The 107201-nt window shown below is 45.1% G+C and overlaps 6 protein-coding genes and 1 pseudogene across 10 annotated transcripts; 3 read left to right on the top strand and 4 right to left on the bottom strand.

Annotated features, from left to right (window-relative positions):
* Positions 1–13073: 13073 nt before the first annotated feature.
* LOC308411032 (uncharacterized protein) lies at positions 13074–15627 on the bottom strand. Its single transcript, XM_080904724.1, has 3 exons — positions 15613–15627; positions 14448–14599; positions 13074–14007 (listed from the first exon to the last, which is right to left on the bottom strand). Exons 2-3 carry the CDS (start codon positions 14571–14573, stop codon positions 13774–13776), a joined length of 360 nt encoding a protein of 119 aa, XP_080760850.1. The 5' UTR covers positions 14574–14599; positions 15613–15627; the 3' UTR covers positions 13074–13773.
* Positions 15628–18461: 2834 nt separating this feature from the next.
* On the top strand, positions 18462–26186 carry LOC308411350 (annotated as a pseudogene). Its single transcript, XR_013974694.1, has 4 exons — positions 18462–18595; positions 18936–19009; positions 21094–21177; positions 24629–26186. The product of XR_013974694.1 is annotated as an uncharacterized misc_RNA (transcript).
* A 248-nt stretch (positions 26187–26434) lies between these two features.
* On the bottom strand, positions 26435–28219 carry LOC308411349 (interferon a3-like; the record flags this gene model as incomplete). The annotated part of the gene is made up of 5 exons (XM_080905233.1): positions 26435–26605; positions 26684–26761; positions 26948–27100; positions 27184–27267; positions 28097–28219. The coding sequence occupies 5 exons, from the start codon at positions 28217–28219 to the stop codon at positions 26435–26437; spliced, it is 609 nt and encodes a 202-aa protein (XP_080761359.1).
* A 3413-nt stretch (positions 28220–31632) lies between these two features.
* Positions 31633–35114, top strand: rdm1 (RAD52 motif containing 1). The gene is made up of 7 exons (XM_080905461.1): positions 31633–31799; positions 33533–33712; positions 33790–33918; positions 33989–34148; positions 34264–34362; positions 34453–34529; positions 34636–35114. Exons 1-7 carry the CDS (start codon positions 31701–31703, stop codon positions 34714–34716), a joined length of 825 nt encoding a protein of 274 aa, XP_080761587.1. The 5' UTR covers positions 31633–31700; the 3' UTR covers positions 34717–35114.
* Positions 35115–40567: 5453 nt separating this feature from the next.
* Positions 40568–63634, bottom strand: LOC308411226 (integrin alpha-3-like). Of its 3 annotated transcripts, none has more exons than XM_080905076.1 (29): positions 63449–63634; positions 61679–61848; positions 59578–59705; positions 58873–58958; positions 58662–58798; positions 58481–58587; positions 58288–58380; positions 57481–57540; positions 57242–57395; positions 56881–57074; positions 56715–56803; positions 56403–56536; positions 56180–56257; positions 56017–56084; positions 53025–53161; positions 52144–52287; positions 51971–52068; positions 49931–50099; positions 48934–49020; positions 48740–48819; positions 48588–48665; positions 47466–47568; positions 47219–47395; positions 46953–47075; positions 46623–46733; positions 42219–42317; positions 41988–42113; positions 41381–41535; positions 40568–40706 (listed from the first exon to the last, which is right to left on the bottom strand). In XM_080905076.1, exons 2-28 carry the CDS (start codon positions 61834–61836, stop codon positions 41425–41427), a joined length of 3129 nt encoding a protein of 1042 aa, XP_080761202.1. In that variant the 5' UTR covers positions 61837–61848; positions 63449–63634; the 3' UTR covers positions 40568–40706; positions 41381–41424. The 3 variants fall into 3 exon arrangements, with proteins under 3 accessions (XP_080761202.1, XP_080761203.1, XP_080761204.1); XM_080905077.1 differs by having other exon boundaries at positions 41394–41535; XM_080905078.1 differs by having other exon boundaries at positions 47219–47383.
* Positions 63635–75808: 12174 nt separating this feature from the next.
* Positions 75809–93537, bottom strand: LOC308412149 (globoside alpha-1,3-N-acetylgalactosaminyltransferase 1-like). 2 transcript variants are annotated; one of them, XM_080906289.1, is made up of 11 exons: positions 93239–93537; positions 91458–91729; positions 90889–90915; positions 88083–88127; positions 83370–83435; positions 82375–82407; positions 79381–79515; positions 79162–79294; positions 78881–79076; positions 77057–77276; positions 75809–76971 (listed from the first exon to the last, which is right to left on the bottom strand). In XM_080906289.1, exons 2-11 carry the CDS (start codon positions 91514–91516, stop codon positions 76833–76835), a joined length of 1053 nt encoding a protein of 350 aa, XP_080762415.1. In that variant the 5' UTR covers positions 91517–91729; positions 93239–93537; the 3' UTR covers positions 75809–76832. The 2 variants fall into 2 exon arrangements, with proteins under 2 accessions (XP_080762415.1, XP_080762416.1); XM_080906290.1 differs by lacking the exon at positions 88083–88127.
* Positions 93538–100019: 6482 nt separating this feature from the next.
* Positions 100020–102454, top strand: LOC308411570 (interferon a3-like; the record flags this gene model as incomplete). The annotated part of the gene is made up of 5 exons (XM_080905507.1): positions 100020–100139; positions 101620–101703; positions 101787–101939; positions 102126–102203; positions 102282–102454. 5 exons carry the CDS (start codon positions 100020–100022, stop codon positions 102450–102452), a joined length of 606 nt encoding a protein of 201 aa, XP_080761633.1. The 3' UTR covers positions 102453–102454.
* Positions 102455–107201: the final 4747 nt, after the last annotated feature.

Below are 107201 nucleotides of genomic sequence, written 5' to 3'. Positions count from 1 at the left end.
CTCGTTACTTTCAAAGTAACTAGTTACTAGGGAAAGTAACTTTGGTTTTACTCAGAATTCTCTTGTTAATGTGTTGCTTCCGTAACTGGATACCGAGCAACACTGCCAGTCTTCTAGCTTGCTTACATGTTAGCACTATCCTGCCACATAAAAAAAGGATCCTGGTGTTATTTGTCTCTCAGAAACAGTTCATAACTTCAACTCCTTCATGTCACCTAAAAGGTAAACCTGTTTCTCCATCACAGCTCTGATGATCCAGTAAGGACATCTCCTGGTTTCATCTTCATGTTTCCCTCTCACCACATATCCAAACCGACATCATGACCAGCAGCTTTACAGCTGTGGCTGCAGCAAACATCAGCTGATACTAGAAATTAATATTAAATCAATTCTAACAACAGCTGATCAAGCTTAAACGTGCTGCTGTTGTTTAGCGAGACATCCGCTGGTTTCCTCTTTATGGCGCAAAGTGGGCGATAAACAAACGAGAGAAAAGCCGATCAGCTGATCATTGATCAGTTTAATGATTGAAGTAGAAACAGGAGAGGGAGGGGAGAGGATGAGAGAAGAAGAGGCAGCTGTGCAGCAAAGACACAGAATAACTCCAGCTTTGTGTCTTTTTCCATCCTAGCTGAAGTCCGGGACAAACTGTTCCTTTTCACCTCAATACGAAACGCGTAATATTAACTCTGAATACCAGAGGATTCCGTTTTTTTACAGGATGGTTGGCAACTCTACTAAGTTCAACATCAGAAACATCATAACACCCACCCAGCTGTGCAGAAACTCCGTCATGCTAGCTAGGATGCAGTACGAAAAAGTCAGCACAACGAAAATAATGCGGATGATGTGTTGCTTTTTCTGCAAAACACACAAACCAACCTCTCTGAGGTAATTACTCTAATAAACTGGTTTTCAAGAGTTTCAGATTATTCAATTAACTGGCCAAAATCTACAGTTCTCCCCATTAACTGCTCCTTCCATAATTCTTCCTCTGCCCCACTGCAATCCGGAAATATTAAATATTTAGGTATTAATGTTTCTCCTAAGCTTTCAGACTTAACTAAATTAAACCACATCCCACTTCTAAAGAAAGTAGAAGGCGATCTGACTAGATGGAAATCTTTACCCATATCACTCATGGGAAGGGTCGCCACTATAAAAATGATGATCTTGCCAAAAATAAATTACTTATTGATAGGTTTGTAGCTTGAACCCATCCGCTGGAACGTTGAAGACAATATAATTACACTGCAAAGCAAGACACAAGTAGGCAAAGTTCTTCATGTTACTCGTGCACGGGAGAAAACCGAAGAGGCGCCGTTCCCTCGCCTGACCCCAGTTGCTCTCGTCCGTTCTCCCGTACCACTGCTCTTTTATTGAGGTTACATGAATATCCATAGGTTCATTAACATATGACGTCTACATACACACAAAGAGTACCTTTGCCTCTGTGTGTGTGTGTGTGTGTGTGTGTGTGTGTGTGTGTGTGTGTGAGGTCAAGATGTGACCCTGTGAAGACTCCCCAAAGCTGGTGCCAGGACGTCTGAACAAAAGGCTCTTATACCCAAACAGATATACGTGTGTTTGCTATACCATAAATCAATAAGGAGAAGATAAACTCTCCTAGGGAGTGTGATCCATGCCAGGACACTCTGAGTAGAGGAATGTATGCACCCCCCTCTACACAGAGTTAATAGGATGAGACATCCTTTCAATCTACAATTGATTATACACTTCTAAGCATATGTAGTTAAATATTTCTAAGCATAAATGACAATCAACAATACAAAACCTATCATTCCTCCCTTTTTGACCTTTATGCTTGAAAAGTTCCCAGTTATGAATACCTCATGTCTGACAGTTTCAATGCAAACATTGTTATACTCAGCATATGTCAAATCACCCTAAATTACTGAAAAAATACACAGTTTAACAAATGTATTAGCGGTTATCCCATTCCTCATTAATCTCATCTCATGGCAAACTGCATCCAGTTAGTTTTGTTGTTTGTCAACATGGGTCTCAGCTATCTCCAAAGCTGCAGACCTCATAGGAAACTGCTGTTATCACCACGATAGCTTCTGGTTCCTGTGCTTTTCACAGAATCATGATGTCATCCTTAGACTCCCTCTGCGCTGTCGATGGAGCTTGGCACGCTCCCCTCATCCCTCGAGTTTTCATGTCCCAACGCTGCTTGCTGTGGGAAGTCTCCTCTTGATCTCCTGGAAGCTCAGTAGCACAGCTCTCTGTGTGATGTCTGCTGTGCTGAAGATGATCTCTGATCCTCCTGAAGTCTCTCTCCTGGCCTCAGCTCCCATCTTGTGGACGATCCTCTCAGGCACTCCTTCTCGTCACGCATAGTCCTGATTTTGGGCCTGCTGGACCTGTCTCAAAACACTCAGCTTCTCTGCCTTCCTCCTGGTTCAGCTGATTCAGCCGTCACGCCTCGCACTTGGTTGCCCTAGAGTTGATCAGAGGCTGGAGGTTGAAGTGCGAGCTTACCCTACGGGGGCTCAATCAGCACTCCCCCCTCACCACTGAAACAACCAAGTGTGAGATTTCTCTATTGTGCTGTCTTGAGGGTGCCGGGGTTTCCTGGGACCTCGACCTCTTTGCAGTGGCTCTGATAAATCCAGGAGGGTCTCTCCGCTATTTTGCAGGCAGTTTCATGGTCCTTGCTGTGGCTCCAAGGTCTGATCTCATGATGGGCCCCAACCAGCTTGACCTTTGACCTCAACCACTGCCTGGGCTATGCCTGGAATGTTTCTCGCTTCTCACTGCTGCACCTGTATTTCAGAAAGACTTCTATTTGGAGAGCATGTCAACAATCATCACATTCTTTAGTTCAGTGAACTTCACTTATAGGCCATCAAAGCCTCATCTGAACATGGATGCACCACTTGCATAGGTTTAATACTTGTAAATAAACGGCTAATCACACAAATCACTGCAACAATAATAGTAAACATTGTTTAATGTTAATTCTGGACCCCACCTCTTGACGCATGGACACTCTCATGCGTCAACTCACCAAACCTGGATCCCTGTCTTAAAAACTGGCTCCACCAGGAGCCTGCATACACACCATCATGGCCTGGAAAACAAGGTCTGGAAATAAAATCAAACTTCACACTTATAAACAATTATATCATAAGAGTAATAAGCATTCAGCACGGGCAAGACAAGTGTCATGTGCAGGTTTTCTCAAATCAGTAAACTACAATTATTTCCCTAATTTGCCTCAGACATGGATCATCCCATGTGCTCAGTCAACATTAATGTAATCAGTGACTTCTCTTAAGTAAAGTCACTCAACTCATCAATCACTATGAGCTCAATAGCCCATCTTCAACTATTCCATAAACAATCCCTTATATATTTTTCACATGTCACTTGTCTGCTTCCGCTGACTCCTCTACATGCAGTCTCAGAAAAACAAACATTAGCAACACACATTGATCATCCTGGTGGGCAGGCGTCGGCCATCCACATTCCAGAGGTGCCATAAAAACACCATAAAGTTAGCCAACCCTAGCCGTGGAAAGAATGTCTTCACATATAAACCCAGAAATCCTGTAGTAGGAAAACATTAACTAATCCTCTTATAAATCACATGATCAAACACATGATTAACCATCTGCTGTAAAAAGAAATGTAAATGTTAGCGCTGCGCAGGTGTATACACTCTTTCTCACAGTAATCTCTGTGAGCAACACAAGTTAGTGAATGACACACACATAGTAAATTCACAGACAGAGAAAATGGCATTTAAAAGGTTAAATCGTCACGCAACCTCGAATGTTGCTGTCATCTTTCTGCTCCTGTAACAAAAAACACATAAATCCATCCACCCTTTTGTCCTGTCTAGGTGGAGGTTAACCTTGAGTCGTGGTCAAGTCCTGTCAGCTTTTACCAGTCAGTCAGTTTGTTTTTTATTTCCATTCATTCATTCATTCTTCCTTTGCTGATAGTGGAACTTGTCGTCGCATTTAGTTTCCCCTCTCAGCAAAATGACGTCATTTCAAAAAGAAAAAAAAAGAACTTTAGATCGGATTACATCGCTGAATTCTTTTTAGGCCGGGACTTTCATTTAATATTGTCCCAATAAGTGGCTTTCTCCAGAGCCCATTTTAATATGGAGAAAACTCACTTGTAAGGCTTTCTCGACCGGTCGTATAGCACTTTTAATTCCTGACGTGCAGATCTGCTTAAAGAAAAGAAATAGACAAACAAAATCAGTGCCTGTTCAAAAGATAAAAATGAAAAATAACAGGGATTATCAAACCAAACTTTCAGTGCTCTGTGAAAGTATCAAAATAAAAAGGCCTTGTTAAGTCATGACACAAACTCCTCATCAACTTCACAACAGGAGAAGAATCATCAGCTAGATTCACTCCAAACCAACCATCAGCTGCACAACACACAACAGTCTAATGTCTTATTAGCTATGAGTTTAGTCACCAGGTCTGTGCTCTTCACTCATTTAGGCCACAGATTTTATTCAGTTTTCCTTTTCCCTTCATCATAAAACATGTGACATGATGTCATGCACTTCACAAAAGACGTTTGTTCTGACGTATTCAGAGTTGTGTATCTAAATACAGGATTCACTCGCACATCAAAGCAGGAAACTCAGTGTTTTAGAGTCTCCACTCAACACACAACAAACTCCAACACATCTCATTCACTCGTGCTAGAATTCAGTCACCTTTCATTAATCTAAGAACGATCAACTAATTTGCATATCAGCTATTAACCCACTAAGTTGACAGGACGACAGAAAAGCATGTTCAAAATAGTATCACAAAAGACAATTTCCCTCATACAGTAAATTACTTGTGCTGCATCAATCAAGCAGGAAGCTTCTCCCAATTTACTATATCAACAACTAAATTTATTGTCTGATCACTGGTTGCTCAAACCAGAATCTTTTTTCCCACAAAAGTTAAATTGTTGTCCTGCAACCCAGAGAGTCAATTTGTTGCATTGGATAAATTCAGTGTTTGATAACAAGTGTCTGCTAAATTTACACTATTTTAACACTGATGAAAGATAACAAGCTAATTTTCATTACATGTGTTTGTGTTATTAGACAGGTCGAATGCATGTCTGTGGAGCTGCATCTCCAGCAGAGCATGTTCTTAAAAGCTGCCTTTCCTACACACTTCTCTGCTATTATTTAATCATTTCTTAACTAATGTGCTATGAGTCTTCATGAGTTATTTTGTGTTTGGAATTGTTAGTAGGGTTAATGCATGTTCTGCTTGTTTGTGTGATTTTGTATGTTTCTATTTTCGCAGTGTTTCAGACTCCTTCACAATTTTCCAACTTAAGCAGTCAGTTTTCTTTTCCCCAGGTTTGCTAACCCAAATTTTGATTTCCCACATTAAATAATTCCTATGTGTTCTCACCACTCCTCTCTGTCGTCTGTTGTCCTCTCCCACTTCAACAGTCCAACAGCCGGCAGTTCTCCTTCAGCTTTGTCCTGTGTTCCACTGTCTCTTCTTGCCATTTTACTCCACAGGTGGCAAATGTCAAACTCCAACTGCTCAGTTCTCCTCAAACGTTTTCTTCACATGCACAGTGAAGTTTCAGCTTGTTGTAGACACAGTGCCATTCATCCGATCAGTCAGGATGATGGGTTTGCTCTTCTTCTCTGATGCTGTTTGTCCACATTGCTGCTGCTTTGCTGGGACTCTTTGCTCAGGACTTGCTGCTGTCTCTTTATCATGTTATTGCTTTGGAGCTGCATTCCTTGTCTTCAGGGAGGGGTGAGAGCTTGCTTGCTTGTGAGGTTGAGAGACACATGGTGCTGTAAATAAGTCAGCCAGAAACTTGGCCTGCATGTTTCCAATGATGTTAAACTATAACTTTCTTCCGACTGCTGCATGTGGAGAATTGATTCAGGTCTGCTTTTCACCTGAAAGTGACAAACTAAGACATTTTCATTATTATCATCACTGCTTAACCAACACACATCTCTCTCTCTCTCTCTCTCTCTGTGTTTTTGTGAACAATCCTTTCTTAAATGCAGAAAATGAAATTGTGGTTGTTTTTGGCTGATCAACACAAAACCTTTTCCCTATGATTATTTTTCATCTACAATATAAATTCTTTCTCTTTTTCATCTGCATAAATAAATCACATGGCTGATGATACCATGGTGATCCATAAATATGATCACCAGTTTATTTAATTATTTTTAACCCAACAAAACAAATAAACAAAAACATGATGCTGATGCTACACACACGAGTCAAGGTGCAGGAAAACTGCTCACGGGAACGCTGCACACTCCAGTTATCACAGTTATCAGAGCTCTGTTTCCCTCTCTTTGAGTAGTTCTCAGACAGCTCTTGATGTGTAGCTTGCTCATCAGCCCAGAAGAAAAAAAAAAACCGCAACGCAACATCACACAGTAGTTGCATGCTCTGCCCACAGCGGCAAAGTCTTACACTTTCATATTCAATTCAGCTTCTCCATCATGTACTTTTAGATGTGTCATACAGGGTTCAGCATATTAGTTGTTTTCACAGGTGTGCTGTATATCTCAACAATGGCTCATAATAAGATGACAGTCTTTCACACAGGTCAAGTGCCTCTATGCACTTCATTAGTTCAAATATTTGCCTATATCACTTCACCTCATATGTCATTGTACTGAATTTGAGCAACCACAAGCTTAATGCAGATTACTTTTAACAACTATCCACCTCAATTAAATCTATGGTCTGGCACACAGGCTGTTGTCGATCAGGGCAAGTTAAAGAATAAACATTTTGTGTCAGCAAGGGGGTGGGGGAAAGCCATTCACCAGAGCACATCTTAAGTGCTGCTGATGTGGCAGGCCTTCTCCACACGCTCTTCAAGGCTGGTGTGTTTTCTGAAAACTTCTCTCTCATCTTTATTTAAATACTTTGTGCTGCCAGGAGCAAAGTCCAGCACAAACGTCTGTCTCCCTCCGACTCACTCTTGGTTGCTTAGAAACCCATGATAACAACAACAGTCGGTGTCACAGACCACATGTTCTGCTCCGCACACACTCACACACAACAACAACAACAACGACGACGACAATGACAACAACACAAAATAGGCCTATTGTCCAGCACAATCTGGACCCCGCGGAACTTCTCAACACCCCACTGAGCGGTGGAGAACTCACTACAGTACCCCACAAAGCGGTCTGTATTTCGCCCCACTAAGACGGCGAACAAAAAAAAGTTCGAACTGCGCAACTCTGCGACTTAATGCTTCTGTACAAAAAACCCCACTGAGCGGCTTTGTACATCGCCCCACTTAGACGGCGAATTTTAGCCCCACTGAGCGGCCACGGACAACGCCCCACTGAGCGGCGAAGATGTACAGTTATAGAGTTGGACTCTAAACTTACTCGGTGTTGCTTAACGTGTAATATCAGCCTCGAATCCCGCCGATCGTCATTCATCGAGGAGAAAAGACAGACAGCGAATCCACAGGAACTTCCTGGCTGACGTCAGTCTTTCAGCGTGCCTCTCCTCCCCTCGGTGAATGCGATTCCAGGGCTCCGGCATCGAAGGACCAATTAATGATAGGTTTGTAGCTTGAACCCATCCGCTGGAACGTTGAAGACAATATAATTACACTGCAAAGCAAGACACAAGTAGGCAAAGTTCTTCATGTTACTCGTGCACGGGAGAAAACCGAAGAGGCGCCGTTCCCTCGCCTGACCCCAGTTGCTCTCGTCCGTTCTCCCGTACCACTGCTCTTTTATTGAGGTTACATGAATATGCATAAATTCATTAACATATGACGTCTACATACACACAAAGAGTACCTTTGCCTGTGTGTGTGTGTGTGTGTGTGTGTGTGTGTGTGTGTGTGTGTGTGTGTGTGTGTGTGTGTGTGTGTGTGTGTGTGAGGTCAAGATGTGACCCTGTGAAGACTCCCCAAAGCTGGTGCCAGGACGTCTGAACAAAAGGCTCTTATACCCAAACAGATATACGTGTGTTTGCTATACCATAAATCAATAAGGAGAAGATAAACTCTCCTAGGGAGTGTGATCCATGCCAGGACACTCTGAGTAGAGGAATGTATGCACCCCCCTCTACACAGAGTTAATAGGATGAGACATCCTTTCAATCTACAATTGATTATACACTTCTAAGCATATGTAGTTAAATATTTCTAAGCATAAATGACAATCAACAATACAAAACCTATCACTTATTTTTGATGATCCCTAACAAACCATCACAAGATTGGTTCAGATCTCTGGATTCATATATTTCCAAATTCCTTTGGAAAGATAAACCCCCGCGTATCAGCTTAAAAACGCTACAAAGAACCAAGGATAGAGGAGGATTAGATCTGCCTAATTTTCACCAATACTTCTTAGCCAACAGCCTTCAGTTCATCTCAGAATGGTCAAAACATACCTTAGATGAGCCCTGGCTAGATGTTGAACAGGCACTATGCAAGGATCTAGAGATTTCAGACCTACCATTTATGAATGCTTTAAAAGTATCAACATCAGCTTCTCTCTGACAGCATGGTGGGAGTTTCTAAAAATAACGGAGTCTTCATTAGTCTTCATTAATCCCATGCAAACGTACACCTATCTGGAATAACCCTGACATATTACAAAACAATAATATGATTAATTTCCCAGAATGGAGTTGTAAAGGAATTAAATACTTAGAACATATATTAGAGGGAACAGAATTTATTTCATTTGACAGACTAGTTGCACAATATGGGATCAACAAGAAAAGATTTTTAGAATATCAACAAATTAAATCCATAGTAAAAAAGAAATGTAACCTCAGTCAAGTTGAACTACAAACACCACCAAGTGCGGCACATTTCCTTTTTTTTTTTTTTTTTTTTTGTGTCCCGTTTGGATCTTTAGCATCAGAATTGTTGTCTTAAGGCCAAGAAAGATGCCAAGCGGATTTATTTTACCAAGTGGATCATCATGGCCTTGCCATATTGGTCCATTTGATTGACCTTTATTATAATTATGAATTTATTTTATTTTCAGTTGCTACAAACGGGACAGACATGACTGGGGGATAGGACAGGGAGAAAGAATCAAAGAAAGAGAGGGAGAGAAAGAAAACCAAAGGGGAGAAGAGACGGTGAGAAGAGGGGGAAGAAAGAAAAACAAACAAACAAAAAACAAACAAACACCTGGGTCACCTGTATGGAGAAAAAAAACAGAAGAGAAAGCAAACAACAAAGAGCAACATAATAAAAAAAACGGCACCATCACAATAAACTAGCTAGCAGTAGATATCAGTAGATACTAAATAATAAACGATATTGTGCAGCACGCAAGATAGACAGCGCACAATGTGCTTTGAGGCAGCAGCCAAGAAAGCTGTAGTCCGCGTCTGTGAATACCCGTGTGTACACCTGTGTGGATCAGCATGCTTGTATTCCAAAGGTTTCTCCAAGTAACGATCTGCTAGGGAGTGTGGGGAGCCACAGCCCCGTCCTGCAGGGTATGAAGCAGGTATGGAGGAGATCAAAACTCCAGACATCCAGAGGCCCCAGAACACAAGAGACCAAGGAAGACCAACAGAGGGGCAGCCGCGCCACTGTCCCAGAAAGAGCTGAGGAGAGCCCCAGATGAGGGCTCACTCAGCAGCCGCGGAGCAGAAGCCGGGGGGGTTGTAGTGACGCGCCCGTGAGCTCCGCCGGCAGCCAGCTGTGCCTGGCACATTTCCTTACTCTTAAATCCCTCAAATTATTATCTAAAATATACAGAACACTTTCTAAATTAGATGAATCAATATCCCTTCCTATTGCAAAGTGGGAAGCAGATCTATCAGTCAGCTTAGACCAAAACGTCTGGTCTCAGATTTGCTTAAAAACCTTTAAATTGATTAAAAATCCCAGTCTGCAATTAATACAATGCAAAATACTACATAGAGTGCACTATACAGGTCATCGGATGTTCAAGATGGGCTTTACATCTTCCAACAACTGCTCACACTGTCAAGGCAATACACCAGACAATTACATCCACGCTCTTTGGTTCTGTCCACCAGTGCAAAAGTTTTGGCGCGAGATATGTGAAGACTTATCAAAGTGTCTGAAATGTAACATTCCAACCTCCCCCTTAGTGTGTTTGTTGGGCAGCTTAGATAATGTCACTTCAGAAAAGAATATCACCCATATGATCTTCACTGCCCTATGCATAGCCAAGAAAACAGTCCTCATGAACTGGAAAAATAAAAATAATCTTAATTCTAACCAATATAGAAATTATCTATTAGATTACATTAGTCTTGATACAGCCTCTGCCACCACATCAGATCAATTGCTCTGGGCTCCTTTGATCAGCTCCATCACCTAGTGGGGGTGGGGGGGGGGTCATAGTTTGGTCCCGCCTTCCCTGCTGTGATTGGTGTGGGGGTAGGGACAGGCTTAGGGCATCGGGGGGTTCCCCGGAGGCATCTTCCTTGGGGTGCTCAACCCGGGGTAGCGGTCATGTCCGGTTGGGGGCTCTTTTGGCTCTCGGGTGACTGTTTCCTCGTGGCTGCGTGTAGCGGGGCTAGGGGAGGGTCTGTGCTGACGGACGTGGGTTACTGACCTGGTAGCCTGTCTGCCCCTGGGTGGGTCCGGGATGGGCGTGAGGTTCTGGGGGCGCTCCGTCTCTGGGCTGGGGCCCTGGCCGGGCCTCGGGGCCTTGGGTCCTGGTTTGTGTGTTGCCGGGGTTGTGGGCGGGTGGGTGCATGGGGCCCATCCCTGGCGCAGGGTGCCGCCGGTGCGTCGAGCCACCTGGGGGGCTCTTCAACTGGTGGGGAAGATTGTCACACGTTGCAGGAGCTTTCCTCTCCTCAGGAACTCTCTGCAGGAGGGGGAGATACAGGAGAGGTGGAGGAAGATTTCAGCCTGGGTGTTTATTGTCTTATGTAGTCTGGAAGATGAGTGGATGGTGGGGTGGGTGCAGTTTTCTCTGTGGTGGGGTTGGGTGGACTGTCCCGGGCTCTGTGGGGCCGGAGGGCGCTGCTGCGCTGGGCCCCGGTCTGGATGGGCCCCTGGGTCCCCTTTCCCTGGCGGGTCGCGGAGTATGGGAGTGCCTACTGGGGTCAGCGGGGGAGCTGGCCCCAGGGAGGGGTCACCTGCCCCTCCCTTCCTTCCCTCCCCATCTAAAGCTGCCTCCCTCTCCCCGCTCCACCACAACCACCCACACATGCAGGGCCTTGGAGTAGGGGTATGTCACCAGGGTGCAGAGGAGGCTACCCCCCCCTGTCCCCTTCTGGCTGCCTCTGCCTCAATTTTATCCCACAACTTAGACATTCACATTACTCACACTCTCATTACACATACATATAGGATCTTGGGGGTGGGCACGATACACGGAGTCCAAATTACCATCAGGGTGTACACCTCACCCCTGGCGTCGTTGCCCACCTCTCAATGTTAAATACACGTAGACATTGAGGGCCAGCAGGAGGGACCATGCGCTTACCTGCTGCTCTCTGGCAGGTAGCTCCAAGCCCTCCTGGGTTTTAATTGCACCTTAGAACACACATGCATCAACACTACAATGAGCGGGTGGAGGGAGGTTTGGAGTCTTCTCTCACCCCTGTTCTCTGCGGCCTGCTGGAGCGGGGGGGCTAGGAGGAGTTGGCCGTCCGACTGCGGTCTGGGGTGTGGGGCCTCCCTGCTGCTGCGGAGTCGGGGCGGTCTGCTTCTCCCCAACGCAGGGAAAAGGGTAACACCACTTGGGTCTGGGTGCAGTTCCCCCCTCCAGGGGCAAGGGTACCTAGACCCGGTTTGTAGAGTACGCTTGGGGAGTGTGATTGTGTGTACAGCGTCTCTTTATGTCTGTCTCCACGTTGGTTGAGTGTGGAGTGAGTGCACATGAGAGCATGAGGGTGGGAATGGATGTTTGTGTCTGTGTGTGCCTGTATGTCTGTGTCTATATGTCAGGTTGGGTATCAGACGCCACCTCTCTGGGGACATCTCAGGCCCTCCAAGGTTTGGAGGCCTATCTCCCCCTACCACCACTTCCCCTGCCGGTGGCGGATTCCCTCAGGTGTCGGTGCGTTGGTGGTTCTTTGTGTCTGGGGATGGGCGTCCAGGTACACACCGGCTCACTCCTTGGCGGCCGCTTATCGGGGCCTGGAGCCTGGGGCTCGCTCGGGCCACTTCGGAGGTGGGGTGCCCCCGGCCTCTCGGCCTGGGGCTCGGTCACTCAGGCACGGCTGGCTGCCGGCGGAGCTCACGGGCGCGTCACTGCAACCCCCCCGGCTTCTGAGTGAGCCCTCATCTGGGACTCTCCTCAGCTCTTACTGGAACAGTGGCGCGGCTGGCCCTCTGTTGGTCTTCCTTGGTCTCTTGTGTTCTGGGGACCTCTGGATGTCTGGAGTTTTGATCTCCTCCATACCTGCTTCATGCCCTGGAGGACGGGGCTGTGGCCCCCCCACACTCCCTAGCAGATCGTTACATGGAGAAACCTTTGGAATGCAAGCATGCTGATCCACACAGGTATGCACACAGGTGTACACACGGGTATTCACAGACGCGGACTACAGCTTTCTTGGCTGCTGCCTCAAAGCACATTGTGCGCTGTCTATCTTGCGTGCTGCACAATATCGTTTATTATTTAGTATCTACTGATATCTACTGCTAGCTACACTGAAAAAAATAATCAGTGGGATAAACATAAAAAAATCATTGTAATCGGTTGCACGAAATTAAGTTATGTTTGGTTAACCTTAGTTTTTTATGTTATACCTGCACACATTTTTCTGGTAACACGAACATGACTTTTTTATGTTGTTGTTATGTTTTTCATTCCGGTCAAATATTTATAGAAACCACTTGTTTATCAGACATGAACTTTTTGTGTTAATTGTATTGGACTACTATGTGTTATAGTGACAAGATTATTTTATGGTAAGCTTATTTTATTTTATAACAAATTTCTAATATATAATATATAATCTAATATATAATTGAGTGTTCAATAAATAAAACTAAATTAAGGCTGATCTTACTGTATGTACTGTACACTTTCTCTTCAATCAAAGAAATAAGCAAAACATTTTTGAACAATGACCTGTATTTTTGAAAATACTACACAGTTGTAACAATGGACTTTCAATTCAGGCTTCCAAAATATACATGAGTCATATTTGTACAATGCATCTCTTGAAAAACATTCCACAACATTCCTCAAAGTTATCTGCTGTAACCTGAATTCAACATTGTGGGGCCTTATGACATCGCGCTTATGTAAAAAATAGTTTTATAAATGTAAGAGCCATGAGGTAATATGGCAACAGGGGTGTAATTATTAAAATGACACAAAGAAGAGACTTAAAATAACATTATAACCCACAGGCACACAACCAAGAGACCTAAACTGATTAGTATTGGCTTGCTTCTATCACTAAACATCACAATCACTAATACTAGACAATGCAATCTGTTTGTAGTGGTGCACCTTGGGAATAAAATTGCAAACTGGTGAAATTGGTGCAAGGCACCATTTCCATTGAGAAAAATGGACATTCAAAGTTTGAATTTTTTTAAAAGAGCCATGGCTTGAAAAGTGAAAACTGCAGTAATAAAGGCCCCAAGTTGAAAAGTGCCAGAAAAATAAGTTTCACTATGTACTGCAACTTTACCAGTGCTGGCTTAAAAGAAAGGATGGTACATATTCGAAGAGGTAAACATGTTGTTCCCACATCATAACTGGAAAACTGTTCAATCATACAAAACCTGGGCCTTCTTTGAAAGGCTGTTCCTTTTGAGCTCCATAACCAGTTTCTATAATACCTCGAAGGTATACTTTTCCAGTGGGTAGGTGAGGTTCAAAGTGTACATTAGTCCAAACAGCATTGCAGCTGCTAGGGTATAGTTATCCAAATCCTGCCAGACTCTCTGGCCTTCAAGGACTATCCCGATGTCCTCAGGGCTGCCATTGGCATCTCTTGACTTTATGATGTAAATTCCCATGGTTGTTTCCTTATTAGATCGTTGGATAATGGCTTCATCTGTGGCCTAGAAAATGCAGAATTCCAAAATTTAATTAAACAGAACACTGGTCAAAGAACATTATACCAAATCTTATTTTAATCTGTGTCACTATTCCAAAAAATGTTAACATTAACACATTAGGTGAAAAAAAATGGATTCATTACAGCATGTGATTTGAGTCCTCAGAATGCTTAAAAAGGTAATGCATTTCTGAAGTGAAATCTCCATGCAAAGAAGCAGAATACTGTCAGAGCATAGAGAGGTGTTCAACTATGAACTCCACACATAGTTCTAATGCAGGTAAAAGAAAAAAAAGAAAAAAAAAAAAAAGAAAAACGCACCCATGGTAAATTGTGAAAATCCCAGGTGATTTTCAACATACTCCTGGCATAGAGTGACAAGCAGCATTTTGTTAAAATTATTATTTTCCCTAAAGTGTATACACAAATTAATTTTTTTCTTACCTGGGCCGTGGGCTCCAGAATGTTCTGAAGTCTTCTTCCTATTTGTCCTCCTCGCCTTTTGAACACCTTTATTAGTTTGTCAGATAGCACATCTATCTGCGAGAGTAATATGGACTGCAGTGGCATGGTGGTAATGCGCTTAAACTCTGTATCTAAAAAGAGAAGTTGTCACATAAAAAGGCTGTCAAAATCTCAAATCTCACAAGGTTACATCCACACAAAGTTGTTATTTTTTGTCATATTACTATTTATTAGCTATGGGTCCCATGTTGCTGAGCAGTTCCATAGTTGCCCTTACTTCCATACCACCCAAAGCCTGTTTGCAACCACAGCAGTTGCCTCCTTCTGGCCATTTTGCAGTTCTGCCAAATGACCCAGAAACTACATCTAATATTGTCATATACACATCAAGGTCTTTCATTAATACTTAGTTAAATTAGTTAATTTGACTTTTCCAGAAAATTTACCTTACAGATGCAAATCTTCACTAGTAAATAAAATAATGTTATTAAAACCTTAACTGTAACACCTCTACATAACAGCGCTAGAGAATTGTTCTGAAGCAACACCAATCTGCCCTTCAGCAGCGATAAGCACCATATATCGATACAGAAAAAATAAATTTAACATATTTATATTGTCATTATTTTTTATCTCTTTAAGCCCTCCTCTCAGTCTCTCTATAAATCAGTTAAAACAATTTGTTGGGTTTTTGTGTGTCTTTAACATGTTATCAGTAGATTACATTCACTGCCCCAGAACATGAAATAAAGCCCCACGTCATGCACTTCCTCTCCTAATGAGTACTGCATAGGTGTCATGCCCTAAATAAACCGACTTTAGTGAAGACCCCCACCCCCTCTCCCGAACACACACACAGAGCCCACCCCATGGCAAACTAGCTTATTTAACTGTTAACTAAATGGACACAAGTTTGTTAGTCTGTATTCACTGAGAAAAAACAAGCGGATGTGACTGGGCACACACTGAAAAAAAGCTAATGCACATAATATTGTCCCGCAGCTTAAGCTAGCATTATCGTTAGTTAACTTAAGGAATGACTTGTTTTTTCCATTATGTTGCTCAACAGCAATTCATGAGAAAAACTTCCCCATCTAATGGATGTTCTCTTCGTTTCCTCTCAAACATGTAGTTTTCAGTTTACCTCGACAAAGTAAAGCTCAGCACCAAACGTAAACGAAGCGAAGACAAAAAATGGCGGACCGCCACAGTGAATTTTCCCTCGTAGAACACACCCTGGGGGTGGAGTTTCAACAGAAAACATAACTATTTTCTGTTATTTTGATATGACTGGTTTTAAAAGACTGAACATCCTTCTAAAACAAGTGAAAGGCGTGAGACTTAATTATGTTTAGACCAAAAATATAAATGATTCATGTTGGATATATTTACTGTATTTTTACTAATTTAACAACCTCATCATTACATTAGTTGCTTTATGCTATTAGCATTAGCTTGAAGCTCAAGGTCGTCATTTTATTTTATTTCTTTTTCTGGGCTTACAAACAGGACACACAACATTTAGATAACCGTTACACTGAATCTTGGGTCTGTGTTGAGTCTTCCAGCTGTTGACTACAGAAGCTAGATTGACCTTTCAGCATGTTTTTAGCGGCTGTGGCTATGTGCTGATAATGTTACCGTGTGTGAGCAGTCACATTGGCAGCAGACATGTTTCAACAAACTAGTCATATCCCGGCCCTACATTAGCTTGTTTAATGGTTAAGACACTGCAGGTACCACCACTTACTACAGACACCGATGCAAGTTTGTAATAGTCTGTTAATTTAGACTGAAAGAATATACAAACAATATTAACTCACATTATATATGTTAATTACTAATTTGCTTATCGCATAATTTCGGTTACCATTAGCTAACTGGAGCTAGCTAACATTGGCCTTTCATGGTTTTCGATAAACAGCCCACATACCTGTAAAATAACAACACCCAGTAAAAGTCCACATATATAAAGGGTCTACACTCTTTCTCACTGGTGTGTTAGCTTTAAAATCTTATTTACCTTCAAGTGTAAAACTCCAGATGGTAGTAGATTTTCCAAAGCGAGAGACAAAAATGGCGGACAGTGCAGCCGATTTTTCCTTTCCAGGGGGCGGAGCTTGAGGATAAAACACGACTAACTTGTTTCTTTTCAACATGATTTGTTCTAAAAGAATCAATATTCTTAAAGAATATGTGAAAATTAAAAGACAAAAATATGTTTAGATGTGAAATTTAAATTAGTCATGCTGGATATATGAAGTAATTCTATGCAAATTCAACAACCACCCTATTGCATTTTTTTCAGTGTAGTTTATTGTGATGGTGCTGTTTTTTTTTATTATGTTGCTCTTTGTTGTTTGCTTTCTCTTCTGTTTTTTTTCTCCATACAGGTGACCCAGGTGTTTTGTTTTTTGTTTGTTTGTTTGTTTTTTTCTTTCTTCCCCCCCTTCTCACCGTCTCTTCTCCCCTTTGGTTTTCTTTCTCTCCCTCTCTTTCTTTCATTCTTTCTCCCTGTCCTGTCCCCCAGTCATGTCTGTCCCGTTTGTAGCAACTGAAAATAAAATAAATTCATAATTATAATAAAGGTCAATCAAATGGACCAATATGGCAAGGCCATGATGATCCACTTGGTAAAATAAATCCGCTTGGCATCTTTCTTGGCCTTAAGACAACAATTCTGATGCTAAAGATCCAAACGGGACACAAAAAAAAAAAAAAAGAAAAAAAAAGAAAAACGGATGGCTGACCTCCAGTGGAGGATTATACATGGAGCAATAGCCACGAACAGACACAGAGCCCACCTGGACCCAAGCACTGGGGAGGGTTGTCCTTTTTGTTCAGAAAGGGAGACGCTGGAGCATTTAGTGGTCTGTAGTCAGGTTTCAGAGCTCATCACAGCACAGAAACAGCTTTAGTGAAGGTTACAAATGATCTTCTTATGGCCTCTGACAGTGGACTCATCTCTGTGCTTGTCCTGCTAGACCTCAGTGCAGCGTTCGATACTGTCGACCATAATATCCTATTAGAGCGATTAGAACATGCTGTAGGTGTTACAGGTACTGCGCTGCAGTGGTTTGTATCATAGCTATCTAATAGACTCCAGTTTGTGCATGTAAATGGAGAGTCCTCTTCACACACTGAGGTTAATTATGGAGTTCCACAGGGTTCAGTGCTACAGTGCTAGGACCAATTCTGTTCACATTATAGTCCATCCGGGTTTTTTTTTTTTTTTTTTTGCTTTTTCCTTGATGAATATTTTTTCATATTTCTCTATATGATGTATTTGACTTGTATTTTGTGTGTTCTAAAAACTCAATAAACATTGTTGCAAAAAAAAGAATAGAATAGAATAGAATAGAATAGAAAGCATTTTACAGCCCTTTAAAAAACAGTGAATCTCTGTTTTACAATCTGCTGCTCATCAAATCTTCTTTAAGCCACAAACAGAGTCAGGAGTACCTGAGAGATGACCTCATCAGACAGATGAGTTCTGGAGCAAACTCAGCAGCAGCTCCATGCTGTCTGCACAAGTTCAGCTGTAAAAAAGAAACCCCACCCACAGACTTCATGTAAGCTCCACCCTGACCCTAATTCTGGGAAAACAACCTCACACAGTAGCTCAGGCACAGATGTTTCCTCTATTATCTCAACCATCATAGTGGGAATGTGAAGATCAGACCTCTACAGGATACTGGGAGAAACACACACACTCGTCGTCTGTATTCATATCTTGTGAGGACATGTTGTTGACATAATGCTTTCCCTGACCTTTACCCTGCACCTACACCAATAACCGATTGTAACTTTAACACTAAAACCACATTTTGAGTCTCAAAGGTGCCTTGGTCCCCACAAACACATGAATACACACTCACAGTGTGTGTGTGTGTGTGTGTGTGTGTGTGTGTGTGTGTGTGTGTGTGTGTGTGTGTGTGTGTGTTGGATACTGGCAGCGCTGATGGGAGGAAGCTGGAAAGTCACGAAAACAACATGTGTAGAGAATTCCAGCACATTAAAAAACCCTGCAGACTGAAGGAGTCTAACTCGAGGTGGTGGGAGGGGTCAGATATCTGGGTACATGTGCCGTGTATAGGACGCAGGCGAGGAGTGCAGCTCGGGCTCAGGTCTGTGTGCTAAAGAAAGCTTTACCCCGAGCTTACATTTCTGATCTGAGTGAGTTTTCACCACACGCGAGCTCGCAGGTTCAATCTGTCCTGAGGTAAACTCATCATCATGCTGAATAAGCCAGAACAATCCTCTAGTTTTCGATTGTGTTCAGGAAACGTGTCAGAGTTTCTTTGAGTCTGGTTGTTTGTTCAGAAGCGTCTTTAGTGTTATTTTTAGAGTTTCACTTTGGCACGTTTGAGGTTTTCAGGTTACACTCTTCAGATTAGATCAGTGAATGTCATTTTTTCTATTTTCTCTCCATTGGAGACGTTTCTCTGTCGGCTCTGATTTCCTCAGGAAGCCACGCCTGACCATTAGAGCAGCAGCAGCAGCAGCTCAGAGACTTCAGCAAAGACCTGCAGCAGCAACCAGTAAGTGAAGCTTCTCCTTCAACGCTTCAGCATTGATCAGAGTCCAAACTGGTTTTGATTTGACTGGAAACATTGAGGTTAAAGTGTATGACAGTGCATGAAAGTGTATGGTGGTGTAGTCCTGGCTGCTATCGGGGGTTCGGTGAAGCAGATCCGTGGATGTGTGTTTGGCTGTAGCAATAACACGGTCATTTCTGACACTTGGGTTTTAAACCTCTTTTTAGGATAAACAAACTGTGATGCAGAGCGATACAAACTCCTGTATTCAGGTTAGAAAAGCACTAATGAAATGTCAAAAACAAACAGCTCTGTGAGGACTCTGATTGGTCAGTGAGGGGTTAACAGCTCTGTGAGGACTGATTGTTTCCAGCTGTGATCAGGCTCTGGGCGGCGGCTCCTCCCACCAGCACACTGTTACACAATGCCTCAGTCATGTCATCATGTTGAACTCCTTCAGATTTCCAGTGAAATGGCTTTAAAGTCATAAGTGAAGAAATCAGACTCACAATTTACCCAGAATGCACTTTGTGAAGTCTCCTGTAGTGAATGGTCAAACATCAGATTACCAGTGCTGGTTTCTGCTTGTCAAACAGCTGCATACAGATGTTGTCTTCTGACTGAGACTCATCAGAGCTTCAGTATTAAAGTGGTTGTGCTGGTGGAAAGTCAGGTGACTATGATGGCGTCGGGGGCACCATTGACTCGGACCAAGAACACGCCTCCTATGACCCACAGTGGCTCTGACCGTCCGCCAGCTCGTGTCAGAGCGGTTTCAAACCTGCTGCCAGGCTGAGAGACGGCGGTCAGTCAGTGAAAACATCACAGTGAAAGAGGAAGTGGAACAGGAAGTGACAGGGAGGGGTGGTCGTGTCATACAGGAGCAAAACAGACAGAAGAGGATTTGTGTGAGGCACTCGAAGGCAGCAGGTAAGAGGACAGAGAGAGAGAGAGAGAGTGTGTGTGTGTGTGTGTGTGTGTGTGTGTGTGTGTGTGTGTGTGTGTGTGTGTGTGTGTGTGTGTGTGTGTGTGTGTGGAGTGCACTGCGTGGACGTGGAGAACACGGTCACCGTCGGTGTTTCTGTGTTCGTTCTGACTGATGAAGGAGATGAAATAACGTCTCTATGAGTGCGTGTTATTGAACATGCATTATAATGAGTTTGCAGAGCTGTTGTTGTGTTTGCCCTCTCAGTCTCTTCAAAACTGATTTTTAATGTCGCTGTTTTCACCCGGGTCAATAAACATCAAAGTTACGGGAAAGTCGTCTGTTGCTGAAAATGACCTGATATCACTGAGACGTGTTTGACGTGTGTGTGTAACGTTCAGGCTGCAAAGTTGTTTGCATCGGGTTAAATTCCTGCGTCAGTGTGTGTGGAGCTGCCCGTCGCTCCTGCAGGAACGTGGACGCCATCCTTACTTTGGTGCTTTTAAAGTCCCGAGTCTCTGTTGTTATCCCGGGACTCCTGCTCTGCAGACGCACCTGTACACACAATGGACAGCCCTCAGCCCAGGCTGTGGTCACCGAAGTAACCATGTAATGGATTTACTGTCAGGTCACATGTGAGTCATTGGTGTCCTGCGCTCTTCTTGGCTTGAGGGCTCTGATGCTGATTTCATTGTGACGCCTCAGGCTCATGGCACCTCTGTGACTCCCAGATATCAGCTTTTCTTGTAGTCACACGATCACTTGTCTTCATGGTTAGCTAGACACAGGCTCACGTTACCTGCCCGTCCTCCCCTCAGTAAGGCAGGAAAAAGAGGAGGCGGCGATGAGGCTGAGAGGACCTGCGGGTGTAATAAACATTTAAATATTTCCATCATGTGAGCAGCAGCTGAGAGCTCAGGAAGTGTGTGTGTGGTAGCGAACAGGAAATAACAAAGTGAGAAACATAATAACAGCTCAGGCGTGACCCGATCACGTGATGCTGACTGAGCCAATCTGAAGCTGAGGACAGGGCTGGACTGCATCTCTGGAACCGTCCCCTGCATGATGATGCTAGCTCACCAACAACCCAGAGTCCAGGATCCAGGACAGGGAGTAAACTGAAAGGACTTCCTCTGACTCTGTTTTCTGCTCCCCTGCACAGGTTCATCATGGGTCTCCCAACTCACCGTCAGTGCAGCATCGAGATCCAGAACAAGACCACGACGTTCACCCTGTGCAACCCACGGTGAGTCCTGCAACTCCACGTCCACAGAGAGCTGTCCCCGCGTCAGCTGCATGACAGTTATTGAAAAATCACTTGGATGTTTCTGTGAGGTTAAATCCAGATATATGTAATTATTGTTGTTTTCATTCATGAACGTTCACAAAAGCAGAAAAAGTAAAAGCACAGTTGTTGATTGATTAAATTACAGTTAATCAATCACACGTGAGTGTGCTGCAAGGATTTTAAAGCATTGTGAAGTTTGACGAGATCCCTCGACCCCACGAACGAGCCTTTCAGACTCATGCTGGGACATGAGGGGTCAAGGAAGGACAGTAGGAAGGAAAACTTCCTGTTAAAAGGGAGTTTTTCCTTCCCACTGTCACCAAAGTGCTGCTCATAGGGGGTCATATGATTGTTGGGTTTTTCTCTGCATCTACTGTACAATATAAAGCACCTTGAGGCGACTGTTGTTGTGATTTGCGCTGTATAAATCAAACTGTGTAAATTGGGAGTGAGACCAGAGTCAAACAGGATGTGACACGAGTCAGATCAGATCTCTGACAGGAAGCTGCCATCTTTCTGTTGAGCTACGTTCCTTCCTGCTTCACCAAACCTCAGACTTCCTTTAGACCAAACCAACCCAACCAAGGTGCCATTATTTCTATTTCGTATCACTTTATAACTTCTTCATCTCAAAGAAAAATATCTCCTACACCATATATAAGGATGCATTGTCTATGAAAGACACAAATATGGTTCTTTTCATGTACTGGCACAGCTACATTTGTCTGAAAGCTTACTTTATGGCTCTTGTATAGTTATCTGTGGTACTATATAAGATGAGCGCTAAATTCACCCACGACATGGTTAAGTTGGTGCACTGCCCAAATGTCTGGCTCCTGAGAATGAACCACCATCCTTTTAACTTAACGAGTGAACTGTCTGCTTGTTTCTCCTTAAAACAAACGTCGGTTTGACTCGACACCACCAACACAACCAGCTTCAGCAGCAAAATAACTGAATGAACGTTACTCCATCCAGATGTTTGACTGTAAAAGTGGCACACAGTGGCATGGTCCTCCTGTCCTGTTTGCTGGTTCTGTTTGTGGATGTATTATCCATAAAATCGTGATCTGTCTGCAGGGTTAAAGTCAGTCTTCTAAAGTAAAGGCCTTAAAAGTAAGTGGAACCTGAGCCGCATTAAGTACTGACATTGCTAATGTCACGTCACTTTGCCGACATTTGACCAAAAGTAACTTTTTCCACGTTCTTCAAAATTTGCATTGCTACTTAAATAAGTGAGAATAAATATGTCACAATAGATACATGAGAACAAAGCCCAGCACTTGCTTGTCTTCCCCCAATTTGTTTTTAAATTAGCTGTGTCCCAAAACGTCGGCTGCATCCTCCGGAGGCCGCATTTGAAGGCCAATTACGTCACAGCCAGGCGACGAAGGCTGTCCCAGTTCGTCGACTCCTTCAAATGCGGCCGACAAATGCGTCCTTCATTTCCCCGAATTTGAAGGATGGGTCGGGTGTGTCCTTCGTGCCCAGAATTCATAGTGCGGGGCCAGCCAAATTTCAGCTGCCAACAATGGCGGCCGCTACTAAGTTTTAAAATTACTCTTATTAATCTTTCTGGGTCACAAAATAAACTTTTAACATATTTTAAGGCGAGAAAGCAGCTGTGTAAATTACAAATATCTGCTCGGTTTATCAAGACATCACATATTTGCAAAAGTGTGCCGACGTTTTCGGAGACGTCTGTTACCCACCCGCTCGATAGCAAGCCGGGGGGTTCAATGGTCACTCCAGCCGGCGAGAGCAGTGGACTCCCGGCTTCATCGTTTTCAGACCCCCGCTTTCTCGCTACTCAAGTTAAACATGATATAAGTCACTCGGATAACTTAAAAATGTAATTGTTTGCCTTTTTTCTGTGTTTTATTTGTTCCGCAGTAAATCGGTTTGGCTGAGATCAAAGTTATTAGATTATTAGATTAAATAAAACTTTATTAATCCATTGGGTGGGTTCCTCCGGGGTTTCCACACAGCTGAATAAACGTTAAACAGAAAACTGATTAAACAGAAGTGTGAGACGGTCGAGAGTTTCCTCCAGTGTCCTGATATATTTTAGATAGCAAGGAGCAGACGGCCGAGTTTATTAAACTCCACCGAGACAGCGGTGACGCTGATCTGAAGGCTCGACCATCACATTTCACAGCCTCGCACTTCCGGCCTTCTCGGTCTTTGAAGGACCCGGTCCACGTAGACCGCGAAGGCCGGGTCCTCCAAAGGATGCAGCCGACGTTTTGGGACACAGCTAGCATTCACCAACACACTTCCGCATCTGGTCCGTTAAGTTATTGTGTTCCCAGAAACGCTTCTGTTTTCTGAATTGATTTTTTTTCCTTTTGTTTTGGCTTTTAGCTTTTCCTGCACCACCCCTTCTCCCCACCGCTCCACCACCCATTTCCCATTTTGGGTCAGATACGTTAAATAATGTCTGAGAATGGCTAATTAAAATATAGAAAACAGTTCCATACTCTTTCCCAAACCAGCAGAGGGATGCAATCTGTCCAGCATGCCCTAGTCTGTGGAGGAGACTCTTTGAGGCTCCGTTCGATCACTACCTCCAGGTCATGATCATCAGCGAGGACAGGAACGCAGAACAAGCCACAAATCACAGGCTTCTTGCTCAGCTCTGTCCTCACCACAACGGACGGATCACTGCAGCCTGTACAGCCTGCCTTACTTCCTAACTTCCTTCCTAACTTCCTTCTGTCTTAAACCCATCTCCAATCTAAAGTGGATGACCGCCTGGTCCTCCACACTGCAAACCAGCTGATGAAGCTGGATGCTGTTGTTCATGCGACAGATCTCCACTCAAGCTCGTTAACAGTAAACTCCTGATAAAGTTTCTTTAATTAATCCGTCACCATGTTTGATGTTGTGTACAGGATTCAGACCTCGGCCTGAAAAGTCCTCCTGCTCTGTTTGAGCCTTTTAGATTTGAGTCTTTGCAGCGTTTGGCCCTTAGAATCAATCCTCCCCTCAGGTGTGTACACAACATGAAGACATTGTTGCCTCGGTTCAACTCCACCATCGGACCAGAGTCTTTCTGTACCCGGGTCTGTGTGGGTTCTCTCCAGGTACTCTGGCTCCCTCCCACAGTCCAGACACCTGCAGTCAGTGGGGTTAGGTGAACTGGTAACTCTAAATCATCCACAGGTGTGAATGTGAGTGTGTTAGAGCTGTGGCAGACTGGCGACCTGTCCAGGTGTGCCCCACCTCTTGCCCTATGATAGCTCAGATAGGCTCCCGCCCCTCCGCAACCCTGATAAGGTTAAGTTGGCCACTGATGGATGGTCTCTGAGCGTGACGGTGCTTGTGGGTGCAGGTCTCTGCCGGTTGTTCAGGTGTATTGCAGGTGTGAGGTGTGTGTAACGGCAGTGATGTCTTCCTGTTTCTCCAGCATGCACATTGTGAGCGGCTCCTGCAGCTCACCCCTGCCTCCCACGCTCAGCCCCTACGAGAACGGCAACGCCCTCTTCATCAAGAAGCCTCACACGGCGTGTGGCTCTGTGACCGTCTTCACCTACGACCTCCAGCACGTGTCCACCCTGCAGTTCAACGGCAGGGTCGCAGTGATGTTCTCGGTGCCGTACGACTTCAACTTCTACTCCAACTGGTACGCGGTGGGAGTCTTCGACATGGACAAAGCCTGCGACCAGCACCTTTACGACGAGATGTACAACAAGTCGGAGCAAAAGTTTGTCAGGGGCAAAGCCAAGGGGCCGAGTCTGACCTACAGGGGGGCCTACATCACTGTCAGGGCCACCATGTCCGACACCTACCAGCCCATCCTCAAGGTCGCCATCTGCAATAACTGAGGCCCACAGCCGCACCTGCAGTGTGCACCATTAATCCCACTTAACCCAGTAACACTGGGTTCACACTGCAGGAGACCTGCAGCTGATTGATCAATCAATTAATCAGTCATCAGTCAGTTCGATTCTCTCCTCATTTTATATCCACAAACACAGATTAAATCTCAACATTTATTTGAAATTTGGATTTCTTTCCCTGCCCCTCCTTCCTGATGACATCCAAAAAATGGTGAGCTGTGATTGGTCAGCAGTGTGTCTGTGATGTTGTCTGAACCCGATGTTAAACTTTTTTTCCTTCTCTTTATGTTTGACACAAACTTAACTTTTACTTTTGATGATGTCACTCAGAAATCGTCATGGCGACTGCATTACTGTGGTCCAGTGAGATGAAACCACAGAGCTGTGCAGCTGTGAACATGTGGATGAGATAATAAAGGCTGAGTGAGTCCTAAATGTCTGAGCTGTTTTCTTACGATAACCAATCACAAAGCAGTCTAAGGAGCTTGGGAAGAAAAGCGTCGGGACTTCTTTAAGTTTCTTGAAGACGTTTGGTCCGAGAAGCTTCTTCAGTTTTCAGAGCAACTAGTGCAGAGTCCAAGGTTTTAAGCCCTGTGAGAGTTTTTCTAAAGGGGTCGCTGACCCACTGTTGATCCTCCGCCTAATCACATGAGCCAAGGTGTGAAAACAGGTGTCACTATCAGCCAATGTTGTGAAACCTAGTCCCATCCTGTCATGTGACTTACTGAGGTAAGTCACATGACAGGGTGTGAGTGGGCGTTAAGGCGTCTGGGAAGGATCCCATCCTCTCTGTGAGAGGATACAGAGCTGCTCTGCTAACAGCACTGCCATACACCTCGTGGAGGGCTATGGAGCGTGATCCCTGAAGATGGAGCACGTCCTCTGTTGAGGGACCAGATCTGCCCCACCCTGGCCCTGGATCAGGGAGGGGCAGAGGATTATCTGGATTATAGATGAATATTATTTGCTATTGATATCTATTGACAGTGTATTGATTTGTCCAGGAGCTGAGAGTTAATTAAGTTAATTTGTAAATTTTTGTAGTAAATTGTAAATATTGTAGAACTTTTCTTCTGTCATTTAATGGTCGGGCATTGTACAGCTACAAGCATTTCACCCCCATGTCATACTGTGTATGGTTGTGTGTGTGTGACAAATAAAATTTGAATTTGAATTTGAATTTGAATTTGAGCTGCCCTCTGATCCCATATTTATCATCATCAGCATCATGTGATTTTCTGAAGGTCAGTAAACGCCACACAGCAGATCCTCCAGTTTTCACTGCATTTAATTTAAAAAAGATCTTTGTTTACATAAATATATAAATACATAAATACTCTGAATAAATAAATAAATAAATAGAGAGGGGAACATCAGAGACAGTCTTCAGATATTGTGTCAGTGTTGCGTTGCTGTTGCGTTGCTGCAGAGCGCCTCCTGCTGGCAGCAGCAGGAACTCTGATGGAGGCCACGAGCAGCTCCAGCTGTTCCAGGCGCAGTTTGGTTTCCTTCCTGAGCAGCTGCCATGACGCAGTACTGCAGCCCTGTACACACAGTACTACACTTATTACCACTGTCACTACACACAATAATACAACGAGTACTACAGTACTTGTACTTACAGAGCAAGACAGAGTACTGTTGGCCAGAGTCCTGTAGTAGCTCCTCAGTCTGCTGTTGGCTGGACTGTTGGTCGAAACCTGGAGACAAAGAACAGTTCAGACTGAGGCTCGGAAAGGAGGTGAAGTGTTGGTGTGGGAGGAGGTGAAAGGAGGTGAAGCACTGATGAAGAGGAGGCTCTGGGAGGAGGTGAAGGAGAGTGGGTGTGGGTGCATGTTTGCTCCTGTGAGTAGGCTGAAAGCAGTGAAGTGGGCGTGTCCACTCACACACGCGCTCAGTTTCATGATCTGTCTGTGGATGACCGTCAGGAAGCCCTCCGTCTTGTCGGCGCCCCAGGGAGCGGCTGACAGGTTGTCATGGCGATACAGACAGAAAATAAGCTGCAGACTGTCTCTGATGAAAACCAGCTTTGAGTCCACCTGAAGAGAGAGAGAGAGAGGTGAGCTGCAGGCGTCTGATTGACAAACAGATGTGATGTCATCGATGTAGTCATGTGACCTACCTCAGAGTTTTTTATTTGCTTGTAGAGATGTTTTGGGAATCGAACCGGATGAACTGAAGAGTGCTGTTCAGTCAGCTGATCGCCCTGAAACAGAGAGACAGCGCTTCATTTCACCACATCGCTCTGAGCTGTTGCCAATCGTGACGTGTTGTTGACGTCCCCACATTCAGTCTACACACTAAACATGTGACCTGTGATGTTTACAAATGTCCTACAGGCTCTGAATGCATCGTTTTAGCTGTCAGTAAACTTTGTGTTGAATATTCATCACATCTGCAGACGAAGGTCTTATTTCAGTCAGGTTTCAGAGCCCATCACAGGATAGAAACACAACATCTCTAAAGTTAGAAATATCCTGTCTCAGAGTGACGCAGAAAAACTAGTTCATGCATTTATTACTTCCAGGCTGGACGACTGTAATTCATTATTATCAGGAAGTCCTAAAAACTCCCTCACTCACCCCAACCAATCACAGCAGATGGCCCCGCCCCTCCCTGAGCCTGGTTCTGCCGGAGGTTTCTTCCTGTTAAAAGGGAGTTTTTCCTTCCCACTGTCGCCAAAGTGCTGCTCATAGGGGGTCGTATGCTTGTTGGGTTTTTCTCTGTATGTATTATTGTAGGGTCGACCTTACAATGTAATGCACCTTGAAGTGCCTCTTGTTGTGATTTGTAGCTGTATTAATAAAATTGAATTGTATGTAAACGTGTCACATCATGAAGAATCACTGAGAGTCTCTAACTTAAGTTCAAAAACCCTGAAAATCCTCTTATACAGAATCTCTTTATGTATTCACACAATATGTTTATGCAGTCCTGGAATATCATTAAAGTCCTGGAAACATGTTTGAAAAAACCAAGCAGTGTTTTTAATGTCCTGGAATGTTTTAAAGACCAATTTAAGGACCTGTACTCACCATGCGAGTGAGGAAGCCCCGGGCTTCTTCCATCGGTGCTTTGTAGTGTGTGAGCCAATCACAGCAGAGGGCAGAGGTCAGGGTGCCACAGAGAATGAAGAGCAGACCGGTCCAGGTGACCATGATGAAGATGATGAAGATGCTGTGCGGTGCTGAGAGTGCGTGTCCATGCTGCCAGCAGAGATCAGGCTTTTATTTTACAAACAGGAAACAGAAAACATAACAAAAATTCCGTGTTTCAGTTTTCAGACAGAAGCTGTGAAAGTATGGGCTCATAATGTGGTCATAAATAGTTTGTACTTGTAAATCAGTTTTGTATGTGTAAAAAGAATTTGTGTGTGGACTTAGCCAAAAAATACGTGTGAAACTCTGCACTCAAGTTTCAAGTAACAAGTATAAATTTTGACCCTGTTTTTCTTCCTTTCATCGGGTTGGCCAATGTCATGTCAATCACAAATTTAACTATCCAATCAGAGAACAGATGGGTTTGGCTGTCGGAGGGGCGCTTTTTTGAACTGCAGGTCCTTGAAGGGTAATACAGTTTGAAGCTGGAGGACCTCTATATAAATATAAATAGAAGCTAGGTCCCCTAACTTTCAGTAGCTGTTGAAAGGATAAAGTTGTGCTATATCAGTGGTTAGAAACACCATTATTACTTTAGGATTAATTTAACACAAAGTCAGGGCTGACCTGGGACCATTGCTGTGAGTCACAGTGCGCAGCATAAAGGTCCTTTCACATCGGACGCAGGATGTGCTGCTAATGCTAACTGCTAACTAAAAGCCAAGGATCCAGAATTTGCTGCTGGCTGCTGAGCTCTGTGGGTTTTTGCAGCAGCTCTACCTGTACTAGATGCACCTGCTCCTTGTCGTTTCTATCTCTGACTTTATGTCCTCTACAAGAGTTTCTGGGTTTTTTTGCTGGTTCTTCAAATGTTCAATAAAAACATGTATGCTAATTCATAATGAAGAAATCTTTGTAACCATCCCCACTAGTAAAGACTGTCATTTCCACAATACTGCCCCGCCCCCCGCCCTAGGTCCGCAGCGCTGTTGAAAAGGCTTTGGAGGTCCCTGTATTAAGCATGTAAACCTGTGACACATAAATCACCAAACTCAGACGACCACAGACTGTTTTCCTTCGTGATGAAGGAAGACGCTGGGCTGGCATGTATAAGGGCATTTATTCTCTTCTAGGACCTGAAGCTCCATAAAGCACACCTCCAATAGCCAAACCCACCTGTTCTTTGATTGGATAGTTAAATTTGTGATTGACATGACATTGGCCAATGAGATGAAATGAAGAAAAACAGGGTCAATATTCGTACTTGTAACTTGAAACTTGAGTGCAGAGTTTCACACGTATTTTTTTGACTAAATCCCCACACAAATCTTTTTACACACACAAATTCGATTTACAAGTACAAAATATTTATGACCACAATTTGAGCCCATATGAAAGGGTGGGCTTTCAGAGTCTCGTCTCTTTAATCAGGATAAATGTTGTCACACACACTTCAACTGCTTTGATCTGAACCTGAGCCGGGTTTTAACACCTGTCTGCAGGTAAAAGTCCCCACTCTGTAATTTACAAATGTCCCGAGGGGACTGAATGCATCAATTATTTGTAACGTTTATTTATTCATTTATTTATTCGTTTCTAAATCAGAGGTTTTATATTCATGGATAAAAGTTTGTGTTTAATCTGCGTGTTTAGGCTCTTATATTCAAGGACCCTGGAAATCCTCTAGAGGACCCTCACCCTCACAGTCCTGGGATATTCTTAAGCACCCTGGAAAGTCTTGAAGTGTCCATCTTCGTGAGCTGTGATTGGTCAGATGTGTGTGTTCTGTCTTATTAACGTGATCAGTTCATTGATCTCAGGCTGATCGATCACTGATTGATCGATCAGCTGTGTATTGGTAGAGGAATGACAGCATTTGGGTGGAATTCGCTCGCTTTCATTTTCCACACTGACAGGAAGCAGCAGCATTTCACAATAAAAGCTGTTTGTGTGTGCGGTTCACTGTTTCCTATAAATAAACTCTTTAACTCTTTACTCTTTATTGTCATTGCACAGTCATACATAGTACAGTAGTACAATGAGATTGGAAAACTGTCCTACGTCGGCACTACATATAACACAACACGATACGACACATCACAACGCAACACAAACAACACAACACAGTATATTAACTTAGTAATAAAAAAAGAAGAAGAAGTGTATGTGTATTGCACACTGTTATTATTACACATTAATTATTATTGCACCTTGTTATAAACATAAATATTATTATTGTTATTGTATTAAACATTGTTACCTCCCCCCTAAAAAAGTCCAGGGAGGTATCCAGTCAGGTCAGCTATTTGCATTGATCAGGGCTGTTGCCCTGTTGTAACAGCTGTCCTTGAGTCTGTTTGTTCGGGACCTCAGCAGCCTGAACCTCCTGCCAGACGGCAGCAGCTTAAACACCCGGTGACTGGGTGTGTGCAGTCCCGGAGGATGCTGCGTGCCCCCTTGAGACAGCGAGTGCTGTACAGGTCCTTCAGGGAGGGAAGAGGATGTCCAATGATTTTTTGGGCCGTATTAATGACCCTCTGGAGTGCCTTTCTGTGTGCTGTGGTGCAGCTGGAGAACCACACACTGATGCAATATGTCAGCACACTTTCAATGGAGCAGCGGTAGAAGACAGTCAGCAGCTCCTTCTTCAGGTCCATTTTTCTGAGGATTCTCAGAAAGTGGAGACGCTGTTGGGCCTTCTTTAAAACCGCAGAGGTGTTAGATCTCCATTGGAGGTCTGTGTCTATGTGCACACCCAGAAACTTGAATCTGGAGACCCTTTCCACGCACTCGCCGTTGATGCAGACAGGCTGCGGCTCGGACTTCCAAATAAAGATTTGTAGATGTCTGTGTATTTTATAATCGATGTTTGAGTTTCTGCACTTACTGTTGTGAACCTTCTGCTTTCCTTTTTGAGTTTTTTCATGCAGTCTTTATTCAAACCTTACCTGAAAACCATCATGCTTTTATTTTGGTTTGCAGTTTTGTTTTCTGCTAACACCCAGCTGACGTCATCGTCGTTTTCGCTTTCGGGTGTGCAGGAAACTCTCAGTGACGTCACACCAGGTGAGCTCACTGATGAGGCAAGAAAGAAACTCGGAAATAAAACTTTATTAACACAGCAGAGTGGCGACAGACACGTGCGCTCATCCCGATACTCCTTACTTCCAGTCTCAGCAGACAAAAAAAGCTTCATTGAACAATCTCTCCACGATAATCACTATGACAACACAGCAGACGTAAATAGAAAAGCAGAGACAGGATTGTTAAATAACAGCCGTGAGACTCGTGACGAACAACATTAAAATGACGCCAAACTGATTTCCAGAACTTTCCCCAGATTCCTCAGAGGATTCAGGCCCGGCAGCGGGTGGACTTCAGTGATTGGTTTTGTAGGAGAACGCTCTGATTCGTCGAACATTGTCGCTCTGTCCCCTGATTGGTTGCCGTGGCAGGCTCCGCCTCTCAGCGGAAGCGCGCTCCTCTCGCGACCCCGCTGAGCGCGTTATCAGTCCAGGGGAGCGGCACACGTGCGGCCGGGATGGAGGCGGAGGTCGTGGACTTCCGGGTTCCCGTGGAGAGCAATAAGACGGTGCTGGTGTGGGACATCCCGCCGACCCACGGCGAGGCACACATCCACGTGAGTGCACACACGGTGACGTCAGTTTGTATTAAATGGTGACGGTCTGTCTTGAGCTGCTGGTGTAAAATGAGTGGATGTGACATAAGAGCTGCAGGTGAGTGAGGCAGGAGTCGTTAGTGGGAAGCGCGTGCTGAATTCAGGTCACATCACAGCATTTCAGTGATGTCACTGCCCACCGACCAATCAGATCTCCATTCCTGAACATCCCTCAGAGCGCTGTGTGCGAACAGTGTGTCACATCTCTGTTTTCCTGCTGAGCATCAGTAATCACAGTCAGGTGGATTATTATCGTTGTGTTGTAAGCATGTATATCTGGACATGCTGACCCCAGATCAGATTGATGTGTTCATATTTAACCTCAGATCCTGAAACAGAGTCAAACAGGTGGTGGTCAGAGTGACGGAGAGCGCAGAGCACATGCCTGCTCGACCAATCACGTCCATCCACTCTGCTCTGATTCCCACGTCTCCTTCATCAGGCTGTGGGACAGGAAGTTTCACGTTTCCATGGATACAGCCTTACTGTGCAGCTGTGAAGCCAGAAACCAGTTTCTGCTGCTTCAGAACATTTCCTGTCAGATTTCTAGTCACCGTCTGATAGCACCTCTGAGGTTTGTGGCACTCTCAGAATCAAGTTCTGTGGAAGTCACATGACCCACCAAAGGCCCCTTTATAGACTGCCCCGCCCCTTTGACGTGATCGTGCTGGTTAAACTGTGAGCTAACAGCGAGGTGATAACGTGAGCTCCATGTTGGGATTAGTGAATCAAGATAACAGCGATACCCTGGCTACTCGCTGAATACTTCTGATACTAAATCTATCAAAAGGAAACAGCGGCCTGTTTGTCATGATGATGATGATGATGAAGGCCAATGAAGACTGTCCACCTAAACACAGATGCAGGACAGGGGCGCTGCTAGGATCCTGAAGCCCTGGGGGCTTAGCCCAGCCCTGAAATATGTTTGGGTTTTACTTGATAACAGCAACTTTTTAACAGTCATGACTACAGTAACAGATGAGTGTGATGAAGCGTTCGTCTGTGAGACGGGATGCTGACGGTACGTAGGCGAGTTTAACAGCGTTCCCTGCTCCGCCTCAGAGCCTCTGCTTTTCACTGCTGCTGATCATCTTCTTCTTCACGCCCGGGTCTTCTTCACCAGCCTGCTGCACTCTTCACCTCCTCGGCTCTCTCCTGTCCTCTTATGAGAACAATGTAAACAGTCATCAGAGTCAGCACTGAACACCAGCTGAGGACCCGCCCTCTGCTGCTCTCCAACCAATTACATCTGTCTACACAGTCACATGTCTTCCTCCTTACTTGATCGCTGTTTTCTATTGCACTATTTTATTTTTAGAGCACTTTAATAATCACTCTGTTGATGTCACTGCACTTTATTTCGTACAAACTGTCCCATGCAGTGTCCTGAGATGTCCACTAGATGGCACCAGTCCTCTGTGAACATGGAGCGTCAGTTACCATCAGTACCAGCGCTGACACACCGTATTATCAAGGTTACTGCAGTAATACTGTGTACACATGCAGTATACTTCGTTTAAAAGGCTTCAGTGTTGCAGTAGCTGATACTGCATGGATATAAAACCTGAGAACTTTCACTGTGTCATCACAGCATCCCCCGTAACCACGGTTACACACCATCCTGCAGCCTGTGCTCAATCTGAGCAGCTGCCTGATATTGTGTGTGTGTGTGTGTGTGTGTGTGTGTGTGTCAGGCCCAGCTGCATGCTGTCTTCTCGTCCTTCGGTCCTGTGTACCTGTTGAAGGTGAGCCCTAACGCTCCGCTCCACCCTCCTGGTTTTTACGCCCTCATCAAGTTCTTCTCTGCGGCTCACGCCGCTGCAGCTCAGCGCATCACAGACGGACGCCCGCTGCTTGACGACTTGCCGCTGAAGGTGACGACATTTTCTTCATCTTTGATGACCTTTGTGTCTTTTCCTGGAGCTCACCTGGCCATATTTGTGGGTTTTAGGTGAAGTTGAGCTCCAAGCAGACGCCTCACTTCCTGTCTGGCAGCAGCAGAGTTCTGAGCCATGCACACTGTCTGGAACTGGCCAATCACGTCCTGGGATTCAACGGCTGGACCTCTGACATCATCACAGTAAGCACTGCATCGATGTATTCAGGTGAGCGAGTGAGAGTGCAGGTGACTCACTGTCTGTCTGCTTCAGCTGAAGAAGCTCACCAACGAAGAAGAAGGCGAGGAGGAGGAGGGGGGAGGGGCCGGGCAGAGGAGGCTGAAGTTCGGCTGCGTGCTGCAGCTCCGCTTCCCTCATCACGGACAGACGAGCAGAGGAGCTGCGGTGCTGGAGGACTGCTTCACCTGCACAGGTGAGGGCAGGGAGAGCCCGACACTTTGAACATTGCTGCCTGGTTATTCTGGTCTAAGGTGTGTGTGCGTGTGCGTGTGTGTGTGCGTGTGTGTGTATGTGCGCGTGTGTTTCAGGTCCAGATGTGTTCCTGCAGAGGTGCTGCAGGCTGCAGAGGTTGGTCAGAGAGAAGGCTCTGGTTCAGGCCTTCAGCTCCGTGCTGCTCATACTTCTAGGTACTGCAGTACTCTAAATACTTTAAATACTGCCGTACCTGCAGCACTGACTCTGCTCACCTGTGTGTGTGTGTGTGCGCGTGTGCGCAGGTAACGGGAAAGTGATGGTGGAGGTGAAACAGACCCCTGATCAGTTTTTAGCTGATGACACTGAAGGAGTCCTGCAGGTAATCTCACCTGTTGACTGTGTGTGTGGGAGGGTAGGTATGGGGGGTTAATGCCTTTAATTAAACCCTCACACGGGGGGTGTGTGTGTGTGTGTGTGTGTGTCAGGTGAACGAGTTTTCCTGGACAGAGGGTCCTGCTGATGAAGAGGAGGCTGACGATGCAGAGTGGGCTCTGACTGTGTCGTAGATCAGGACTGTGGGTGGGTGTGACGTGTTTCTGAGAGGAAAGCTTTCAGGTGTAGAAACAAAACAACGGCGCTCCCCGACGCGACGCTCCGGCTGTACGAGGACGGGAAAACTGATCCTGAGATCCAGAAGCTCATGGCACACACACAGCTGTGAAACAGCACCGATCAGCTGTGCGTGTTGCTCTCGTCCTCTCTGCAGCAGTGAATCATGATTTTCCACACAGCTGTTTAGCGTTCCCTCATTATTTATGTTTTGGTTTGAGGTTTTATTTTGAATCGCCAGGCTGGATTTTCTTGTTGTTGTTGTCGTTTCTTGTGTCAGTTTGATTCTTTTTAATAATTAGTATAAAAGATCTGTGAAATAAATAAAAGCACTGACTCAGTTTGTGGATGTCCATCAGAGAACTCTGACAATAACTCTTGTCATTGCATGGTCCTACATGACAGTCAACACAACACCACACAGTAACTTAACTAAACTTAATAACATAAAGAATAAGTGTATGTGTATTGCACACTGTTATTATTGCACCTTGTTATACATATGTCGTTATTGTTGTTAGACACAATAACATAAGTATCTACTCAAAAAGTGGGAATTTAATGTGTTAACTGATTTGACAAAAATAACACATTTAATCGCACTTTGCTTTCCAAGCAAAGACAAAAGGGGACCACTGCATGATTTCCTGATAAACCAGTTATACTGATGCACACATCAGAGCTATGTTGCTAGGACTGATCAGAAAACGTTATCCCGACAGAAGTGGTGTTGTGCAGAAAGTGAGTTTGCATACCACCGAAGCACTTCAACCTTACAGTATCATCTGAATGCAAAACATGTTGCAGCGAGCACAGAAAATGTGGCAGCTGTTAGCAGCCTCAGCACCAACAAAAGGTGCTGGCAGTAGTGATGGGAATTCCGTCTCTTTTCAGAGAGCCGGCTCTTTCGGCTCCCAACTGGCACTTCAGGTTCTTTTGTTGCTTTAATTAATTTATTATCAAGAACAATAAAAAATATGTACAAAAGGAATTACTAATGTAAAAAAAATCCTGGCTTTATCCATATATGTTTATTAGAGGTGCAACGATACACACAATTCACGGTTCGGTTCAATACTTTGGTGTCACGGTTCGATATTTTTTCGATACAATTTAATTTCTCATTTATTAAAATTATAAATATATATTTTAACTCAAAAGTACAGTTTTTAAATTTAATGTTGCTGAAACAACAAAATAATAATAATAATAAAAAAATCTATCTGATGGAGAAATCCCTCATCTTTGGAAAAGAAAGTTTATTACAGAGAAATGGCTCTTTCCAAAATAAAAGCTATACTATACGCTTCTTCTGGGCTATATTCTCAGCAGCATATTAAACATATCAGGTCCCCATAAGGAGAATCCTGTGCTAACGGCTGTCTAAATCAGCGGTCCCCAACCTTTTTTGCGCCACAGACAATGCCCGACAATATTTTCAAAGACCGGCCTTTTAGGTGTCACGGATAAATACAACAAAATAAAACTAGTACCGGTACCGAAAAAAATAAGATTTATTCATAACACACGTGAAAAGACCCAGGAAAACCGAGTTAACGATAAAAACGATAACAAAATAACGCTGAAAACCGATAAAAACCCTGAAAACCAAACATTTCACACCTGAGCCTCAACTCTCGCGGCCCGGTACCAAACGACTCACGGACCGGTACGAGTCCGAGGCCCGGGGGTTGGGGACCGCTGGTCTAAATGACTCGGGTAAAGTTTGTAGCATGCTGCTTGTTGTTTTTGTCTGCTTCCACTTGTCTTTGCACTAGGATGATGTCGGAGTAAATGTGCAGTCATATTCGTTGTGTTCTCACTAGTGCTGTCAGCGTTAATCTGAAATGACGTTAGCGCCACAACAGGGCAAATCTCCGTTAACGTGCTACCGCGGATCGCCCCGTGCGTGGGGCTGGACGGCGTCAACACGTTAACGAGCTAACTGCGCTAACGCACTAGTTCCCACCCATGTAATTGAGCATTGCGTGGCACATCCGACATACTGTTTTACTTTAGTCCATGACGCGCTTACCTTCAGGGTCATACGTCACATGAAAACCAAAATAATTCCAAACGCCAGATCTGAATGAGGGTGGGGGAGGTTCAATTTGCCATGTTGCAAGGCGCTTAACTTCTGTCTCGCTAGCTTGCCCTGCGCTCAGTGAATCTGCGTTCGACTACTCCGCCTAGGCTGCACTGTCGAGCGCAGATCCACTGAGCGCTCAACACAGACAGCATCGTCAGAAGGAAAGTTGATAAAATAAATTGTCTGTGAAGGTTCTCAGTCATCCAGGTCATCGTAGTCAAAGGAGCTTGCAAAGAAAAGCGTCTGGACTTCTTTAAGTTGCTTGAAGACGTTTCACCTCTCATCCGAGAAGCTTCTTCAGTTCTAAGGTCAAATGGTGGAGAGTCCCAGATATAACTAGGGATGGGTACCGGTGTCCGGTGCCATGATGGCACCGGTTCTGACATAAACGGTAGTAACCAGACCGAAAAGCAGCGCACATTTCGGTGCTTTATTTCGGTGCTTTTTTTTTCCTGAGCTGTGATACACTTCTAGCCAATCATTTTACGTTTCCGAGGATAGTAGGCGGGGCCAGGTACGTACGTTCTTTTATGCAGAGCTACAGATTAAAAATGCCCAAGGCGAAGCGGTCAAAAGTCTGGCTGTACTTCACAGCAAAAGATGCAAACTCAGCAGCCTGCAACAAGTGCTTTAAGCTGATACTGTCAAAGGAGGTAACTCCTCAAATCCGATGAAACACCTGGCGACGCATAGCGGGTTTTTTTCCCCAAAAACCAAGAAATGCACTGTATTTGATAGCTTGCTGCGAGACCTCACACCGAGCGCATCTACTGCGGTGTGGTGCCTGTTATCGGACCCGGAGTTAGCAACATACCCAAAAACACGAAGAGGAGAGTCCTGCCCCCTAGCCCTGCCAGTGTAGCAGAAATGATGACGGATGATGATGCAGCAGCAGCAGCCGTTCTTCTCTGCGTGAGTAATTTACGTTGAGTAGGCTAACCACGTTATTAAATTAATGCATGTAAGGTGAACTAGCAAACATCATCATAGCTACATGCGGCTGTCTTCTTGTTTGATGGCAGATGCTCCCTTCACCCTGGCCAAAAAGGCTAAAATGACCAAAGAAAAAGAGGGAAACAGCTGAACATGAGAGGTTTTTGGACAAAGTTTGTGTTTTTTCCATTGTTTATGCACTGCTTCCAGCCAAGAGTGATACCATATATGCCCTATAGCTGCAGAAAAGGCTAACATTGTTATCTTTTTACAAAAACCAAATCAAATCAAATCAAATCACTTTTATTGTCACATCACATGTGCAGGTACATTGGTACAGCACATGTGAGTGAAATTCTTGTGTGCGAGCTTCACAAGCAACAGAGTTGTGCAAAATACAATAATGTAAACAAGCAAAATACAAGAATGGCTACATCTGAAACTAATAAATATATGTACAATATATAATAGTATATGCATTTCTGGATGTGTATACTAAATATTTTCCTACGTGTGTGTGTGTGTGTGTGTGTGTGTGTGTGTACACATATTTTACAAATTAAATAGAGTAAACAATAAATAAAATATATAAAATATACAGAGTTGAGACATGTGCAAAACAGTGGCATTACTGTACAGTATGGAGTGCATAATGTTAAAGTTCCAGTAGTGAAGCTGAGGTGTCTATGACGTGTTCAGCAGTCTGATGGCCTGGTGAACCAGCTGAACATGAGAGGTTTTTGGACCAATTTTGTGTTCTCCATTCTTTAAGCACCGGTTTGAGCACCGGCACCGTTTCAAAAGTACCGATTTGGCACCAGTATCGGATAAAACCTAAACGATACCCATCCCTAGATATAACCTAGTGGGAGTGACCCTCCACAGAGTATGTGTGGTGTACAATTACATCAAGTACACCAAGTGATGCAGTGAAGATAAACACTAACCGGCCAGCCAGTCACAGTCTGCTGATACTGCCTTCATGAACTAAACAAGCCGTCACTGTAAATCATCCAAGGACAATAGTTGCAGTCAGAATAATTGATACTCATCTATATATGAATATCTACTGACTCATTGACCTTCAAATATTTCAAACAGGTCTGCTGGCTGAGAGACAATAAATGATGATGTGTTTTATCTTTCATTTGCTCCTGTTGATCCTGAAATGACCAAAGATGCCAGGAACTTTAGCTAAAGTAGACCCTGAGCACATCACTGCAGGTAAACAACAACGACTCAGAGTGCAGACAGTGGACTCTGGACTTTGTGGACTGGTGTCAGCAGAACCACCTGCTGATCAACGCCGGGAAAACCAAGGAGTTGGTGGTGGACTTCCGGAGACGCAGACCCACCACACTGACAGCGGTGAACATCCAGGGAGTGGACATTGAGATAGTGGACTCTTATAGGTACCTGGGTGTTCACCTGAATAATAAACTGGACTGGAGCCACAACACTGATGCTCTTTACAGGAAGGGTCAGAGCAGACGCTACCTGCTGAGGCAGCTGAGGTCATTTGGAGCACAGGGAGCGCTTTTAAAGACCTTCTATGACTCTGTGGTGGCATCTGTCATTTTTTACAGTGTTGTATGTTGGAGCAGCAGTTTATCGGCAGCTGAGAGGAAGAGGCTGGATAAACTCATCAGGAAGGCCAGCTGTGTTCTGGGATGCACCCTGGACCCAGTGCAGGTGGTGGGAGACAGAAGGACTCTGGCCAAAATAACATCTCTGATGGACAGAGTCTCCCAGCCCATGCATGTAAATGTTGCTGAACTGCAGAGCTGCTTCAGTGACAAACTGCTGCATCCTCGATGCATGAAGGAGCGTTTCTGCAGGTCCTTCCTCCCTGCAGCTGTCAGACTGCACAATCAGAACTGCTCCCAACAAACACAGATGTTTACATCTGCGCTGTAACTGCAATAATTTAATCAACCAATTCGCACTACAACCTGGTTTGCCTCTTATCTGTAGCCTCCGGCAGAACCTCTTATCTGTAGTCCTTAATGTAAATATGTAAGAAAAATTGTGTATGTTTCTGTTCTGTGTCCTGTGTACTGTTTGTTTGTATATGTGTCTTTCTGGCTGGTGTTACAACCAAATTTCCGCTTGTGGGACAATTAAAGGATTATTCTATTCTATTCTAAACAGCAGAGCCAGTTATACAAAAAATAGTTTAATATCATTGACAAAGACACTGATATGCAGTTAACGCACCCACATTTTACACAGACTTTCAAGCGCAGTCAGAAATATCACAAATATACAAAAACAGCCTGTAAAAGTACACGAGACACCAAACAGTTTCACAGAAGAGCCGACCGCACCTAAAGGCAACCGGGATGGTTTTACTAACAGCTTTCTCAAAGGAGATTTTATGGGGGTCCTTGAAGGCAGCACAAAGACACGACTGCTGCCATATTAAAGGAGCAGTCCCCTCATTTTGATTCCAGCCCTTTAAAGGAAAACACCAATCTGTTTCCAATCAATCCATGGCTAAGAGATGTACACATATACACACAGATCAATAACCAATCATCTATAATCAATCGTCTGTGCTTGCTGTCAGCTGGAAACCTCACATCTCCGTCTACAATATGAACGTAAACACATTACGAGGTTTTCACATGACAGCAGACTCACACTGGCAGTGTGTTGGTCCAGTTAGAACTGGTTTGTTTTGGCCTAGTCCAGTTTGGTCTGGTCTGGTTTATTTTTTCAGACGCTGAGAGTCTCTCAGTGAGTCTCAGTCCAAGAAGTGACCCAGTGTTTCGGGGACTTCCTGTTTCGACATGAGGAGACTTGGTCCTGGATCAGGAATCCGTCAGCATCCATGTGCTGCTGTTGTAGGTCGTCTTTACCCATAATCCTCCCCTGATGGAGCGCCACCGCCCGCCACACCCCCTGACGCAGAAAGAACCCACACTGCAGAGAAAAAGAGGGATCAGAGACCTTGTATGTCCACAGAGACACGGAGGCAGTGAATAGGTGACACAGGTGAGTTTGCTGGGATAACCAGTGATCTGCTGAAAGGCAGATTCATACTGGTCCTATTTTGGGGTGATTTCCCATAATTCCTTGCATTGACAGCAAACTGAATATTTTTTGGTTTAAGGAGTCTGTCGGGATTTGTGTGTGTGAAATTTGATTTGATTGGCTGCAAAAATCTAGCAGGTGTGGCCACAGACACATTAAAGGGTGAGCCCGCTTAATTTTTTTCTGCCGTTTTCTGTTAATGTGTCTTTTGTGACTCCTTTCAGAATAAAAGCTCCATCAAATCTTCAGAGAAAAGCCAACAAACACAAGCAATCACATTTTTTGCTGAGCTGATCAATCAGAAAAAGTAGAGCAGATGGAAACAGGAGGTTACTGAAAATCAAATGGTCCCTGAGATTATGGATGAAACAGGTTTTATTATGGGAGATGAATTTGTGGGGATGCCGTTATTAGTAAAAACCTAGAATTGATCAAATTTAAGACAAAATTTCAAAGAACCTCAAAGTATCAGTGCTGACTACTTTAAGCAAGTACAAACTTTTTAACTTTGATCTGACTCAGCACTTTTCATAGTCTCAGTAATCAGTTAGTAACCCTTCCACCTCTGGTCCTTACAGCCGGGCTCTCTGGCTGCGGTGCCCCAGCCTCAGAGCTCCTCGGTCAGCCTGTCATTCTCAGATGGCTGGCTCTTCATCTGGGCCTTCTGGGTCTTTGCCTGGTACAGCTCCCTGGTGCTGGCTCTCCTGAAGAACCCACACTGAACAGCAGGGGGCGACACACAACACTTTACAGAGATAAAGCTCACGATACAGATGAATGATGAATGGTGATGAGTGGTGATGAGTTGATGCTGCTCTGGAACCTAAAACTGGAACCAGTCTGGCAGTGCAGCAGAACTGGAGCTATCTTTCAGAAGCACTCTTGAGTTTTCAGAGATGGTTTGTAAATCCAGCTCAGGAACAATGATTTCACTGGAATCATTTAAGACTTTTTCTCCCAGTTTCTATGCCAAATGAATAATTTAAAGACTTCCTCTGATCAAAATCATCTTTCAGTTTACACACAAAACACCAGGCAGCTGAAAGTAAGCTGTTATTATAACAATATATGAGTACTGTGGAGACGGGGGATAATATCCACTTGTAAAAAGTTTCCCTGGACTATGACTTTATCTGCTGCATCATTTCTGTATGTTAACACCCGGGTTACCTTCCAGAGCAGCAGACAGATGAGAGCCAGCAGCAGGACACCTGCCAGGGCAGACAACATGATGATCCATAGGGGGGCGCCAGAGTCCACCTGTAGCCCCAGATCTGGATAGATGTAGACCTCAATCTGCAGAGAATACCTCAGAGATTCAGCAGGAAACTACAGCCACATACAGTGAACTGTGAAGGAGGGTGCAATGGTCCTTAGGGGGCACTGGCTGCAATCTGTTACCTGCGAGCTGTGAGACTCCATGTTCACGGTGGGTTTGTTGGTCTGCAGCTTCAGAGATGCCTGACCTTGAACCAAGACACTGCTCGCATCGCTGTAGTCCTGAAACACAACAAGAAGCGATAACTGGCCATGAGAGGATGAAAAAGACAAAAAGTCCTGATATCTGAGCACAGGTGTCTGCAGGTTTGGGGACAGAAATGCTTTCTGAGCTCACAGGATGACATTTTTTTGCATTTCAGAGGTCTTAAGAGTTTTCATGCAGTATTTAAATGATAACGAGGGTTAATTTCGACAACACTTTAACACACAGACAAAAAAAAAAAATCAACTTTAAAAAATATAGAGCAAAAGAAACCAAAAATAGAAACTATCAATCTAAATAAAATGTAACAAATAGAATAAAAACCACTTGTCTCTGTAGTTGTGATGCAGACGGTTTAGTCTCTTTAAGCTGTAGTTTTGAATTCTTCTGGTCTCCATCAGAGATGGGCAGTAACAATTCAAGTCAATTCAATTTTATTTATATAGCGCCAAATCACAACAAAAGTCGCCTCAAGGCGCTTCATAGATACAGAGAAAAACCCAACAATCATATGACCCCCTATGAGCAAGCACTTTGGCGACAGTGGGAAGGAAAAACTCCCTTTTAACAGGAAGAAACCTCCGGCAGAACCAGGCTCAGGGAGGGGCGGGGCCATTTGCTGTGATTGGTTGGGGTGAGAGAAGGAAGACAGGATAAAAGACATGCTGTGGAAGAGAGACAGAGGTTAATAACAGATATGATTCAGTGCAGAGAGGTCTGTTAACACATAGTGGGTGAGAAAGGTGACTGGAAAGGAAAAACTCAATGCATCATGGGAATCCCCCGGCAGCCTACGTCTATTGCAGCATAACTAAGGGAGGATTCAGGGTCACCTGGTCCAGCACTAACTATATGCTTTAGCAAAAAGGAAAGTTTGAAGCCTAATCTTGAAAGTAGAGATAGTGTCTGTCTCCTGAATCCAAACTGGAAGCTGGTTCCACAGAAGAGGGGCCTGAAAACTGAAGGCTCTGCCTCCCATTCTACTTTTAAATACTCTAGGAACAACAAGTAGGCCTGCAGAGCGAGAGCGAAGTGCTCTAATACGGTGATATGGTACTACAAGGTCATTAAGATATAATGTGGCCTGATTATTTAAGACCTTGTATGTGAGGAGCAGGATTTTGAATTCAATCCTGGATTTAACAGGAAGCCAAAACAGGAGAAATCTGCTCTCTCTTTCTAGTCCCTGTCAGGACTCTTGCTGCAGCATTTTGGATCAGCTGAAGGCTTTTCAGGGAGTTTTTTGGACATCCTGATAATAATGAATTACAGTCGTCCAGCCTGGAAGTAATAAATGCATGAACTAGTTTTTCAGCGTCACTCTGAGACAGGATATTTCTAACTTTAGAGATGTTGCACAAATGGAAGAAAGCAGTCTTACATATTTGTTTAATATGTGCATTGAAGGACATGTCCTGGTCAAAAATGACTCCAAGGTTCCTCACAGTGTTACTGGAGGCCAAGGTAATGCCATCCAGAGTAAGAATCTGGTTAGATACCATATTTCTAAGATTTTCAGGGCCGAGTACAATAACCTCAGTTTGATCTGAATTAAGAAGCAGAAAGTTAGCGGCCATCCAGGTCTTTATGTCTTTAAGACATTCCTGCAGTTTAACTCATTGGTGTGTGTTATCTGGCTTCATGGACAGATAGAGCTGGGTGTCATCTGCATAGCAGTGTAAATGTATGCTATGTCTTCTAATGATGCTGCCTAAGGGAAGCATGTATAATGTAAACAGAATTGGTCCTAGCACTGAACCCTGTGGAACTCCATAATTAACCTCAGTGTGTGAAGAGGACTCTCCATTTACATGCACAAACTGGAGTCTATTAGATAGATATGATACAAACCACTGCAGTGCAGTACCTGTAATACCTACAGCATGTTCTAATCGCTCTAATAGGATATTATGGTCGACAGTATCGAACGCTGCACTAAGGTCTAGCAGGACAAGCACAGAGATGAGTCCACTGTCAGAGGCCATAAGAAGATCATTTGTAACCTTCACTAAAGCTGTTTCTGTGCTGTGATGAGCTCTGAAACCTGACTGAAACTCTTCAAATAAGCCTCTGCAGATGATCTGTTAGCTGTTTGACAGCTACTCTTTCAAGGATGTTTGATATGAAAGGAAGGTTGGAGATTGGCCTATAATTAGCTAAGACTGCTGGGTCTAGAGATGCTTTTTGAGTAAAGGTTTAACTACAGCCAGCTTGAAGGCCTGTGGTACATAGCTGATCATTAGAGATAGGTTGATCATATTTAATCGGAAGGTTGCCGGTTCAAGCCCTGGCTTGGACAGTCTCGGTTGTTGTGTCCTTGGGCAAGACACTTCACCCGTTGCCTACTGGTGGTGGTCAGAGGGCCCGGTGGCGCCAGTGTCCGGCAGCCTCGCCTCTGTCAGTGCGCCCCAGGGTGGCTGTGGCTACAATGTAGCTGCCATCACCAGTGTGTGAATGTGTGTGTGAATGGGTGGATGACTGGATATGTAAAGCGCTTTGGGGTCCTTAGGGACTAGTAAAAGCGCTATATAAATACAGGCCATTTACCATTTAAGACTGAAGCATTAATTAATGGCAGGACTTCTTTGAGTGGTTTTGTAGGAATGGGTTCTAAAGTTAACTCAGAAAGATCAACTGGAGAAAAAGAGTCTAACTTAACATCAATGGTACTAAGAGTAGCTGTAGATAATATTACATCTGTGGGATGATTATTGGTCATTTTTTCTCTAATGATTAAAATTTTATTTGTGAAGAAGTTCATGAAGTCATTACTAGTTAACGTTAAAGGGATGGTTGGCTCAACAGAGCTCTGACTGTTTGTCAGCCTGGCTACAGTGCTGAAGAGAAACCTGGGGTTGTTCTTATTTTCTTCAATCAGTGATGAATAGTAAGATGTTCTGGCTTTGCGAAGGGCTTTCTTATAAAGCAGCAAACTATTTCTCCAGGCTAAATGATGATCCTCTAAATTTGTGACACGCCATTTCCTCTCCAGCTTACGAGTCATCTGCTTTAGGCTACGTGTTTGAGAATTATACCACGGAGTCAGGTACTTCTGATTAGAGACCTTAGTTTTCACAGGAGCTACAGCATCCAGAGTCGTACGTAGTGAGGAGGTAAAATTATTAACAAGATAATCGACCTCTGTTGGGGTAGCGTTCAGATAGCTGCTCTGCTCTATGTTGGTACAGGGCATTGAAGATGATAACAGTGGGTGGATTATATTCTTAAACTTAGTTACAGTGCTTTCAGAAAGACATCTACTTTGATAAAGTCTACTCTCCACCACTGTGTAATCAATTATTGTAAATGTAAATGTTATCAGGAAATGATCAGACAGGAGAGGGTTTTCAGGAAACACTGTTAAATGTTCAGTTTCTATGCCATATGTTAAAACAAGATCTAGAGTGTGATTAAAGTGGTGGGTGGGTTCTTTTACATTTTGAGAGAAGCCAATTGAGTCTAATAACAGATTAAATGCCATGTTGAGGCTGTCATTTTCAGCATCTACATGGATGTTAAAATCACCTACAATAATTATTTTATCTGAGCTCAGAACTAAACCAGATAAAAAGTCTGAGAAATCAGACAGAAACTCTGTGTAAGGCCCAGGTGGACGATAGATGATAACAAGTAAGACTGGTTTCTGAGTTTCACAGCTGGGGTGGACGAGGCTAAGCATCAGGCTTTCAAATGAATTAAAAGTCTGTCTGGGTCTTTGGTTGATTAATAGGCTGGTGTAAAAAATTGCTGCCACACCGCCCCCTCGGTCTGTGCTTCGAGGTTTCAGGTAGTTAGAATGACTCGGGGGGGGGGGGGGGGGGGGGGATGTGGGGGATGTGATGGAATGTGCAGAAAATAGGTTTAAATGTTAAACAAATTTCTTCCAGTCAGAGAATGTTGCATATAATTAAATCTTTGCTTGATGCATAAAGTTAAAAGATTAAAACTAATAAAACAAGTTTTAAAAAGAGACATTTGATTACATTTTGTATGATGGATTATGCAGAAAAAGTAGAATTGGGCTGAAAGATCTATCGCTTTATCACCTATTCAGGTTGTAAATCATGTTTTTAAAAAGTAACTAAGTAATTAATTACTTTTGAAAATAAGTAATCAGTAAACTAATGGGATTGCTTTTTTGGGGAAGTAATCAGTAATTAGTTACTGATTACTTTTTTCAAGTAACTTGACCAACACTGGTCTCCGTTTGCTTCTTTAGCTGGTAAATGTTTGCATGCTTGCATTTTAAACTGGCAGGAAGTGAACCAGAAGAATGAAAGTGGGCATTAAATGAGGGTATAAGACTGGGGCTGCCCTTTTACCTCGATCATGGTGGAGTTCCACAGTCGGGCTTTGATGGTCAGAGTCGCCGAGTTGTTCATGCTGACGAGAGGACAGACGAACTTCACGCACCTCGCTCCGCGGACACAGTCCTGCAACACGGTTTGCTGTGGTTACTTTGAAACACAACTGTGGACGTCCTCATAAAAATGTCCTCATGTTCTTCAGAAGCCCTCAGTTTTCTAAAACATGTCAAAATTGTTCCTCAAATTGTCCTCTCTCCTAAATGTCCCCACATTTAAAACTGTCCTGTCCTCCAAGATTGTCAATAAGCTTGTAGAAACAGTGTGTCCCTGTGCTTGTGTCTGTACCAGACTGTAGCGCTTCTTCTTTCTCTGAAGATGGAGGACAGTTGGAGTTCTGTCAGTCTGCTCCTCTTCCTCGTTTACTTCATCCAGATTCCTCTTCATCTTCTTCTTCTCCTCTTTTGACAGCTGAACCAACAGGAAGACAGGCTAACTTTCAGAGACAAGTTTAAAATCTTCGGTAAACAGTTCAGTTTTAATTGGCCTTTATTCTAAAGAAGAACGACTTTTATTTTGAAAGTAGTGTATGAGGCTGATGTTGCTGTGGTTACCGTGAGGTTGAGAGGATTAATGATGTTGCCGGGTGGAGAGCAGCGAGGCTCTGAAGTACCGTTTATTTGGATCTCTGTGAGGTACAGCAGCCACTTCCCATTGGTGGCTTCCATCGGCCAATCAAACTCCACCTCCAGGGTGCCCAGGTGGCCCAGCGGCTTTCCCTGGACATGCACCTGATGGAGAATACCGTTCACACCTGACCTGGTGAGGGTCACGCAGAACTGTAAATGTTTTCAGACTAACCTGGAAGGTCAAGACCAGCAGGCTGCCGATGTCCTCTGTCTTCTTCATGGCCACCTCACCGATCACATGACCACTGAAGGAGGTGGGGCCTGACGTTGAAATTCTGTCGAGGTACCAGATGAAAGGTTACCATGCCTTCTCCATTTAAAATACTCAGAAGTGTGGCTCCGTGTTGGAGCGTTTCTGTGGACCACTGTGGCCCTTCTTTTCACCTGTCCAGCACTCCCGAGTGCAGTGTGTTGCACTCTTCATCCTCTTCATACCTGCCTCACTTCCTTGTCCCCCATTAACCATATAAGTACAGGGTGTCTGTAGCTCACAAGATAGGTCACCTACTAACTGGAAGGTTAGTGGTTTGATCCCTGACTGCCTTGGGCAAGATACTAACTCCAACTTAATGACTCGCTGCCCTACAAGGCCACCTGCGTCGGGCTAGAGGACACACACGCAGACACAACTGGACCAGGGCAGAGATCTTACCCCATTTACCCACCCCTATTGCTTGTCATGTCTTTTCACGGTGTTACGGTGTGAAGGCATAGGGATAGCTCAGTAGGTAGCGTGGTCGCCCCGTGACCGGAAGGCTGGGAGTTTGAATCTACCGAACAGCTACCCTCAGGTACACCGGAGCAAGGTACCATCCCCATTGTGTAATGTATGTACAAGGAGTCCAATTTCACTGCAGGGAACTGCTAGTGACAAACAAAGGCTTCATCATCATCAACTTGCTCTGAAGATGCTCCATCTGAATATGAATATGTGTGAATGTGAGCTAGAGCACACTCAAGTGCTTGCATGAATGATGCAAGTTAAATAAAGCACTTTGAGTATAGAGCCAGTCTATTCAGCATTTACATGGATGTAAGGCATGTGTTTATTGATACTGTCTGTTATCTATGTGCTGATGTTCATCATTTTTTTACTAATTTTGACGCTGTGAGCTGAGGTCAACGTTTCCACTGTGCTTCGGTTTGTTCTGTGTCGGCTCACATTGGGGCAGGGTTACTGTCCTTGTCAGTCTGGATTCATTTCACAACAAAGAGTCGTAACTCAGATTCTCCTCCCTGGCTGTGAGCTTAAAGCTCAGACGGGCCACCTGATGTGCACCTGATCTGTACTTACAAACTGAGTGATGTCTGCAGCAAATACTCCACCACCATGAAGACGGAGATTGGGGACAGATCCGGCTGTTCACTGAGCCTGAAGACACACAGAAATGCCACTCAGTAACCTCCAACAAACACAGAGAGAGTGGCGTGTGGTGAAGGCCGTACGTGGATAGCTGCAGCACAGACTGGATCTCGCGTGTGTCCAAACTGATCTCAGATGGCTGAAATTTGATCAGAACCTGAACCTGAAACACAGGAAGAGACAATACATCAGAAAGAGCTCAGCAGAGTTACTGCAGTACAGACAGCAGCAGACAGCAGCAATGCTAGTGCCCTGGGTCAGCAGTGATATTCCCTACCTTGTTGTTGCTTCTGAAAGGGTTCCCGAGCTCACACTGAAGAGAGGTCCCCTCCACAGAGCACTCCACCACTGCCGAGGCATCACCCTGAAACACAAAGAAAAAGGGGTGATATGGTACTACAAGGTCATTAAGATAAGATGGGGCCTGATTATTTAAGACCTTGTATGTGAGGAGCAGGATTTTGAATTCTGGATTTAACAGGAAGCCAAAACAGGAGAAATCTGCTCTCTCTTTCTAGTCCCTGTCAGGACTCTTGCTGCAGCATTTTGGATTAGCTGAAGGCTTTTCAGGGAGTTTTTAGGACTTCCTGATAATAATGAATTACAGTCGTCCAGCCTGGAAGTAATAAATGCATGAACTAGTTTTTCAGCGTCACTCTGAGACAGGATATTTCTAACTTTAGAGATATTGCACAAATGGAAGAACGCAGTCTTACATATTTGTTTAATATGTGCGTTGAAGGACATGTCCTGGTCAAAAATGACTCCAAGGTTCCTCACAGCGTTACTGGAGGCCAAGGTAATGCCATCCAGAGTAAGAATCTGGTTAGATACCATATTTCTAGGCTTTTCAGGGCCGAGTACAATAACCTCAGTTTGATCTGAATTAAGAAGCAGAAAGTTAGCGGCCATCCAGGTCTTTATGTCTTTAAGACATTCCTGCAGTTTAACTCATTGGTGTGTGTTATCTGGCTTCATGGACAGATAGAGCTGGGTGTCATCAGCATAGCAGTGTAAATGTATGCTATGTCTTCTAATGATGCTGCCTAAGGGAAGCATGTATAATGTAAACAGAATTGGTCCTAGCACTGAACCCTGTGGAACTCCATAATTAACCTCAGTGTGTGAAGAGGACTCTCCATTTACATGCACAAACTGGAGTCTATTAGATAGATATGATACAAACCACTGCAGCACAGTACCTGTAATACCTACAGCTGCTCTAACAAAGTCACCGTGGTGTTCCACTTTAGATGGTCGGAGCTCTGCTCTACCTTTGTCTCTACTCCAGAGTAGATAAGTGATGGTGGGATGCTGATGCTCAGAATGGTGTTGTGAGCATCCTCTGCTGGTTGACCTGTTGATGGTGTATTGCTGATGTTAACCTCCAGAAACAGCCTCTTGATGGTGGAGTTGAAGTACATCACCTGAGTACCCTCAAGCCTGAAAACACACAAGAACACAAACATCGGCCGAACCTCAGCAGCTGTCTTAGTTAATAATCACCTGACAGACTCTAACCATGTTGTAACTCACAGACTCTAAGCCAGTCTTCTGTTCTTTTGTCTGTTATTGTTTATTCTTAATGTTTGTACAGTTTCCTTTAAAAGTGAAATATTTGAATTTTGTTTTTCATTATATCTCAGTACCTAACAGTTAGTAGGAGACACTGGCCTTCAGGCTTTCTGGCAGAACACCTTCAGGGAAGTAAGTGGAATATCAAAGTCAATCATCAAGTAAGTGGTTGCAGTGGGATGTGGTCTGTGGGTTCAGGGGGAGGTGCCAGACAAGGTTGGCCAGCTCTGCCCTATTTCAGTAGCACGCCAGGACATGGAGAAGGAAGGAGCTGAGAGCAGACAGCTGCACCGGGATCAAATGTGGTAAAAGGAACATTCTGAGCTAGTCGGCACATCCGCCTGAAAGGCACCTTGTAATTAAAACACTGTGAAACACTAACACATGTTACAGTGGCCCTCAACTGCCCAGCAGGACAAGGTCAGTCCCCTGACCCATCCAGGAGAGGGGGCACTGGCAGAGATGGTGGTAGTGCCAGACTGAAGTGTTAGAAACCCGTGGCAGCGCTGTGACACTGGCTGAGAACCAGCTAGCAGCAGCCCCAAGAAGAAGGCCCCGTGGCACTTCCCCGTTTCGACTGTCCGCTTAAGGACAGCAACAACAATCTCCAACTAACCTCTATCTGTCACCACAGGTCTTGGCGACAGTGGACGCTACACCTTGCTTACTGGGAGTCCCACAAAGATTGGGACAGCAATGCTGGTGGTGCAGATGACCGGTACACATGCACCAGGAGTACCCACTGATGGAGGAGGAAAAAGTGCTCCAACACCCTCACCCAGTCTGGTAGAGACATTCAGTGTGCCGGTAAGGTGCCAAGGGGGTACAGGTCGGTGTGCGATGGACTCAGGCTGCACACAGACTCTGGTCCACCAAACCCTGGTTTGCCCGGAGCATTGGTTGAAACAGAGCATGGGGACATTCCTAAATCAATTTCATATCATTCAAATGAAAATAACTCAGCATTAGCGTTAGCTGATATACTGTAGAAGATGGATATTTAAAGCTTCAGTCAGTGATTTTTTAAGTTATTTAATAAAATAAAAGAATACTGCCTGGGTTTGTGTTGGGATGCACTGATGACCATTACTGACATCGTCAGTGGTGACCCGGGGTGAGTGAGGCTGTTTAATGCTGACTCTGAGGAGGAGGAAACAGCGGGGCTTCCAGTGATTCGCTCCACAGAGATGTATCCACTGGAGCATCGAGTGTAGTCACAAGACAACACTCGATGATAGAAACTGATGTTCACATGGTGCGCCCAGGTATGGGAACTGATAAGAATTTAGCGATTTCGATTTCACTATTGATATCACTTATCAATTCTATTCCTTATGGATTCTCATTGGCTCCACCATCAACGACAACAAATTCATGCAAATTAATAACATGCTGTTTGGTCAAATCAATCACAACAACTTATTGCTGCTAAAGGAGGGTCTGAAGCTGCTGAATCATGGAGTGTACAGCTGTAACAATGATTAGTCTCAGACGTGTAGTTGCTTCATTTTCTTTTTCAAGTGTAGTGGATTTCTGGGTATACAAATATAAATGAGATAATAAATAATGATAAATAATAACAAAGATTTTAACTCCAGTGAAGTACAGAGCTTCTTATCTGCTTCATCATGCCTTTAAATTGGCTTCTTATCACATGACCTCATGCTTCCTGCTGAGTGTTTCTGTCCAATCATCTTTTTTGGACTCTGGGCTGAGCAGTGTGTGTTCTGTTCACTCACTCGGGGAAAGCTTTCTGGCTCTCATCGGTGAACCGAGCTGTCATCTGCAGGTTGCTGTGGCAGCGGTTATCAGAACCACAGTCCTTCTGGATGTGGATCTGAGGGACAAGGACAGCATCGGTCAGACCAGCAGAGTTTGGCTTTTCTATAAAAAGGTTCTGATGGGTTCTGACCTGGGTTCTGATGGGTTGGGGGGTCTCACTCAGCACCGGGAGGCGTTTCAGGTCCTGCACGTTCTTCTTTTTCTTGGGAAACTTCTCGTACAAGGAGGCATTCAAGGAGAACACCAGAGGCTCCACTTTGTCTCTGATTACACTCTTCAGAACATAAGAACACAGAAACTGAACATCAGCTCAGTGCCAACATGACGTGGACTGCAGGAGCTTCTTTGCAGGATCTGTCCAGCCAGACTGATGTGAACTGGCCACTTGGAGCTGAGGAAATCAGGCTGAAAGCAGGTGGTGATCAGCAGGAATGTGAAGTAAACACGAGTCAGTGGACTGAAAGCATGAGAAACAGCAGGCTCGCTGACAGACTGAAACAGAATCACAGAGTGAAAACAGGACGAGAGCCGAGCGAACGCGATCAGAAACACAAACCGAAGACATGAACGAATGTGACTTTTGCTTCGACCTGCCTACACACCACCTCAGATGCTCGCTGTGGTTTTCCTGTTGAGCTGTGGCTGAGAAGCAGGATGTGGAGTCTGTCAGCAGCCGCATGAATAACATGGCGGCAGAAAGTCATCATGACTTTGATCATCAGAATCAGTTCGTTATATCTCACACAGCAGAACTTCCTTCATCTGACTCTAATTAAAGGAAAAAATATAATTTAAGTTTTTTCATGCAGAACTGGAGGACCACGTTTGGTCTTTGCTCTCGTTATGTGGTGTGCTGGTTTGGGACGATTCTCAGAGTGAGCTAGTCTTAAATAAACCGTGACACAGCTCCGACACTCGCCGCTCACATCGACACTAAATGTTTTGTTTCAGTGGACGTGCTTGTCAGATTTCAGCAGCCTGTAGGGGGTGCTATGCCTGTGTTTGTCTCACCTGCAGTCCCACTCTCAGCGTCCTGCACTCCTCCAGCGGCATCGACAGGTAATCAGAGTACACGCTCTGCCCGTTGTCATGAAAATTGAGGCGGGGCTTGACACTAGTGATGTCAGCTTTCAGTGTGAAGAGGATGGCTGTGACACAAAGATAAGGGTTCAAATATAAAACACACAGGCGTAAGATAATCACAGGTTGTGATGTGATTTATTTGTTGTTCCTTAACCCTGACATGTGACAGACACCAATAGAGTCCAGGATCTGGGTGGGCTTTAAGGCGTCTGGGAAGGGAACTCAAAACTGGATTATAGATGGCAGACAGTTGGTGTCGTAAACCCCCGCCTCTGTTCAAAGATGGTCGCTCACAGTGGACATAAATGCTTCTTTCACTCCTCTTTCAAACCATCTGTCCTCTCTGTCCAAAATGTGAACATTGGCATCCTCTTTCAATCCAGTTTTGAGTTCCCTCCCCAGACACCTTAACGCCCACTCACATCCTGGGTCATCTGACCTCAGGAAATCACATGACAGGGTGACTACGATGACCTGGTTGACTGAGAACCTTCACAGACATCTAAAATACAAGACTGTTTTATTAAAACTCCGGCAAGATTTTTATGAAATTGAGTAGGACCACGAATTGATCCTTGAGGAACTCCACATTAAAATTCATAGATAAAGATAATCTACATTTTAGACTGGATTTCAATACACAACATTTTATTTCTGATACTTTAGTTTCTCTGTGAAAAGATTAAGAACAAACATGTTCAAACAAAGGCTTGACGACATTGTGAGGCAGCATCAGATCATGGGAGTCGACAGCCACACTCAGTAGCTTAGATTAAAAAACATGCGCTGAACTAAATTTAAATGAATACACTGCCCAGGTAGCACATCCGAAGTTACTTTTACAACATCACCTTTGGTGGGACATATCAGTTTCATTTAATGTAAATGAAAATAACTCCAGCAGTGTTAGCTGACATACTGTAGAAGATGGATATTTAAAGCTTCAGTCAGTCATTTTTAAGTTATTTAATAGAATAAAAGAATACTGTATTCATAAACATACATACAGACAAAAATAGTGTTATTACACAGAAACTGATGCATTCTCATAAACGTATAGTTGATGTATTATCATTATTATTTTAGCAGAGTGGCTGGGAGGAACAACTCCCTTCTGACTAATGTTGGGGTTTTACACATGTGCCCATCACCAGTCAGAAGTGAGCGTCTCTGACTCACTAACTCGTATCAGACTCCATTCACAAACTTCTACTGCCTCCTCCAGAGTAAATAAAGGTGGATGCTTCTCACTCGGGATTGACAGATACTCTGGATTACTGCCATCACACTGATTTTTCTGCCAATACTACAGTTTGGGGTTTGAGTTGGGGTTTAATTATAGCAGAAAAGGTATCGGATGTATTACTGATAGTTGGCTGAAGCCTCACGATGCTTCTGTAATGGAACATGACGACTTTAGAGGAGATCAACTTGCAGGGAAAAAATCGTTTTATTAATTTGAAATTATTTTCAGTTTTGGTTGGTGTGACCTGCGATGACAGAGGAAGTACTCTTTTTATGCTGGGGTTTATCAATAGTTTATCAATATATTTATATTTGCACACCAATGCTAAATTAGCCAATACTTGAATGGACTCTGGTCTTCTCTTTCTGTGTGTAGTTGACATGTTAACAGTTATCAGCTTCTCTGTGAGACAGAAGACGCTCGGGTCCAGAGACACAGTGAGGGTGACCTTGTCTCTGATTGGTCAAATTAACACAACCAGCAAACACAGACACACACTGAGAGAGCGAGAGTCTCAGATGTAATAATATCAGTTTCTCTAATGTGATTTATCATTCAGAGAATCACTCAGGGGACAAGAGGACACACAAGGACACGGCATGATGTCATCTGTGCGTGTGTGTACAGGCGTGTTATAGCAACAGTGTGGCCTCAGCTCTGATTGGTCAAGTTAACGAGACACAATAAGGACACACGCTCAGAGTCTGTGTGTGTGTTGATTAAAAACTGGATCTAATTGACAGCTGTGTCCTGTCAATCACTCACACGCACACACACACGCACGCACGCACGCACGCACGCACAGGAAGTTGATGTCATTAGCAAGTCCAGCCTGTAACCTCTTGTTAGTGGCAGTGTGGTCGATTGCTGTGCTCGCTTAGACTCTCCTGAGGTGTTACCTCAGGTCACCTGACCCAGGTGTGTGTCTACAGGTCAGAAACCACTACAGGCTGTTTCCATGGTTACACGTTGGTGGGCTGACACTCCACCATCTCGCTCAACTGCCTGATAAAATCCTGCTGCGTAGTTTCTGTCTGCTGGTGCTGAGAGTGATGCGAGATGGACAGTGAGAGTCCACCTGTTGGAGGTTAATCCAGCCGTGAGCTCAGCTTTGAAGGCAGCACCTCCTCTTGCAGCAGGCCATAGGGACGTGAACTTTGGATGAGTCACATGACTTCATCTTTCAACAGCCAAACTCTGGGAAAACTGGGAATGGTCATGATTTACTTTGATAGATAACAGTTTATGACTGATTTTACTGGCACACGGGCACCTGGTAGGATATAATGAGCAACTACAGCCAGAAGGTTGGGTTAATGCATCCTTAAGCTAAAACTGAAGGAAGCCCGCAGCTATGGGCATTGGAGAAGGAAAGCAAACAGGAAAAATATGTAAATACTCTTGCATCAAACGCCATCAAAAACTAATGAAACGGGACTGATTCTGAACCTTCCAGGTAGACATAGCATGTTACAGGTGTACTACCGCGTCTGAACAATACTTCCTGGTTTAATTTGGCTCAGCTATCCTTCACGGACATCTCCCTGCAGTCCTGTTTTGGCCACTCGTATGCTCTCCTCCACAGAGCCAAACCTTCCAGCCCAGCCTTCCAACCTTCGCAGAAGTTAGCATGATCAGATTTAATATGGGTGCATTTTTTTGTCTTTGACTCACTGATGTTGTCTCTGTCGCTCTTCTCTCCCCTGTTGAACATGTAGAAGAAACACACTTCCACCTGTATACTGAGAGAGTTGAGCTGTTAGCATGTTATCGTGTGAAAACACCTCCGTACTGAGGGTCTGTGAGCATGTTAGCTGATGGTAGCTTTGAATCTCACCAGAAGTCACAGCTGTTTGGGTCCACGATGGTCGGAGAAACTTTGAGTGTTTTATTTAAATGGATGACCGGTCGACTCCTGAGGATCAACACATCAGTCCATTAATAAATGCATAAATTTAGTTATTCTTGAGCTCTTAATTAGCAGTAAGTGCTAATGATCAGTACTTTGAGGACTTCAAAATGTACTTTAGATGAGCACTATTTAGCGCAGAAGTTGGTACCTGAACAGAACAACGGTATCATCGAGAGAACCAACCAGCAGGTCCGGGTAATAGTTCCCATCAACATCCCCGCCTGCAGAAAGGGAGTAGCCAAAAGTCCCGAAAACAGGGGAGACCGTGCTGCCTCGGATCACCTGTACAGAGGAGGAGGCGGGGTCACAGGTGTGTCTGCACACCAATTTAAAAACCATCACTGGCAAAACTTGTCTGGCCCGTGAGGACATGTCTGCACTCTGATGGTTCAGAGTTGGTTTGAAAGTTGTGTCCTGGGAATGTGGGTCAAACATAGAAAGGACCGTGTTTTTGTGAGACCTGGCTCGGCTCTGTAGAGATGCCCTCACTGCTTCCTGTCCAGATCATCACACTTCCTGCTTCATGAAAAGGAGCTCCGATGGCAAAGTCTGGAACAACCAAAGACCCGTCACCATGACTACTGATTACTGATCACGAAAACACCAGCATCACGTTGAGCCCTCACCCTGGAAGCCGTCCTGGTTGAGGTCTCCTGCAGCGGCCACAGCCATGCCGAATGCCGACCCCGCCGGCCCCTTCAGCACTACGCTGGGCTCAGAATTGAACCTCCCTCCTACGTTCACGTAGACATAAACTGCCCCGCCCACCTCCGTCTGACGGTGGAAATAAAAAGGAGCGCCCACCAGCAGGTCGTTCCACCTGTGGGACAAAAAAGCAGCTCAGTGAGTGTTCCTGAAACATGTTCCTCAGGTTTAGATTATGGTGCTCTGTGGTTCCCACTGAGTCGTTGTCATCAGAAGATTTTACTAAAGGTACTGACCGTGTTGCCTCAGTGCGGGTCATGTGACCCATAAACCATTCCTCACCCGTCATTATTGAGGTCAGTAACTGCCAAGGCGTTCCCAAAATACGAGCCCATCTGTTGACCGCGCAGCTTCTGGCGAATCATCAGTTTATCAGAGCGCTTGACGGCCAGCAGCACCGAGCCATGAGCGTCTTCCATACGGTCCCGAGGAGCTCCTATTCAACAACACACCAATCAACACATCTATCAGTAAATCTACAGGTCAACCAGCTGCTTCCTGATTAGCTGAAAAGTCTTCACCTGTTACGATGGTTTCATCATCCTCAGAGAGAAGGCGAGGAGCCTGAGCGACAGAATATCCTGCACAAATACACGTTTTACATTCAGCTTCAATTCTTTAAATGTAGGAAAGGTTCCCATTAAAAGCATACATGTCTGAACATTCATTGAAACTTCAAAATAAAAGCAGCTGAATTCTGTGACACACAGACAGATAGATACATGCGAGACCGATGGAGGACTGATCCAGAGGAGACCTGCTTCATTAAAATAAGTCTGCCACGTAAAACAATAACACAAAGCACGATTCAGATCCTGACTGATCCGCACGTCAAAGTATCGGTTGCTCATCCACATACGTAACTCTGCACTTAGCTTGTGAGGCTGCAGGTATTTATTTAAGTCAAAGGAAAGAGCCGGACTCACAGCCACCTGTGGCGGCAAACACTTCCTGCAGAAACCAGAATTACACTTTTTGAACGATATGAAAGCCGGTTTGACGCGTGCGTTTCTGAATGAAGACACACAAACAGAGAGTTTTCACTATGGACTCTTTTCTGCGTCAGCGTGTGACTAAAAACCTGAAACACTGCTCACAATAAGCTAAGCCTGACGAGAGCTTCTGCTCTGTGTTGAGGAACATTAGCGTTTCTACAGGACACCGTCCCTCTGCTCCACCCTCATTAAATCATTGTCTCAAACCGCATGTGCTCATTGCAAACCTTATTTAGGCACATTCATGTAGCTGATTTAAATACTGTCCTGCCCTGAGGAAGACACGTGTGACCGAGCTCAGATCTGAATGAGCTATTTAAAGAGACGGCGCACCGATGTAGATGTTCCTGTGCTTCTGGTTGGAGAAGGAGCTCTTCTTGGTGTCAAACTCATCGTCAGGGTTCATCCAGGAGACTTGGACGTTTCCTACAACACACACACCATGAACTGCATTAGATGCTCACAGAGCTGAGATGCTCGCTCTGAAAAGGAAGAAAAACATCAGAATAGAATAGAATAGAATCACCTTGCCATTCGAAGCTTCCAGGCGAGCCAACAATGACTTCGCTTTGAGTGATGGCCGCTGACATCCCCATCCCGCACATGACCTCACCAGTGAAATCACCCAGATGACTGAATACAGACAGGCAGCTGGTGAGGAGGCGGAGCATCACTCATCACCTGTAGTGTGCAGTCATGTGACATACCTGCAGGACTGTTCGGGGTCCTGCCAATTAGAGTCGTTCTCGTCGTACCGCAGGTCGTTTCCACGGAGATAACAGCGGCCAATCATTTGCCTTAAATTGAACGCTCCATAGAGTTTTGTGAAGCGGTGACCGCATGCCTGCAGAGCAAACACGCCGTTCTTTAACTTCTCACCAATAGGAAAATAATCAGCCAATCAGAGCACAAACTCACCAGGACACGCCCCCCAGGCCGGCCCTGACTGGCTACTGAGACGCCCAACCACATGTCCTCGACCAGTTCATCAGCATGGATCTTGGCTGAAACACATCACAGGTGAGTCACAGACTGTAGGCTCCGCCCACTGACGGGGTAAAGGTAAAAAAGTAAACTTTTGTGTGATTTATTCCACTGACTCTAACCCCATACGACCTGTGCTGCAAATATGTTGTCCAGCAGCTGACAGAGCAGGTGCTATCCTGCACACCTGAGCTGCAGCAGTATGACAGCACAGCTCACCTGGACCTGTCACACAGGTGTCACATACCCGCTGGCTAACCTCAGCCGGGAGAGTCAGCTCAGATCAGTGAGTCGCTGATTCATGACAGTTTCTCTCCATATAAACACTGTGTGTGTGTGTGTGTGTGTGTGTGTGTGTGTGTGTGTGTGTGTGTGTGTGTGTGTGTGTATACATGTGGGTGGGTGTGTTGCTGTTGTTGTGTTTGAGCAGCCGATAACACACACAGCAGCTTTCACTGCTCATTGAGGGATGGAGTTCCCATAATGCACCAGGACACTGATAGCATCACCCATTAGTGCAGCCAAACAAGCTCAGGAAACGGGTCGCTGACTGTCAGGCTGAGTACCTGATCTGTGATTGACCGATACAAGAGAAAGTAAACAAACCAGCCAATAAGGCTAAGGACACGTGTGACTCACTTGGATCTATGAGCTTCATCCTCCTGCAGTCTGACTGGTTGGCACTGATTGGACAGGTGTACACTCCTCCTGTGTGATTGGCTGGAACATTTGGCTCCGCCTTCTCTCTGGGGGCTCCGACTAATAGCCTGTCGGGATGACACAGACGGCACAGTTAACGTTTGAGATTCTGGGTGGAATAAATGAGGAAACGTCTGAAGGACACACACAGAGGACACGGGTCGCCTCCTTCTAAGGAGCTTCAGTCACGTGACGTGAATTATCTGAAGATGAGCAAACCAGCCCAGCCTTCCAGAGACAGTTCGGGGGACTCTGTTTGTGTCAGTGCCGTCTACATTTAGTCTCACAGTAAAGTTTTACTGGAACAAACGTGTCCTCCCAGCTGAGAGCTCGTTCACAGCAGCCTGACCTGACTGTGCATCTGTACCTGTTTAACTGCTGCTGTGGGGTCCCAACTGCTTCACAGCTCAAACCCTATCAAACACACATTTGAACTCTGCCTGTCCTTAGGCATCACTACCTGCTTAACGTGTCTCCCAGAATCACCTGACTATGCATAGTGTCCTCAAGAACCCATAAGACCATGGCAGATGGCCCCGCCCCTCCCTGAGCCTGGTTCTGCTGCAAGTTTCTTCCTGTTAAAAGGGAGTTTTAAAAGAGTTTTAAAAGAGTTTTTCCTCCCCACTGTCACATAGGGGGTCATATGATTGTTGAGTTTTTCTCTGTATCTATTATTGTAGGGTCTACCTTACAATATAAAGCGCCTTGAGGTGATAGTTGTTGTGATTTTGAATTATTGATCATGAGTGTGACAATCACAGAGGAACACACCTGGGGGGAGGGGGGGAACTTCCAATCAAAGACATTGACCTCCTAACCCCTGAACACTCCAAGGAAGCTACATTAGAGTGTGTGTGTGTGTGTGTGTGTGTGTGTGTGTGTGTGTGTGTGTGTGTGTGTGTGTGTGTGTGTGTCTAACAGCTAATCCAATTACAGAGTATAAAGAGACAGTTGTCACGGTGACTAGAGACAGACAGCTGGGTGGCCTCTGTGTGACCGCCTCTCACATAGAGACAGGAAATGTGCAGCTTTAGTGTGACCTGCACTTCCTGTTAGACCCCCCATCTAACCTCAGTTTACTCTCACACGATACTCTGCAGACAGTAGCTGCGCGCAGAGACTTGAGCTGCTTTTATTTTGAAAGTCTAACCTAAAAATGTGTGTGTGCAGTGTGAGGCTGCACCATGTGACCTGCCGGCATCTGCTCGGACTCACTCTGACGATAAACGCCGCGCTGACAGAGGTGGGCGCTGTCACTCCTCTGCTCCCCGACATTACGGAGCCCCCGAAAACCTCCTGAAGCTCCACCTTTCTTAATACCGCCTTGTCCTTTATCTGCTGTTTGCGCAGACTTCAGAAGAATTCAGACATATTATTAACGCTGTGGGGCATTCACCTGACTCTGTGTGTGTCTGACGCACACACACAGAGTACGGTGTGTGTTTGATAGGGTCCAGTGAAGGAAGCGGAGAAGTCGGCCAGAATTCGGTGGAGAACAGTCACCTGAAGCCAGACAGACCACTCCGTGAAGCCAGAGAGCGGACAGAAATGTTGCCCACGACGACCACAAAATGATCCACTATTTTAAACGTCCTCACAACTCCAAATGCCACGTTTATTATTCACACATGAAAGTGTTTCTGAGATATGACCTCACTTCCTGTTTTACTGCTGCTTTGATTAGCTGTGATAGATTTGGTTCTAACTGATGAAAAGTGGAAACAATGTTGCTTTGAACTCTGCTTCATCAAAATAATCCAGCAGTTCTTCATCTATAGAAAAGGACCCACACAAGCCCGCTCTGTCACAACACTGGTGTTAATGGTCACTTTGAGGACAGTAGAGATCTGCTGACCTAAGGTTCAGTCTGAAGTCAGATCATTTACCCGGACACACCTAAAAGCAGATGTACAGCTAGCACACACACACACACACACACACACACACACACACACACACACACACACACACACACACACACACACACACACACACACACACACACACACACACACACACACACACACAGGTGTGTACTCACAGGTAGCTCTCTGTCTTCAGGTCTTGGTGCAGAGCAACAGAAAATCCAAACAGACTTCCTCGTTCGCCCATCTTCAGCAGTGGAAATGATGTGTCGAGGTTAAACGCTGCACACACGCTGATACCCACAACCAGCAACATGCACACACCTGTTGCCATGGAGACACACACCTGAACAGCAGAAAAAAGTCAGAAGTGCGATTGTCAGTAAGTTATCTTTAATGTCACACGGGTTTTATTCTACCTGGCTGTATCGTCATGGTAACTGATGCTCAGTGGAAGACGTATGAAATGTGAAAGCTGCTGAGCCGTACCTTTGTCGTGTCATCAAATGAGTCCTGAGTGAATCTCTCAGAGTGTTAAAATGCTGACTGTGGTCTGGATAGCCATCTATCTCTTTCATGCAGACGACACTGTTATTGATGAGCCTCTTTATACCCTCACAGTCACACTCCACCGTGAACTTAATCTGCTGCGTTTCAGGACGTTTTGGTATAATCTCGAAAAAACTGGATTGGGGTTGTATTTGGAAATGTAATTCACAAAGGTAGCATGAAAATCAAAAGTCAAAGATTATTGTAATCTTTTATTTGAAGTTTGAATCTCTGGAAGCAGGATTGATGCTGCTCAGCTTTCTCTGGGTTATGTTAAGAAAGAGTGCAGCTCATCCAAGCTGTGTGAGCTTCCTACTTTGTGATGATCTGCTGGGATTGGTGGTGGTCGCTCTGCCACGGTTGATTTGAAGTTGGTATGGAAAATGAGGAGCACTTCATCATTCTACCTGCTCACAAGCTTAATGGAGATGCTGATTTCTTTTTCCAGCAGAGTTTAGCAGGTGTCCGCAGCAGCAAAGCTAAAGGAAACAGTTTTCTGGTCACCCTGAACGCCACAGAGAATCTACGAAAGTCACTTCACCCAAAACTTCAGTAACACCTCAGCAGCTATGAGCTTTTCTCCTCCGTGCTATCGTTGTGTTCCTTATCCTTTTCTACTGTATTTCCTTGCAGCTCTTTACTCTTCTCTCTGTGTTTTCTGTTGGGTTTATGTCTTTCAGTAAATACTGAGAAACTGTCTTTCTGTGAGCTGCAAACAGTATACCTGTACTGACTGTATTTTTGCTTTCACTTCAGGCTGTTCGTTCTGGCACTAATGAAACATTAATTACATGTAACAGCGCATTAAATATGAAGTGTTTTTATGCTCTCTTCTATCCCACACAGACACTTTATGGTAAATGGTAAATGGCCTGCATTTGTATAGCGCTTTTCTAGTCCATAGGACCCCAAAGCGCTTTACACTACATTCAGTCATTCACCCATTCACACACTGGCGATGGCAAGCTACGTTGTAGCCACAGCTGCCCTGGGGCGCACTGACAGAGGCGAGGCTGCCGGACACAGGCGCCACCGGGCCCTCTGACCACCACCAGTAGGCAAACATGGGGTTAGTATCTTGCCCAAGGATATTTGACATGCAGCCCGGAGGCAGCCTGGGATCGAACCACCGACCTTCTGATTAGTGGCTGACCTGCTCTGCCACCTGAGCTACAGCCTCTCACAGCATCTTTACCCAGCAGACTTACAGTACATTAGCTTTAGATGTGGAGTATTTTGACTCTGTGGCACTTCATTACAGCGTGAGGACACCCGTCTAACCCTGGAATGAATTTACTGAGATATTAAATTTGCTGCTGAATAATAGAAATCTGGTCTGAAGTCTGTCCCTGTCAGATCAAATGTAAAGAAATAAGGGTAGAGGAAGAAATGCAGACCTGTTGCTCTTCCTGTTGGCTCGTTGGTTTGTCCCTTGCAGGTTGTCAGTTTGATTCCCGCACTGCTCCGTCTGACTTCTCCTCCGTCTGCTCACCGACTGATCTGCACACGCTCAGATGCCTCCCTCACTCACGCCCTCATTCTCATTCTTCAGCCGTGCTCACTCGCCCTGAAATGAAATCATGTCTCTCTCTCTCGGTTAACCCCACCCCCACACTCTCTCTCGCACACACACACACACACACACACACTATATTTGTCTTTCTATCTTTGTGAAGACCCATGTTCTCATGTTGCTTGTAGAACGCCTGATCTAGAACCAGAACAGAACCCTGAAATTGGTTTTGAAGGTCCAAGACATTCAAAACCTGGACCGCTCAAGTCCATGAAACAAAACCAAATGTCCTCACAAAGCCCAGAACTCACATGAATAGACATTTGAGCACCCACCCACACAAAGTCACAAAATGATTCAGGTTGTTTGGACATTTGAGGGCACCTTGATTCTCGCCACACACACACACACACACACACACACACACACACACACACACACACACACACACACACACACACACACACACACACACACACACACACACACACGTGGTTTTCTGGGTTTATTTCCTGTCTTTGTTGCTGCTTCCTGTCTTGCTTTCTTCTCCTTTTTCTGATGTTAAAAACACAGTTAATGACACACACACACACACACACACACACACACACACACACACACACACACACACACTGCATACCAGAGACCCATGCAGTAGGAGAGCATGCTCTCTGCTGAGGAGCAGTGCTCCACTGAGAGCACCACAACTTGAAGTAGAACCTCTGGTCCAGGTTCTTCTTCTTCTTCAGGACATGGAGGAAGTGCAGCCACTGCTGGGCCTTCTTTAACAGGGCGATGGTGTTGTGGGTCCAGGTGAGACCAGTGGATATGTGGGTGTGGGTTAGATACAAAACAAATTCTATGGCAAGGGGGAGCCAGAACATCAGGTCAGGGGGAAGAAATCATGATCCCCATCCTCCGAGACTGTGGTGACTGTGAGAACATCTGACTCAAAAGAGAGGATCATTGCAGAGTTTGAAACCTGGACCCTCTGAGGTCGATCACTAAGACTATGTAATATACCCTCTGAAGGTCTTCTAGGCTTCCTGTCGTGTTTGGGTCAAATCTGACTGATTTACAACTTAAAACACTCATAAATATTGTTTTTTACATCTGCCTCGAGGCCTTATGACATCCTCCACACTATGCACTTGAACATATAACAGTGATGGTCAGCTCTTTCATTGAATTTTGATTGTTTAAACCAACCTTTACATTTGTGATGTTCCTGGTCAAAAGTACCTGCCATAGGAAATGAATGGGAATCCACTCAACCCCTCCTCCACTGACTGAGCGACCCCCTGAATGGTATTTATGGTAATGTCATCTTCTCCTTAGCACTGCCCCTGAACCCACTCTACCACCCTGCCACAACCACACCCTGCTGCCACAGTGTCATACTAAGCTGGAGCCAGAAGAGCACAGACCAGTAGAGTTACTTAGTGACTTTTTTAAAAACACGATTTAAATTCAAATTCAAATTTTATTTGTCACACACACACACACACACACACACACACACAACCATACACAGTATGACATGGGGGTGAAATGCTTGTAGCTGTACAATGCCCGACCATTAAATGACAGAAGAAAGTTTTACAATATTTACAATTTACAGTTTACTACAGAATTTACAAATTAACTTAGGAATTTACAGTAAAGAATGTGTAAATAGCAGAAGACATTATAAAGATAAGGATTATAAATTATAGGAATTATAGGATTATAGGAAATGTGTGGTGACGTGTGTGAGAGTCCAGTCTTATAGTGACGTGTTTGGGAGAGTCCAGTCCTACACCTGGTTCAGGCCCCGAATAGCCTGGGGGAAGAAGCTCCTCCTCATTCTCTCTGTTTTGGCCTTAAGGGAGCGGAAGCGCTTCCCAGACCTCAACAGTGAGAAGAGTCCATTGTTGGGATGGGAGAGGTCCATCATAATCTTCCTAGCTTTGGACTTGCACCGCTTGGTGTAGATGGACAGCAGGTCAGGGAGCTCTGATTGAATGATGCGTTCTGCCGAGCGCACCACCCTTTGCAGATCTCGTCTATCCTGCTTGGTGCTGTTCCCAAACCAGGTGCAGATGTTTGATGTCAGGACGCTCTCGATGGTGCAGGAGTAGAAGTTCTTGAGCACCTTCAGTGGCAGATGGAAGTCTCTAAGTCTTCTGAGGAAGAAGAGACGCTGACGGGCTTTCTTAACCAGGGTGTTGATGTGACAGGACCATGACAGGTCCTGAGTGATGTGGACACCCAGGTATCGGAAACTGTCCACTCTCTCCACTGGCGTGCCACTGATGATGAGGGGTTTGTAATTCCTCGCCTGCTTTGTAGTGAAGTCCACGATCAGCTCCTTAGTCTTGCTGATGTTTAGGAGGAGGTTATTCTCCTGGCACCAGGTCTCCAGGTTCCTAATCTCCTCCAGGTAGGCCGTCTCGATGTTGTCGGAGATCAGGCCCACAACAGCAGTGTCGTCAGCAAACTTGACAATGGAGGTGGTGTCGGATGTGGCTACACAGTCATAAGTGTACAGTGAGTACAGCAGGGGGCTTAAAACACAGCCCTGAGGCACTCCAGTGCTGAGTGAGATGGAGGGGGAGACTTGTTTTCCCACCCTCACTGTTGGGGTCTGTCTGTGAGGAAGTTGAGGATCCACTGACACAGTGATGAGCTGAGTCCTAGATCCGTCAACTTGGTGAAAAGCTTAGAGGGAATTATTGTGTTGAATGCTGAACTGTAGTCCACGAACAGCATCCTAACATAATTCCCTCTGCCAGTGTCCAGGTGACTCAGGGATGTGTGGAGCAGGTGAGATATGGCATCGTCTGTGGAATGATTAGTCCGGTAAGCAAACTGAAGTGAGTCGATGGTGGGAGGAAGTGAAGAAGTGATGTGATCTCTCATCAGTCTTTCAAAACACTTCATCACAATTGAAGTCAGTGCTACTGGACGGTAGTCATTGTGGCAAGCGGGCTGTTGTTTCTTTGGAACAGGGACAATAATGGACCGTTTGAAGCACGTGGGAACCACAGCTTGGGCCAGGGAGAGGTTGAAGATCTCCGTGAACACCGGTGCTAGTTGATCAGCGCAGGCTCTAAGGACCCGGCCAGGGATTGCATCTGGTCCTGCTGCCTTCCTGGTGTTCACCCTCCTGAAGGTGTTCCTCACGGCATGCTCTGTGATGACGAATGCATTTTCTTCACTGGTGCACTCCGAGCGCGCGCAGCCGTTTGTTTTAATTGCTGCGGCGTCGAAGCGAGCATAAAACGTGTTCAGCTCATCAGCCAGTGAAGCATCTGCATTCATCATTGAAGAAGCTGGTCGTTTATAGTCCGTTATAGTCCGCAGTCCTTTCCACAGGCTCCTAGAGTCGCACTGTCGTAGCTGTGACTCTAGTTTTTCCCCGTAGCTCCGCTTTGCCTTTCAGACCGCGCTGCGCACGTTGTAGGACGCAGCCTTGTATAGGTCCATATTACCGGAGACAAGCCCTTCATTGTAGGCAGCGGTGCGTGATCTCAGAGCGTCGCGGATGTTTTTATCCACCCACGGCTTCTGGTTGGGAAACGTTCGGATGATAGTTCTTTCTGCTGTGTCGTCCGCTAGTTTCCCGATAAATCCCACAACCGCTTCCGTAAACATGTTGATGTCATCAGAGCTGCGCCGAAACATGTCCCAGTCTGCGTCATCCAGTGCGTCCTGCAGCGCGGCCACCGATTGGTCCGTCCAGCGAGCGACCTCCCTCCTGATTGGTGGTTGCTGCTTTAGCCTTTGTTTGTAAGCAGGTATGAGGAAGATGGCGGAATGGTCCGATTTTCCAAATGCCGGCAGGGGTTGAGCCTTGTAACAGTTCTTGAACGGGGTGTAGCAGTGGTCTAATGTCCTCATGTCCTCGATTTACAACCTGAATAGTTGATAAAGTGATAGATCTTTCAGCCCAATTCTACTTTTTCTGCATAATCCATCATATAAAATGTAATCAAATGGAAAAGTCTCTTTTTAAAACTTGTTTTATTAGTTTTAATCTTTTAACTTTATGCATTAAGCAAAAATGTAATTATCTGCAACATTCTCTGACTGGAAGAAATTAGTTTAACATTTAAACCTATTTTCTGCACATTCCAGCACATAAAATAAAATATTTTTTGTGTTTACACTCAGTCTTTCAAATAGATGCAAGTAAAACACAGCAGAAAATAAATAAAGTCAAAGACTCAGCGGTCCTGTTGCTCTATTTTCACCTGTAAAGCAGGAGTGGGGTAGGCGGAGGTTTACCCTGGTGCAGGTGTGCAGCGGTCAGTGGAAGAATCCGCGAGTTTCTCTGTGAGTTTCCCATTATGTCGTAGCTACTCGGTGCTTGTTTGGAAGTTTAGGGTTTTTTTCGCTGTAAAAAGAAGTTTTCCTCCCACGCACAGCGGACACTAATGTTTTTGTCACTTTTTATGGAATCAAACTCAAAGTAAGGTCAGTACTTCCACGCTTTAAACGCTGCACGCTCATACTCTCTCTGCACTCATATATGATCCATTGTTGATCTGCACACAGCTGTTGTCACAAACGTCACACTCGCTTACGTCACTGTCGTGAGACATTCTCACAAAAAAATCACGGTTTTAGTAACGCAGTAACGCAGCGTTCCTACGGGAAAGTAACGGTAATCTAATGACCGTTTTTGCAATAGTAATCCCTTACTTTACTCGTTACTTGAAAAAAGTAATCGATTACAAGAATGCGTTGCAAGTAATGCGTTACTTGTGATTTGGCGCTTTATAAATAAAACCAAATTGAAAAAAAATTTAATTGTGTTGAATCAGGGACCCTCAATGAACTTTCCCTGACTAAGGTTTAACCCTCCACCCCTGTGCTAATGTGTTTATCGTACCTTAACCATAGGTCTGTACCTAGCCACCAGCTACCAGGTTTGAGATGTATGTGTGTGTGTGTGTGTGTGTGTGTGTGTGTGTGTGTGTGTGTGTGTGTGTGTGTGTGTGTGAACTAGGAATCAAACAGATGAATTGATTCAAACTGAGGACGAGACCAAGCTCACCACCCATGGTCCCCAAATGCCAGACAGACAGGAGCACACACACACACACACACACTCATTTTATCTCTTGCTGCATCAACACGAAACACACAGATTATCTGATGCTGTGTCATGGACACAATAACCAGTCAGACACACCAACAGTTACTGACAAAGAGCGACTGATCAAAGGGTTGAGGCGACACCTGTGTGATGAGAAATACTCGTCAGCGTGCACAAGGACGCCCTCCATGTCCCTCCCCTACAGTAAGGCTTCATGTCCGATGAACAGCTTACATCCTGCCTCTTCTATGAGTTGAACTCGTGCTTCGTGTGTGAAAGTGTGAAAGCAGTTCTCTGACAGCGCTGTATGTTTCAGGAACACAGGTGTATTTAGAGTTCACTGTTTGAACTTTGAGGAAGTTTTGACTCTAACCAACAATTTAAAATAATTCCAAGAAAAAAGCTTTTTTTGTTTTGAATTTGAAGTTCATTACAGACTAAATGGATCCAAATCGGGAACACGGACTCATGCTCACGATTTCTGTGAAATCAACGGTGTGGATCATCTCTGAATCTTAAACACAATCTTTCATACACAACATGAAAGCAAAGCCAGGCGGTGACCAGCGTCTGTTATCAGTCCCATCAGTTTTATGTCAGACAGAAGAGGTCAGAGAAGACTCCATCAGGGTTCCTTCAGCCAGCGGCGCTGACTTATCGTCTTATTCTACAAATGTGAAGCAAAGTGAGTTTGTCTGGGAACCTTCAGAGCCTGTTTTCTGTCTATCAGCACAATCAGGAGGAGGAGAGTGCATCAGCTGCTCGGGCTGGAAACACCACAATCAGTGATCTACCATCTCCATCACCAATCATGATTACTCAGTGAACTTGTCATATGCAAGACGCAGACTCGGAAAAACAAGCCTGAGATGTTTTCACAGAGGCTGACTCATGGAGGGGTGGGTTTGAGTGCTGCAGGTCAACCCAGGTGGTTGCCGAGGGGTACCACCGCGCTTGACCATGGTAACGGTAACAGTGTGTCCAGCGTGTGAGGCAAGCTCACCGCCATGATGTCGTAGCATCAGTGTGAGTTCTCCATGAACGACGAACCTGCTGGGTGTGAAATATTCTTCCAAAGCTGAACACGTTTGCACGGCTGCAGTCAGGAAGTCAGCCCGAAGTGGAAACACCTGCATCACATTCAGGTTTCGCTGCGGCGCTCTCTAGCACAGTGAAGCACATTAAGCTGCTGATAATACACAAAGTGAAATCCAACACTGCCGAGCGGAGATAAGCAGCCAGCCATCGACCGTGCGTCTCACACTCTTTCACCAAAGAGCCAATCACAGGCTTTGTTCCTGTTTTTGAACTCATTTCCAGCACAAAGGAAAACACTCTGAAACAAAGTACACAGTGCATTCTGGGTAACGCCACCAGATCTGCATTACCAATAATAATAATAATAATGGATTGGATTTATATAGCGCTTTTCAAGGCACCCAAAGCGCTTTACAATACCACTATTCATTCACTCTCACATTCACACACTGGTGGAGGCAGCTACAGTTGTAGCCACAGCTGCCCTGGGGCAGACTGACAGAAGCCAGGCTGAGATATCGCGCCATCGGCTCCTCTGACCAACACCAGTAGGCGGTAGGGTAAAGTGTCTTGCCCAAGGACACAACGACCAGGACAGAGAGCCCAGGGATCAAACCGGCAACCTTCCGGTTACAGATGCGATTCCCAACCCCCTGAGCCACGGTCGCCCCAAATGAGCGCTGTGCCTAACAGTGGCCTCTAACCTCCGCCCGGAGCCAACAAGTGACAGTGACTGACAGCACAGCAAACCCGTCTGTGTGACGGCAGATGCGAGAACACACTCTGCTGTGACTGGATGGTGAGCCAATCTCTTGATGACCGTGTGACTTCCTGTCAGAGTCAGACAGGAAGTCCTTGCTGCAGATAAAGAGGATGAACAGGACCCTGGTTACTGTTTGATAAACAACATTCCTTATCTCACTTCCATTTGAAAGCACACGATGGGAAATCTGCTTCAAGTCAATGATGTTTGTTCTAATATGTGGGGGAGCCACAGCGCCACCTACAGGACAGAGTTCACACCTGAAACTCACGCTGTAGAGTCTGGAGCCTCAAACAATCCAGCTTCTCATGTCACCATGGTAACTAACGCTGCAAACCTGCTCCAGATTACAGATGAAATCTCAACGTGCTGACCAATCAGAGTTCCTGATGATCCCTCAGAGCTGTGTGTGCAGCGTTAGTCGGTTTCTTTCTATTGGCTGGAAACAGGTTTATTCTTCTATGAGCGTTAATAACGGTCCCTGTTGTACATTACTCTGTTCAGTTACTTAATACACTGCTGTGCTGATATGGCACAAAGCACGTTAACAATCCATTTGCACAATGTTTCTATTTAAATTTAAATGCAATTATTGTTTATAATGTTTGCAGAGTCAAGGAGCCGTTCAGGACACATTTCACTGTGTGTTGTACTCGCATGACTTGACAAACTAAGGCTGTGTCCCAATTCAGTGACTGCACTGCTTGGAGTACGCATTTTGAGACCTATTACCTCACTGCGATGCGACAACGGCTGTTCCAATTCAAAGTGTACTCCTAATGCGCCTGTCACTACCCAATCCGGAGATTGAAACCCGGAAACCTGATCGGTACCATGCATGTGGCCTCTGGCTACACTGTAGCTGCCATCACCAGTGTGTGAATGGGTGGATGACTGGATGTGTAAAGCGCTTTGGGGTCCTTAGGACCAAGTAAAGCGCTATACATTTACCATGTGTGAATTTTACGATAGTTAAGGGTCAGCGTATCTGTTAAGAATAATAAGTATTTTTGCAATAATGAAATATCAATATAACGAAGACAAAAATGAAAAATAAAAAGATAGTTACGGATCAGGACTCCCCGATCCTTACTGCGCATGTGCAAAGTCGGACTGTACACATCGGGTCTAGCCGATCTGTACCGCGCATGTGTAGATGTTCTCTTCTTCTTCTTCTATAATTAACTCTGTTAATAATAATCCGTATTCGGAGCGGGTACCGACAGCGCCGTCGATTTCCCCAAATAACAAGCGTGGTCCGGTGTCGCTACCAGATCCGTACCGGAAACCCGATTGGTACCCCGCATGCACAAATCTTACGTCACTTCCTCTCTTTGCCAGCATTGCAACATTCAATATATTTGAATGACACGGTTAGCGCCCAGTTAGCTCCTACCATTTCTCAAGGGCTCTGCCTCCTTTTCAACTACCAGGACATTTAAACAATGGATAATCTGTTTACAAACAAATTCATGCTTTTCTCCTCAACAGAGAGCGTCCCCCGATTGAACAACAGCGCCGTAAAATAAGAACAATGGCGCCTAATTACCAGTGTTGGGACTAACGCGTTATTAAGTAACGCGTTACAGTAACTACGTTATTATCGTGGTAACGAGCACGGTAACTAGTTATTATGCCAAAACCAGGAACGCGTTAGTCGTTACTGGGATTTAGATAGGCTCGTTATTCGTTACTTCGTGTGGTGGCATCGCGGAGCTTCCACAGATTCAGTAACATTAGCAAGTGGTGGAGGCCAGCAGGTGGATGAAGGAAAGGGGAGGCAGGAGGAGAGACCCGAGGCGGCCGCCGGTCCAAGTGTGAACTGAACTTCAGGTAAGAAGTTATGACCTGCAGTCTCTCTGGGTCAGATATAAACCAGGTTTAGGTGGAGTTTATTTTCGTTGTGCTTTTTCGTACTGCGTGCTAGCTAGCATGATGGGGTTTCTATACAGCTGGGTGGTGCTATGATGTTACTGATGTTGAACTTTATTTTGTTCATAAGGTTAATTATTAGAGTTGCCAACCGTCCCGTAAAAAACGGAATCGTCTCGTATTCAGAGAAATTATTACGCGTTTCGTATTGAGGTGAAAAGGAACAGTTTGTCCCGGACTTCAGCTACAATGAAAAAGACACAAAGCTGGAGTTATTCTGTCTTCGCTGCACAGCTGCCTCTTCTTCTCTCATCCTCTCCCCTCCCTCTCCTGTTGCTACTTCAGTCATGAAACTGAACAATGATCAGCTGATCGGCTTTTCTCTCGTTTGTTTATCGTCCACTTTGCGCCAGAAAGAGGAAACCAGCGGATGTCACGCTAAACAACAGCAGCACGTTTAAGCTTGATCAGCTGTTGTTGGAATGTATTTAATAATAATTTCTAGTATCAGCTGATGTTTGCTGGAGCCACAGCTGTAAAGCTGCTGGTCATGATGTCGGTTTGGATATGTGGTGAGAGGGAAACATGAAGATGAAACCAGGAGATGTCCTTACTGAACCATCAGAGCTGAACAGGTGATGGAGAAACAGGTTTACCTTTTAGGTGACATGGATGAGTTGAAGTTATGAACTGTTTCTGAGAGACAAATAACACCAGGATCCTTTTCTAAGCAGCTGACAGCTGGTAACTGTGCAGGGGCGGGTCTAGCAAAGTGTTGCCAGGGGGCAGGTAGGGCATTAACAGGGAGAGGGGGGCACAAAGAAATACTTTTCTTTCTTATTCTCATTTAAAATGTCGAGCTTTTAAAAAATAATTGAGTTTTACAACAAACGATTGATAGATTGATGCATATATACCATCAGAACAGCGTACATCACTGTCACAACAGTGTTTGTTTTCATTCAAAGGCTTTATGATTTTTCCTATAATGGTGGCCGGTCTCTAGTCAAAGTGCCCGGGCCGATTTATTTGTCCCAGTCCAGCCCTGTATGCAGCTCATCTGCAGTCTGCTGTTACCTACATCTTCCTATTCAGAAGGCAGAATTTCAGAGTTCTGAGTACAATCGAAAGCACCACGACTGCAGTTTTTGTGTTGGATGTAAAAGGCACACATGACACTGTGACGTAGGCTAGAATCATGGCAGCAGTCAATGACGGTCCAGGCGTGGGGTTTCTCTCGTGGAAATATGCACGTTATCATATCCTTTCTATTGGTAGGTGGCACAGTGCACTGTGGCAAGTAAGCAAGCTAGAAGACTGGCAAAGTTATGGAAGCAACACATTAACAAGAGAATTCTGAGTAAAACCAAAGTTACTTTCCCTAGTAACTAGTTACTTTGAAAGTAACGAGTAACTTGAAGTAACTGAGTTACTTGGAAGTAACTGGTAATGTAACTAAGTTACTAATTTAAAGTAACTTACCCAACACTGCCCCAAGTGGAGGAGTTCAAGTATCTCGGGGTCTTGTTCGCGAGTGATGGGAGAAGGGAGCCGGAGATCGACAGACGGATTGGGGCTGCAGCTGCAGTAATGCAGACGCTGCACCGGTCCGTCGTGGTGAAGAGGGAGCTGAGTGTAAAAGCGAAGCTCTCAATTTACCGGTCGATCTACGTCCCTACCCCCACCTATGGCCACGAGCTGTGGGTAGTGACCGAAAGAACGAGATCGCGGATACAAGCGGCAGAAATGAGCTTCCTCCGAAGGGTGGCTGGCCTCTCCCTTAGAGATAGGGTGAGAAGTTCGGCCATCCGGGAGGGGCTCAGAGTAGAGCAGCTGCTGCTCCACATCGAAAGGAGCCAGCTGAGGTGGTTCGGGCATCTGACAAGGATGCCCCCTGGGCACCTCCTGGGTGAGGTGTTCCAGGCATGTCCCACCGGGAGGAGGCCCCGGAGCAGACCCAGGACACGCTGGAGAGATTATATCTCTCGGCTGGCCTGGGAACGCCTTGGTATTCCCCCGGACAAGCTGGAGGAGGTGGCTGGGGAGAGGGAGGTCTGGGCCTCTTTGCTTAGGCTGCTGCCCCCGCGACCCGACCCCGGACAAAGCGGATGAAGATGGATGGATGGATTACCCAACACTGCTAATGACAGAGTTAATAATACAGACTTAGTAATGTGTCACGTGTAGATTCATCAGCCAGATGAAGTGTTTACTGACAATTGACAGTGACAGCGGACATCATCATCACTATTCCGACAATCCTCTCCACACAGACGAGCATAAACACACTCGACTATCACTAAATCAAATTTAACACACGTTTGTAATGACGCTAATTCAGTTTACAATAGGGTTCATTCGCTCGGTCAGCAGGTGGCGGTATCCTCATCCTCATACACTGCCATTAGACTAAACAGAAGAAGAAGAAAACATCTGCACATACGCGGTAAGGATCGGGTAGACGCACCGTACGTAGTGCGCGTACTCCGAAGTGTGCTGGATTGGGACACAGCCTCTGTGTCCGACCAATCAGTCTGCCCTCTCACGCAGGCGGCGGTCCTCCGTGCATCCAACATGTTAAACTTTATTCTTTAGTCTGACCAACGGAAGCGTTAAAATCTACACACACATTCAGCCTTCGTAGTCAGAAGCTTTACTCATACACTCGTCTGTATTTAATCATTGTACTTTAGTTTGATCTTTATTTGTAAAATCAGCAGTCCATACACCCATGCTTGTTTGTGATTGGTCAGATGCTGTCAGCTACACCCTTCCTGTGAGCGTGCAGGGAAGCCCTGGGTTAGCGCCATGCTGACCTCTGAACCTGACTGGTGACATTAGGGTACATGAGCTGGGTCTGCCAGCCTCGTTGAGCAGCACAGGGTGGTGAACGTATGTGAAGTGTTTTACTGACCCCCAGTGGCCAAATGCAGGAAGTACACTTTTAGTCAAACAGGACTAAACACCCTAACTGTTTAGACAAAGTGAGATTTTGAAGGCTCAGTGTTTTGTCTCTCAGCTGCTGCCATTCTGGATGCTTGGAGGAAGGTCTTCATCCTCTACTTACACAAAGATCAGGGCCGTCCCGAGTCACCTGACCTAATGGGTTGGCTATCCTCAGATCCTGGCAGCAGGCACTTCTGCATCGCTTCTTGAATCCGAGATGATGTCTGTGGTTCTGAAGAGGTGTGCAACAGGTATAGACTGCCCAGTCCAGGATTCCTGGTCCGGCGTCAAGTCTGAGCTGGTACAGGTGTGCAGAAGGCATCAGCTGCCAGTGAGTCCAGGAGCTCCTCTTCCTCATGGAGAATAATTTGGAACCAAAGAGAATCAGAATCATATGGGACAGTTTAGTCTGGGAACTAGAACCAGAACCCAGCCCACAGTCTAAAAAGCGGGTTACAGAGGTATGGAGCTTAAAAAGCAGCTTCAAGCTGAAAGATGCAAAATATATGCTTGAATTAAAAAAAACAAAAAAAAAACTAATAAAATGTTCATCGGATACTTTTATTTTGAATAAACTGAAGCAGCTTCCCTCACAGAGAATATCACGCAGGACCTTAATGTACAGCACAACAGAGGAAATGAAGGTCAAATGTTGCAGAGACCCGTTTCAGACTGGCACACCTGCTGCAGGTGTGTTTGTGCACCTGAGCTAAAAGGCACCCAAGAACGATCCCTGCCCCACAGCAACATGTTCACGTTTCAAAATAAAAGCTTTGAAACTGTCACGTGCCTACATTTACTACCCCTATGTATTGCCCGGTGTTGTCACATGACCCTAAACCTTTCTCCTGTGGCTCGCCACCCATCACAGCCCACAGGTTACTAACTGTTAACGGGACCTCGAGCATCGTTAGCGTGAAGACCCTCAGGTGGTCCCGGTGTGCATGTCTGGTGGTTCTTGTGACTTGTGAATGGGCAACGAACACTTCAGCGTCCACTTGGTCCTTCAGGTAAGCTAAAAGTCACACAGACTACCTGAGATGGTGAGCGAGTCAGGACGAGAAGCACACTGAGGTGTGCACCTTCACTTTCTCACACCAAGAGACTCTCGGTCAGGCTAGAAAAATGCATTGTGGGTAAAAACATGCAGGTACATCACAGTTTTGCAGTCAAACACAAGCAGCAAACCCACACCTAACAGCCCAAAGTTTACCTGGACAGTTGAAGCTGAGCCTCCTGTCGGCTCCACGTGTAGGAAAAGTTATAAAAAAATCAAACACAAACATCAGGAAACACAAAGAAACTCAGAATCGGGGGAACTAGAGGCAGCTCCATGAATTTGATCAAAGACCTCAGGGGGGCTGAGAGCGGGACATTTCTATGACTCAACAGCATAAATTGTTTACAAACTGCACATGCTCAGCAGAGGTAATCCAGCAGGTCTGGGGGTGGGGTTAAAAATGATTCCTGAGAAGGATTATGGGTGAAGGTCAGATGCGCGAGGCCTTTCCCAAAGTCAGACACACACTGGCTCATTTCACCCAGTTCAGTCCAGTTTGGTCTGGTTCAGTTGGGTCGGATGTTGGCGTAGTTCTTGATGACGCCGGAGAACCTGATGATTTGGACCTCTGGGTTTTTGGGTTTGAAGTCCTGCCATAGGTACTCAGGTGACAGCACCTTGCTGGGTTTGTTGATCCACATATACCTGAGTAAAGAAGCAGGAAGTAGAATCATCTAACGATAACAACAAGGACCAGCACATCCAGCACCTGCCCAGCCACCTTTCCTACCTGTTCAGGTGACTCTCCTCCTGCCAAGCTGCCTCGATGCCCCTCTTGGCGTCGTCCTCAAAGTTCTTGCGGCAGGTTTTGGCGAGCAGGTGAACTTCTTCCACCAACCCCCCGAACGCCCCTCCACAGTAGTAGAAGTCCCCCTCCCCGGGAGCCACGTAGGCGTTGGACGCAGGACTCCGCTCGTAGGGGAACCTGCTGCGGTCATCTCTGTAGTAACCTGCAGACACAGGTGGGAGCGATGTCACTAAAAGTTCAGGGCAGAACAAAGCCGCAGAAAGCAGAAGTGAACGCACCTGAAATCTTTTTCAGAATTTGGCCTGAGTTTTTGAGATGTACTCTGAGGAGATCAAGCTGTTATTTTAGGGTTCATGTCTCTGTACCTCTTCTGTTTTCATATGAGTATGCCATAAACGTAATGCCTGTTTTTGACCTTGTGATTTGAAGCATGTGCCTTAAACTGAAATTCTCGCCCCAACAGGAGGGATGATGTAATCTGTCTGCTTGTTAGCACTCGTGTCCACAGTTTTCAAGATATTATGTTCAAATTCTGTGTGATGGGAGATACCAGTAACAGCTCCATATGGTGAAAGTTTGGTGAAAAGTCAAAATAAAGGTCACGCAGAAAAAACCTTATACTACGCAGACTTTTTGTCTTCACAACAATATAGCAGGCCTGCGATGGTTTAAGTAGCTAGGTTGGCTAAAAGCTGAGTTTGACCTCCAGAAACCAGAACAGCGTAAAACAACGCACGAATGTGTGAAAGTTTGTACAGAAGTCAACGATTTCAGCCAATTCTGCTCCGATCATAAATAAAATAAATTAAAATACAGCTTTAAGGTCATAGGTCAAAGGTCAGACATTGGCATGTTTCAGTAAAAACATCCTAAGACACCAAAACAGCCTTAACCTCTGACCCTAAATGCTGGCCTGGACCATAAGCTCCGAGCTCCCTGACCTGCACTCAATCTACAGCAGGCGGTGCTGGACCAAGGCCAGGAAGATGGTGAAGGACCTCAGCCATCCCAACAACAGACTGTTCTCTCTGCTGAGGTCAGGAAAGCGATTCCGCTCCCTGAAGACCAACACAGAGAGACTGAGGAGGAGCTTCTTCCCGCAGGCGATACGGTCTCTCAATCACACCACCACACAGTACTGACCCACACATATGGTTCTTACACACACACTGGACTTTCTGGACTTTGGTTTTGCACAACACTGGTCACTATATTCTTCATTTCCAGTTAATACTTGTACAGCTGCTGTTATTGTGTATATATTTATTTATATTTAGATTTCTTCATACATTCTTATATAGTTCTATATTGTGTATTTTGTTGTACAGTTATTTTATTTTCAACTTTAATTTATATATTTTATCTTATTCCTTCCCAGTTAAATTTACCCTTCATTCTAATTTGTGTTGTACAGGTATTTCCTTTTTAACCTTAATTTATATTCTATTCCTTCCTAGTAAAATTTACCCTTTTTAATTTTTCATATTTATTTCCTATCTTATTCATAGCCTTTTCCTTTTTTGTTTTCTTTAGGTCACGAGCAGTTGTCCAAGCATTTCACTACATATCGTACTGTGTATGACTGTGTACGTGACAAATAAAATTTGAATTTGAATTTGAAGCGAGACATTTGGCCGGCGGTCACCATGGAGACCCACAGCCAGACTTTGTTTCTTTGGAGGTTCTCTGCTGATGTTTACAGATGTGGGAATACTCGGATGTGTGTGTGGGGTGTTTTTGATCGAGCTGAAACGTCGACCACGAACTCGTTATTGTACGGTTTCGTGGCAGTGCGGGAGAACAGACCTGGATGGATCACGGCCACAAGTCCTCCCAGCGACTCGGCCCCCCAGCGACCGTGGAACTTTGAGTCGACGTCCAGACAGAAGATGTAGTCGGCGCGGTTCTGAAGCTTCTTCTCGATCAGGTTCTGGATGATCTCCATCCTGCGAGCTGAGATCTCCTGCCAGCGGTTTGAGCTGGGCACCGAGCGCACCGTCAGCTGGAGGAGGAAGAGGAGGAAGGAGGCAGAGTCAGAAAACAAAGAATCCGCCAAGAGGCTGCGTTTGGTTACAGGATCCGTTTACCATTCTGCCGGCCGCCATGTTCACTTTGGGCACCTCGTTAGGGCGATCAGTGAACACGTAAAAGTCCACCGTGAAGCCAACGAAGAAGTGCTCCTCAGACGTCTGCAGAAAGTCCTTCAGGAACATGATGTACCTGTGCAGAGGAGAGGTCAAAGGTAAAGCCAGAGACGCTGCTTTTAGGCCTGCAGGGAAACCGGAGCGTTGTGATGTCACACTTACTTTCCGACAGCGAAGACTGTGGCAGCAATGGTGATGTTCTTCCTTTTGTAGATGCTGTCCAAGAGAAACGGGTTGAAGGTTCCCTCCCAGACCACCGGAGCCAACCACGGCGTCACCGTCACCACGTCAGTACGACTGCCATTACAGAGACACGGCATCATCATCTCCATCATCATCATCATCATATTTATCAAAAGTACAAACATCATGACCAGGGCTCTAGAGTGCGACCAATTTGGTCGCAAATGCGACCAAATTTTTCAGTGGTGCGACTAAAAAAAAATATTGCAACCTTCCCTGTGGTCAACAACAGACACACATTTTGCCCCTATCGTGGACTAAACCAATCAGAGATAGTCAGGGGCGGGACCTCTCTGATTGGCCGTGGTCCAGTTGAAAGTGCAGGTGGAAGTGGGAGGTGAGTAGCTTGAATAAAGGATATCAATTCATTAAATCCTGAATCGACTTTTAAATATAACTGTGTTTTGCCAGAAACGCCAGATTCTCAGATTAAAGCTCACAAAACCAGTTCAACAACAACCAAACAGCAGATGAGAGCAGGTACACGGACTCCACACAAAGACGTAAACACAGACCCGACGCATCAGAATCAGCTTTGTCTTTCTCGGCTTTCTCACCCGACGGCCCGTAGACGGACACGCTGTCGGAGCTCAGCGATCCTGATGCGTCCGGTCCGCGTTGTGTTTACGTCTTTTTGCGCTGATTCTGAGCTGCAGGTTTTGTCTCTCCAACCAAAAGCAAACTGCGCTTCACATTTGATCAATGTCGTCATTAATTTTGCTGTTTTGCTTCCACAACTATTAAAATCACATCCATGCACAGCTAGCTCTCTCTATCTCTCTCTCTCTCTCTGTACTTCAAGAACAGTTTCCCGTCTCCAATCTCTGTTTTCTGTATTATTCATTGGCTTATTACCCACCAGTCTACCGTTGTTTACAGCGCTGTGGCTGCTGTTTTTTTCTTTTTCACTTAAATGACCTCGGACAAGAAAGCCTGTTTTTTCTGTTGTTCAATACTGAAGAAATTTAAACTTTATATGCAGAACATTGCAGAATATTTTTAAGGTTATCTGCTATAAAAAGCCAGACCAGGAAAATCTCCTTCATGTTTTTCTGTGTTTTATTCTCAGTTACTTTCACACAAAGGCATCTGCTGTGATTTTCACAATTCTGAGGAAGTCAGTACTGATAAATGATCAGAATTATAATATTTCTGACTGTCTGAGGCTAAGTTGAATCGAATCGGGACTCTGAAAACCAGAATCGAATGGATTATAGAAATCAGTGATGATACCCAGCCCTAGTGAGCAGCCTAGGCACGACAGAAGTGGATGTAGCTGTAATAGGAAAAGAACTATTGCTAACTTTTCTGTTAAGTTAAGGCCTGATCCTTCTGAAATTCATAGCCAGTGCTCTGACACGGTGTCATCAATCTTTGAATGCTGAAAAAGCACAGTGTATCCAGAAAAACACATTATATTATATAAATTTAGAGCTGGGCGATATGAGATTTTTTCATATCACGATATGTTTTTTTCATTTCAGGCGATAACGATATCTATCACGATATAAGCCAAATAACTATATTTGTAAGATTTAAATGTGCCGTTGCTCACAAGTAAAATGTGAAATAATCAGCAGCTTGTTTTTAAATATTTATTTCCCATAATAAGTTCAACAGGGTAGATGTACTTAAGGAACATGAGACTTTTTCAGATAAATAAAGGCAAATATTGCAAACTACACAAAAGGCAGCCGCTAAAGCGTTTAAGTTTCAAAATAGAACAAATGAAACAGACTAAACTGTCAATTCCACTTAGAAACAAAATATTAATTCTAAAAATAAATCTTAGTTTGTTTTACAGAAGAACAGACAAAACTGACTAACTTTTGTCAATATCAAATAAACTGAGAACTAAAAGGAAATTCTCAATCTCTCCTTGTTGTATAGCTGAGCTTTTCAAACAGTTTTAACAGTTACTTTAGTCTGACAAAAGCCGAATGACGAATTAGCGCTTCCAGTCAGAGACTGAGGCTACGTCCACACGTACACGGGTATTTTTGAAAACGGAGATTTTCCGTTTTCGTTTTAAAAAATAATCCCGTTCACACGTAAAGGCAGAAATGAAGGAAAACGCTGCTATGAACATGCCAAAGCAGCAGGTGGCGCTAGATTCCTAACCGTGCAGAAATGTTGGCCAATCAGAAGTCTAGAAGCCTCGGTGGGAAAAAGTAAACAAAGCTGGGGCATAGAAGCAGAACCGAGCCGTATGTGTGGAGGGACAGTAACTGTGTGTATATGTAAGCATTTAAACACTGCAGAGAGTAGAATTAACAGTATTGTAGAAATTCATTTCACCGAAACAATAACGTGGCGCACAGTGTGACGCATGCACCAGTTTATTGTATTTCCAGACTTGCTTTCGGCACATTTACAGTGCACGCTACTCTGTTTTTGTCAGACTTGAAATAGCAGAAATACCTTCACACTACGGAACTTCTATGGCTCTTCCGTTCGACAATCTCTCTGGCGTTGGAACCATCATCTGTTTTCTCTTCGGTCACGCTCGGTTGATTTTTCTAGTCGGCACACTCATTTCCTCCATTACCCGCTGGCTGCTTCCCAAACAAACACACGTGCGGCTTGGCACTTGTGCTGTATGTAGCAAGTCACGCGACGTGACGCTGCGGCTGTGATTGGTTCGGCTCTGCGCTACTGAATTTGGATCGGCTGACCTTTTTTTTTTTTTTTTTTTTTTTTTTTTTTAAGAGGACAAGAGCGGCGAGGTCTATCGCGATAGCTTAATTTCTCTATCGAGTAAAAGTTATATCGAGATACATATCGTTATCGTTCTATCGCCCAGCTCTATATAAATTATTATAAAATTTGTGTGCGCCTAACTTTTGTGCCGGTACGCCCATGGCAAAAAGTTAGTCTAGAGCCCTGATGACATAAAGAAGCAGAGATACTGACCCGTGCACGATGCTGGGCTGGTTGTACTTCAGACTGAAACACAGAAACAAAGAGGTTAAAGTTCAATACGAGCCAACATCACGAGCCTAACGCAGCCAAGCGCGTTCAGTTTGTCCAGCAGGGAGCGCTGCAAAAGGGACACATTTATGAGGAGTTGATGCACGCTCAATCATGCAGGTAAGGAAATCCCAAAAAATTGATTCTGTTCATCTGGATGTTTTCAGTGGGAGATTCCTCACATGAAAAGACCATCTCTGAATCGAGGAGGGGCCTAAGGGTACATCTGTCACCATCCTACAATGCTGTGACTGCAGCCATTCCCCAACTCTCTGTGAATGGTACTCGTGGACACTGATCAGTGGTCATGACCATTTGCATGTTAATGATCATAAACTGACCTCACAGCCCATTGTAAATCAGTGGTGCTGGTTTCATGTCCTGTTTATAAGGTTGGAAACCTGCAGCCAGCTGAGACTGAAGGAGTCACCTGATGATTATGAAAAGATGAACAGAACCAACCTTTTGGGAATACATTTATGAGTTAGATCCAGATCCTGAAGGAGCAGAATGAAAGGAAAGATCCATGATCTTCAGTCACATGCATGCAGTTCCTGCTCCTGACCAGCAGGTGTCAGCCGTCACACATTTCACAAATATGAGGACCGTTTCAAACTGCCTCTTTCACTACCTTTCCATGACCTGATGAAAACTTCATCAGCTAGAAAAGTTGATAAGGAATAAGAGGCGAGCAGAGCGGTGCTCAGATATCAGAACAAACTAACTTCAGCAAAAAATGGACTACAAAACACACATATGACGTCATGACAGCTGTTCTAACCCTGCTAATTTATGAGAACATCCAGTAAAAGAGTAACCCTTCATCCAAGAAAGAACGATCAGATCTACTCATGTCGGCAGCAGCTGTTTGCCTTTTGGGGGAAGAAAAACTGTGATGCAACAGAGTGAAGCTGCTGAGTAGAAAGGACAGTACTTACTGCTCAGGAGACTCCAGGTGGAGATCAATACCAGGCTGACTGAACGTGGTGGTTTCAACGGCAGATCTGCAGCACACACACACACACACACAGTGTCTGTTTGTTACCCTTAAAAACACCTTTAGACCGGACTGACCAAGTTCCACAGATCAGCAAAGGTGCTTTATATGGTAAGGTTAAGACCCTACGATAACACAGGGAAAAGCTAACAATCAGACAGTCCTCTATTTGCAAGCACTTTGGTGACAGCGGGAAGGAAAAACTCCCTTTTAACAGGAAGAAACCTCAGACAGAATCAGGCTCAGGGAGAGCCGGGGCCATCTGCTGCGACCGGTTGGGGGGGGGGGGGGGGGAGAAGAGGAAGACAGGATAAAGACATGCTGTGGAAGAGAGGGAGAGTCATACAGGGCTCTAGACTGGAAACTAATTCCTCAATGGTGCGACTAAAAAAAACATCCTTGGTCGCAGCGGTGCAACCAGCCGTTAAAAAAACTCTGAAAGTCTCCACGTGGTCAACAGCAGACACACATTATGCCCACATCGTGGTCAAAGCCAATCAGAGAGCGGGACCTCTGTGATTGGCTGTGGTCCACACATTCCTGTAGGCCTACCTGTCTATACATTTGAAAGCATAGGTGAATGGACAGAGTGAGTAGGGCTGGGTTTAAAATCACATTTCTGATTAAAATCAATTTTAACTTGAATAAAGCGACATCGATTCATTAAATCCTGAATGATTTAAAAATAAATGTATTTCACCAGAAACGCCAGAATCTCAGGTTGAAGCTCACAAAACTGTTTCAACAACCACCAAACTGCTAAAACAGGAAACACCCCCCCATTAAAGTGTCACAACCAACCACCCATGCTGAAACCAGCTTTACTGCCTGTTGTCAGTAGCAACAAACAGTAAAGCCGGTCTGCGCTATGGGCTGAACCACTGTTAATGGTGGTTGGGGGGGGGGGGGACACACACTTTGTATTCAGTTTTAGGATTTATAGGCAATGTTAACTGTAGCTTATTTTAATTGTATGCTAAACTGGGGTGGCAAGAGATTTTTGTAGGGTGGCACACGCCACCCCTGTAGATCCGGCCCTGCATTCAGTGGTATGCAAAAGTTTAGGCACCGCCGATCATTTTCATGTTTTTCCTTCATAAATCATTGGTTGTTCGGATCAGCAATTTAATTTAAATATATCATATAGCGGACAAACACAATGATATTTGAGAAGTGAAATAAAGTTTATAGGATTTACAGAAAGTGTGCAGAAGTTACGTAAACTAAATTAGGCAGGTGCATAAATTTGGGCACCCTTGTCATTTTATTGATTTGAATACCTTTAGCACTAATTATTGGAACATAAAATTTGTTTGGTGAGCTCATTGACCCTTGACCTACATACACAAGTGACCGTGGTTCAGGGGGTTGGGAAGCTCATCTTGTAACCGGAAGGTTGCCAGTTCGATCCCCAACTCTGTCTGTCTGTCTTGGTTGCTCGATGGCGTGATATGGCAGCCTCGCTTCTGTCAGTCTGCCCCAGGGCAGCTGTGGCTGTAACTGTAGCTGCCTCCACCAGTGTGTGAATGTGAGAGTTAATGAATAGTGGAGTTGTAAAGCACTTTGTGAATTCAATCCATTATTATTATTACTAATCCAGACATGAGAAGGGTATTTAGGGTGGCCAATTGCAAGTTTTCCTCCTCTTTGCATCTTCTCTCGAGAGTGGCTACATGGGAGCCTCAAAACAACTCTCAAATGACCTGAAAACAAAGATTGTTCAACATCATGGTTTAGGGGAAGGATACAAAAGACTGTCTCGGAGAATTCAGCTGTCAGTTTCCACTGTCACCGGAAGTGACAGGTCAAGGAAAATCTTAGATAAGCAGAGGCGAAGAATAGTGAGGACAGTCTCAGTCAACCCACACACCAGCTCTAAAGACCTACAACATCATGTTGCTGCAGATGAAGTCACTGTGCATCGTTCAACTATTCAGCGCACTTTGCACAAAGAGATGCTGTATGCGAAAGTGATGCAGAAGTAGCCTTTTCTGTGTACATGCTACAAACGGTGTCTCTTGAGGTATGCTAAAGCAGCGTTCCCCAACCCCCGGGCCTCGGACCGGTACCGGTCCGTGAGTCGTTTGGTACCGGGCCGCGAGAGTTGAGGCTCAGGTGTGAAATGTATGGTTTTCAGGGTTTTTAGCGGTTTTCAGCGTTATTTTGTTATTGTTTTTAAGCGTTAACTCGGTTTTCTTGGGTCTTTTCACGTGTGTTATGAATAAATCTTCTTTTTTTTCGGTACCGGTACTAGTTTTATTTTATTGTATTTATCCGTGACACATTAAAGGCCGGTCTGTGAAAATAATGTCGGGCATAAACCGGTCCGTGGCGCAAAAAAGGTTGGAGACCGCTGTGCTAAAGCACATTTGGACAAGCCAGCTTCATTTTGGAATAAGGTGCTGTGGACTGATGAAACTAAAACGGAGTTATTTGGACATAACAAGGTATGCATGGTGGAAACAGAACAGCATTTCAAGAGAAACACTTGCTACCCACGGTAAAATGTGGAGGTGGTTCCATCATGCTGTGGGGCTGTGAGGCCAGGGCAGGGACTGGAAATCTTGTTAAAGTTGAGGGTCGCATGGATTCCAGTCAATATCAGCAGATTCTTGAGAACAATGTTCAAGAATCAGTCACAAAGTTGCGCTGGGGCTGGATATTTCAACAAGACAACGACCCGAAACACTGCTCAAAGTCTACTAAGGCGTTCAGCAGAGGATCAAAAAAAATGTACTGGAATGGCCATCTCAGTCCCCAGAAATAAATAATATTGAAAATCTATGGTGTGACTTAAAGCAGGCTGTCCATGCTCGGAAACCATCAAACCTGACTGAACTGGAGAGGTTTTGTAAGGAAGAATGGTCCAAAATACGTTCAACCAGAATCCAGACTCTCATTGGAACCTACAGGAAGTGTTTAGAGCCTGTTATTTCTGCAAAAGGAGGATCTACTCAATAGGGCTGGGCCATATTATACCGCTGAATGCATGATAGAATATTGGTAAAAAGCTCATGCGCAGTGCCTTTGTTTTCATACGCAGATGGCCGATTGTTGAGTGAAACGAATGAACCAGAACTGGTCTAAGACTTTTAAGTGCGCCTTATGGTCATGAAAATACGGTAAGTAACTTTTGCACACTTTCTGTAAATCCTATAAACTTCATTTCACTTCTCAAATATCACTGTTTGTCTGCTATATGATATATTTAAATTAAATTGCTGATCCAAACAACCAATGAAGGAAAAACATGAAAATTATCAAGGGTGCCCAAACTTTTGCATACGACTGTAGATCTGTTTCAAAGCACTGCAGCACCTGTAACACCTGTTAGCTGTGTGACTCTTTCAAGGATCTGGCCTGTCATTAGCTAAGAGCGCTGGCTCTTTGGGTCTAGCTACTGCCAGCTTGAAGGCCTGTGGTACATCTCTGAGTCCTCTGAGCTTCATTCATGACTCATTTTAACCAATGGATGTTTGTATCTGTGTGTGCCTGTATGTCTGTGTCTATATGTCAGGTTGGGTATCAGACGCCACCTCTCTGGGGACACCTCAGGACCTCTAAGGTATGGAGGCCTATCTCCCCCCACCACTTCCCCTGCCAGTGGCGGACCCCCTCAGACATCGGTGCGTTGGTGGTTCTTTGTGTCCGGGGATGGACGTCCAGGTACACACCGGCTCACTCCTTGGCGGCCGCTTATCGGGGCCTGGAGCCTGGGGCTCGCTCGGGCCACTTCGGGGGTGGGGTGCCCCCGGCCTCTCGGCCTGGGGCTCGGTCACTCAGGCGCGGCTGGCTGCCGGCGGAGCTCACGGGCGCGTCACTGCAACTCCCCCTGGCTTCTGCTCCGCGGCTGCTGAGTGAGCCCTCATCTGGGACTCTCCTCAGCTCTTTCTGGGACAGTGGCGCGGCTGCCCCTCTGTTGGTCTTCCTTGGTCTCTTGTGTTCTGGGGGCCTCTGGATGTCTGGAGTTTTGATCTCCTCCATACCTGCTTCACACCCTGGAGGACGGGGCTGTGGCCCCCCCACACCCTCTAGCAGATTATTACATGAAGGAACCTTTTAAAAAACAAAAAACAAGCGCGTCCATGCTCACAGGTGTACACACGGGTGATCACACCCACAAACTACACCCTTTTTGGCTCCTACCTCAAAGCACACTGTGTTCTGTTGATCTTATGTGCTGCACAATAATGTTTAATATTTAGTATTTACTGTCATATTCCCATATATCATTGTGATGTTGTTTATTCTATTACTCTTGTTCTCTTCTGCTTGCTTTCTTTTTTCTTTCTCAGCAGGTGATCCAGGTGATTGATATATGCATTTTTTGTCTGCTTATTTTGTTGGTTTTTGTTTTTTTGCCCTTTATCCCCGTCCCTCTTCTCCGCTGTTTTTCTTTCCCTCTTTCTTTTCCCCAGTCAAATCTGTCCCGTATTTAGCAAGTGAAAATAAATAAAATAAACAATAAAAGGTGAATCAAATGGACCATTATGGCAAGGCTGGGATGGTCCATTTGGTAAAGTAAATCCGTTGGGCATCTTCTTCTTCTTCGCCTTTAGACAAAAATTCTGATGCAAATGAGCCGAACGGGACAGGCAAAAAAAAGATATGAGTGCCGCCTTAAACACAGACACACAGAGTTCTTGTTACTTACCCCGCCTCCACTGTCTTCCACTTCTCCTCAAAGGACAGCGAGACTCTGCATGACACAGAGATCAAAGTTAGCCCCGCCCACCTCTGACAGGTTACCGGTTATCGATCAGATCCCGGTAACCCGCTCCCATCTTATTATCGGTGTTGTCGTGAGCGCATGAAGCAAAGATATTCCACACAGCCAATCACCAGCCAGAACAAAAAATGTGCAAGCCAATCACGTGTCAGCACAGCACGGGGCGCGGTCATGCGCCATCAGACACGTCTGCTTGTTATCGCCGTGACAATGGAGACACTTCTCCAACTTCGGCGATCGTAGCTCAAGAGTTGGGAGTTCGCCTTGTAATCGGAAGGTTGCCGGTTCGAGCCCCGGCTCCGATAGTCTCGGTCGTTGTGTCCTTGGGCAAGACACTTCACCAGTTGCCTACTGGTGGTGGTCAGAGGGCCTGGTGGCACCAGTGTCTGGCAGCCTCGCCTCCGTCAGTGCGCCCCAGGGCGGCTGTGGCTACAATGTAGCTGCCATCACCAGTGTGTGAATGTGTGGAAGATTGCGTATAGTGTAAAGCGCTTTGGGGTCCTTAGGACCAAGTAAAGCACTATACAAATACAGACCATTTACCATTTGTTAACGACCTTTGACCTTGAACAGCCGTTTCTGTCAAACACTGAAGAACAACACTTCGCAGAGTCAGCTAACCCACACTGCCCCCTGCTGACAGTAAACAGCAGTGCACAGGAAGCCCTGAGGAGGCTTTGGGGTAACGCAGGTGTGAGGCCCGAGCGCACAAACAGACAGAGGACACAAAAAGGTCTCCTGTGTAACTCGACTCCATCAACAGGACACAATGCAGAGCTCACAGCTGCTCTTTCAGCTGCAGACGCCACGAGGAAGAAAATCCCAGAAAAATGAATCTGTGAAAAGCAAAAGGTTTTCTCCGAAACGGAACAAAGGAGGGTTTGGGTGTTGCTGCAGCCAACGTCGGCCATCTTTCCCTAACTCTGCCCTCGCCCCCATAACCATCAGCCAAGTGTCACAGCATTCCCAGAGAGGAACACTGATCCCAGACCTGCGCTGTTTCACACCTTCATCACCCTCGGTGTGCCTGTGGATGTGAAGCTGATTGGTCAGGGTGCGCAGAGAAAACATGCTGGAATCAGCTGAGCAGACCACACACGTCAAACACTGAGAGGGGGGTGGCTTACGGATGTGCAGCTGCTGCAGCTACAGGTGAAACAGGTGAGTCACTCTTCCACGAAACACATAAGCCTGGCGTGAGTTCATTTCCATGGCCAGTGAAAGTGAAATGGAAATCAGGTCATGGAAAAAGTTTTCACAGAAGAGAGAAACACATCAGGGACGTAACCAGGGAAACCATCAGTGGTAAAACACTTCACAGATCTGAGATCCAGGCGCTCCGGAGGCTCTCACGCTTGCCTGTGGGGAGCACAGAGCTGCCAAACGTGTGGACGAGCTGCAGCTCGGGGACCAGCAGGTCCAAACATCCCCAGAACCCTGTTACACCCACTTTAGCTCATTGCTAAATCCCAGTTAGGTTTCCTTAGCCCTCGCGCTGACCGGCAGCTCTCACTTTACCCGCCCCTTTCTGCTGATTGGCTGCCCCGGCACACGGAAGTGTCATGTTAGTCATGTCCAAATTCATGGGCTGCTGCATACTGAGGACCCGGCCTTCGCGGTCTACGTGGGCGGGTCCTCAGAAGGTCGGGTACGCCGGAAGTAAACGGCTGTGAAATTGTACAGTCTAGCCTTCAGATTAGCGTCACCGCTGTCTGGGTGAAGTTTAATAAACTCAGCCGTCTGCTCCTTGCTGTCTAAAATATAACAGGACACTGGCGTAAACTCTCGACCGTCTCACACGTCTGTTTAATCAGTTTTCTGTTTGATGTTTATTCAGCTGTGTGAAAACCACCCGGGGGATTAAAAAGGTTTTTTTTTTAATATAATTTGATCTAATAACTTTAATCTCAGCCAAACTGATTGCCTCACAAACAAAGCCCAACAATAACATTTTAAGTTATCTAAGTGACTTATATATCACGTTTAACCTAAGTAGCGAAAGACCGCGGGGGTCTGAAAATGATGTGCCGGGAGTTGTGCCGTTCTTGGCGGCTCCAGTAACCCTCGAGCTCCCGGCTAGCTATCGAGCTGGTGGGTAACAGACGTCTCCGAAAACGTCGGAGCACTTTTGCAAATATGTGATATCTTGATAAACCGAGCAGATATTTGACGTTTACACAGCTACTTTCTGCCTGAAAATATGTTAAAAGTTTATTTTGTGACCCAGAAAGATTAATAAGAGTAATTTTAAAACTTAGCAGCGGCCGCCATTGTTGAAAACTGGAATTGGCTGGGCCGCGCTATGAATTCTGGGATATGTGACTTTTTTTATTTCACCATTCATTAACTGCACAGAGAAGGCCTCGTTTAAATATGTTAATGTTTTCTTTAAGCAAAGACTATTAATAAAGTTTGTCATGACTGGGCCAAGTGTCCTCTTTTTTGGAAATCAAAGCATGGTCACCCTAACATGAATCCACTTCCTGGCTGTGACATCATCATCAGATCATCCAATGAATCCAACACAGCTTCACGTCTCGTTCGGTTTGTGTTGATGCAGCTTCCAACATTCACGCCGATTCGTGCGCTCAGACTGGGTCACGTGACCGTTTCAGCTGCAGTTCAAACTCAGACAGGAAGCTCTGTGACTTTTATTTTGAAAGTCAGAGACTTAGCAAAGAGGAAGCTAGCAGGAAGGAATCATGCGTGTCTGTGCGAGTGTGTGTGTTACCTGTAGTACTGGGACAAGTACAGCAGCCTGTGGGGTCAAACAAACACAATCATTAATCAATCAGCAGACCTTTAGCTCGTTAACATGTTCCTAACCCGAACGGCATTAGGTCGAGCGCCTCTCCTCGCCAACACGCCTACACTCAGGCTCGACCGCCGCCTCGGTCAGAGGTTACATTCTGTAAAACCAGACTATTACTGGACTGTACACATGATCATCAGGTGTTTGCGATAGAGCTGACCAATAGGAGCGCACGAACACACAAAGCTTCAGTCATCAGCCTGAACACACCTGAACAAACTGCTGTCACTCACGAGGCTTTGTGCCATTGTGAACCCTGAACGACGCAACGCTGCAAGCTCGAACACAGAGACGGGAACAAAGAGAGACGCCCTGAGCAGACCGAGCTACAGACCTGGCAGGATCCGCCTGAAACCTGAGCCTGCTCCGTGTGTTTGCTCTGCTCAAAGCTGACATCGCAGAGGTCGAACAGAGGCTTCAGTAGTAAACGCCACATTAACAGTAGTATTAAACGCAGTATTAACTGTAGTATAAGTACATGAACTCACCCCAGCAGCACAGTGACAGACAGGATCACAGTCACAGCTTTTGTGTGGAGCACGGCCATCTTTCAGACCGGGACGGGTCCGATCCTCGCAGGTCTCTCGGTCCAGATCAGGACCACATCAACCACCGAGACCGCGTCCAGCACTTGGCTTCTGATCCAGCAAGTCTAATAAAACCAGCCCGACTCCTCTGTGTCTGCACAGAACGCAGCGTTTACTGGCTGGATCTGATTAGCAGGTTGAAGTGTTCAGGCACAACTCACATCCTCCACACCCTAGAGAGAGAGAGAGCAAGAGAATCTGAACTGTTAATAAAGGAGCAGCCAGTCAGCGGAGAAATGGGAGGAGCTAAAGCAGCTTGTTGGTGAATGGAGGGGCTGCAGCAACGTCCAGTCTCAGAAAGAAGATCAGCAGGTACACACCTGTGGCTCAGGTTACCTGAGACAGCCCCCTCCTCCTCTCACGGCTGGATCACATTTAAAGCCCGCCCTGACTTCCTGTACGCTCTGACCTCCTTATCGCATCGTTATATGAAGCTTCTTTTCACAACTGTAAACCGAGACGCGTGTTTCGGCGCCATGAAGTCTGAAGTTATCTGGGCCTAAAATAACACGGCTGTAAACGGAGCGCGGTCACCTGACACAGGTGTGCTGTTGTCACAGTAACATAAAGTCGTCACATCAAACCTTCACACCGTGCGCAGGTGAATGTCACAGAAGACAGCAAAGCCCCGCCCACATTCAAGTAGCACTGCAGCATTCCAAAATGAAGCTTTTTTGCTTCAATGTTTCATTGAAGACACAAGTTGTGCTTTCTCCTTTGAATATTAATGATTGCTTAATAATTACCAAAAAGATTCATTTCTGATTCTTCAGTTAGTCAATAAAAGACATCAGCTCATCATGCAGGTGTGGAGCTGTGTCCACTCCCGTGGAACAACATGAAGGTATGCACACGCATCACATGACAGTCCTCTGTTTGTGTGAAAACGATGGTTGTTGTTGTTGTGCAGGATCATAAGCCTTTGCCTCCCTCCTGAGCTGAGCTCCAGCAGATCCTCGCTGGTCTGGAGTCGCTAACAGTACATCACATGTGCAGCTGCTCCTCTCAGCAGAAACAGGTAAACAGTTTTCCTGAGCTGCTCGGTCCTCCTCCGGCACAGAGGTCAGAGCACCTGCAGTGAAGCAGAGGGGAACAGCTCCAAAAACACAGATTTGTTCCTGTTTTAAGGTCTTGGAGCGTTTCCTCATTCTGACATCACTTCCTGGCTTTGAAAGTAGCGGCGGTTTGGGCATCTGACAGGGATGCCTCCAGGGTGAGGTGTTCTGGCCATGTCCCACTGGGAGGAGGCCCGGGGCAGACCTTACAATGCCGTGATTGCAGCAATTCCCCAACTCTCTGTGAATGGTACTCATGGTTATTGATCAGTGGTCATGAGAATTTGCATAATTATGATTAAGGAACTGACCTCACAGCCCATTGTTCCTTCAGTGGGCTGGTTTCAGTCATTATGTAAATGTCCTGTTTATAAGATTGAAACCTGCGGTCAGCTGAGACTGAAGACGTCACTTGGATGAGTGACGAAACTGTTCACCGAAGTCTATTTACCAACATACGTAAAGATATTACACATAAAAAATACACGGAAACATTGGAAATGACTTTTTGGCACAACACCGGCACTACACTTCATGATGTTTCCGTCTCTCCGTTTCCAGCCCGGAGCTGCCAACCAACCCGGAAACAGCGCGACACACACGGGCGGGCGGACGGACAGCACGTACCTGTGCAGGCGCTCGTCGCTCTCCTCCGTCTTCTTTCTTTTTCTTTCTTTCTTTCTTACAGTTGTACTGGCGGTTGGCAAACAATTGAAAGGTGCCTGTCTTCTTCGTCTGTCTCACCTTCACTTCCTGCTCCGCCACAGCCAGCGGGGAGGCCAAGCCCCCTAACCTCCCCCCGGTGCTGTGTTGAAACGCTTCCGCGTTTCTGGCTGATGCGCTTGGTCGTGAGCAGACTCAAGCTGGTCTCCGTGTTACTGAAGAACACGAACACAAAATATTACACGCAGCGCAACGTTTACACAAACACACTTCCTTGGATGGCTGAGTAACGGGAAACGCCCGCAGCAGATGGGTGAGGGTGAGCACCACCACCAGTGATGGAGAACCCTCCCCATGTAACCAGGAACTCCCCGTGGGTTTAATTCACCAAAAGGCTTCCCGTGGTTCACTCGATCTAAAGCCAGTCAACCTGTGGCTTTAGAAGCATCAATTAAACACGAGAACTGATGGATTCTAATTTGTGTTGTACAGTTATTTCCTTTTTAACCTTAATTTATATTTTATTCCGTCCTAGTTAAATTTACCCTTTTTAATTTTTCATATTTATTTCCTATCTCATTCATAGCCTTTTCCTTTTTTGTTTTCTTTAGGTCACGAGCAGTTGTCCAAGCATTTCACTACATATCGTACTGTGTATGACTGTGTACGTGACAAATAAAATTTGATTTGAATTTGATTTTTGGGCCTGCACAAGTTTCCTTGTATACACTGTCAGTACCATCCTTTCACTTGATGCCAAACTGATTTTCCAGGGAAGAGATACACACTTATCTAGATCCTTAGATAAAATCCTGGCCTATAATTATCCACCCAGCTCACTTTTCCAGTTTTGACCAAAATACAGACATTTAGTGTGGGAGAATGTCATGGATCACAGATCCAGTGAAACAGAGGGCTGAAACAGGAGCTAGCCTTAAACTAGCATGTCTCAGATTTTCCTGTGATCCAAACCACAGGCCTTACTATCAAATACTTTATGAATGGCTTCATATACCTCACGTGTCAATACACTCATAGGTCCATTGTTGTACAGTGTAGTGTAATGTTGTCTCCATAGTGCTGCAGTATTATCTTCCCCAGAAACCGTGCAGAGTACAGATGGTTTGCAGTTGTTAACAGCATTTACCTCTTTCCCAAAATCTACATTTTCCCATGGATCCATCGGAGCAGAGACGGGGATCAGACCACCAACGTCCTGATTAGTAGGCGACATGCCACCCCTGTGCTTACATTGGACATCAAGCAGTTTACCACCTTCATGCAGAGCAGCCACTGTATCATCATATGGAACAAAGTTTATGTGAAGGCTGAAGATGCTGATGTTGGACATCCTGCACAAAACCGATTCTTTAGGCAAACAAATGTTGTTTAGATGTTTATTTGTATTATTATAAAAACCAAGAAGTCCTCTTCACTAAATGCTCTAATCTTACACTGGCAGCAGTGTGTTATTAGTGACATGATTATTTGGAGTTGTTGCTGGCAGTTGTTCCACATTTACAGTAAAACCCACAGGTATATGGTCTGACACAGCTACCCTAGATTTGCAGTCATGTTTTCTAATCCTGCATGACCCTCAGCTGTACTGATGCAATGATCCAGCCATGATGAAGTATAACAAGCTCCAGCCTACTGAGACAATCCTCGTCATTTTCACAAGTTTCATAAGGAGGACAACCAAACTTTTGTTATTCTGTGTATATTGTACACCAGTCTGCATCCAGCCTAATGGGCTTATCGCAGCCCTGGTATTCTGCCTCTGACTACAGCTGTGCTGAGACCAGCTGTTGATTCCTCCACTCCCCAAAATTTGGGCTCAAGGTAGTTAATTCTTGGTTAAGTCACTGTGTCTCCTGTAAATATAAAACGTCACATTGCGTTACAACAACACATCAAGCTTTGTGCCCTGCACTCTGTCCCAAACGCAGGCCACCACAGTTAGTTACACACAGTAGCTGTGGACACCAGGGGACACAATTATCTGCGCTGCTGGATGCACTGTGTTTGACCTCACACATCCGGGCCTGCGTGGTTCATGACAATGCCGGCCAGATCCGTTTCAGGCCAGAGTTCAGGACTGTGCTCCGTATATTGACAACTTTCTGGCAGGTGGCATTCTGTCAATGCAGAGAAAGCGTTTCTGCATCTACATCTGGGGAAGTCTTGTGCTGAACACGCTAATTTAGTCTTTACAGTTTTTATAGTACTGCCAATGAGAGATACACTTCCAGGCCTCTTGTTGCCTCCAGCAGTAACAGTGTGCAATCCCAAACCTGAAACAAGCTTCTCCATGGCCCAAGTTTGACTTCAATATTTCATAGTTCAGCAAAACTGATGAATCTAATAAACTTAAACCTGCTCAATCCTCCCTATTCTGGTGTTTTAAAGAGTAAGCAACCTAATAGGGTTGCAGCCTCGCCTCTGTCAGTGCGCCCCAGGGCCGCTGTGGCTACAATGTAGCTGCCATCACCAATTCAATTCAATTTCAATTCAATTTTATTTATATAGCGCCAAATCACAACATAAGTCGCCTCAAGGCGCTTCATAGATACAGAGAAAAAAAACCCAACAATCATATGACCCCCTATGAGCAAGCACTTTGGCAACAGTGGGAAGGAAAAACTCCCTTTTAACAGGAAGAAACCTCCGGCAGAACCAGGCTCAGGGAGGGGCGGGGCCATCTGCTGCGACCGGTTGGGGTGAGAGAAGGAAGACAGGATAAAGACATGCTGTGGAAGTGTGTGAATGTGTGTGTGAATGGGTGGATGATTGTGTATAGTGTATAGCGCTTTGGGGTCCTTAGGACCAAGTAAAGCGCTATACACTATACAGACCATTTACCATTTACTCCCAGCAAAAAAAAAAACTAAATAGGGAACCACCCCCCACCTCATGATGCTTAATTGACGTAATCAACTTTAATTTGATGCAGTGCGGAAAAAAAATGCACAGAAATCAATTATTTTTCAAATCAAATCACTTTTATTGTCACATCACATGTGCAGGTACATTGGTACAGCACATGTGAGTGAAATTCTTGTGTGCGAGCTTCACAAGCAACAGAGTTGTGCAAAATACAATAATGTAAACAAGCAAAATACAAGAATGGCTACATCTGAAACTAATAAATATATGTACAATATATAATAGTATATGCATTTCTGGATGTGTATACTAAATATTTTTCTACGTGTGTGTGTGTGTGTGTGTGTGTGTGTGTGTGTGTGTGTGTGTGTGTGTACACATATTTTACAAATTAAATAGAGTAAACAATAAATAAAATATATAAAAATATACAGAGTTGAGACATGTGCAAAACAGTGGCATTACTGTACAGTATGTAGTGCATAATGTTGAAGTTCCAGTAGTGAAGCTGAGGTGTCTATGACGTGTTCAGCAGTCTGATGGCCTGGTGGAAGAAGCTGTCTCTCAGTCTGCTGGTACGGGACCGGATGCTGCAGAACCTCCTTCCTGATGGAAGCAGTCTGAACAGTTTATGGCTGGGGTGACTGGAGTCCTTGATGATCCTCCCCGCTTTCCTCAGGCACCGCTTCCTGTAGATGTCTTGGAGGGAGGGAAGCTCACCTCCAATTATCCGTTCAGAGCACCGCACTACTCGCTGGAGAGCTTTGCAGTTGTAGGCGGTGCTGTTGCCGTACCAGGTGGTGATGCATCCAGTGAGGATGCTCTCAATGGCACAGTGATAGAAGGTCCTGAGGATGCGGGGGCTCGTGCCGAATCTTTTCAGTCTCCTGAGAAAGAAGAGGCGCTGCTGCGCCTTCTTCACTGTTTTGTTTGTGTGTACTGACCACGTAAGATCCTCAGCCAGATGTACACCAAGGAACCGGAAGCTGCTCACTCTCTCCACAGCAGCGCCGTTGATGGTGATGGGGGTGTGTACTTCTCTGCACCTCCGGAAGTCCACTATCAACTCCTTTGTCTTTGCGACGTTGAGGGTGAGATGGTTGTCTTGACACCAGTGGGTCAGGGCGCTGACCTCCTCCCTGTAAGCCGTCTCATCACCGTTGGTGATAAGACCCACCACTGTAGTGTTGTCCGCAAACTTCACAATGATGTTGGAGCTGTTAGTGGCCGTGCAGTCGTAGGTGTAGAGTGAGTACAGGAGAGGGCTCAGTACACACCCCTGTGGAGCACCAGTGTTCAGTGTGATGGGGGATGAGGTGATGCTGCCCAGTCTGACTACTTGGCGTCTGTCAGACAGGAAGCTAAGGATCCAGCTGCAGAGGGAGCTTCTCAGTCCTAGATCCTGCAGTTTCTGAGGGAACAATGGTATTGAATGCTGAGCTGTAATCTACAAACAGCATTCTCACATACGTGTCTCTCTTCTCCAGGTGTGACAGGGCAGTGTGTAGTGTCAGGGCTATGGCATCATCAGTGGACCTGTTGTGGCGGTATGCAAACTGTAGAGGGTCCAGTGAGTCGGGTAGTGCAGAGCAGATGAAGTCCCTGACCAGCTTCTCGAAGCATTTGCTTACGATGGGGGTCAGGGCTACAGGTCGCCAGTCGTTCAATGAGGAGATGGTGGAGGATTTGGGTACAGGGACGATGGTGGCCATTTTGAAGCAGGCTGGGACTACAGACAGAGAGAGGGAAAGGTTGAAGATGTGTGTGAACACTCCAGCCAGCTGAGCCGCGCATGACTTGAGGACGCGGCCGGGAATCCCGTCCGGACCTGTAGCTTTGCGTGCGTTCACCTTCCTGAAGCACTTCCGCACATCCTCCTCAGACACAGTGTGCGCACTGACGTCATCCGCGGTGCGCACACTGTCCGGTCTCATGGTGTTCGCTGTGTCGAATCTAGCGTAGAATACGTTTAGATCCTCACACAGAGAGGCCGTGGTCTGCGGTGTGCTGGTTTTCCCTCTAAAGTCTGTGATCGTGTTTAGTCCCTGCCACATACTCCGAGGGTTGTCAAACTGTTGCTCCACCCTGTCCCTGTACTCACGTTTGGCTGCTTTGATCGTCTTCTGGAGTTGGTAATGTGCGTGTTTGTAGTCCGATGTGTTCGCGGAGGCAAAGGCGGTGCTCTGTGCCGCCAGTGCCGCGTGAACATCTCCGTTAATCCAAGGTTTTTCTGTTTTTCTACAATATTTAAATAGATTCAACATCTTTCTTCAACAGAACTGCAGACTGCACAAATGGTACCTTCCCAAAGGAAAAAGTACGATAGCTTACTAGAGTATATTAGACTTAACAGTTACTACAGTAATGGACTTCTATACATTTTACATCAGATTAAAACTTTGGGTGTAAGATTCAGATAATTATTTATTAAAAGCTCGACATTTTAAATGAGAATAAGAAAGTATGTCTTTGTGCCCCCTTTTCCCTGTTAATGCCCTATCGGCCCCCCTGGCTAAACTTTGCTAGCTCCGCCCCTGCACAGTTACCAGCCGTCAGCTACGTAGAAAAAGATCCTCGAGTAGAAAGTAATATTAAATACATTCTAACAACAGCTGATCAAGCTTAAACGTGCTGCTGTTGTTCAGCCGCTGGTTTCCTCTTTCTGGTGCAAAGTGGGCCAAAAACAAACAAGAGACATGGACTCGCGACAGAAAAGCCGATCAGCTGATCGTTAAGCAGTTTCATGATTGAAGTAGCAGCAGGAGAGAGAGAGAGAGAGAGAGAGAGAGAGAGAGGTAGTCGCTCCATATATTGGTTGGTAAGCTTAACGCAGGAATGCTTTACAAACATTCAGAGATGAACTTACACACTTGCTTTACTTCTCTCGGGGATCACTTCCTCGGAGATGAAATGCTGGTTTGGTAGCGAGGCTACAAATACACAGCCGCTCTCACGTGAGCACACTGCTCCGACGTGCTACGGTTATGAGCCGAGTTACGCTGTGTCGCAAGTTTTGTGAGGTTTTTTTTTTTTTTTTATATTTAAAGGATCGTATTACATTTTTTATTTCTCTCCGATATCCGATCCAGTAATGTAGGTCAGTATCAGACTGATACCGATACGTAATATCAGATCGGTCCATCTCTAGTTTATACTGGTTTGACTGCAGCTTCTACACAGTGACAGACGTGTTTCTGACATTTTACAGTTTAAATTCCTGCACTTGTGTTTCCAGCACAGAGGCTTCACAGCCTGTTCAAAGCCTTCCAGGACTCCTTCAGTGCTTACAGCCTTGCAGCTTTCAGAACGTGAACATGAAAACGAAAGTGAGAGGGGAAAGAGAAAGCAATGACGTCATCGCTGCACAGACGTTTCACGGTTTCTGTTTTGCGTTTGTGAACCAATCAGAACACTTCTGGTTGGTTTTAATAACAATAATAACAATAAAAATATTAATAATGACAATGATATGAAGAGAGTCAGTCTACGGTCAGGTTCTTCTCTCTCACCATATCCGCTGATTTCAGGTGTGCTGTGATTATTTCTCTGGAAGTAAAATAAAGTGAAATGTGAGTGACAGGAACACGTTTTTACACGAGTCCGATGTCGTCCTCTCGTCCAAACGCTGAAAACTAACCAGTCTTCAATGTTCCGAGCGCACCTTCAGCACCTGCAAGACCCACCAATCAGCGCCCTGCCTCGCTCACCAGTTTGCAGGTACTTTTTCCCAAGAGGGAAAATGAAAGACGGACTTTTCCCCCAATATTTCTGTTTCCTGTTTGTAAAATAAAAGCTTGAACTCTGCTGGCAGCATGGACACGCACTCTCAGCACCGCACAGGATCTTCATCGTCTTCATCATGGTCACCTGGGGCCTGCTCTTCGTCCTCTGTGGCGCCCTGACCCCTGCCCTCTGCTGTGATTGGCTCACGCACTACAAGCAACCGAGCAAAGAAGCCCGGGGCCTCCTCACTCTCATGGTGAGTACAGCACTGACTCCAGGTCCTTAAATTGGTCTTTAAAACATTCCAGGACTCCTTAGACTGTTACAAAGAGACAGTTCCGGGGTCCTTTAAAAGTTTCCAGGATCCTTGAAGACATTTCAAGAGTGATGAAATTATCCCAGGACATCATTAAGTTAAAGAGATAAAGAGATTCCTGCTGTAAGAAGATCATTTGTAACCTTCACTATAGCTGTTTCTGTGCTGTTATGGGCTCTGAAACCTGACTGGAATAAGCCCTTCCTCTGCAGACGTGATGAATATTCAAGACAAAGTTTACTGACAGCTGAAACGATGCATTCAGAGCCTGTAGGACATTTGTAAACATCACAGGTCACATGTTTAGCGTGTAGACTGAAGGGGTGTCCAAATTCATGGGCTGCATCCTCCTGAGGACCCGGCCTTCGCGGTCTACGTGGCCTGGGTCCTCAGAAGGTCGAGTAGGCCAGTCGTGAGCGGCTGTGAAATGTGACGCTCGAGCCTTCAGATCTGCGTCACCGCTGTCTGGGTGGAGTTAATAATCTCGGCTGTCTGCTCCTTGCTATCTAAAATATAACAGGACGCTGGTGTAAACTCTCGACCGTCTCACACTCCTGTTTAATCAGTTTCTGTTTGACGTTTATTCAGCTGTGTGGAAACTAGAACTTTGATCTCAGCCAAACTGATTTACTCACAAACAAATGAAACACTGAAAAAAGCCAAACAATAACATTTATAAGTTATCTAAGTGACTCATATATCATGCTTAACCTGAGTAGTTAAGACCGCAGGGGGGTTGAAAAAGATGTTTGGGTGGAGTTAGCTGTTATCGCCCCGGCTAGCTATCGAGCTAGTGGGTAAAAGACGTCTCTCCAAATATGTGATATCTTGATAAACCGAGCAGATATTTGGAGTTTAATATCTTAGAAGCTTATTTTGTGACCATGTTTTTTTCTCCATACAGGTGACCCAGGTGTTTTGTTTGTTTGTTTGTTTGTTTGTTTGTTTGTTTGTTTGTTTCTTCCCCCCCTTCTCACCGTCTCTTCTCCCCTTTGGTTTTCTTTCTCTCCCTCTCTTTCTTTCATTCTCTCTCCCTGTCCTGTCCCCCAGTCATGTCTGTCCCGTTTGTAGCAACTGAAAATAAAATAAATTCATAATTATAATAAAGGTCAATCAAATGGACCAATATGGCAAGGCCATGATGATCCACTTGGTAAAATAAATCCGCTTGGCATCTTTCTTGGCCTTAAGACAACAATTCTGATGGCTAAAGATCCAAACGGGACACAAAAAAAAAAAAAAAAGAATTTGGACAGCCAGAAGCGCGTCGCTATGACGCAATCGGTCTACAAATGCGGCCTCAGGAGGATGCAGCCCATGAATTTGGACACCCCCTGAATGTGGGGACGTCAACAACACGTCACGATTGGCAACAGCTCAGAGCGATGTGGTGAAATGAAGCGCTGTCTCTCTGTTTCAGGGCGATCAGCTGACTGAACAGCACTCTTCAGTTCATCCGGTTCGATTCCCAAAACATCTCTACAAGCAAATAAAAAACTCTGAGGTAGGTCACATGACTACATCGATGACATCACATCTGTTTGTCAATCAGACGCCTGCAGCTCACCTCTCTCTCTCTCTCTTCAGGTGGACTCAAAGCTGGTTTTCATCAGAGACAGTCTGCAGCTTATTTTCTGTCTGTATCGCCATGACAACCTGTCAGCCGCTCCCTGGGGCGCCGACAAGACGGAGGGCTTCCTGACGGTCATCCACAGACAGATCATGGAACTGAGCGCGTGTGTGAGTGGACACGCCCACTTCACTGCTTTCAGCCTACTCACAGGAGCAAACATGCACCCACACCCACTCTCCTTCACCTCCTCCCAGAGCCTCCTCTTCATCAGTGCTTCACCTCCTTTCACCTCCTCCCACACCAACACTTCACCTCCTTTCCGAGCCTCAGTCTGAACTGTTCTTTGTCTCCAGGTTTCGACCAACAGTCCAGCCAACAGCAGACTGAGGAGCTACTACAGGACTCTGGCCAACAGTACTCTGTCTTGCTCTGTAAGTACAAGTACTGTAGTACTCGTTGTATTATTGTGTGTAGTGACAGTGGTAATAAGTGTAGTACTGTGTGTACAGGGCTGCAGTACTGCGTCATGGCAGCTGCTCAGGAAGGAAACCAAACTGCGCCTGGAACAGCTGGAGCTGCTCGTGGCCTCCATCAGAGTTCCTGCTGCTGCCAGCAGGAGGCGCTCTGCAGCAACGCAACAGCAACGCAACACTGACACAATATCTGAAGACTGTCTCTGATGTTCCCCTCTCTATTTATTTATTTATGTATTTATTCAGATTATTTATGTATTTATTTGAAATATTTATTTATTTATTTTTCTACATATTTCATCAAACACTGTTTGTTTGTTTGTTTGTTTGTTTGTTTGTTTGTTTGTTTGTTTGTTACTTCAGAGTAACTCAGTGCTTTAAGTACAGAAACTTTGTCTTCCAAATATTTCTGTCGTGCATTTTAGTCACTCTGAATTTTTACTTTAGATTGGTCTTATTTATTTATTTTTTTGTATTAACATTTCATATGCTTTACTTTTTTTTAAATAAGTTACTGAAATAAATTCTGTCTCATTTAAAATGAGCTGCATTCATTGGTTGTAGGGAGGAAGAACTCCTTTTTAACAGGAAGAGACCTCCATCAGTAGCATGCTCATGGAGGGGTGCTCTCTGATGGGATGGAGAATGCAAAGAAGCATTCACGAACAATAAAACAATGATCTTTACTCTTAATCGCACCTTTCTCCTCTCCTCCTTCCCCTTATCTTCCCTGCTTAGCCTCTTGTGTCCTTGTCTTGTCTTGTGTGCATTACTTTCCCTGGAACAGTCTCTCACTGTCGTTCTCTAAAACCTAAAAGAGAATTATGGATTTGATCAACTGGTCTCTGAATGCTATTGACACCCTTTTCTCAACAAGAAGTCTGGGCTCAGGTGAGGAAACCAAACTGCGCCTGGAACATGGAGGGACTTTCCCTGCCGGATACACGATGGCAGACATGGCAGACATGGAGGGTCTGTCGATCGAGGACGCTGAAGATATCTACCTATGAACCATGATAACAGGGTTCTTGCTGATCGGAGCTGGCTTGGCCCTGGCTTATCGGAGAATTAAGAAAGCGGAACCAGCTGTTCAAACCCCCACAAAGCTGCCCGCTGGGATTGAAACGATGGGACGACGCGCGACTTCTCAGAACGGGCTAACTGAGTGCAGCATGGTTAAGATCTTGGAGAAGCTTACGGCTGCCGTGAATACTCAGTGTAACTACAGGGGTCCAACAAAGAATGGCCACGCATCATACTGATGTCTTCGTAAATTTATTTCTCTCTCTCTCTCACTCTTATTGTCTTCAGACACAGTGAAAACTGAAGAAACACAAAGTACACAACATAAATGTTTTGAGCTTTTCAGTCTCTCATATCAGTGTCCATAAACAGTCTTGTACAAGCAGAACAGAAAAATGCACCATAATGGATATCACAAAAATGTCCTCTCATTACCAGTGTAGAACACGTATGCAACATTATACAAACAATATACATGAAACCATACCGTGTGCGCCTCTTGGACCACATGCAGAATAACATTAACGCTGAGGCTGTAGATGCATCTGTAGCCATGTATCCATGCTAGCTCCACAATGCCGTGATTGTGCTCTCAACCAAACTCTGGTCATGTGACAATTACAAACTTTACCTCATACAAACTTTACAGCACTTTACATATTTAACAAACCCATATTTTGTAATCACATATTTTAGACATGTTTTTTTTTAAATTAATGTTACACTTTTATCATCTTACTCTTATAAATAAATGAACTAAATTAAGCATGAATCTATCACAGAAACACAAAATAACCAACTTTATTTTAACTGTCTCAGGGACAGTTACACTCCCACCAAATTACTATGATTTATGAAATATGTAAATAATTTGAATAAATCTAGGAATTTACAGAACCAAACAGTACTTAATTGTGACAAACTTGCAAGTCAATCCTAATACTTTAATCATCCCATACACATTTACAGAAGTTCCACTGGAACATTCTAGTTACTTTCTATTAGGACCACTAATTTATGTATAGGGCGTTCAAGAGTGGATGGTTTATTGAGCCTTTCACCCTCTTTCGATAGTTTTCTATTTCCTAGTTGTATTCTGGCTCTTTTGGCTAGTTGCTGAATCCTAGCAACTAGATTTACTGCTGTATGCCATTTTGAGAACCTTTTGAGTCTCTCCAAGAAGTTCCTGTCCTCTACTACCTTTGTTTGTAGTATTTGTGTCGTTTTGACCTCTGGATCACCTACCAGAAGGTCTGGAGTTGAGTCTGGTGTGACAAGCTCTCTTTCCCACAGGAAATGAGGTCCAATGAGCCAATTTGAACTGATGAGTTCCACTACTGTGAGGCCTCTGGAAGCGTGATCCGCTGGATTTTGATTGGTGTCAACATAGTGCCACTGTGCAGGATCAGTTGCTTCTCTGATTCTTTGCACTCTATTAGCAACAAAAACGTGAAATCTGCAAGCTTCGTTGTTAATGTAGCCCAAAACCACCTGTGAATCAGTCCAGAAATACTCTTGGTCAATTTTGAGCTCCAGTTCCTCTTTTAGCATTCTGCTGACTGCTGAGGACACCACTGCTGCTGTTAATTCCAGCCTTGGTATGGTTACAACTTTTGTGGGTGCAACTCTTGCTTTGCCCATGACTAAGGAGCAATGCACTTGGTCTTCACTCATCACCCGAACATATGAGCACTGACCATACCCACGATTGCTCGCATCTGAAAAGTGGTGGAGTTCTGTCCGGTTGTTCAGTCTGACGTCACTAGCCGTGTCTGGGTCTAAACTCCGCTGCAGGTCCATATATCAAACGATCACTATGGGATTACTGAGAGTTGAAAAACTGTCTAAAGTCTTTCATCTTTAATAAAATGATCAGCGTTCTGTTCTACCAGGTGTAACAATTGAGTTTAACATCCAGGCATCCATGAAAACGGAATTTATGACATTTAACGGAGTTAGAAGTTAGCAGGGAGTTAGCTCGCTAGCTTCTATCTAAATACAATATAGCATGTCCTGACTGTGGGGTTTTGGAAACAAATTAAAACGTACAGCTCTGTTATCACTTCCAGCATAAATGAAGACAGAAAACTAAACAGCAGTGACGTTTGTAGGGTTACTGAAGTTGGGCTAGCTGGTATATAATGATGTGCTACGTGACCGCTAGCGACACAGCTATGTTAGCATAATATAAACAAGCTAACTTTTTTTCCACTCGATAAAAGTTAATGTGAGTGTTCTCGGTGGTCAGGAACAAATGTAATCGCATGGCAGGATGCTGTAAAAGAACCAAACTTCAGCCAGGAGAACAACTGAGATAATCCATCCACAATACGAGGTTAGTCATTCATATACTGCTGCATGGGCTGGGCTGTAGTTACATCGTAAGGTTTTAAAAACTGAGCTTAAATAAATGATTAGCGGTAATAAAAGCTGAGGGAGGTCAACAGTGATCACTGACTGTTTTAGGAGCTTTTTGAGATCAAATAGAAGAAAATACATAACATTAAACATGTTAACAACACAAAAGCCATATTAAACGCAGACTACTTTAGACCCGGAAGTAGGATTCGTCGCGTCATCACTGAACAACCGGATTCTCTGGACTTTCCCAAGGCTTTCAGGTACAAAGCATCTTGGGATTTGGAGTCTCTGCAGGTTCTTCAGATCAGTGACCCAACTCTCCCATTGTGGCTTCAATTCACCAGGCAGTGGCTCATCCCATCCAATGCTCTTTAGACACATTTCCTGTAGAATTTTCTTTCCTATTAGAAGGAAAGGAGCCAAGAAGCCTAATGGGTCAAACACAGAGGCTATAATGGACAGAATTCCCCATCGTGTTACTGGTTTCTCCTCCAGGGCAACTTTAAAGGAGAAGGTGTCACTGCTTACACTCCACCTTACTCCCAACACAGTCTGAACTGGGAGTTCATGATGGCTGATGTCCACATCCTGGGCTCCACTAGCTCGTTCACTATGTGGAATTGACTCCAGGACTTCTCTGTTGTTGGATATGAACTTGTGGAGCCTTAGTCTTGCCTTTGCACACACCTTCCGCACATCTCTCACTAGTTCAATGGCTGCATTCACAGTTTTTACACTGATTAGCCCATCATCAACATAGAAACTACTTCTGATGAAGTTGGCTGCTGTGGGATGTTCCCTTTCATTTTGGCTCACAAGATACTTCATTGCATAATTTGCGCAGCCTGGTGAGGATGCGGCCCCGAAAAGATGGACTTTCAAGCGATATTCTTTTGGCTCTGTGTTTGTTTCACCATTTTCCCACCACAGGAATCGCAAGTAATTTCTGTCCTCTCTGTTTACATGAAATCTGTGAAACATCTTCTCTACATCACAGATGATTGCAATTGGGTGTTGGCGAAATCGGCAGAGTACTCCAGTCAAACTGTTAATGAGATCAGGTCCAGTCAAGAGGTGATCATTCAGAGCTGTGCCACTGTACTTTGCAGAGCAGTCAAACACAACCCTGATTTTTTCCGGTTTTCTCGGGTGATAGACGCCTTGATGTGGAATATACCACATATTTCCTTCTCTGGGATCATCTTCAGCTCTTTCGGCATCACCTTCCTTGAAGACATTGTCCATGAACCTTACATAATCGTCCTTAAATTTGGGATTTTTCTCAAACTTCCCTTTCAGGTGCTTAAGTCGCACCAGAGCCAGACGCTTATTTTCTGGCAGCTGAGGGCGTGCCTTAAAGGGAAGTGGCATCTCTAGGTGCCCATCAGCATTCTGGTGTATTTTCTCATTTAGCAGTTGCATGAACTGTATGTCATCTTGTGATATGCTCTTTTCTCCAGGAGCTGTGTCTTTGAAGTCTGACTCAAGCACTCTGATGATGGTGGCTGGTGTCAAGGGTGGAAGTTCCTTAACAGATAAGCGATGGCACAGGCCTGTCACTTCTGCTGATGT

This window comes from Rhamphochromis sp. 'chilingali' (assembly GCF_963969265.1).
Source record: "Rhamphochromis sp. 'chilingali' genome assembly, chromosome: 15".
NCBI lineage: Eukaryota > Metazoa > Chordata > Actinopteri > Cichliformes > Cichlidae > Rhamphochromis > Rhamphochromis sp. 'chilingali'.
This window is presented reverse-complemented; position numbering and strand designations above follow the sequence as displayed.

Coding starts and splice junctions, on each gene's coding strand:
- LOC308411226 (XM_080905076.1), bottom strand. CDS start 61,836: ATGGCAACAGGTGTGTGCATGTTGCTGGTTGTGGGTATCAGCGTGTGT. Junction 53,162..56,016: donor GAGCGACAGAGACAACATCA/GTGAGTCAAAGA, acceptor TTTGTGTCACAG/CCATCCTCTTCACACTGAAA. Junction 47,076..47,218: donor TTAATCCTCTCAACCTCACG/GTAACCACAGCA, acceptor CTGTTGGTTCAG/CTGTCAAAAGAGGAGAAGAA.
- LOC308411032 (XM_080904724.1), bottom strand. CDS start 14,573: ATGCCACTGCAGTCCATATTACTCTCGCAGATAGATGTGCTATCTGAC. Junction 14,008..14,447: donor TTCTGGAGCCCACGGCCCAG/GTAAGAAAAAAA, acceptor TGCATTTTCTAG/GCCACAGATGAAGCCATTAT.
- LOC308412149 (XM_080906289.1), bottom strand. CDS start 91,516: ATGGCCGTGCTCCACACAAAAGCTGTGACTGTGATCCTGTCTGTCACT. Junction 79,077..79,161: donor ACATGGCGGCCGGCAGAATG/GTAAACGGATCC, acceptor TTCCTCCTCCAG/CTGACGGTGCGCTCGGTGCC. Junction 77,277..78,880: donor TGTGGCCGTGATCCATCCAG/GTCTGTTCTCCC, acceptor CTGTGTCTGCAG/GTTACTACAGAGATGACCGC.
- rdm1 (XM_080905461.1), top strand. CDS start 31,701: ATGGAGGCGGAGGTCGTGGACTTCCGGGTTCCCGTGGAGAGCAATAAG. Junction 33,713..33,789: donor TTGACGACTTGCCGCTGAAG/GTGACGACATTT, acceptor TGTGGGTTTTAG/GTGAAGTTGAGCTCCAAGCA. Junction 34,149..34,263: donor GGACTGCTTCACCTGCACAG/GTGAGGGCAGGG, acceptor CGTGTGTTTCAG/GTCCAGATGTGTTCCTGCAG.